General features: G+C 31.3%; 4 protein-coding genes and 2 long non-coding RNA genes across 10 annotated transcripts; 5 read left to right on the top strand and 1 right to left on the bottom strand.

Moving 5' to 3' along the window:
• Window positions 1-972: 972 nt before the first annotated feature.
• On the top strand, window positions 973-50,301 carry LOC132727013 (ficolin-2-like). Of its 3 annotated transcripts, none has more exons than XM_060712426.1 (7): window positions 973-2,275; window positions 2,603-2,690; window positions 44,706-44,882; window positions 45,932-46,065; window positions 46,673-46,769; window positions 47,455-47,625; window positions 48,738-50,301. In XM_060712426.1, the coding sequence occupies exons 1-7, from the start codon at window positions 1,958-1,960 to the stop codon at window positions 49,001-49,003; spliced, it is 1,251 nt and encodes a 416-aa protein (XP_060568409.1). In that variant the 5' UTR covers window positions 973-1,957; the 3' UTR covers window positions 49,004-50,301. The 3 variants fall into 3 exon arrangements, with proteins under 3 accessions (XP_060568409.1, XP_060568410.1, XP_060568408.1); XM_060712427.1 differs by lacking the exons at window positions 44,706-44,882; window positions 45,932-46,065; window positions 46,673-46,769; window positions 47,455-47,625; window positions 48,738-50,301 and adding exons at window positions 3,372-3,539; window positions 5,292-5,425; window positions 6,695-6,791; window positions 7,493-7,660; window positions 9,294-11,934 and having other exon boundaries at window positions 1,228-2,275; XM_060712425.1 differs by lacking the exons at window positions 44,706-44,882; window positions 45,932-46,065; window positions 46,673-46,769; window positions 47,455-47,625; window positions 48,738-50,301 and adding exons at window positions 3,372-3,539; window positions 5,292-5,425; window positions 6,695-6,791; window positions 7,493-7,660; window positions 9,294-11,934 and having other exon boundaries at window positions 1,229-2,275; window positions 2,603-2,696.
• LOC132727009 (procathepsin L-like) lies at window positions 16,481-41,360 on the bottom strand. Of its 2 annotated transcripts, XM_060712420.1 has the most exons (9): window positions 41,203-41,360; window positions 40,086-40,213; window positions 32,114-32,219; window positions 31,176-31,334; window positions 30,614-30,737; window positions 29,696-29,796; window positions 28,946-29,106; window positions 27,964-28,074; window positions 16,481-16,993 (listed from the first exon to the last, which is right to left on the bottom strand). In XM_060712420.1, the coding sequence occupies exons 2-9, from the start codon at window positions 40,211-40,213 to the stop codon at window positions 16,894-16,896; spliced, it is 990 nt and encodes a 329-aa protein (XP_060568403.1). In that variant the 5' UTR covers window positions 41,203-41,360; the 3' UTR covers window positions 16,481-16,893. The 2 variants fall into 2 exon arrangements, with proteins under 2 accessions (XP_060568403.1, XP_060568404.1); XM_060712421.1 differs by lacking the exons at window positions 16,481-16,993; window positions 27,964-28,074 and adding an exon at window positions 28,080-28,165.
• Window positions 33,453-35,991, top strand: LOC132727010 (uncharacterized). The gene is made up of 3 exons (XR_009625280.1): window positions 33,453-33,579; window positions 35,414-35,527; window positions 35,839-35,991. It is a non-coding gene; the product is annotated as an uncharacterized LOC132727010 (long non-coding RNA).
• On the top strand, window positions 43,233-44,088 carry LOC132727016 (uncharacterized). The gene is made up of 2 exons (XM_060712430.1): window positions 43,233-43,638; window positions 44,002-44,088. The coding sequence occupies exons 1-2, from the start codon at window positions 43,321-43,323 to the stop codon at window positions 44,086-44,088; spliced, it is 405 nt and encodes a 134-aa protein (XP_060568413.1). The 5' UTR covers window positions 43,233-43,320.
• Window positions 50,302-59,591: 9,290 nt separating the features above from the next.
• Window positions 59,592-89,471, top strand: LOC132727015 (ficolin-2-like). 2 transcript variants are annotated; one of them, XM_060712429.1, is made up of 5 exons: window positions 59,592-59,864; window positions 82,245-82,378; window positions 83,010-83,106; window positions 84,037-84,204; window positions 85,845-89,471. In XM_060712429.1, exons 1-5 carry the CDS (start codon window positions 59,855-59,857, stop codon window positions 86,114-86,116), a joined length of 681 nt encoding a protein of 226 aa, XP_060568412.1. In that variant the 5' UTR covers window positions 59,592-59,854; the 3' UTR covers window positions 86,117-89,471. The 2 variants fall into 2 exon arrangements, with proteins under 2 accessions (XP_060568412.1, XP_060568411.1); XM_060712428.1 differs by lacking the exon at window positions 59,592-59,864 and adding an exon at window positions 79,879-80,535 and having other exon boundaries at window positions 85,845-86,280.
• Window positions 89,472-129,843: 40,372 nt separating this feature from the next.
• LOC132727017 (uncharacterized) lies at window positions 129,844-132,464 on the top strand. Its single transcript, XR_009625281.1, has 3 exons — window positions 129,844-130,397; window positions 130,631-130,721; window positions 132,096-132,464. It is a non-coding gene; the product is annotated as an uncharacterized LOC132727017 (long non-coding RNA).
• Window positions 132,465-144,179: the final 11,715 nt, after the last annotated feature.

The following is a 144,179-nucleotide window of genomic DNA, read 5'->3' on the forward strand; positions in this document are numbered from 1 at the left end:
AAAAATCATAGACAAGAGCTGTCTCCCTGTTTTGCGCTGATGTTTGATCCAAAAACAACAAGTTTTTGAAATATAAATGATCTTCCTTACTTCTCAAAACAATTTTTTAAAATCTATGAATGCACAGTATAGCATTTTACGAGAGCACAATGTCTTATTAATAATAGTTTGTAGAAGAAAAATACAGTTGACTGTTGATATTCCCTTCGAATCCATATAGCATGTATTGATTATCAATGATTTTGTTTTATTTGGTACACCATTTTGTTGACGATTTAATAAGACTTGAGAATATATTTATAAGTGTTATCCCTCTGTATTTTTTGCTTCATTAATGTCCCCTCCCTTGAAAATTGGTACTATGATTCCTGACCCCAAGGATATTGGGATTTCTAAAGATTCAACAAATCTGTTTTATAATGTATGAATATCTGTGAAATAAATGGAAATGAGTGTTTGCATATTTCCGCGATCAGTTTATCAGTGCCACTACTTTTATTATCATTTTGTGAATAGATCGCTTCTTTTGTTTTTGACAGAATTATTTTACAATCAGGGTCTTTGTCATAATAACCACTGAGTTCCCCATCGATCAAAGTGTATTATCTGAACAATATTAGCTTTTGAAAAAAAAATATAAGTCATCAATATCGTTAAGACAGAATTTCTGCAGTTGGCTGAGATTAAGAGTATTGTTCTTTAATTCTTTTCCGAAATTGAGGAGGCTCAGATTTGCTTAAAATATTAATTATTGGTTTTCTCTTTTTAATTATACGAGTTGTATACTTTTGATCTTGTTAAAATTGATTTTGCATTAGCAAACTCTTGTCTAACGTGAATTCGTTAAATTGAATTCGTGAAGTTAAATTTGTTTTAAATTTATGAATTCAAGAACTTGAAATTGTGAATTCGTGAAGTTGAAATTTTGAATTCATGACGTTGAAATCGTGAATTCGTGAAGATGAAATCTTGAATTAGTGAAGATGAAATCATAATTTGGTGAAGATGAAAACGTGAATTCTAGACGTTAAAAACGTGAGTTCATGATGTTCAAACCTGACATCGTGAAGTTGAAATAGTGAATTCGTTAAATTTAAATCGTGAAGTGAAATTCGCGAAGTTTAATTTGTTTTAAATTTATAAATTAATGAAGTTGAAATCGTGAATTCAAAAATTTCAAAATGTGAATTCGTAAAGTTGAAAATGCTCAAAACAAGATCTAGAAAAATGAAATCGAGAATTCATGAAGTTGAAATGTCCCTACAGGTTTCTCATTGGTTTCCGTGTGTTCTTATTATTTTGGTTCCAATTTGTGTACTTGTCGTTACTGTTGTTGTTGTTGTTGTTGTTGTGTATATATCATGGTTAGCCTTAGAATCTATTTTACCTATAAGGCATGCATTCTGTTGAGCAATTTTGAAATATTTTTGCCCGATTCATTTTTTAAAACAAACCTTAATTGACATCTCGTTAATGTACATAATGGCTACCTTGGCGATGTCATTCATTGTGTGAGGAGGTCATAATATTTAAGAATGTAATTCAACGGGAAGTCAATATTGTTTTTAATGTAATGACCGATTGTCAAAAGTGGGTGTCAAACTACTTCGTTACAACCGTTTTTCAGGTTTTATTCACGGTTATATATCAATGCTTCAAGATAGAAAAGTTTGTGAAAATTCTGGGGATGTAAACCAAACCAAATACTTGGTTGTTATGCATTTAATGAATTATAAACACACGAAACATACGATTGTTTTTTGATTGGACGATTCACCTATGATCAATAACAAGGGCATGTTTCATGCATTTGATGCTAACCAGCCTTACTCGTAAATATAGCGCACATGAATCATACCATAGAGACGGGATTGTTCTGCGCTTTCAGATACGGTCGTTGTTTGATTTCATTTTATATAGCTGTGGCAAATAACAAAAATATTTTACTTTTAATACGATGGCTTTGACTGCTGGAATTATAATAATTAACGCTGTCTTATTCGGAACAGTTTACTCAAACAAATGCAATTCATTTGAAATAAGCAAGGACAATCTTAATAAAGCTTTGATCGGTCATTCCGTGTTAGAAGTTAATGATAAAAACCATCACGATTGTGCGCGAACCTGTATGTCAATGTCCGTCTGTAAATCGTTCGACTTTGACAGAAACGAGCACGTGTGTAAATTAAACGATGTTGACCAGTCGTCCGTTGATCCGTCGGAGTTTGAAACAAAGCGAGGCTCTATATTCTCTGATATCAGCGAATGGCCTAGCGTAAGTATCTCAATTTATTAATTGATACGATATGTACAACTGTTGGAAACGGAAATGACACAACATTTTATACTCTCTAACATTTGAGGTGTATAATGACATATGCATTTTTTTCTCATGCTTGTAATGGTAATGATATTTTCATAACTTACATTTTATTGTGCAAATGATAAAATTTCGAGGAATCATCTCAGAAGTTTCTCTTTCACTCATTGCCAATAAAATAAAATCATAAGAAAAATCATAAGCTTACCTAATCGTGTCTCATTCAGAAAATACACATTTAATAGTTCTTGTAATTCAACAATACATACATACTATTTATAGAGAATGGTTGGAAGTTGTGGCTCAAGGCCGTGTAAAGCGAACCAAAGGTGTTACCAAAATGGTGCTTCACATGTGTGCAAAGACATAAGTACATGTGTGTAAAAACTTTTATTTTTACACTTATTTGTTATTGAATTAAATGTTCTATAATATTTCAAGAAATATTTACGCAATAATTTTTGATTGATGTCATGTTCTAAAAAGTATAGTCCTTAAAGACATGTGCAAAAGAATGATCTATAGTAGGTAGAGGACATTTCTGAAATCCGCCCTACTGATACTTTTGCGTATTGAAGGAACTCCACTGATGTCCAAAAGTCTAAAAATCATAAAATTAGAATTTCTTATGTAGATCAACTGGAGCACTTAAAACAGAAAGACATACAAATGATAGTTAACAATTATACTCAGACATTAAGCAAAAATCGTATTTTCTTAGCCTTATTTGAGTGAAAAGCATTGAAACGCTTTTAAGTACATCGAATAAGATTAACAAACGAAACAATAACAAAATAATAGAAAAATAAAACGCATTATACACGTAGCACATTTGCCAGCAAGAAACTATAATTATGTTCACATAGATATAAAATAGGATACTTGATCACGATTTGCACCTAAATCGTTAGATTTTCAAAAAATGATCATTCAGATATTGGCCTTTTATTAAAAATTATTTTGTAAAGTATTAACTATGATTTAGGAAATGCATTATTATTTTTATTATTATTATTATTATTATTATTATTATTATTATTATCCTTTCCAGCATGTGCTTCGGATCTGAAAATTGAAAATGGTAAAGTACAGATTCGTACGCCTAGTGAAAACAAGTTCCTCGATGTAGCTCTAGTTACATGTGACAAAGGATATGTTCCTAGTCAACAAGAGGTGAAATGTGAGGCATCAGGAAAATGGCAGCCTGCAACGTGTAAATGTAACGTATTAAAATATTATTGGTTAAATAAATTGACTGTAATGTTTTAAAATGTTGCTGTTCTTTTCTTGTCTTAAGGTAGTATAATGCATTATCATTAATGAATTATCTCCACTTCAAACCCCTGGATGGGCAACTTTTTTTCTTTCCTTTTTTTCTTTTAAAAATTTTTATGCATCTCTCAGATCCCCTATGGATGAACAAATGTTTGATTTTAATTATATAATGATTGTAGGTATTTATTTGCACAATAATGGCAAATTCAATATCAAATATCATATCAGATATTTTCAAAGTTTAATCAAATAAAAACTACACGTAAACATATCTTATATTTCGCAAGACCAACCAATATACCTTTAAGAATAATTGGGCAAACTTTGAAAACAACCCCTCATTGTTGTAAAGTTGAGGGATGTTTTGATTAAGGCTTTTTTATAAAGGTAAATGATCAAATAAGTATTTGAACTGTGTTGGTAGGGTTACAATTACATACATAATGAATATGAAACATTTTGTTTAGAAACAATCATTCTGTTGTTTTAATCTGTTAACTGAATGTTATTATTTTTGTCTTAACAATGACCAATAGGAAAATATTTTTCATAATGATGATTATATAGTTTATTTAGAGTTTCCTCATTTCTGAGAAAAGGCCCTTCTAATAGTAAAGTTTTATTTCAGAAATATGTCCACACGGTAAATTTTGTATAAATCTTGCATACAAGTGACGTTTAAGGCATATAATTGTCCTATGTTGTCAATTTTTCCATTTCCTTATAGTACCAATTAGGGATGTTCTACCTTGATACATCATCCAATTTAACCATGACGGTATAATAAAAGTTGAGATGGTCTTTCAAAACATTATTTTGGCACTTTATGTGATTTGCAAATAATTGAATATTTTATTATCCAAATGTTCTTATATATACACAAACAAAATAGAGGATAGATTGGATGATGTCTTTTAGACAATTACATTCTTGTATATTGATCAAGCTATTGACTATGTTGTTCGGAAGTTGTTAATATTTTAAAAAAGGTATATTTGTACTATAATTGCTTTAGAATTAATACAGTATCTTTCAAATGACATGTTATTTATTATGTTAATTATTATTAATTTGAGATAACATAATTAGAGGATAAATGACTTTTCCTTTTGCCTATTTAAGCATATATTTATATTAATATTGTATTTTATACAATGTGTTATTATAAAGAAATAAAATAATAGTCTTTGAAGATAGTTTTCCTGCCGGTTCTCTTTATTTAGAGGTAGGTTAAAGATTTTTTTAATAACGCCTTCATTTCTACAAAACAAGAGAGTCGTAGGCCTACTCAATTACCTTACCTTTAAATAGATCTTTTTATAATTTACATCACTTTGCATTAATGTTTTCTTTGGAAGCAAATTTGCATCATGCAATGCACATTTACTAAACACACTTATAATTAGTTAATATTCTGGAAAGGAAAATATCATGAAAAATATAAAACATAATGTGTTGACTAATTGCACACACTAATCTGAGACCTGACATTATATAGATAAATAATTTATCATATTTTATTACGTCATAAAAGATCTTAGATGTGGTAAGATTATCCAACTATGTACAAACATTATGAAAAAAGTATACAATAGATAAACGTTTCTTTTGTTGATTTTATTTACACAATTTATGAAGTAATTGGTGAAAACACTTTCTTGAATCATTATCAAATACTGTTTTGACCTTTGCCTAGCACCAAGTGATTGTAAAGAAGTCATTGATAAGATTCCTGAGGCGAGAAGTGGACAATATGAAATAAAACTCTGGACATCTGGGAAGATTTTGACTGTGAATTGTGACATGGAAACAGATGGCGGTGGCTGGACGGTATGTAGATTCTTTTATTCCAATGTTTGATTAGCAAATTGTTCTTTCCTGATTCACATACTCACGTGATAACACCCATTTAACTCACGATGTGCTTTTTTGTAGTCAAAAAGTGCCAAAAAAAACGTCAATATCAAATTGCATTTTATTCCCATTTTCAGGCTGTTATAACAGAGTTTATTTATTTTTACCCATGAAATATGGTACTTTATCAGTCAAACAAATTTCTTTTTTTAAATAAATATGAAATATAAATATGAAAGTGGGCTCAGTCAAAACTCATATTTATTTTAAAGGACTTCTTTCGCCATTTTGTTTGTAAAATTCAGTCATTAACGCTGTACATACGTTTAAAGAGCAAGGGGGTTACCATTTTTCTTTGATAATGAAATTAAATTAATAGGGTTTTGTTTCGTTTTTCGTGAAATATGTTGCATTTTATCATGTTTCGTGAAAATATATTCCATATTTTTAACTTAAACGAAAACATATCCTCTTATTGTTTGTTGGTTTGAATACTCGTATAATTAAGAAATAAAGATCCCAAAAAGTGATTTTATCGCTCAATAACACCACTGTTTGGAGTTCGGATGCGAGGAATTATATCACGAGGGACACATCGTGATGCCATCAAGCGAGAAAATCAACAATTTGGATTTATAATTTTGATTTTAACACGACATCAACAAATAAATGCTGTCGTACCTGATATTAAGCAAAAATGCGCCTGATTTGTTTTCGTACTTATTTTCAGCGCGTCGGACCTTTTAGTGGTTATGTCACATGTATAATGGTTACGTCACATATCTAAATATAGAACATCAACAGTGATTTTATTGCATAATAACTCACACTTTCGGTTCTTCTCTATTCAATAAGGAAAAATGCTGGTCGTGTTAGAAATAACAATATTACCGATCTAACATATAATTTATTCCTTTCATTCGCATTCAATTATAGTCTGGTTGCTTGGTATATTATATCTTATCATTTCATTGTAAAATGATTGCAGTATCTACAGGAAAGTAAACTTTTTAACAACCACGTATTGACCAATTTAATGAGTCAATTGGCCAGGTAAATGATAAGAAGTACAAAAGGTCTCTTCCTGACAGCAAATTAAAGATTTAGGACTTTTGTCAATCTTTCCATTTTAAGTGAAATATAACGCTCAGCTGTATAAAACTGACGTTAAAAAGACAAACACTTAATATAATTTAAGAAATAATTATATACATAATTCGAAAGCACCCAAACTGTTTTTTCTAGATATTTCATAGGCGATTGGACGGGTCAGTGGAATTTTATCGAACCTTCACAGAGTATGAGAATGGCTTTGGGAACGTTGATGGAGAGTTGTGGCTAGGTTTGAAAAAAAATATTTTATTCCTTGTAGCACTGACATTTTAAAACAATTGTAGTACAGTTTTTGCTTAGTCATCTAAGGTACAACATCACCGCAATTAAATAAAACATTTGGCATATGTTGCAAGCGTAACATGAAGATGGGTTTCGATATGATTGAACAAATATTTTGCTTAGAGTAAACAAATAGTTTAATTAGCGAATACACTTAGAATATTTCTTGTTGACCGTAATGCATGGCTTATATAAGTTGTTGAAGTGTTTTGATAAAAATGTTAAGTTGTGAAGTCTATTGATAAGCATATGTTGTTGAAGTATTTTGATAAACATAAATTGTAACGGTTTATTGATAAACATATTAAATTGTTCAAGTGTATTTATACACATTTTAAATTGTTGAAATGTATAGATAATTTAAAACGTTAGTTGTTGAAGTTTATTAATAAACATAGTTGTTAAAGTGTATTGATAAACATTTTAAGTTGCTGACGTGTTTTAATAAGCAGAAGTTGTTGAAGTATATTGATCAACATAAAATGTTAAAGTTTAATGCAGGCAACCTAGCAGGTTTAAATGTCCCTAAATAGAACGCAATGTTATAATAATTGTAACGGTTTGTAGTTTTGTAATATGAAATGTTGAAGACTGAATTCTACTAAAAATCTTGGTAAATTTATATTTATATTTGATATATTTTCGCAGGTTTAAAGTATCTACAAGAACTAGCTGAACAAGGTTCTACAGATATTCGTCTTGATATGACAAGAAATGATAGTTCAACAGGACATGAAACTTGTCCAGACTTCATGTTAACAGAAGGGACAAATTATACCCTAACCATTGGGTCATGCACACGTTCTGGAATGAAATGTAATTCATGCTGACAGTTTTTCTCTTCTCTTCTTATTTATTTTGTTCGTTTAGCTAAATGAAAGCACAACAGCATTAAAACCAATATAAAGTAAGTTGTTGAGAGCAGTTAAAGTATGAGGCACAAATAATCTCAATTTTTCATAGAAAAATTTAGACTAGTAAACAGAATCTCTCACGACTATTTGACACAATGTTTCACTTGCGATGTTACATAGATTTTACTCTTTTTAAAGGTAAATATTGCCTAAAAATGTTTTAATTTTTGTTTCTCAAAAGCTTTATATTTTTTCCCAAAAACACGAGTCATTCGCTGATAACATGAACCATCTGTTTCATCTGTTGGTTTTTGGCAATTAGTACAGATATAGTGGTTTATAATTTTGTATTTAAGTCAGAATATTACCTTGTCTATATTTTGTGTCTATGTCTATTCACGAATTCGCAAATCTAGCTTAGCGCCGTTTTCCAGTACTTTCTGTACATAGCTCAGGGAATTCACCGAATGGAGTGGAGTGTAATAACGAACTCATTGTTTTTGGTCTTTTTTTTAAAAAGTGAAATAAAACAGTTATTTTTTTGTAAGAAAATGATTAAATATCATTGTATGAATAATTTCATACAAAAAAGTTGAAACACAAGTTTCTGCAGAAAATATCTCTTTTTTATTGTGGAAGATGCCACTACTTTTTTAATTTTATTGATTTTCATAATTAACTTTTTTTGGGAAAAAATTGCAATATATTTCAAAGGAGCATTGATAATTTTCAAACACATCAGTTTTTTTGCCTTCAACAGTAAAAAATGTTTGAAAGATAGACATATCATGTAATAATGTTATGTAAGTGTATTTAGTGTAATTCTTCAGAGCTTAATCCGTAGCGTACCGTAAAACGGTGTTTAGCTAGGTTTTCGAAAAGGTCAATGACAAATAATTTCACATTTAACGCTACTTTCGTCAGGTTAAAATCATTATTAATTACATGTTTTGAAACCATAATTCTTTTCTTATGTTATTCGTTTCATTGGCGTACAGTTTCTTTAAATTAAACATGTTTTAAACAAATAAAAGACGACAATATTACAATAACAAAAGAATATTATAATAATCAGACTGGCATTTCCTATCTTATTTATAGCAGAACCAATTCATGTCTGAATTTTTAATGTTGCAAAATTTTGCTTGATATAGAATATTAAATTTTGCTATACTGTCAATTAAGAGATCATCTTTGAGTGTTCGTTTATACATAATATTATGATAATTTAAATGTATTTTAGAAAAAAGCAGTAAATTTGCACAATATAACGCTTATCATAATGTTCTACATTCAGTCGCTGACTAATTAACCTGGTCTCTGATAGAGCAAATTTTCCCACTGACTGGTTTAGAAAACTACCAAGCTAAATGGCAAATGCTTGTAGTTATACTGGCCTGATATTGGACCTGCTTTGCCATAATATATAACAATTATGTGTAACATCTGCGATGGACCGGATGATGTGTTTTGTATGATTGTGGGGAAAGTAGCTTGTTGTTTATGGAATTTGAGATTGTCAACATGCAAACTGTCTTGACGTAATGTGACAATGACAGTGCCAGAACTAATTATTATTGTCTTTTTATTTCTAGATAAAAACTCCCTTGCCTATAATAATCGAATGCAATTTTCAACTTACGACCGTGATCTTGACATTGACATAAAAGATAGAGACTGCGCCGAGTTTTACCATGGAGCCTGGTGGTATCATGGATGTACTTATGTCAATCTAAATGGATACTATGCGTCGCCAGGCACAGAATGTAATTTTTCCGGTGCCGCTAGAGGTTGGTGTGGACACATCCATTATGGGGTTGATGGCCTTTATTCATTGAGAACATCATCAATGATGATAAGAAGAAAATAAGATAAGTAATCAAAAGAAGATTTCATAAATTCAAAGAATGGAATGGTCGTACTCAAAAGAACATTTTTTTAATTATCAGGTTTTTTTGTATCAGGCATGGTTTAATAAAAGTTTTATCTCTGATTGACGTATGCTGTAGATCATTTACATTTTCAGCTATTTTCAGTTAACAGATTGGTGACTAAGCATCACAGATAGCATATAACCACGTGGCAGCATATTATCATGTGACAGCATATTATCACGTTTCAACATTAAATCACGTCACCGAATATAACTATGTTACATCATAAAATAACGTGACATCATATAATCACGTCACCGAATATAACTATGTTACATCATAAAATAACAGGACATCATATAATCAGTATAGTATCCTTATGAGACAAAATTTAATCCTTTTTCAGCAGGTAATCACGTTACAAAACGAAATGACAAAAAATCAAACATTTCTTTTTTTTTGTAAATCAAACATTTTGTGTTTGTTTAAATGTATTTTTTATTCTGTTAGAATTTTTTAATTTTTTAAACTATTTTTAATGAAAAGCTGGAGGCATTGTCATATTTTATATTCAACACATGGTTTTTTGTGTTTTCTACAAATAAAAATGTATAACAATTGTATATCATAAGAATAAATAGAGCTATTGTAGTCACCTGAGCGTTTGGGTCGGCGTAACCACTTCTGTTAAAGCTTTAATACTTCAAATATTTTCAAAGTCCATTGACATATGGCTTTGAAACTTTGCACACTTGTTAACCATCATAACCCAACCTGTAGACAGGAGGAGGTAACTGTATCAAGCATTTTGACAGAATTATTCCCCTTTATCAACTTAGAATTTACATTTAAGTTTGCGTATCACCTCAGATATTTTCATTTTCATTGACATCTTGCTTTGAAAAATGTTGAAATTTTATACACTTCTTTGTGAGCATAATAGGACTCTCTCCAAGGTCTGTAACATGGATTTTAAAAAATAGCCATTTTGTGAGCTTAAAAAACTTTTAATTATCAACACTCTTTTGCTATCAAGCACTTAGAATTGTCGAGCGTTGCTGTCCTACCCACAGCTCCTGTTTATATGTTTCTACATCAAATGTGCTGACAAATAAATACTTTCATGTTGAATAATTGTATTATGTATGTTTTTTCATCAAATGTGCTGACAAATATATACTTTCATGTTGAATAATTGTATTATGTATGGTTCTACATTAAATGTGCTGACAAATATATACTTTCATGTTGAATAATAGTATTTTGTATGGTTCTACATCAAGTGTGCTGACAAATATATACTTTTATGTTGAATAATTGTATTATGTATGGTTCTACATCAAATGTGCTGACAAATATATACTTTCATGTTGAAAAATTGTATTATGTATGGTTCTACATCAAATATGCTGGCAAATATATACTTTCATGTTGAATAATTGTATTATGTATGGTTCTACATTAAATGTGCTGACAAATATATACTTTTATGTTGAATAATAGTATTTTGTATGGTTCTACATCAAGTGTGCTGACAAATATATACTTTCATGTTGAATAATTGTATTATGTTTGGTTCTACATCAAATGTGCTGACAAATATATACTTTCATGTTGAAAAATTGTATTATGTATGGTTCTACATCAAATGTGCTGGCAAATATATACTTTCATGTTGAATAATTGTATTATGTATGGTTCTACATTAAATGTGCTGACAAATATATACTTTTATGTTGAATAATTGTATTATGTATGGTTCTACATCAAATGTGCTGACAAATATATACTTTCATGTTGAATAATTGTATTATGTATGGTTCTACATCAAATGTGCTGACAAATATATACTTTCATGTTGAATAATTGTATTATGTATGGTTCTACATCAAATGTGCTGGCAAATATAAACTTTCATCGTTCATCATGTATAGTTATTGTGTAAACTGTAAAACAATTGTCACTATATTTTATGCTTCTGTGTTAAATACCTAGACAAATACATACTTTCATGTTGAATAATTGTTGTGTGAAAACTGTAAAACAATTGTATATTATATGCTTCTGGATTACATGCATAGAAAAATATATACTTTTATAGTATATGGTTAGTATGTGTACCTTCTAAAACAATTGTGTTTTGTATGGTTCTATATGAAATGTATTGACAAATATATACTTTCGTCGTTCATGGTGTACAAGTATTGTGTGAAAACTGTAAATCTATTGTATATTGTATGCTTCTTCATTAAACATCTAGAAAAAATATACTGTTGGTGTCTGTATATGATTGCTGTGTGGGGACTTATATCGATTATCTATGACTTCTAGAAAATAAAACTGTTGAAAACGTGTTATCTGTGTCTACGTATTGCCAAATATTATTTGCAAATCTTGGAATCGCTATTTTCCGTTAAGTTAGATGTGGTAAATAACTTACGGCAGGTAGCACCTTTTCGTCTGCAAAAGTCAATAAGAGCATGATGTAATATAGGTCAGATGTCTTGATTCTGAGTTATTAATTACAACATGATGAAATATAGGTCAAATTCTTGATTCCATGTTATTAATAAGAGCATGATGTAATATATGTCAGATGTCTTGATTCCGAGTTTTTAATTAGAGCATGATGTAATATAGGTGACATGTCTTGATTCCAAGTTATAAATAAGAGCATGATGTAAGTAAATATTATGTCAGATGTCTTGATTCCGAGTTAATTATAAGAGCATGATGTGATAAAGGTAAGATGTTTTGATTCCGAGTTATTAATAAGAGCATGATGTGTTTTAGGTCAGATGTCTTGTTTCCGAATTATTAATAAGAGCATGATGACATATAGGTCAGATGTCTTGATTCCAAGTTATTAATAAGAGCATGATGATATATAGGTCAAATGTCTTGATTCCGAGTAATAAATAAAAGCATGATGTAATATAGGTCAGATGTCTTGATTCCAAGTTATTAATAAGAGCATGATGATATATTGGTCAGATATCTTGATTCCGAGTTATTCATAAGAATATGATGAATTATAGGTCAGATGACTAGATTCCGAGTAATAAATAAGAGCATGGTGAAATATACGTCAGATGTCTTGATTCCGAGTAATTTATAAGAGAATAATATAATTTAGGTCAGATGTCTAGATAGGTCAAATGATTTTATTCCGAGTAATTAATACGAGCATGATGTAATATACGTCAGATATTTTTATTCCGAGTAATTGATAAGAGTATGATGTAATATAGGTCAGACATCTTGGTTCCGAGTTATTTAAATGAGCATGTTATAAAATAGGTTATATGTCTTGATTCCGATTCAATAATAAGAGCATGGTATAATATGGGTCAGATGTCTTGATTCCTAGGTTAATAATAAGAGCATAATGTTATATTGGTAAGATGTCTTATTTCCGAGTTATTAATAAGAGCATGATGTAAAATGTCGGATGTCTTGGTTCTGAGTAATTCTTGAGAGCATAATGTTATATAGGTCAGATGTCTTGATTCCTGGTTATTTATAAGGGCATGATGTAATATAGATCAGATGTCTTGAATCGGATTTATAAATAAGAACATGATGTAATATAGGTCAGATGTCTAGATTCCGAGTCAATAATAAGAGCATGATGTAATATACGTCAGATGTCTTGATTCCTAGCTATTAATAAGAGCATGATATAATATAGGTCAGATGTCTTGATTCCGAGTAATAAATAAGAGCATGTTGTAGTATTTCGGTCAGATGTCTTGATTCCGAGTAATTGATATGAACATGATGTAATATTATAGGTCAAATGATTTTATTCCATGTTATTAATAAGATTATGATGTAATATAGGTCAAATATTTTGATTCCGGGTTATTAATAAGAACATGATGAACTATAGATAAGATGTCTAGATTCCGAGTAATTAATAAGAGCTTGATGTCGTATACGTCAGATATTTTGATTCCGGGTTATTAATAAGGGCAAGATGAATTATAGGTCAGATGTCTAGATTCCGAGTTATTGATAGGAGCATGGTGTAGTATTTTGGTCAGATGTCTAGATTTCGAGTAATTCATAACAGCATGATGTAATATAATGCAGATGTCTTGATTCCGAGTAATTAATAAGAGCATGATAAAATATAGGTCAGATGTCTTGATTCCGAGTAATTTATAACAGCATGGTGCAGTATTTCGGTCAGATGTCTAGATTCCGAGTTATTGATAAGAGCATGATGTAATATAGGTCAGATATTTTGGTTCCGAGTTATTTAAATGAGCATGAAATAATATAGATTATATGTCTTGATTCCGAGTAATTTATAAGAGCTTGATGTCACATAGCTGAGATGTCTTGATTCCGAGTTAATAATAAGAGCATGATGTAATATAGGTCAGGTGTCTTGATTCCGAGGTATAAATAAGAGCATAATGAAATAAAAAAAACATGTCTTATTTCCGAGTTATTAATAAGAGCATGATGCAATATATGTCAGATGTCTTGATTCCGAGTAATTTATAAGAGAATGATGTTATATAGGTCAGATGTCTTGATTTCGAGTTATAAATAAGAGCATGATGTAATATAGATCAGATGTCTTGAATCCGAGTTATAAATAAGAGCATGATGTAATATAGGTGAGATGTCTAGTTACGAGTTATATATAAGAGCATGATATAATACAGGTCAGATGTCTTGAAGCCGAGTTATTAATAAGAGTATTATGTAATATATGTCAGATGTATTGATTCCGATTTATTAATGAGAGTATTATGTAATATATGTCAGATGTCTTGAATCCGAGTTATTAATTACAACATGATGTAATATAGGTCAAATTCTTGATTCCGAGTTATTAATAAGTGCATGATGTAATATATGTCAGATGTCTTGTTTCCGAGTTACAAATAACTCAAATATAGTTCCAGTCAAGTAGACGAAGAAAATTAAACAGGGATAGATAAGGATCTAAAAAAGGCAGTTGATGTGTGTATTGAATGACCTACTTTAAGATAGATGAATACTCGAAACACTAAAATTTCGTTTTGGCAATTTTATATTTTATATTTTTTTTGCCAAACAAATATTGCACTTCAAATGTAAATTAGTATAACACTTTTATTTATATATGTAAATAGCTACATTTGAATATGCTGTACCTTATGAAAACAGTGTTGAGCTAAGTGGGCGGTAAAAATTAGATTAACATGTACATTTGGACAAAAATCACTCTTGAAGTCACGGCTGGACGCATATAAAAGCTTAACCTGTTACTTTATCAACATCTCATGGAGAAAACCCAGTTTTAAAAGAAATTCTTCCTTTTTAACCTATTAAATCCATCATCACAGTACAAATGGTGGTAGATCAATCTGTAATTTTGTATAGAACGCCCTAATTATTTGGTATTGTTGTAAAATATAAGAGAACTAACTGTAACATTGTAGCAACATTTTGAAGAATTTACTTCCCCAGACATTATTATTTTTTAAATAAGCATAAATCATTTATTCAGTAACTGTTATGCCTTAGAAACAATTTTATTTTCATTTATATATGTCCCTGAAATGCTTTTATTTTTGATAACTATTTTTAAGTTTTCTGTCCTGTTATACCGGGCTTTTTCCCAAAACCCTACTCATTGGCCAATAATCTGAACTTTTTTTTTCTTTTGTTTCATTTTTTTCGTAATTAGTCATAATATAGGTATTTTGTATTTTGTATGGAAGTCAAAATACTTCCTTGTTTACATATTGCTATTTTTAAAACAAATAATTTCACATTCAGAGTTACTTTCTTCAAATGATGAGCAGCTAAATTGCTCTATAACCATTTTATAAACATTTAACGGATACCCTATCTGAAATATTGAAACAGAAAGCATTTCTCAGGCATAATGTACCTTAAAACCAAGAGTGAAAAAAAAAAGTAATTGGAACACTTAGTCCTGATTTCATGCATATACCGTTTGGCCTTATTTAGTAGTACATATTAGTATTCCATTGTTATGCAGGAGAATAATTTGTTTATCGGAAAATCATTAAAACTGTTAAAATTGAATAAGATAACCCGATACTTGGACTTTCAAAAGCGTTTGCTTAAAAAGGGAGGTAACACTACTTAGAAGTAGTTAAAGCTGAATATGGGTTAGTCTCCCTTGTATATTTAAAAACAAGATGACAGTCTGATTAAGTAGTTGTTTCTCAAATCGAAAGGAGAGGAAAACCTTCCAGCATAATAGTTGGCAAAAGACCTCACCAGTGGATACATACTACGTCGTCGAGCATTTCGCAGGTGCGCGATGACGTAGTATCCCACCATTGCTCACGTTATCTTAGGAAACTAGCGCGCACATTATAAGAAGCAACGGCATTCCGTTAGATAGAGTGGTAAACATTTTGACAAACATGTGGCAATTGGAGTTCTATTGAAGGTGTATACCAGGGTTACATGTAGACACAAAACACGTTAAAAATTACATTATCATTTATTTATGTAAACTTTGCATAGAAAATGATATATGTACTACATGTAGAAACTTATTGTGCCATTAATTAGAGTTATTTCAGAGAGGAAAGCAAAAAAAAAAAAAAAAAAAAAAAAAAAAAAAAACGAAAAAAAAAACGTGTTTGATAGTACGAGATTTGAAGGAAGAGATTTAGTAGGAACCGGCTTACTTTCAGCGAAATCAAATAAATGTATAGCGCTTAATACTTAGCAATTTCTATACATATGCCAAAAGGTGACATTGCTTTGCAATTGCCTTGCGTTGAATCAATTAATTAAATTATTTATATCCGTTTTCACTTTCATTACAGTAATGTACGCATTATGTGTATTTTGTGATTACATTTAGCAAAATACTGTATTTTGACACATTTCAATAATAGTGTGAGCACAAATTAAAGCCAAACTTATCGTTTTCTCATTTATTTTCATCTAGATTCTAATCTCTAATTTGCAAGGTTTAAGAAAAAGTATTCATTTATTTTATTTCTTCTTTCTAGACTATTGATTTGACAACTCGCGCGTAAAGTCCTTATCTGTCTTGCTTCTGATCGGAGTCCAACATTCTTTTTAAATACACAAGAAAAGACAAATAACGAAGAGGTAATCAAATGAAATGTAAGTTTGCAAAACATCGGGTTTCTAAAAATAAACAAGAAAATGGTGACATCAGAATCATGAAGATCTATAAGTGACGTCATAACAAACATGATCCATCGTGGATATTGATATGGAAAGCAAATGTTTTAAGATATAGATTATTTGAAATGAGTTGCAAAGCTTCTGCCGTCTGTATAAGTGACACATGATCCTATGAAAGTTACATGATGGGAAATGTTGCCATCGATGCGATTCCACATTGGTTGTTTCTGTTTCGTGACATCATTATGTAACCATTCTGACCCCAGCTTTCGCCCCAGCTGTTAACAAAAAAAGAAGAAGAAATTAAGAATATCTCTCTCTTTAAAGGTCCTGTATGCTGTAATTAAAGACGTAACAACGCCTAGTAAGTGAAATTTTATATATGTATATAATTATTCTTCTTTATTTTATGCTTTTCAGTGGATTACTGATTTATCCGTGAAAATTATATTTGATAATTTCACAGTGAAAATTATCAAAATATAATTTCACACTTTTCAATGACGAAACTACTTTTTTAAGATTTTCCCCATGTGATACCTCAATTTTATTTTTGCTGACAATTCTGACAATGTCAGGCTGTGTAAAGAAAAGGCAAAGCTGAAATTGATAAATAACTTAAATGTCAAAAGTAATAAAAAGAAGAAAACTTACTTCTATTCATTCAAATTCCAATCACCAAATTTCGTCTCTAAATTTTTTTGTTTCATTTTTACAGTCTGAAAAATCCATTCCTTCCCCATGCAAAGCTGCTCTTGATGACATTTGGGCATATTAAAGTATCCTACGAGCAATAACTGCCGTATGCTTTATGAAAAATTGAAAAGCATTGACAGCCATCACTCGAAAAATAAGTAAAATAACCCAGCGTTCCATGAGCAAGCTTCCAAGTTTGTCATATTCCTAGCTCCTTTTTTGAATGTTTTCACATCTATCAACACGTTTTTTTGTCTGTTACAATCCTAAAAAAAGTTTTCTTTCTTTTAAAAAGGTGTATGACTAACAAATCCAAATTATATCCTTCTGAATCTTACACAATTATTTTCCTCCCATGAAATACACAACTTTAAAAAATGGCTGCCGTTTACATTTTACAAAGCCAGGTCTAATATAAATTCGCAGTAAGTAACAGGAATATGGATGGATGGTTGGACTTTTTCTCCTACAAGAATTGTCCGTTTTTATTATTAAAACAAGCGATCATTCATACTTTTTTAATAAAATGAATAAATATCACCGTCATTTAACGTTGATTGGCGGACTTATTTTTCAGCTCAAGACTTCTTGTTTTTAATGAGAAATTCCGACTAAATGGGGCTCTCAATGGGGAAAACAGATTTTAATATTAACGTTAAAATTATGGAAATTTCGTTTTAACTTGTTTTTAAGCATAAAATAAAAAGAAAATTTGTTTGTTTGTTGTGTAAGATGTAATTTTATTTCATCTCGTGAACTATAAAAACAGTATTCTCACTCGTGGCTACGCCACTCGTGAGAATACTGTTTTTAAAGCCCACTCGATGAAATAAAATTTCATCTTACACACAAACAAACAAATATCCTCTATATAATAATTTCCAAACATCCAAGAATATGTTAAATATGTACTGAAAATGTTTATACGCATTATAAGTAATCTTTAGAATATATGCATTCATTTCTAATTGAAAATTTGGCTTAGACTTTATAGCAAATAAAATTTCTAATTATCTCCCTTTATGTACATGAAATGTAAATTTCTTAACAAATAATGCTTTTTGGAACTAACTAAATCTTCATTTGAGCATCATATTTATGATATAACTATAAAAATTGTATGTTAAAGGATCTTTAACAAATCATATATGTACATTGAAGTATGGTCTTACTGAAGTTCTGATAACATGCAAATTTATTTATAAATAAAATATGTGTTTTGGAAAGAATATGAAATAATTCTTATTTTTCTGTTAAGGACTCCGTGGCTGAGTGGTTAAGGTTGCCGACTTGAGATCACTGGTCTCTCACCACTGTAGGCTCGATCCTCACTTGGGTCGAAATCTTTCATGTGAGGAAGCCATCCAGCTGGCTTGCGACAGGTCGGTGGTTCTACCCGGGTGCCCGCTCGTGCCTGAAATAATGCCCGGAGGGGCACCTGGGGTCTTCCTCCACCAATAAAAGCTGGAAAGAAATCGACGAAAAAATCTCGGCGGGACGCTCTAGGATGGCCCGACATGAGTGTACGGTCGCCCATATGGACTTTCCGGCGGCGACCTTAAATCAACGCATTAAAAAAAATGTTAAGGACGTATAATGTAATTGTATGTATGAAATTATAAGGTCATATCAATTAATACGTAAAGAAGATCTCATTTATACTGTACATATGTAATTAAAACCGCGCATATGTAACTATGTAATTTTAAACGGTATATTTGTAGCTAAAGCGCTTTATATCTTCATATATTAAAGGGAAAAAAGTTATATATGTAACTAAACTGGTAAATGTGTGACTAAAACGATAGATGTATAGCTAAAACGTTATACATATAACTAAAACGACACTTATGTAATATAAAAGGCCCATATGTTGCTTAAACAAAACGGTACATATTTAACTCAAACGTTACATTTGAAACTAAAACGGAACATATGTACAAAGAGGAAAACTATATATATATCTAACTAAAACGGTACATGTGAAACTGAAAGTACATATAGAATTATGAATGTACATATTAATTTAAACGGTATACATGTATCAGAAACGGCATATATGTAACTTAAACGGTAGATATGTAGCTAAAACGACATTTATGTAGTATAAACGGCACAAATATAGCTAAAACGACACTTATGTAGTACATGTAGTATAAACGGCCTATATGCTACTTAAACAACACTTATGTATCTAAAACGGTATATATGCAACTGAAGGTACATTTGTAACACAAACGGTACATATTTATCTTAAACGGTTGATATTCACAAAAGGATAAACTGAACATATGTAACTGAAACGGTACATATAAAATCGCGAATGCACATATCAACTTAAAAGGTATATTTGTAACTAAAACGACACATATGCAATTAAATTGTACATATGTAGCTAAAGCGGCACAATTGTAATATGTAATTAAGGGGTCCAGATGTAACATAAACGGTACATAAGTAATTTTACGGTATTTATGTAATTAAAACGGTATATATGTAACTAAAATGATTCATATGTAGCGAAAACGGTATATTTGTCACTACAATGGTACAAATGCAACTGAAATTGTTTATATATAGTTTAAACGGCGCATTTGTGACAAAAACGATACATATGCAACTTAAATGTTACATACATTTATATAGCTAAAACGACACTATTGTAACTAAAACGGTGTAATTAAAAGGTACAAAATGTAACAGAAACGGTACATAAGTAATTTTAACGGTATTAATGTAATTAAAACGGCAAACATATAACAAAGGCAGCTCGTATTAACTAAATGAGTAAATGTATCTACCACGGGTATGACAATAAAAATATTTAAAAAAAACTACAATCGATGCATTTAATGGGTTTTCACCTAAAGTATATGAATGCTGAAACCAATTCAAAGTTTTAATTTTATTTGGAAATTAGTCATGAATTTTTTATCAAACTGATAATTGTTTCGTATATGACTTCTTTATTCAAAGTCCTTACTTTGTTACAGCCGACAACTTATATATCACTGGCTTTACTTTATAACAAAATGCCATGTTTTACGTAGAAATAAATGGTAATCAATCATTTTAATCAACAATTATTTTTAATGGCTGCAATTAAAAATGTGTTTTAATTAAGAGGACGTGTGCTTATCAATATAAAATGAAATAAAATTATTTTAATGAATATATTTAAGTGTCTTTGATTTCAATACTGTGCAAGTTGGGCATTAAAAACAGTTTACATCGGTGCTAGGGAGCGTAAAAGGCGCTTAAAACAGACTCGATAAAATCGAGTATGAAATTTAAACATCTTTAAATATTTGTCTTTATCTCCTCCTTTTTGAAACATGATTTTAATGAAACATACACACGTTTTAAAAAAGCAAACTTAAAAATTGGGCAATTAGTCTGTACTGTTTTACATATACAGTGTAACCTCTTCATGGTGGCCTTCTGTAGAGCCGGCAATGAAACCTTAATGATAATAGAATACAATCTTCCCAAACTGAGATTCAATGATAAATTTAACCTCTGTAGAGCAATATTTCTCAGAAACGTTCAACATATTTTTCTTCTAAAAGGGTGTTTGTTCTGCACAGGTCTTACTGTATACATGAATCCGTTGCATGATCAAAAACAATTATATACAAGTACAAATGTTGCTGCAATGCAGCAATTGAGAGGCTCCGCGCAAAAATATGTGCTCATTACAGATACCTTACCAAATTATTCCTACGCACAGGTCATGTTATATTCAGATTAAGTACTATTGTAGATTTTTTCCGAATGTTTTGTAAACCATTTTTTGCATAATTATACTTATCTTATGCACTGTCCATAAAAAAAAAAGAGGGGAAAAATATTTAGTATAAAAAATGCTTTCACTGATGCCTACCTGGTAAGGAAAGTAATTCCATTGAATACAAACAAGGCTTACAAGACTTGTAAATGTTATGTGACATGACTGTACTGTGTTCTGTTTCAGTAACAGAACATAGATGATAGAAATATCAAAGTCTGTTATAATTGTAACAAATATACAAATAGTAACAAAAGGGACTAATATTATAATATAGTAATATTACATGCATATTTTTCATGTCAAATTTAAAAAAATGGTTTCTTTCAATACTGAAAGTAGAACACACGCTGGAATGAAAAAATGGGATGAATTTCCAAAAGACCAAATTCAGGATTTTTTTTGTTTGTTATACAAGCGTTTCATGGTGATACAGTCTTTATCAATATAATAGAAGACTGTTACCTGAATGTTAGGTAGGGATGAGGAAATTCACTAATACCATATTCGTGCGAGACAAAGATATGGAAGCTATTTGACATTGGTGATATATAACAAAAACTATTGTTAATTAATTTTTAGGGAGATCAATATATATTTTTTTGTTGAATTGCTTTTAAACCATTCATAAAAAAACATTACACTTCATGTTCAAACTGCAGATCAAAGTTTCTGTTGTTGTCATGATATATATCTATAGCCTTTGCTTAAGGTGATTCCGCTTTGTCAGCCATGTTTGTTTTAACTAAAGTCTGTCCAAAGTGCATGTAGGCCAAAAAAATCATATAACAACAAAGCTCTTATTGTAAAATGATGAACTATTTTAAAATACACTTCCAGGTTTATATTTTAAGGACAATTATAAACAAAAATAAAAATGATAACAGTAAGAATATTTACCTTGAATGTGCTACATTTCTGAAGACCAAAAACATTCTCTTGCAAATGTTTATGCACATTTCATGAATGGCAAAATCCTTTTAAAAGTCTGTTTTAGTGCCAACAAAAGCTATTTTTTGCAGCAAATACAAAAATCATTCAAAACTTAAATCCAAATAAATCAGTATCTCATGTCCTTCTAAGCACATGGCCTCCATTATTTTTGTAAAAAAGTAGTGCAAGAAAACAATCATCATTTATAGCCTTATGAACTACAATTAAAATGAAAACACAATCTAACCTGTGAAGTGTGTCTGTTTGTCATGTACACAAGAAATAGGTAAATGATGTTTATTTTCATGGTACTACTTTTTTTACACATGTCATGTAGGCCATGTTTTTTCAAGGTCAGATAAACTACTTTCCTAAGATTTATGTTTTTTTTTAAGTTTTTTGTATTTTCTGCAAAAAATAGCATTTGTTTGCACTAAAATAGACTTTAAACTGGATTTTGCCATTCATGAAATGTGCATAAAGATTTGCAACAGAATGTTTTTGGTCTTCAGAAATGCAGCCCATTCAAGGTAAATTTCTTATTGTTATTATTTTAATTTTTGTTTAAAATAGTCTTTAACCCATAGAATTGGAAGTGTACTTGCAAATGGCTCATCTTATAACAATGTGAGCTTTGTTGTTATATAAATTTTGGCCTACTTTCACTTTGCACAGACTTTGTGAAAACAAACTTGGCTGACAAAGCGGAATCACCTTAATGAGGGTCCATCCGCTCGTAAGGCTACAAAATGCAGCTTTCGCTGTCGAGTACGGATCCCCGATCATGTCACCAGACGTACCATTATCACAAAGTGGTATGCTGTACCAATGACGCATGTATGTATGAAAGTTAAAGCTTAATGAGGGTCCATCCGCCCTTTCGGGCACAAAATGCAGCTTGCGCTGTCGAGTACGGACCCCGGATATGTCACCAGTCATGTCCTTAAAGAGTTAATTTTGAAGCACAAAATGGTGATAATTTACCTCCATGCAATTTCCACGGAGTATTAGCCAAAGATATGAATTTTGAGCCAAAAGAAGGTCACTGTACGGCGGTCAATGAGAACCTAAATGTACAGTAACCTGTGACAATAGGAAAGGTAGGTGTTACCAATGACGCTAATGAAATGTAACCTTATATACTAAAGTTTAATTATTTCAAAACAACCAATATATCAACATGTTATTATTATCCCCCGCCGAAAATTTTCGGCGGAGGATATAGAAATACTCTCCGTCCGTCCGTCCGTCCGACCTTCCGTCCGTCCGTCCTTCCGTCCGACATTTTTGTCCGGAGCATATCTCTAAAAGTATTTGAGTTATCAACTTGAAACTTCATAGGTGGATAGACCTCATTGAGGAGTAGTGCAGTGCACAAGAATGATAACTCTACCTTGCATGATTTTTGAGTTATTGCCCTTTGTTATTTTTCAAAATTGATTTTTGTCCAGAGCATAACTCCAAAAGCCTATGAGATATTAACATGAAACTTCATAGGTGCATAGATCTCACTCAGGAGGTGTGCAGTGCACATGAATGATAACTCTACCTTTCATAATTTTTGAGTTATTGCCCTTTGTTATTTTTCATACCTAATTTTTCACCAGAGTGGAGCATAACTCAAAAAGTGTTTGAGATATCAACATGAAATGTCATAGGTGGATAGATCTTATTGAGGAGGAATGTTATATGTGGATAGACCTCATTGAGGAGGAGTGCAGTGCACAAGAATGATAACTCTACCTTGCATGATTTTTGAGTTATTGCCCTTTGTTATTTTTCAGAATTGATTTTTGTCCAGAGCATAACTCCAAAAGCCTATGAGATATTAACATGAAACTTCATAGGTGCATAGATCTCACTCAGAAGGTGTGCAGTGCACATGAATGATAACTCTACCTTTCATAATTTTTGAGTTATTGCCCTTTGTTATCTTTCATACCTAATTTTTCACCTGAGTGAAGCATAACTCAAAAAGTGTTTGAGATATCAACATGAAATGTCAAAGGTGGATAGATCTTATTGAGGAGGAATGTTGTGCGCAAGAATGATAACTCTTCCCTATACAATTTTTTGAGTTATTGCCCTTTGTTTTTTTATGCTATTTTGTCCAGAGCTTATCTCAAAAAGTATTTGAGGTATCAACTTGAAACTTCAAAGGTGGATGGATCTCATTTAGGAGGAGTGCAGTGTTTAAGAATGATAACTCTACCCTGCATTATTTTTGAGTTATTGCCCTTTGTTATTTTTCAAAATTAATTTTTGTCCAGAGCATAACTCAAAAAGCCTTTGAGATATCAAAATGAAACTTCATAGGTGCATAGATCTCACTCAGGAGGTGTGCAATGCACAAGAATGATAACTCTACCTTTTATATTTTTTGAGTTATTGCCCTTTGTTATTTTTCATACTTAATTTTTCAATTCAATTTTTTTCTCAAAAAGTATTTGAGGTATCAACTTGAAACTTCATAGGTGGATAGATTTTACTGAGGAGGGATGCAGCACACAAGAATGATAACCTACCCTGCATTATTTTTCAGTTATTGCCCTTTGTTATTTTCATTCATCAGTATTCACATAGGTTTCAAATCTGTTATCACTATAGCCATCAGTTTTCATTACCAAAAGACCTCTTAAAATAGAATTATTCTGTTCTACTACATATACATTCTTCCAATGAGCAAACACATTCGGCGGGGGATGGCCATGTTGACATGGCTCTTGTTAACATTTAATTTCATAAATATAAATTAAAAATAATTATCAAAAGCAAAATTGTTAAAATCTTTTGCCTGAAATCTTCTTTATATTGACAAATTCAATCACTAATAGTATACTTGATATGCTGTGTAAATGTATTTCAAAATGTAACAAATTATAATTTCATGTACTACTAAAAAAGGGAAATAACAAATTTATAACCTAAGTGTCAAAAATCAAAACATTTATGGCTATTTATAGCTTTCGAATTTATGTAACAGCAGAACTGCTTTCCGGTTCTCATTCATTAATATGAAATGCTGCGAATCACCGACGGGGAAACCAATATTGAAATCGAAAGGAGTTCTTGAATGCGGATTTACTTTTAGCTGTTAATCGAAAGGATTTATTGCTCAAATCCGGGCCCATGGACAAAAAAGAATAGTAAACACAAATAGCTCCGCGCCTATGGGCGCGGAGCAATAATTCATGACTTGTTGATAGAATCATTTTCAGTATTTATGACTTTGCTCAAACATATAGTTTTAAAATGAATATAAATAAAGTAATTAAGCCCGCACCAAGAGATATTAATCAAAACACTCTTGAAATCATTTTGTTTTCAATGCCACATATGACTGCAATATAGAATTTCGCTTATTAATTAAAGTACAGCCCGAGCGAAGTTAATTTTGATAAATGGAATTAAAAAACAGATGCATATTTCAAAACGATTCGTTTTCTCAAATTACTCTTTGCCATTCTAAATACAAGTAAATCACAAATATATGAGTTTCAAAATGGCCTGATGACTGAAATATTACATTTCAGCTTATCAATAATAAATGTTATGAAATTACATAACACTTATTGCACAAATGAAGTATAGGTTCTATGATATATAACTGTTTTATGAGGCAATTGTATTATATTTTGTGAAAACAGTTTTGAACAGTTTATCAGCGCACAAAAAATTCAAACAATTACTTTTTACTGTCATTCGATCAGTATCGGAATTCCTCGACTTTTATTTACCACATTGAATTTAACAGTGAATACAAAAACTGCTCACGTCACCATATGACCTAGACTGTGTCGTTGCAACATAAAACCCATTCAAAACAAAATTAAAGTTTTCATTTCTGAGCGTGCACGTATATATAAAAATAAAATATGTATACGTGATTGATATAAAAGCTATTAATTAACGGAATCATTATTTCCATTCGAAGTAAACATAATTATGTCATTTATATTTCATACTGATTTATGTGAACCATTCTTGCCAACGAAAACACTGCCATTAATCATTTTATATTTACTTAGTTTCCACTTTCTGTTTTTCCTTCTTTTTATTCAAATTCAAATAATTTATTATTTACTTGCGCACATGTTGAAAAATGACTTAATGGTTACTCAGACTTTGTCATAAACTTATTTACAAAATTATACAAATCATACAGAGGGCAAATCTCTATTCAGGTTAATATTATCACAAAATAACATGTCGTTCGATCTGATAGTCGTGTTTTCTAGCGGAATATGAATTTCAAATGCGCAAAAGGCTTATACTGATTTAAAAAGAAAATATGCGACGCGCCAAGTGATCTGACGTAAGACGAATAGGTCCTTCTGGTTTACAACAACCCGGTAGATTATGATATCAAATTAAGTTGTTTTTTTCAGTTACAATAGTTTTTAACTTCTACAAAATATAAGCTACACCCATTAAAAACAATCAAACCACAACATCATCAACAACAAAAAAAACTACAAGAACAACAAAAAATATTAAATAAACAAAAACAAAACAAAACACAGAGTTCACATCATGGCGTAAAATGTTTTCATTGTTAGAGTTCCAGTTTTCATTGACAATTATCCACGAGCTGTTCTTTTAAACCTTGTTATACAAAGGAATGCCACTATTATACAGAACATGTGGTTACAACATATAATGTGCCAACTGTACGAATTTTAATTACACTTTCTTTTTAGTTACACACATACCGTTTTAGATATTATCGCCTGATTTGGAATTTTTCCCTTGTTCTTACTAACCCATTATACTCAGTACACTTCAATGAGCATTTGAAAACTGTATTGATATATAGCAGTACAGTTTTTTAATTGATTCATATAGGAAAAAAACTCGACTGCTATTGAGTTTTTTTCGCACCTGTTATATATCAATGCAGTTTTTTCACAGAGGCTTCAATGGGGCAGTGGTAACGAACATTCCCATTAGCAAAAAAAAAATGGTATTAATAAAATAAAATAAAATACATAAATAAATACAATGAAAAATATAAACAAAGATAATTAATGAAATGAAATTTACTCTCATTTAATCGAAAGGTACATCCGCTGAATGAATTATTTCCAATGAAAAAAAACCTTTTAATCTTGAATCAATATTGGTAACAGTTAACAATCCGCCTCTAACATTGGATGTCTTTTGTATATATCACTTTTTTTGCGGCATCGAAAACAACTTGAAAAAACTGCCTTATTATAAATAACTGTAATGTAGCTAACGATTTACTCATTTACCTATTTACTTATTTATTTCTTTCACAAAAAAAGAAAACATTGTGCCCTTGCGATAAAACAGTTATAGTATATAAAACTCGTTAGTTACGAGGATGTGCGACATCTCCGGGTGTTTCTGCAAAAAATTGTCTCGGCCTAACGGCCTCGCCATTGTTTAGCAGAAATATCCCTTGATGTCACCCCAGCCAGTGTTATATCCTCGTAACTAACTCGTTTCATGTACTATTACTATAATTACTTATTGTAATGCTTTGCCGTCAAAACAATTCTAAAATGTACGCCAATAGCGTAGCAAATTGGTAATTTCCAGAACGATATTTTTTCAAAATCTTGGGTATTAGATTATTTACAATCACTCATCCTTTATCGATATATAATTAATTCCGGTCCGGTTATAAACGGTTAAAAGTTATTGAAAACCGAAGATTGTGAAAAATAACGTTTTGAAAATGTCCGATATATTACGATATTGGCCGATTTTATATAATGTTTTTGCGGGAAAGAATCGAAGCACCTGAAATTACCTTAAAGTAATGTTCCCAAAACGAGATTAATTGTAATGGAAAACAACAAATACCTGTTCTTTACGAGCCAGTAGTCAATGTTGGAGAGACTGCCATACCCCACAACAAGTACAGCATGATTAAGTTTAATCGGTGAACACATAACTTCGTTATAAACTCCAGATCTATAAATAGAAAAGAAATTCTAGGCTTACAAATATGAAGTCTTTGTCCTACTTATTCGGTGAACACATGGCTTCATTATAAACTCCAGATCTATAAATAGAACAGAAATTCTAGGCTTACAAATACAAAATGTATTTAGTCCTTGTCCTACTTAAGCGGTGAACACATGACTTCATTATAAACTTAAGATCTATAAATATAAGTAAAATTCTAGACTTATAAATATTTAGTATTTGTCCTACTTATTCGGTAAACACATGACTTCATTATAAACTCAAGATCTATAAATAGAAATAAAATTCTAGGCCTATAAATATTCAGTCTTTGATCTTCTTTGTCGTCAAATGAGAAAAGCCTACATTTGAATTTTTTATATTCACTCAAAAGGCGAATACCGTGCTACCGGACTGAACAGGAAAATGATGAATTTTAGAACAGGATATTTGTCCCGGTAACGGTTAATTTTCTTGTGCAACTACATCACTGTACATATACTAAGAAATGAGACTCTAACGTTCTACACGGGAAACGGACAAAAACCCTCCCGCCCTGTTATTTTCAGGGGAGGGTTTCTGTACGCTCAGTCAGTTTCACTGGAGGGTTTTTGTCTGTCTAGTCATTTTCGATGGGGGGAGGGGGCCTTTTGTCCGGAAGGGCTTTTGTCCTACACTCGTTCTTCACTTGTCGCAAATAGTTGAGAACTGGTCAAAGCAGTTCATAACAGCGCATTAACCTAAATTGAACAACTTTTTCCATGACGACGATATAAATAAAACATACTTTGACAAATAAAACTAATAGGAATTTTAAAGGTTGAATAGGGCTTTAAACATGATTTTAATCTACGTAGAATTAAGTGTTATGATATACTTGTAGAACTGGAAGGAAGTGTGGCTGGCATCTATGGCAACAGAGATAGGACCCTCAGCAGCTACAGCAGTTTGCAATTCCGTTTCAGATCCTGCTTTGATATCCTTGCAGCCTTTCGCAGCAGCTCCGATGTTTTGTTTATTGTACTTACATGGTCCTTCCTTGAAAAATACATTTTGGAATTTAAATACAAGTTTAATAATGCATATAATTATCTATATATTGGAATTTTGATATAACTATTATAATGAATATGTAATTAACTAAATATTGAACATAACAAGTGTTTACCTTTGAAAACATGTTCTCATATCATTAGATGGGATAAAAGTGTTTACACTGTTAGATTACTGAGCTACTTTTAAAACACTTCAAGAAAAAGTCCAAGTCATATTATTTGTCAAGGTTGTAACTGACATAAAATATTTGTTGTACATATATTCTGTCATCTTTCACTAGCAGAAAGACAAAAACATACAAGTAGCGCCTTTTCACAAGTAAGAAATCGACAGCAAACCAAATTCACCTGTATTGTCCTTTCATTTAGCACCTTGTCATTAGTTGGAAGTTTAGAGTTTACTTGGTTACTTGTTATCTCCTTATCATACGGCGCCTTGTCACAAGAAAACGTTGACAACATTTTACATTCATTTGAGAAAACAAGCAATTTGATTTGCTGTCTTTTCCAGAATGCGATACAACTCCGTTTTCTTTACTACTGAGATTTGATAACATAAAATGTTTCGTTACCTTTCCAACATACGGATATGATGCCTCAGTATCAATTCCGCCATTTTTGATGACGTAAGCAAACGCTTGATCCATTAAACCGCCATTGCATCCATCGTTTCCTAAAATGTTGTAACAATAGAATTATAAAATATGTTAACCTCTCTAAAAATTGCTTCCGTATATTATTTGTAATAATTTATAATTAGTTATTTGTAATTCATCTAATGTTCAATAATTGTTAATACTGCTCTTTCGTTATGTTCATTCTCATTTGGCAGTCCTGATTCCTGATTCTAACGTACAAAGCTGCTGCTAATTCTTGAATAAATTTAATAATTTCATTTTCAAGAGATTTTAGATACACATTTTCTTTGCATTGTATTGCGTTACGTTACGTTACGTTGCATTGCGTTGTATTGTATTCTTTTGTTTTGTATTGTATTGTATTGTATTGTATTGCATTGTATTATTCATAATATATATGAATCATAAGTTTTAATTTTTTGATGCATATTGGACGGTGACGTCGTACAGAGACAGAAATTTGGTGTGAAAAAGGATAATATTCTATAATTGTATCGTATCGTATTGCATTGTATTGTATTCCTCATAATAAGAGGCACTGCTATCATCGTATGAACACACAGAATTCTACATTGGGTATAAATTGGGCGGTGTCTTGGTATAAATCAGTCGGTAATAGAGTTGTAGTGTATTGCTTTTATTACATTGTATTGTATTGAATTGGATTGTCGGTAATAGAGTTGTAGTGTATTGCTTTTTATTGCATTGTATTGTATTAAATTGTATTTGACTGGATTGAATTGTGCATAACAATACGGCGTTTATAATTATTTAGATTTAGAATATAGAAAGAAAGGTTTTAATCTTTCTAGACTAGGTTTGTGTTGTAATATTTATTATTTTATTTCCTACCTTCACCTGTTGAACAATCTATCAAATTTTGCTCGGATAGGGAAACTAGTTTGCCAGTTTTCTTGAAGTTTTGTCCTTCGAGGGAACCAGTGCTTGAGAATGACCAGCAAGATCCACATTGACCCTAAATAAACAAAACAAAAATAATAAACACTGTCACCATATGATGAAGATGATAAAGAAGAACTGTGTTATATTTATGTGAAAATATCAGTGAATTGCATTTTGCATGAAATAAAAATTGGGCTGGATATTATCAAAAAGTTGCTCCCTAAATGAAAAAAGCATTACAGTGACAAATGTTGCAGATGAAGAAATACAATAACTGTGAAATGGTTGAAAATTGCACCCTCTCTTTAAGTTAGCATACTTATCTGTTTTTATAAGGTTTGCTTGAAACAAACACTGGGCTGGAGGTACTTTACTGTTAAAGGTGACATTTGTTACCTCCCCTAACAAGACAATGCTTACGCTTTGATTGAATATGTCAGTTTGTTTTAGCTGAAAAATATGTGTTATTAGAGTCATGCTACATTATGTAAACCATATGTAAAACAACTACCTGATCTTTAACGCCAGTGACGTATCCCTTATCCCTCCAATCCACGGATGCTGGCAATGACGTCATGGATGTTTTCGGTGACATCGTATATTTCTTACAGATGCCACTGGTTACATTTTGTTTGTACCCATTCATAGTGTTAACAAATTCTGTATTGGTCTGAAAAGTAGCCATGGTGCTTCTTGGTGGATGTTATTTCCAGTAAAAATATTTCGATAATATTTGGGTGTTTTTTATGCTATATAAATGCTATATAAATTACACAGAGAAGCTTTCTGCAAGCACGATGAGAAAATGTGATGCACTCAAATGTGATCTATTGCATATTTTCTCTTTTTTATTGCATGCCTCATAAATAAATAAAGATTTTTGCAACCGTTTTCATTAAAACGCAAGAAAAATACGGAATTAACAACAAAAACAAATTATTTCAGACGCTTAACGCCTTATATAGTTTTTGTATAGGTTTAATAAAGGATTTATTATAGGTTTAATAAAGAATTTAGAGCATGTATAAAGAACGTAGGCGCTAAATGCCAAGAAATGTGCCGTAAAAGTAGCAACATGTAAACAAATAGTGTTTTGATTTCCATACAGTATTAATATATCCATTGCCAGCTGACCTAAAGGAGCAAATGACAGTTCATTTGTATGGCAAATAAGTATTAGTTTGAACTTTTAACTTGATAAAAGAAGACGTTTTCTAGAAATAAAAATGATAGCATTTCTGAGGCATAACATACCTTTATGTGCACTTATGATCTATGTAATGAATTAAAATTTCATGTATTTTTCACCTTCTTTAACTTTGTGGAGTTCATTTAATGGCGTATTCAACAAATATGATAAATACGATAAAATAGTACATAATTAATTGTAGTGAACATTACGGAAATACGTGACTTAAAATGAAATAAAAGACCCGGTATGATTATTACCATATCACCGTATTTGTTCATGCCCAAAATATATGTATGAAGTCCTCGTGTCGCCTCCATATTATGTTGTTTTATAAACTTCAAGTTATCTTCCCAAATGTATCGTCTGAAAATTTAATATTCATTAGAAAAAACATCAGAGAAATGGAAAATTTTAATGCACCGTGTTTCGTAATTGTTACGGGCTAGGGACGGCACGTGCCTGCCATTAAGACCTGACTTTCATCTATTGAGAAAAAAACATTCAAAATAATTGAAAATAGTTGAAAATGTTGTTATTAATAATTCATATTTCAATATGGTAGCAGCTCAAGGCAATAACATTTATCAAAAGAATATTCACAATACATCTTTTACGTCAGTCATTTTACGACATCAATTTAAAACGGTGTAAATATAAATAAATATCATTTTATTTGAAATAAAACATTTTTGATGACGTAGATTGTCAATATAAATGATTCAAATTCAATTTTCTTTTCGTATACCAGAAGATTAATTGGCTATCAAATCATATCATGGTACACATTATTCATGCTAATTACGTCGGATAGCTAATTGGAAACGTTATAAATTAATAAAAAATAATGGTATACTTTTCACACTCGGCGGGAATCGAACTTACAGCGATACAGGACATGTGATTTGAAGTCGGCGACTAAATCACTCGGCCATTGAACATCTTCCTCTAGAAAAATATTGTGACAAAAATGTGTGTGGAAAAAAAATCTGAAACCTCTTTTTACTAAATTGAAGGCCACGCACATTGTACAACGAGAAGATTCACGTATGATTTAAAGTATCAGTTTACAGCGTAACATTGTCATTATAACTGTGCAGGATTGCTTTATAATAAATGTAGTCTAATCTTTTTTACATCTTCCGATACTTATTCTTCCTTATACCACGTTCCCACTGTTATATATTTATACTAAAAGTAATATATGTAACAATAAAATTCGCGAGTTATCAATCTTAAAAGGACTGCCCAGCAAACACCTGACGTTGTTTCAACGTTGGATCTAAGTTGGATTTATGTCACGACGTCAAAATCCTAAATACAACGTTGAAACAACGTTGTATTTGCGACGTCGTATCAACATGTTGGAATTACGTCGATACGACGTCGGATTTCAGTGTAATCCAACATAGTAGCCTTGATTGAGTTACTTCCCTTTGTTCTGATTTATAAATCCGATAGGTGGCTCTGATTTCAGGTCAATATAATCATTGGAATTTTGTAATTCTTTTTTTTCACATCCATTGTATATTTTTTTAAAAACTGTTGTTATACTAGACCATAAAAGGAACAATTTCATTTATTAATAATAAATAAATTGAAAAAAAAATAATGGAAACTTGATGAATTTCAAAACGAGGCTACAACAACAATTTGTTTTCAAATTCAAACAAAGACAAAGGAAGGACATTATGCACATCATAGAAGACAATTCGCATAGTGAAAAGTAAGTGATATTTTTGATGGTAGATAAGTATTAAACTTACTGCATGCATAGTATAATAACTGAAAAATTATTAGTTACATTAGGAATATAATTATATTTTCATGATATTCAACTATCTCAGTTCTAAACCAGTTAATTAATGTAGTCTGATTCGCCCTCATTTAACTCATACTTTGGGATTCAATTGATATATAAATTGTATGAAATTCTGTCAAACTTTTTGTTTTATTTGTGTTGTCATTTTAAGCCAAGATCCCTACATGACCTTAATCTCTCTAATTCGATTTATCAGATTAATAGACTAGATAACAATAGGTATTTCACCACAACGTATTTGTTAACAAAGGAAAACCTGTCAATATTTGAGATTTAATCTACTTTTATTAGTCCCCTACCGGTTTACCGGTCAGTCCGCACTCACAGGAGAGTAATTATGTGGCTAGAGGGACAATAGGTTCTCTTTGATGTCATTCATTCCGGAATGCTTTTAAGTGGCTATTTTCTTTTGCGTGGCTAAAAAGAACAATAGAGAGAACAATTGAGTAGCCACATAATTACTGTCCTGTGAGAACGTCCGTCCGTCTGTCCGTCCGTCATACCGTCCGTCCACAAAACTGGATCCTGCGATAACGCAAAAAGTACTGAAAATATTTTAATGAAACTTGATATATGGACAGATGGCAGTATGGAGATTATGCACGTCTTTTTCTTTTCTTCCTATGTTGAAAATTCTGGTTGCTATGGCAACAAATAGACTGAAAATATGGCAAATTTTACACATAACCTGGATCCTGCGATAACGCAAAAAGTACTGAAAATATTTTTATGAAACTTGATATATGGATAGATGGCAGTATGGAGATTATGCACGTCTTTTTCTTTTCTTCCTATGTTGAAAATTCTGGTTGCTATGGCAACAAATAGACTTAAAATATGGCAAATTTTACACATAACCTGGATCCAGTGATAACACAAAAAGTACTGAAAATATGTTTATGAAACTTGACATATGGGTAGATGGCAGTATGGAAATTATGCACATCCTTTTTTATCTTCCTATGTTGAAAATTCTGGTTGCTATGGCAACAAATAGACTGAATTTCAAGATTTCTGATTCTAGTTTTTAAGTTTTTTCACTATAAGTTCTTTATTTCTTAAGGTATTTTCTTCAATCTTTAAATATAAGTTGCTTGTCATCAACCACATCATATGTGACAAGGTTTACAAGTCTAGCACAAAATGTATCAGAATTACCTCCCTTGAACTTAAAATGTTCATGAAAAAAACATTGTTTTTTTTTAATAACTTCTTTTTCTGAATGTATCTACTTCAAACTTCATATAAATGTTTCTTATTGTCACTCAACATTTGTGAGTGTTCAATACTCTAGCAAGACTATTTCCAGAATTATGCCCCTTTTGAACTTAGACTTTTTTTGAGAAATTGGTAATTTTTACTCCAACTTCTTCAATCATGATAGGATTTTAAAAATGTTATATTTTGATAACAGGGATGTTTAAAAAATAACTTTAGAGTGTCCTTCAGTCTGTCTGTCTGTACATAAAAACTGTTTCCTTTGATCACTTTTAAAGAACTTTTTCAACAAATTTACTTAAAATAGGAACCTAAGTGAATGGCCAATGGCCCTTCAGAATGTTGCTTGGGCTCTTACCGGTAGGGGACTTATGGATTGCTTGCAATACTATGATAATTGCTTGTTCAAATAGATCTACATGTAAAAGGTCAAAGTAGGGATCTATCAATACATAAGTATACTGTCAAAGTAAATTTATAACTTTTTGTCAATAATCATTGGGTTTCGTTTTTTTTATAGACTGACACTTAATTTTTGTGTGATGACAATTAGCTGATAAGATTGTATACATGAACAACAGTCGACAGAAAACACCATTTGGACATAAAAGAATGATAAGTGCATCAAATTAAGGTAATATATGGATTTTGATTTTGTTATTTACTGTAATTTCTGTTTTGACATAATTAACTGTTAATCAAAAGTAAAATTATAATAACGTGAAATGTCTTATGATTGAATTTGCACCTTAACATGTTACTGTTTTGCAAATAACATATATTTGAAGTGACAGTTTTTGAGTGTTCTACATCATCAATCGACATCTGATTTTTATTTATGATATGCTAGGGTAATCTATTGATAATGTTATTTTTATTTAATATAATCTAATTGACCATTTTGGTTGTTATGTACACCTATTTATTTCTGTTTCATTTTTGCAGTTTCAAGGAAAACAAAACAAGTTGAACCTCAAAACAAGTTTGACACAGTGCCTTCGTAGATGAAAATAATCAGGATCCAGTGGTGGACTTTTAGTGTCTCAGAATTATTCACATGGAGGTGTATATCTCCAAATTAAATACATTTAAGTTAGTTTTGAAAGAATAAAGACAAAAAATTACCTACTTTCTTTAAATGTGAATATTTATTTATTGTTTTGTGTTACACTTAATTTTGACAGAAAGGAATATTTTCCCTCACTTATCCGATTTGTTACTGATGAAATCAACTGCAAAAGATAGCTTTATGTTCCATGATGATTTCCATTTTCTATGAGTTATTTAAAAGAAAACCTTTTTAAGCATGTTGTAAACATTAATACTTTAATTGACATATATTGTAATAGTTAATGTATTCTGTAGACCTTTAAATGAAAATGATTTGTTGACTGTTGTTTGTTATAATTTGGATTACAAAATGTGTTTTATTGTATTGACTGAAAGAGGTCGGATAAATGTTGAACTTCAATTTTGAAAAGACATGTAGCTCTTTTTTTTAAATTTTAATAGTTTATATACAATTTATACAATTTATAAATATCAAACTTTATTTTATCATCACTATAAATTTTTAAAAGTGAGTCATTTTTGTGATGTTATACAAATGTGTTGGAAATATATATTTACTGTTTATTAAGTTTTACATGAATAGATAAATCAGAAACTGTGTTAAACATTTTGTTTAATTGTTTTTATGATCACTTTCTAAAATAATAAAATCACTTTACGAGTATAGAAAGTTTTGTATTTCTCTTTATTTGGGAATCATGTTGGAAACTGGTTGGATTCACGTTGGGAATAGGTTGGTAAGTAGTTGTATATACGTTGAAAAGAGGTTGGATTTAAGTCATTTTATGACGTTGGATTGACGTCGGACTCTGACGTCTAAAAAACTTTCATATACAACTAAATTCCAACGTCTATCCAACGTGGGACTCTAACGTCTGAGCAACGTTGAAACAACGTCATGTGTTTGCTGGGTGGTGTCGCTTACGCGGACAATGTACGGAAAATGGTCTGAAAAGTACTTACCCTACGAAAATCAACGAACGAAAAATTAACGGAAACATACGAACCGTTAATGGGTAAAATACATTAGATGATTAGATGTACAGTCGACTCTCGTTATCTCGAAGTCATCGGGACCGTCCAAAGAATATCGAGATAACGAAATGTCGAGATAAACAAATAAGGGTTTGAATAAGGCAGAAACTGATTTCACAAAAGACATGTGCATACCTTATGTCAAATAAACTATGATTTCCCATTGTCTTGTTGTCATAGGCCTAGCCAATATTTAACAAAGTAACAATAGCGGATGTTTACCAGCGGAAATACTTGTGTCTGTGATAAACACATATAGTGAGGTTTACTCAGTAATACATCGATATGGTGAAAACATTGTTTTCAGGGCGGTCGATTTGTTATATATCGGGTCTTTCTCGAGATTGTTCGACTGCTTATTGATTTGGTGGTGATGTTGTTAAACAATATTGCAACGATTGTGTTTCTATACTTACTATTTCATTTACATTTAAAGTCATATTGAATTAATACAGTGTTCGAATATTTATAAAGAACGTAAAATTCACTCATTTTGGACATAAGTCAATCAACTCGCTAAATATATTAACTTTTATAAAAACAGCTTAACTTGTTACAAACATAATCATCATTATGAAACGCGCAATTCATCAATTATCGTATAGTTTGTGTTTTTCACACGTCTGAAGGGAACAGATGAAAGAAAACTATTAGTCTAGATAAACAAAGGATAATAGTGTGAAAATAACTGTTGGGGCTGAAATATTACATCGAGATACTGAAAATATCGAAATAAAAATATTGAGATAAACAAATATTTCCAATATAGATAAAGAAGGAAGAAAATCGGGACTTTCAAAATTTCATCGAGATAACGAAATATCGAGAAAAGCGATGTCGAGATAACGATAGTTGACTGTACATTATTCTGTAAAAATCTCTTTTTTTCTTATTCTTTAAAGAGGCCAAACATGTGTTAAATAATGTTTTGATAATAGGTTTAGAGCATGAAACATGCTACAAAGCTGACAAAAGTAGTGCTGAACATGCAGTTAAGTGTCATTAATGTAGCAAAATATAAAATAAGTAGTATTTGGACATACAAAATTAAATTAATTAAATCAAATTGGCAACGAGCAAAAGAAGTAAAAGATCGTATTAAGAAGTTCATCTTCGAGCCAATAAGTGCATTTTGAATTGTAACAACTTGAAATTAAAAAAAAAATAAGGAACAGGAATGGTAGCCTATCGAGGTCTTAATGTACCTAAAAACTCTTCTAAATATAATGTTTGCTTTTTTATAAAAAACGGAAGATATCAAAATTACAAACGAAACCGACACCTGAATGGAAGGTTGTAAAGTAAGTTACATTTTACCGCATTTCAGAGATTGTTTCGTGTTTAATAAATGTAAACCCGGAAGATTTAACCGACAGAAAATTATTTACCCGTAGCAAAACGAATTCAGTCGTTTGTCATCAACATGTGATATGAATGACATATTATACTATTATTCATGTAAGAAATATCAATGAACAAAAGACTGGTGTAGACACTTCAACTTCATGAATTTGTGATTTCTTCTTCATAAATTCACGATTTCAATTTTACTTCAACTTCGTGATATCACGACTTCAACTTCGCGAATGATTTCAGTTTAATGAAGTTAAAATTGTGAATTCGTTAAGTTAAAATCGTGAAATCATGAAGTTAAAATTGTGAATTCATGAGGTTAAAATCGTGCATTCAAGAAGCTGAATTTGTGAAAATGAAATCGTGAATAAATTATTCATGAAATTGAAATCTGGAATTCGTGAAGTTGATATCGTGACTTCATGAAGTTGGAATCGTGATCCGTGAAATTGAAATCGTGAATTCACGAGGTTGAATTCGTGAATTCACGAAGTTGAATTTGTGAATACACGAAGTTGAATTTGTGAGGATGAAATTGTGAATTAATGAAGTTGAAATGGTGAATTCGTGAAATAAATCGAGATTTCTTATGTTAAAATTGTGAAAGTTGAAATCGGGAATTCATGAAGCTGAAAACGTAAATTCGTGAAATCGGTATGTTATGTTGAAAACGTGAATTCCCGAAGTTAAAATTGTGTATTTATGAATATGAAATCGGGAGTTCGTGAAATTGAAATCGCCCTGCTACTCTTTCGGATAGACACCTCAAATTGTTTGCCAATGTTAAATTTGATTTTTTATCAACCCAGAAAATCGTCAACTTATATTTTAATATTACTGTGTAAAATATCGTTTTTTTTTCCCGTTTATTTACGATAAAGTACGATTATAAATGAATAATAAAAGAGAGTTTTGTATCGCCATTAGAGACAAAGGGACTTGAGAACTTTGTAAATGTGAAGAATGTACGTTTTCTTTATATTTTGATATCTATAAATCAATTTAATAACATAGATTTTACTTAATTCTTCGTTCTACCTTTAGGTAAAAGACACACAATGTAATCAATCGGGAAGTTTTGAAGTGAAAGTGGAATTTTCATAATACAGGTGGTGACGAAGTAACATATCAGAAAGTGACCTTGTTACATACGGACAATAACGAAGTAATGTTGAGTTATGCCAGGGTACAAATTTATTAAGACTAATAGAAGAATGACAGACAGTCGGACGGACGGACAAATAAATGAAAAAAAAATGAACTCATGACGTTGAATATTGATCCACATGCCCATCAACGTACGTTTGACCGTTTTGACTCCGATTTCTAGGTATAAGTATCGACAAGTATATTTCTGAAAATGCCAAGCAACCTAAATTGTTTGACCCCTATAGATCAACACGTCTTTCTAAACATGATCGGCAACCTAAGTTTGACGCCTTTGACTCTGATCTTTTAGTACATAAATCAACCAGACTTTCTTATCATGATCGGCAACCTAAATTTGATGCTTTTGACTCCAACCTTTAGGTATATAGATCAAACTTGCCCAGCAACCTAAATTGTTTGACCCCTATGACTTCTATTTTAAGATAAACGGATCACTTATATTTCAGAACACGCCAAGCAACCTATTTGATTTGATCACTTTATCTCTTTGATGCTATTCATATAAAGGTAGAGAAATATTTCGTATATTTTTCGCGTTATCATTGGAGTAATAGATAACTTACCGTATTTTCTCAACATGAGGCTCATACTGCTTGCCATACGATGACTTGTATAATTCCCATTCGAGGTCCATGATATCAAACGACCAAGATGTTGCCAGAAGACATCCGAATACAACCGCGTAAAGCATCTGCAAATTAAGAAATTCTATGCTCATTATTGAGTATATTATTTTAATCACTGATATTTATTAAAATCTATGAAATTCTTACTGAACATGTCTATTTTCAATTTTGCAGTGTTGGGATTTCTTTAGGGATTCTATTTTTCTCTCTTGAATAAAAGAATTAATAAACTATGTAAGCTGCGTTTTTTATTACAAGTCAAATAAAGTTTGATGATTTTTATAACAAAAACTGCCAAGCTTTTTTAATGACACAATATTTCCAAATTGTGACCACCTATAGTGTGTAGAATTATAGAACATAACATATCTACATGTGTATCAAAACATGTTTATTTTATATTGACTAAGAGACTGTTTGGCAAAATCAATACTTTCTAATATCAAACATGTGCACAGTATAACTTTATCATATCGTATATATTAATATTTTGATGATAAGCCCTTAAAAGGCATATTTAACCCCTCACACAATGGAGTAAGTAATAATTATATATAAAAAATGGCATCATAATTATCTTAATACTGTTTCATACAGTTAAACAGTTACGAAGTGAGCCGACTTGTTATATGTATTAAGGAATAAATGCAATAAATTTAACTGTAAATTTAAACCGGAAGTGATTAAATTTTGGTATTAGCCCATTTTTTGTTCTTTTATAATAATCATATTATTTTTTATCAATTTCATATGAATTGTTTCACATTTACATCTAGAAATCTAGGCAGTATTTTAATACCAATTCAGTAGGTAAAGATTTGAAATTACACAATATCATTACTCTGTGTATTTACTCGATATAACAATGTTCGTTTAGTTTAAAACCTTTTAACCTTCTGCAATGAAATAGTTTCTTGATGAACCATTTTATTACAACACTACATCATTACACATATATAATAAAATATAATTCTTATGTATTTAACAGAACTTTTAGATAAGATGTTATAAGAGAAAAAAATCAAGACAAAAAACAACAGTTAATCAAAATTACCTTTAATTTCCGGGTATATATCTGTTTTACACGTATTAGCTATGTACTTTCAGCTTGAAGAATGATAGTTTTAGCATGTGGTATAGCTATATATTATTTAAAAATAAATATAAAGATCTTTAGACGAGGAAGTGATATTTGATACGTTTTGTGTTAGGTTTGGTTTTGCGGCGCACCTATAAAATTTAGGTCATATGACGCCGCAACAGGAAATATGATTTTGATTTACCTCGGGTGTTATAAACTGAAAGTATCACGAGGGGTTAAAATCTTCTTACCTGCTGGAGCTAATAAAAAGATGAAATCTTAAATCCGTGAAGATATTTAAATTTTTCCATTGACAATAAATGTCAAAATTTTATCTAAGTCGGTAAACAGGAAGTAGAGGAGCGACAGACCTGAACTCAAAAATCACGGTCTGAGACCACATGGCAATGCTATATACTAAATATGAAGAGGCTGTGATTAGTAATTACTGAGAAAACTGTTACGAAACTGTTCTACCATTGACCATTAACAATGTCGGTTAACAGGAAGTGGATAAGCGACAGACCTGAACACGGATCCCACAGTCTGGAACCACATGTTAATGCTGTATCCCAAATATGAAAAGGCTGTTATAAGTAGTTCCTGAGAAAACTGTTACGAAAATCTTCTACCATTGACCATTAACTAGGTCGGTAAACAGGAAGTGGATAAGCGACAGACCTGAACACAAATCCAACGGTCTGGGACCACATGTTAATGCTGTATACCAAATATGAAGAGGCTTTGATAAGTAGTTCCTTAGAAAACCGTTACAAAATCTCCTACCATTGACCATCAATGTCGAAAATTTAACTAAGTCGGCAAACAGAAAGCGGATAAGCGACAAACCTAATATCGAATCCCACGGTATTGGACCACGTGTTTATGATGAATACCAACTATCAGGAAGCTGTGATAAATAGTTGCTGAGAAAAGTGTTACGAAATTTTATTCCCGTCCGCCCCTGATATTTATCATACTATAACCCGGGATTGCACCTGTGTAACCCGGGTAATATTTACCTTTAAACACAACTTATTCACAAATTATAGAATAGAATATCAAGAAATAGACACCAAATTAATATCAATTTCCGGTATGTTGCCGTTTAACGATATCATTTCCCCAAAATGGAAATACTTTTTGTATTAATCCCGAAATTATATTTTAAGTGAATTAATGTTTCCCGATGGTTGGATTCAATTTAGATATCAGATAAAACATAAAATTTTGAAAGGAAAAGTTAGTGTTGAGTGAATTGTGTAGCCGAAAATGTGAAGTTATTAATTCGTAGAGTCTCCGGTAATGTGCCGGCTTTGAGTCCCTACCTTACTCATATAATTTAGTTATGTTCAATAATTGCTGATGTTGCATTTTATTTATTATTATAAATTTCTGTTTGTTTTTGTTTATTGTCGTCGTCGTCGTCGCCAGCCGCCGTTATCGCTGTTGTTGTTGGTTTTATTGTTGTCGTCATTGTTGTTGTTGTGTATGTATCATGGTTAGCTGTTGAATCAAATTTACCTATAAGACATGCATTCTGTTAAGCAATTTGAGATAATTTTGCCTGATTCATTTTTAAAACAAATTCTCAATTGTCATCTCGTTTACGTACATAATGGCTACCATGGATGGGTCATTTAATGTGTTGGGAGGTCATAATATTTAAGAATGTTAGTCAACTGGGAGTCAATATTGTTTAAAATGTAATGACCGATTGTCATAAGTGAGTGTCAAACTACTTCGTAATATTGTTTTTAGTTTTTATTCAAGGTCATATATTATATCAATGCTTCAAGATTGTTTGCGAAAGTTTTAGTTATGTAAACCAAAGCAAATACTTGGTTGTTATGCATTTAATGAATTATAAACAGATGAAACATGTGACTGTTTTCAGATTGGACGAGTCACCAAAGATCAATAACAAGGGCATGTTTTATGCATCTGATGTAAACCACCCTTCCTCGTATATAAAGCACACATGTACCATACCATAGAGACAGGACTGTTATTTGCTTTCAGATTCGGTCGTTGTTTTATTTCATTTTATATATCTGCGGCTAATAACAAAAATATTTTACTTTTAATACAATGGCTTTGACTGCTGGAATTATAATAATTAACGCTGTTTTATTCGGAACAGTTTACTCAAACAAATGCAGTTCATATGAAATAAGCAAGGACAATCTTAATAAAGCATTGATCGGTCATTCCGTGTTAGAAGTTAATGATAAAAACCATCAAGATTGTGCGCGAACCTGTATGTCAATGTCCGTGTGTAAATCGTTCGACTTTGACAGAAACGAGCACGTGTGTAAGTTAAACGATGTTGATCAGTCGTCCGTTGATCCGTCGGAATTCGAAACAAAAAAAGGTTCTATATTTTCTGATATTAGCGAATGGCCTAGGGTAAGTATCTCAATTTATTAATTGTTATTATATGTACAACTTTTTGAAACGGAAATGATTAGAAATTAAACATTGAGGGAAATAGTAATTCGTACAATTGAATTCTATTTGATACGTTTATCGTAACATATGAATGTTCTTTTCATGTCTGAAACTTAAATGCTGTATTTATGTCTAACATTTATTGTTCAAAGAATATTATTTCGAGGAACAATCTCAGAAATTTCTCTCATTGCCTATAATATAAAATCGACGCCCTTACAGAAGAATTTCTTTTTGAGAAAATATCCCTTTTAATAATTCTAAATAATTCAACAAAGCAATTATTGATATTACTTAATATAATTTTTCTTCTGTTTACAGGCAATGGTTGGAAGTTGTAGCTCAAGGCCGTGTAAAGCAAACCAAAGGTGTTACCAAAATGGTGCTTCACATGTGTGCAAGACATAAGTTCGTAAAAACTTTTATTTTTACATTTTTATTTGTTATTTGATTAAATGTTGTATAATTGTTCAAGAAATATAAAAATTTACGCAAATATAAAAATTTACGCAATAATGTTTGTTTGATAAAAAGTAATTGGACATGAAATAATCATTATAGAAGACGGAGAATGCGAACGATCTGAAATGTTGCACACAAGTCATAAATCTTACCCTAGATCAAACAGAAAGTTAATCTCGAAAAATCATTTCAATATCATTTTCATATGTCATAAAACTTCAGTGGAGTCCTTTCAATAGAACAAATAAAACTAACAAACGAATCAAAAACAAAATAATAGAAAAATAAAACGCATTAAACATTTAACATTTTTGCCAGCAAGAAACTATATATTTACATAGATATAACATAGGATACTTGATCACGATTTGCTCTTAAATCGTTATATAATTGCCAAAGTGATCATTCTAAAATGGGCCTTTGTGAAGTATTAACTATTGTTTAAATAATATCTTGTTATTATTATTCATAATAATAATAATAATAATAATAATAATAATAATCTAATTATTTATTATTATTATTATTATTATTATTATTATTATTATTATTATTATTTCCAGCCTGTGCTTTTGATCAGAAAATTGAAAATGGTAAAATACAGATAAGTACACCTGGAGAAAACAAGTTCCTCGACGTAGCTCTAGTAAAATGTGACAAAGGTTATGTTCCCAGTCAACAAGAGGTGAAATGTGAGGCTTCAGGAAAATGGCAGCCTGCAACGTGCACGAAAGAAAAATGTAACGTATTAAATATTGCTGGTCTTTTATCTTGTCTTAATACTTCACTAATTAGCCATGACTGTAGAATAAAAGTTGCCATACTGGCGAGATCGTCTTTCAAAACATTTACTTTGGCACTTAAAATGCTTATACAAATAAATGAATATTTTATTATCTAAATGTTTTTATATATAAACAAAAAAAGAGGATATATTGGATTATATCTTTTAGACAATTAAATTTTTGTATACTGAACAAGCTATTTATATTGATTTTTTATTCAAAAGTTGATAATGAAGGATAATATTCCAAAATCAGCCAGGTACATTGGCACACTGTTTGCTTTAGAATTACCACAGTATCTTTTAAAAGGCATATTTTTTTTTTCTTAATTATAATAATTATTATAAACAATAAATAACATTATTAGATGATAAATATCTTTTAGTTTTGCATATTTAAGCATGTATTTCTATTAACATTGTATTTTATACAATGTGTTAGTGTTAAGAAAAGAAATAATAGTCTTTGAAGATAGTTTTCCTGCCGGTTCTCTTTATTTAGTGGTCAGTTAAAGAATTCTTTTAATAACGCCTTCATTTCTACAAAGCAAGAGAGTCGCAGATTTGCCTACTCGATCACCTTGCCTTAAAATACATCTTTTGTTATAATTACAATAATTTGCATGTACGTATACATGTTTACTTTGGAAGTAAATTTGCATCATGCATTGCACATTTACTAAAACATGCAGTTACAAATATGGAAAGGAAAATGTCATGAAAAAAATACAACTTTATGCTTTGATTAATTGCGCACACTTATTTGAGACAAGACATTTTATATATATATTAATACGTCATATTGTTATGTCATAAAAATCTTAGATATGGTATGATATTTACCAATTATGTATAAAGATTATGACACACGAATATAAAAGATAAACGTTTCTTTTGTCGTTTTTATTTACACAATTCCTTCCTGTAAAGATTGGAATATGGTAAACAAGATCGAGAAGGAAAGATGGCGTTCAATGAATAATTCTATTTTTGTTCTTTGTCAAGTACCAAGTGATTGTAAAGGAGTCCTTGATAAGTGTTCTGAGGCGAAAAGTGGACAATATGAAATAGAACTTTGGAAATCTGGGAAGATTCTGACTGTGAATTGTGACATGGAAACAGAAGGCGGTGGTTGGACGGTATGTAGATTCTTTTCTTCGAATGTTTGATTAGCAAACTGTTTTTTCCTGATTCACATACTCGCATGATAACATTTATTTAACTCGTAGTGTGTTTTTTTTTGTTCAGTACGAATAACCAGTCAAATAGTGCTAAACAGACGTCAATAAAAAAATGCATTTTATTCCAATTTTCAGGCAGTAAAATTACACAGAGTATATTTGTTCGTTTTAATTTTCTTATAACTACAATTACGACAGAGTGTATTTCTAACAATACTTCAACACTCATATGATGCATTCCTTTCACCCGCATTCAATTATAGTCTGCTTGCTTGGTAACTTATATTTTATCATTTCACTGTGAAATGATTTCAGTATTTTAAAGCATTTAATAACATGTACAACCATGTATTGAAGTCAATGAGTCAATTGTAATAGGCCAGTTGATTGAAATAGAATAACAAAAGGTCTGTTCCTAAATGCAAACTAAAGATTAAGGACTTTTGTCCATCTTTAACCCTTATCTGTATTAAACGGACGTTAAACAGACAAACACTAAGTTGATTTTTATGTAATAATTATATACATAATTCATAAGCGCTCAACATGTTTGCATTTCTTTTAGATATTTCATAGGCGAATGGACGGGTCAGTGGACTTTTATCGCACTTTAACAGAATATGAGAATGGCTTTGGGAACGTTGATGGAGAGTTTTGGCTAGGTATGTAAGACAGTCTTTTAGACCTTGTAGTATTGTAATTTTAAAACAAATGTAGTACAGTTATTGCGTAAGCACCTAAGGTACAACATCGCCACAATTAAATAAAACACTTGGCATTAATTTTGTTCCAGGCGTAACATTAAGATGGGTTTCGTTACGATGGGAAAATATTTTGCTTACAGTAAACAAATAGTTTAATTAGCAAATATATTTAGAATAGATTCTTGTTGACCGTAATACATTGCTTATATAAGTTGCTGAAGTGTATTGATAAACATAAGTTGTTAAAGTGTATTGATAAACATAAGTTGTTGAAGTGTATTGATAATCATACTAAGTTGTTGAAGTATTTTAATACACATATTAAGTTGTTGAAAGTATATAGATGATTGTTGACGTGTGTTGATCAATACAATAAGTTGTTAAAGTGTACTGATAAACATTTTAGGTTGTTGATGTGTATTGATAAGCTTAAGTTGTTGAAGTATATTGATAAGCATAAATTGTTGAAGTTTTATGTATTAAGCAACATAGCAGGTTTAAACGTCTATAAATATAATGCCATGTTATTATAATTATTGTAACGGTTTTTAATTTTGTAGTATGAAATGTTGAAGACTGAATTCTATTAAATATCTTGGTAATAATCTGAATATTTATATTTACATTTGATAAATTTTTGCAGGTTTGAAGTATATACAAGAAATAGCTGAACAAGGTTCTACAGAGATCCGTCTTGACATGACGTCAGGTCGTGATAATACAACAGGACATGAAACGTGTACAAACTTTAAATTAAAAGAAGGATCAAATTATACACTAAACATTGGGCCATGCATAGGTGTTGGAATGAGAGGTAAAAAATTTATGTTGATATAACCGTTTTTGTCTTCTTTTCTATTTTATTTTGTTCATTTACTTTTTATTTACTTAGCTAAATGAAAGCACAACAGCACAACAGCTTTAAAACCAATAAAATGAAAGCGGTGGACAGCAGTTACAGAATGAGACAAAAACAAATGAAATTACTCATAGAAAAAATTAGACTAGTAAAATAGAATCTTTCACGAATATTTTATTTGTGATGTTATATAGATAACACGGTTTTAAAGACACATTATGCCTCGATAATTTTGTTCTTTTGTGTGTTAAAGGCTTTTTTGTTTGTTTCCAAAACAACCTGAACCATCTGTTTAATATGTTGGTTTTGGCAATTAATACAGACATAGTGATTTTGTATTGAAGTCAGAATATATGCTGTTTACATTTTATGTCACTACGTCTATGACAAATAATTTGACATTTAACGCTACTGTCGTCAGGTTACAATCATCTAACATGTTTTGAAACACTTTTTCTTTTCTTATTTATTCGTTTCTTTGGCGAATCGATTCTTTAAATTATACATGTTTAAACAAATAATAAATAACATATAACAATAACAAAAGAATAGTATAAAATAAAATAACAAAAAGATTGGTCATTCGAATCTTATTTATAACAGAACAAATTCATGTCTGAAATTTTAATTGCCTGATTATAAATATCAAATTTTTATATTTAGAAATTGTCTTGGAGTGATCGTTTATACATAATATTATGATATGTGAAGAAAGCAGTTTCTTTGCATAATATGACACATCATAACATTCTACATTCAGTCGCTGACTAATTAACCTGGTCTCTAATAGAGCAAAGTTTCCCACTGACTGGTTTAGAAAACCAAAAAGCTGAATGGCAAATATTTTTGGCTCTACTGACCTGATTTTGGACCTGCTTTTATATAAATACGTATTTTGATGATTCAATTTGTAAAAGTCCGTGATAAACCGAATGAGGTGTTTTGTATGATTGTGGGAATAGTAGCTCGTTGTTTATGAAATTTAGGCTTGTCAACATGCAAACTGCCTTGACAAAGTGTGACAATGACAGTGCTTGAACTAATCAATATTGTCTTTTTATTCCTAGGTCCTAAACTTGCTTATGATAATCAAATGCAATTTTCAACTAATGACCGTGATCTCGACATGGCTTCAGATATGAACTGCGCAGTGGTCTTTCATGGAGCCTGGTGGTATCGTGGATGTACTGCTGTCAATCTAAATGGATTATATGTGACGCCAGGCACGCATTGTGAAATTCCCGGTCTCCAGAAGGAATATTGTGGACACCGGCATACTGGGTTTGATTACTATTCATTGAAAAGGTCATCTATGATGATAAGAAGGAAATAAGATAAGTAATCAGATGCAGAGCTCATAAATTCGGAGAATTAAACTATCGTACTCAAAAGAACATTTTAATAATTATTGGGGTTTGTTTTTTGCATCTGAAATGGTGTGAATTTTAGAAGTCTTATCTATGACTGAATATTGCTGTATGACATTAAACTTGTCAGTTATCGGATTGGTGACGTAGAATCACTGACAAGTTATTATCACGTGACAGGATATTATCACGTATCAACATAATATCAAGTCACCGAATATATCTATGTGACTTCATAAATTACGTGACATCATAAAATCAGTTGAAATATTATTATCACAAGACAAAATTTAATCCTTGTCAGCAGGTAATCATGTGACAAAACGAAAATGTAAAAAAGGAACAAAAAAAAAGTTCAATTGTTTTAATTTTTTTCCAAATTTTGTTTTTGTTTAAATGTATGTATTGTCCTTTTATATTTTTAATATCCAATAAAAAGCAGGAGGCATTATCTTATCTTATATTCAAAACCATGTATTTGTCTTTTGTTATTGTGTTTTCTAAACTTAACGTGTTTCATTTATAAATAAGAAATAAGCTCTTGTAAGTGTAAAGAGATTTTTAAAAAATCAGAAAAGAAGATTGTTGACAAATTGCTTTGTAGAAAATCTGTTTTCCGGAGGGTTATCATATCTGAAAATAAGTCCTTACTTAATTGTTTTACCCCAGATTGGATAAATAAGTGTATGTCTACAGAAAATACTTTTGAACACTTTACTTTGTACTTCTCAATATATAATTTATATCAGTCAATGGTGCAATGGTAACTGTAATAAAGATTTCTTTTTGAGTTCGAGTAGCGTAACTTAATTGTTCTCTATAGAATTAAAAAACTGCCCTGTGTGAGATATAAATTTACCAGTATGATAAAATGAATTTTTATAGTGTAAATGTTGTCATCTAAATAAACCTACAAATTACTGAAGATACTGTTAGTTTTCTCTAGTGAAAATATGCCTTACACGCCTGGTATCTAAACTGCACGTGTCGCAATTGTATTCTGAAAAAAGTCCAAACAACGTAATATGTTTTCCCTTCTATAGTGGATATAAATTAACTGATACAATGACAAAAAATGAGTTTATACCTGTAGTATTTTTAGTCTACGGGGCATTATAAAGCTAGTGTCGGACATTAGAAAAAATGTTTGGTAGACTAAGGGAAATCTGGAATGAAACAAAACAACAGTTAATTTATCCTTCTTCCAGAACTTATACTAAATTTTATATGACATAAGACATTTTACAAAAAGTAGTCCAATCACTAATACAAGTAGTTTTGATATTATGCATTATCATTCACCAGTACATTACACGTATCTTGTTGCATATTAACACATATTTTTATTGTATTTTATATGGTTAAGTCGTAAATATCTTAAACATATTTTCATCGGTTATGATTTGTTTGTGAAAATTGTAAAAACAATTGTATATTTAATGATTAGAACTACGTTAATCGCTTAGATCAATACATTTATTATATACCTAAAATTTTTCTCCCTAAAATACACGCAAATTTTGATCGCAAATACGCTTCAAAAGATAGAAATGTCCGTATAATGTTAGTGACAAATACTGAACCATATATGGAAGTGTCGGACTATTTCTGATGTTGGTTTCATTCTTAGCTTTGTATAACGTTGCATTTGAAAACGGGAACCAAAGTTATTAAAGGCGTGGCCAGCTTTGCAAGAATTATGTATTCATCCGTCAGTCATGAATTTATTTATTGACAACTTCATTTCATTTTCTGAATAAACGAAATGGTATATAATAAAAGGAAAATTATGTTGTACCTTTGTATTTTACTACTCGCAACGTTTGAAAATTGATATCTCGCTCGGCTACTACAACATAATATTCCGTATGTGTATTTTTTTATAGTGAATGGTTGTTGTAAAAATTGTGAAACGTTTGTATTATGTATGGCTTTACATCAAATGTGCTGCATCGTTCATCATGTATAAGTATTGTGTTTAAAACGGTAAAACAATTGTAACTATATTTTAGGTTTCTACATTAAATGCCTAGGCAAAAACATACTTTTATCGTGAATAATTGTTGTTTGAAAAATGTGAAACAATTGCATATCAATATATTCTTCTGCATTATATGCATAGAAAAATATATACTTTCATAGTTTATGGTTAGCATGTGTACCTTGTAAAACAAATGTATTTTGTATGGCTCTATATCAGATGTATTTACATATATATACTTTCATAGTAAATGGTTAGTATGTGAGAACTGTAAAGCAATTTCATTTTGTATGGTTCTATATCAAATGTATTGACACATATATACTTTCTTAGTATTTGGTAAGTATGTGAAAACTGTTAGCAATTGTATTTGTATGGTTCTATATCAGATGTATCGACAAATATATACTTTCGTCGTTCATGGTGTACAAGTATTGTGTGAAACTGTAAATCAATTTTATAGTGTATGCTTCTTCATTAAACATTTAGAAAAATATATATTGTCTATGTCTTTGTATGATTGTCGTGTGGGAAGTAATAAACTAATAATGATTATCTATGGCTTCTACAAAATAAAGCTGTTGAATTTCTTCCCAAGACTCGAAGCTATCAACTGGACATCTTACAGGCGAAGAAATGATATTAGATATTTTCACCTATATACATGTATATTTAGAAAGATAATCAGTGGTGTCTGTTACGTAACACAGCAAACAGTATTTAGCGTAATATATCACTTGAAAACAATCCTTTTCCTATAACGTCTTTTTACCAGTAGGATAATTATAACAAGCCATACAAGTTATTCTTGACCATTTGATAACTTTTTAAACCACTAACGAGAACCAACTACTTGATAGATTGTATATATAACTCTGTATGTAGTCTCCAGCAAATAAAAAGTATAGTTTAAGCAATTATTTAGCGGTAGGGTAGGAATGCCTCAGCATATGTGGCCATATGTTTATGTGTTAAACAGTTTGCTAGAGATGTCTTTAAATCTGTTATATAATAAAATATCAAACGCTCTTATCAAGACTGTGAAATCATATTCAGATATCAAACAATTTAACTAAGACTGTGACATCATCGTCAGATATCAAACAATCTTTCTTAGACGTAATATAGGTGTAAGATATCAAACAATTGTATAAAGACTGTGATATTATTTTAAGATTTTTAACAATCTAATTAAGGTGACAACGGAGCCAATTATCACTGAAAATACTTAAAATGAGAATTGTTGCCTAGTAGATTTATCAACCTTTCCTGAACACATTCGTGATTTAATTTTGAAAGCAATTAGTCCAAAAAATGTGTTTTTAAACGTTTTGAAACGGTATCTGTACCATTTGTATCTGCTATTCTCGTAACATGTCAATTATCGATAACGCTCCGCCCCCTTTTGAAGCATCAATGAGGGAAATCGGTAGTTCCATATATGCGTGAATTACCGGTCCATACTGGTCCATACTACTCGTAATTCATGTATCGTACAAATACCGTTTTATGAATATCGACTACCTTTTATTTAGCCTTTTTTATAAAATAAGAAATTGTCGGCCAATGTACGTAACATAATGTATGAAACATAAATAATTAAGCATAGCGGCAAATCGCACATCCACGGGGTTGATTAAAAATATAGTTGCTAAAATATCCATAATGTGTGAAAATAATTTGTCTGTCCCGTTAATCTGATAGATATTACATTGAGTTTATGGATTTTTGTACGGATTCAAGGGCTTGCTTTATATTCAACCTCGTTTTCTTACAATGTCAAGTAAAACAACAACAAAAACAGACAACATTTTCTATGTGAACGCCTATATGACTTGTGGTAAGGTGTCCCTGACAAATTTCTAAACCATTTTAGGTTGTCTAAGGATGATAATTTCTCTATGAATCAATGAAAAAAAGATAATAAAATATATCATCAGAGAATGCTTTGAATAAATTGTTCGCCGGTTAATCGAACACTGTACTAATAAACCTGGGACAAAGTATGGAATTAATTGTATATCCCAGTAGAAACTGGATCTCTATGTCGTGCATAGATGATATTCATGTTAATAGAAGTCAAGAAGGTCAGATCATAATGATCGAGTGATACCTTTTATTTCTATTAAAATATGTGAAGCATTTATATCAATTTGGAGGAAAAATATGTATTATCCCGTTATTATTTCTACATCTACCATGGACTTTAAAAGACTGTCAGAAGCTCTTTTTTAATTTATATATTAACGGAAATTCATACACGAATACACAGACAGAGTGACATTGGTATAATATAATAATAATGCTGATGATACTAATAATAAACTTCAAAAGTGAAACAATTAAATAACCCGCTAGCGGTGCGCAAATACGTTCCATTTCCTTCCCATCGAGTGCCTCAAATTTTACCAAAAGTCACGTGACATGTGCGACCGATACCAGACTGACGGTAAATCACGTTAAGATTTGAAGAAATTTCTGTTATAAACTGATATTAGTCAGCAACTTTTGAATTGGTCAGATGTCACTGGGTCATAAAATGTTGTTAGAGTATGTAACCGCAACTTGTGACCCTCTCTGGTGCTATATTTGTGTATTATGCAATTATTTAGCGTGAAACGTAGGGGTCCGAGAGAGAACAGCCGATTTATGACACTTCGTTTGATGCGGGTCGGACTAACTTTGAATCGGCATAACTTTTTTTAATAATCAAGCAATTAACATGCGGTTAAAAGCACATGAAAGGGAGGGAATTTATTTACAGAGGGAACCTTGTCAGGGATTTTTGTTTGCTCATTCAGCGACTTAATTATCTTTAATTACGTAATATGTATGGTGAAAAAAGTCGCATAAAATGTTTGACGTTACGTAATATCTTTTTTTAGAAAAGATAGAAAAATTTGAGACACGGTTCCCCAGATATTATAAATATGTTTATTTTCCAAAAGTTTGATGACCAAAACATTTAAAATGACTTTGATATGACGATTTAAAATTTTAGGATTTTTATCAAAAATCACTCATTTATAAAGGCATTTTTTAAAATATGTTATTTTTTATGATGATCAATGACATTTAATGTACAAAGATTAAATAAATAACAATTATTACTAAAATAAGTTGGTTTAAATGACGGAAAGTGTCTGTTGTTACGAGCCAAGCGTAACGAGAAAGAAAAGCCAGCAACAAACTTGTAACAATAACAAATTTATTACAGAAAAATTATTAAAGAGAAATAAAATAACAAATTATGTTTACAAATACCTGAAATAAATTTCAAATGTCTAGTCTGATCCTGGAATGATCCCTTTTTGAATTGCACAGTTAAATCCAAGTAAAATCCAAGAACACTTTAGAATAAATTCCCACAATAAAATCCACAAGAATAATTTTAACTATCTTAAAATAATCCAAGCTCCAATAAATCACTAAATATCCAAGTTGAATAATACTCCAAATATATTGATGACTTAAAAGGTAACTGATGACATAAAAGATCACTGATGACTTAAAAGGTTATACAAAAGAAAAAATGTCTCCTATTTATATTAAGCTAAGAAGTTTCTAGAATAGTCTTCCATTTTCTACATAAATCATAATCTAGCAACTTCAACAATAAAGATCATTCCGGAAATTTCTATCTAAATATAATGCATGAGTTTTCTACAACAGATAAGAAAGTTCTAGTACATACATGTAGTTAATGTTCTAAAAATAGAACAATGATAATATTGGAAATACCAACTGGTCAGATATAAATTATATACATGTAATATGTTGCATACATAACACTGTTGTCACTTAAGACTGTCATATTGTAACCGTTTTGCTTAGTCCAATACTTCTACATAAATGATGTTTTAGCTTTTTTTATACGATCTACATTAATAAACACAACATAAGTCAATTTTAATACTGTTTTATTTGCCATTAGTTTTACAAAGAAATTTTTGTTTTATACTCAGTCCAAATAGATACAATTTTATTATATTAAATACTTAGAATCGTGGTACAAAGACAACAAACTTTTAAATTCATAACGCTAAAAATTAAAAAAGATAAATATTTTATGAGAGAGATGGAAGTGGGTTAGCCCTTTGAAAGGTAAAAGTTGCCTTATTGTCCAAGAATGAGTCGGAAAATGAACTTACAAAAACCCATGCTTAACTACAGAGAAAATAGGGGTATTGTAAATTAATCTATTTCTTGAGAAAACATGGTTAATGGATAAGAAAAACCATAAAAGCGTAGCATTTAATCATTGACCATGAAATGACCAAAACTTTAAAAGGGCCAATTTTACACTTGAAAAGTAATGTATATAAGTGATTCTGTAATATTTTCTTACTTCCTATTGTTGGTGTCGACTGAAATGATGCATTTTGATCTTTTTAAATATTTCCCTGTCGTGGTTTCATCGTTTAGTAATCGAATCACCTCGTCCCTGCAATCGACCATTGAGATTACTTAAGTGCCCGCCGCTGCTATTTCCGTTGTATGTTTCCTTTTATTTGAAAGTCGAAGGCGTTGATTATGTAAAATGGTCTGACGTCACCCGGATTTACGAACTTCTCATAAATTACTTCTTCCTCCAAAATAGTAGCCTCTAGAATACGGTGTTCACTTCGAAAATTGACGCTTAACCAAGTTCTTCCTGAAGTATCTGGCCCAATGTGTACAAGTAACAGTTAGAAAATGTGCTACATTTATATTGTATTTGCTTGAAATGGTTGCATACAATGATTTATTAAAGTTTTTTGTCTTCACTGGTTACTTCAAATGTATCATATAACATGGCATTTTAATTTTTGTGTTGTTATCTACGGGAATAAACTTCTTACAATATACATATTTTTATAAGTTACTTATCATGGTCAATTAAAACCAAAGAAGTCCAAAATAGTGTTTAAAATGTATAACATGTTCACAACAACTATAGATTTACTTAAACGGTGTTGGGGGTAATCTTTTGATTGCAATTTATGTTTCGAGTTATGGCTACTGAGCAAGTTTATTTATATTTGTCTTAGTGCCATGCACATTTGCACAATCCTGCATATGTAACGTTTTACAATATTGTATCATGGGATATAAATGATTTGCTTATATAATTGGTGCATATCGAATCAAAGTCAACTCCTGCATCTTTCTTGCCCAAAATATTACTTCCGATGAGGTATACTAGTATCTGTTTAGTATTAGGCCGTTTTTTCCTAAAAATTGTTCCAGCTATTTACATAACAATTTAGATTATGTATACCAGTACTCGCCTGTTCTTTGCTTGTCATAGACTGCTTGCTTACATGCAGTCTTATCATTCTTATGAAGACGGAATGATGCTAATTAAGAATACACCGGAAGAAAATTCTTCGAACATGTATTAATTTCCAAGCATATTCAAAACCAGCTGTTTATAAAACGTCGACATAAAAAACATATTTACAAGACAGATAATCTAGTACGTACAAGTGTTTATTCATAGAAGCTTGTTACTTACATTTCTTTGCAAATTATTGTATATTTTATATAAAAATAGCCTGATCATCTATTTACCATGAAATTAATCATTAACATGTATAATTAAAAGACATTTAAAAAGTATAACAGTAAAAGTATTTACTTTTTAGGATTAGAAAACTGTTTTATGTTTAATTATGCTTTTGTCAACACGTGTCAGCCTCAATATTTAATTTCTTTATTATTTTTATCATCATCATCATCATCATCATCATCATCATCATCATCATCATCATCATCATCATCATCATTATTATTATTATTATTATTATTATTATTATTATTATTATTATTATTATTATTATTATTATTATTATTATCATTATTATTATTATTATTATTATTATTATTATTATTATTATTATTAGTGTTATTATTTTTATTATTATTATGTATCCATATCAAAAAATGATCAGCTTATCTTTGCACTCGTTAAAATAGAATCTCGGAAAATTCTGTTTTCATCTCCTGTGACTTAACTCAACAAGTACATTTAACTGACAATAATGCACAGCAAAACTCTCATGAATACACACGAATTCAGATTTAAATAATATCTGATTTGTACACACATGACCTACACAAGCTTAGCGCTTGATATATTTGAATAGCTTTGAAATGCTTTCTTCAATAAGACAAAGTATATAAATAATGTGAGTAATACTAATAAATACTAAGTTTATGAGTTGATATCAACATCTCACTGACAAATCCTAGTTCTGAGAGAAAATCTGCCTTTCTTTTACCAATTGAATCCAACATAACAGTACAGTTTTAAATGAAGATCAATTTGTATTTTCGTATATATTCGAAATAGGACACACAGATAATAATGTAAAAACACAAGGGAGCTAACTGTAGCAATAATTATAGCAACAATTTGAACAATTCACTTTCCCTTAAATTACTATATTACAAATAAACAAATAACATAAATACAGTTAATTTATTAGAAGAAAATAAACTTGCCTCAACTCATAATAAAATAACAATGCGTCAAGTTTTCAATTTATTTCAATTATATATAAAAGTCGCACCTCTTTCTTTATACAAAGTCATAGCTTCACGATTGAAGCAATGTATTTTATCAAAGACACATTATGCCTCACAAATACTTGTTTTTTCATTTTTTTTTCATTTTTAATTTTGCTGTCCTGCTATATATCCCAAAAAAATACTCATTGGCCAAGTATCTGTATGCTATTTGTCTTCTGTTTCTTTTTTTTGCAATTTGTCATAACATAGGTATTTTTCATTTTGAATGGAAGTCAAAACACTTCTTTGTTTACATTTTGCTATTTCATAACATATAATTTCACATTCAGATCTACTTTCTTCAAATGATACGTAGCTTATATGCTCTAAAACTATTACATAAACGTTATAGAACTAATACATTGTGGTTGCCTTATCTGAAAAATTAACAGAATGTATTTCTAAGGCATAATGTGCCTTTAAACCATTAGTGTAGAAAATAAGTAATTAGAACACAAAGTCCTTATTTCATGCATATACCGTTTGGTCTTAGTCAGTTGTATTCCATTGTTATGCAGGAGAATGATTTGTTTATCGGAACATTATTACAACTTAAAACTGAATAAAATAATCATTTACTATAACTTTCAAGACCGTTTGCTTGTAAAAAGGGAGATAACAATACTTATAAGTAGTTAAAGCTGGATATGGATTAGTCTCCCCTGTATATTTAAAAAATGGCACTTTGACCCATGCTTTCGCCTAGCTGTAACAAAAAATTGAAATTCAGATAATATATTACTTATTTTATAAATAATACATTGAAGATTTGTCTCACTGAAGTTCTAATAACACGTTAATTCATTTATCAATAAGAGATGTGTTTTGGAAAAAATATATAATTCTTATTTTTCTGTAAAGAGCATATGATGTTATAGCATGTATAAAATTATAACATTATATTACTTATAACGTAAAAAAGATGTAATTAAAACCACACATATGTAACTATGTAATCTAAAACGGTATATATGTAACTAAAACGGTACATATATAACTAAACCATAAATATGTAGCTAAAGCGTTCATGATTCCCATGTAAAGAGAAAAAAGTATATATGTAAAATGGTATATGTGTGACTAAAATGGTAAATATGTAGCTGCAACGGTACATATGTAACTACAACGGTACATTTGTAACTTAAACGGTACGGTACATGTTAAGCTAAAACGGTGATATGTACAAAAGAAAAAACGGAACATATGTTACTAAAATGGTACATATAAAATTAAGAATGTACATATTAAATTAAACGGTATTTATATGTAGCCTAAACGGCAGATATGTATCTTAAACGGTTGATCTGTAGCTGAAACGACACTTATGTAGTTTTAACGGCACACACGTAGCTAAAACGATACTTATGCAATATAAACTGCACATATGTAGCTGAAACGACATTTATGTTCTATAAACGACACATTTATATCTAAATCGATACATTTGTATCTAAAACGATACATATGTAACTAAAACGGTGCATTTGAAACTTAAACGGCACATATGCAACTAAAAAAATGGTAATATGGCACTTAAGCGACAGAATTGTAATATGTAATTAAAATGTCCAAATGTTACATAAATTGTACATTTAAACGATACTTATGTACTATAAACGGCACATATGTATCTAAACCGGTATATTTGTATCTAAAACGGTACATATGTTACCAAAACGGTACATTTGAAACTTAAACGGCACAAATGCAACTAAAATTGTACATATGTATCTTAAACGACACAATTGTAATATGTAATTAAAAGGACCAGATGTATGATAAACGGTACATAAGTAATTTAAACGGTATTTATGTAATCAAAACGTCACACATGTAGCTAAAGCGGCTCATATTAACTGAATGTGTAACTGTATCCACCATGTTATAACAATAGAAATGAAAATTAAACTACAATCGATGCATTAAATGGGTTTTCACCTAAAGTATATGAATGCTGAAATCAATTTAAATTTTGAATTTTACTAGGAAATTACTCATGAATTTTTTATAAAACAAATAAATGTTTTGTATATGACTTGTTTATTTATAATCATAACATTGTTACAGCTGACAACTTATATATCACCGGCTTGACTTTTCTAACTAAATGCCATGTTTTACGTAAAAATAAATGGTAATCAATCATTTCTGTACAATAATTATTTCAATGGCTGCAATTAAAAATGTGTTTTAATTAAGTGGACGTGTGCTAATCAATATGAAATGGAATAAATACTGCTTACATCTGTGCTAGGGAGCGTAAAGGCCGCTTAAAACAGACTCGATGAAATCAGGTATGAAATCAATCGATCTTTGAATATTTGTATTTATCTCCTTCTTTTTAAAACATAATTATAATGAAACATACAGACGTTTTAAAAAAGCATACTTTGAAAATTGGGCAATTGGTCTGTACTGTATATTTTACATATACAGTGTAACCTTTTCATAGTGGCCTTCTGTAGAACCGGCAATGAAATCTTTATAATAATAGAATAAAATCTTCCAAACTAAGATTCGATGATAAATGTAAACTCAACTCTGAAGCGCAACATTTAAATGTTTAATTTATTCATGCTAAAAGGATGTTTGCTTTGCACAGGTCTCATGTATACGGGAATCCGTGGCATGATCAAAAGCAATTATATATAATTCATGACTGTTAGAATAATTTTTCGAATTTATTTATTTTTTTAAATTGTATACTTATGATCAGCTTGAAAATTGTTTAAGCAAATAAAACTTTATTATATGAGTTTCGTCTGGTTAAAGAAGTTCGTTTTCTACATATACATGTTTAATCTATCTGATTATATAAGGTATAATTTAGATAAAGGTTTTTATGTTAGCGTGGTTCTATTAGATTTGCAGAAAGCTTTCGACACTGTTGTTCACACTTTTCTTTAAGACAAATTAAAAATGTTGGGTTTGAGTCAAGATGTTGCCAGATTGTTCCATTCTTCTTATTTATTAGGTTGACATTAATGTTTAGGTATATACGGCACTTATTCATCATTTCAGAAAATTGCAGAAATAAATGTGGCGTACCCCAAGGCTCCATTCTTCGTCCGCTGCTCCTTTTGATTTATGTAAACAATTGCAGGTGTTGTAAAAACAAAGTTTTACTGTACGCAGATATTAGTTTCTAGTAAATGTAAATGTGAAATTGAATGTTTGCTAACAAACGACATTAAACAAGTTAATAACTGGTTAGTTGATTGCAAACCAATGTATAACTAATTAACCTGCAATGCAACAACATCAGTCATTGAGAAAAAAAATGCAATACTAAAATTTCCTTAAGGAAAATAAAAGTTTTTATCTTTTTATACCAAGAAAATGTCAGTAATGCCTTTAATTCAATGTCATTTGCTCTGTTGGGCATTTCTCAGAATCTTCAAAACAGGCTCCAAGCTACTCAGAATAAGATAAAAAGGTTTGTAATTAAACTTGATCAAAGACGTCTCGTTAATTTAAAGCACTTTCAGCAGTTATTCTGGTTACCTGTTTCAGGCAGAGTCGAGCAAATACTTTTAATCATTTTTTTTTTAAATACATACAAATTATGCCCCTTTTATTTGAATTTTATTTCAGCCCGTTCTGTACATAATCATAATACCAGGTTTAATAAATGGTCTTGCTTCAAAATTCCTATAATTGTTCCTACAATGGTTGTTCCCGCTGGAATAAACAACCAGAAGATATACAAAATTCGACCAATATGCAACAGTCAAAGGTGTCCTGTCAAAACATATCTTAACTAGTGTACAAAGTTTTCTTTCCATGCCATGCTATCTCAATTATTTACTTTTTGGATTGCACATTTTAGTCTCCTATATTTATTTTACTGTAGTACAAAGTTATTGATCCTTGCAAGAACATTTCATTATACATCCTTTACTTCAATGTAAACAAGTGCATTTACACTTGTTTGCCATATTGTGTATATGAATACATGTCCTGGTACATATTTTTCATCTTATAAATAAGATTTTTTATATCTTTTATATAAAATGTTTCAAATGTGTTTTTTATTTAACTGTTCTTGTCAGAAATATTTTATTTTATAGTCATACTTAGTTTAATTGTTATTTACTTGTTATTATGTTTTTTTCTATTTGTTGTAATTTTACTCATGACAATAATTATGTGATATTGTTTCTCGTTTTGTACAATGAAATGCCATATTTTTACATATCGATACATATTATATATCACCGTTTTCGGGTAAGAATGGAAATCAAATATGTAAATAATCGTGTTCAAATGTAATATACACTTGAATGTGTAAATACAATAAATCAGAATAATATATTACTACGGGTAAACATTCATTTCTGCTATGAAATACGATAATACATTGATACAAATACAAAGGGTGGAGCGGCACAACGAGTCGGACTTGTATCTACGGATCTCTGTTTGCGTTGGCGAAAAAAACAAGCTTTTTCCTCGGTAAAGAGACGTTAGGCTTGGCGCGATATATCTCTGTTATCAAGAGCCTTCATAAATAGAGGATATTGAATGAATGTAAGTTTAATACTGAATCTATTGAACGATTTGAATATTTATATAATGCGAGCCTCTGGTGTGCATAATATTCGTTTCTTGAACGAGTTCAATAAATTCAGTAATCAACTTACACGAATTTAATATTGTATTTATCACATACCAAATATAAAGACCATTTGAATTGAAAAGTAACCATTTTTCATTGACGCGCCTATAGTAAAGCGCTTACTTTTAGAGCGTCTAAACGCTATGTTCGTATAATGCAAATGAATTCACGTCAAAATATATGCACGGCCGTGCAATATTATTTTTACGGAGTCGCAAAAACGGCACGGGTATGTGATAAACAACCATAATTATATTTAGAATGCACGTTACCTTTATTTACTACCAGAAAGTCGCTATTCCCACGTTGCAAACATAATTGATCTGCCTTACAATCATGATTTGAACATGCACGTGCCAAAGTCTGAAGAAAAATATAAAGTAAAACAACAGAAACAAGAAGTATCTTTTTTAAAAAATGTGCTAAAGTTAGACTGGTTAATTCAAGTTTTGTCGTTATTTTGGTCACGGCATATAAGTAATTCAGTAAGTTCTTGTGTAAAATAAACACAGTAAGTTCTTATGCTTTTCACTACAAAATGTATTGAGATCTAAACACCGTGTAAAATGTTTGGTTGGAGGATGTACGGTAAAACAGAACTAGATCAATTTACTATCCAGTACATTTTCTTTTTAAACTATCTATTACATTTTATTTTATAATGGCAATAGCTCTCCTTTAAATTTTATTTTAAAATGACCAACGAGATTGGCAGATTTCAGTTTGTAATTATAAAATGACCAATGAAAATATTTCTTATATTCCTTTCTTTCCTGTACATTTTACAATAGAGAAAAACAGAATCCCTAAAGAAAGCCCAACACGGCAAAATTGAAAATGTTGCAGGCTCAGTTTGATTGAGCCTGTTCATGGACGGTACTGGAAAGTGCAAGTTACCGTCCACGCCCCCTAGCACCGGCTTAAGCAGAATTCAACATTTAAACACGAAAATGGTGAAATTTTGAATTTAGAAACATCCGCAGATGTGTTCATACGGCGGTTATCATGGAACCTTCAATGTGACACAGAAGTGCCATTCAATGAAAAGCGGCGTATGGTCCCCAATTAAAAAATGCGTGTGCCCTAATCGAGAAAACAATGGGCGGAACTAGATAAAATGGGATTTTGAAAGGGGATCTGAGGTTATGAAGAAGCCTGCATATCACAGATAAGACGTCAAAAGACAATTTAAAAAGCAGGCAACATATCCTTAGAGTGATTAGACAGTATTCAAGTAGGAATACTTGAACAACCCAAGTTGAAAAAGGCCAAATTGAAGAAATCCAACTGACTTTAGACGGCCTTCGACTGAAAGAACAAACACAATGAATAGATCATCTCTTATAATAGATTAAAATAAAACCAACGACTGATCTAGACAGTGGATATTGAAATGTTAGATATTGTTTAAGTCTTCATTAAGACAGATACTATTTTAATAACTAGGAACACTAATGAATACAAAAATATCAATTAATTTTGGCTGACGAAACCGCTGTCGCCACTTTTTCTGGCTCACTTCGTATTACATGTATACCTGTTTTAGTACAGTTTTTTTTTTCATTTCATTGTAACGACATAAATTCGACATTTTCCTGCCAAATCTTCATTTATTCCGTACCAGAAGTAACTTGTTGTTAATCACAAGTTACTAAAAATCGTTTTATATTTAATTGTTCTGAAATTTTTATTAATAATGCATTTAAAATGTCCTCTATCACCTTACTTTGTGATGCCTTGATGTCGCATTGCAAACGCTTTTAACATTCACTTAACTAAACTTAACTAAATTCTATTTTTGAGTACAAGAAGTAACAAAAAAAAAAGAACTTCAAAGATTAGATGTAACGTTAATATGAAATAAAGAAAGAAAAAACAGTTAAAAAATAAAAATCAAATATTACTAGAATTAACTGTCACTTGAAATGAAGGAAATAAATCAGATAAAAAAGCTCTTTATAAATAAAACCCAATATTACTGAAATTAACTGTCATTTGAGTACAATACTACCCAAAGTAAATAATTTACTTGACACGTGTTTTGGCAACAGCACTTTGTAGAGTAGAGGGCACTCAGCCTGCGATGAATTTCTAATCTATAACAAATGTTTAACTAAGCCTCGCAAGCATGATTAATAAGTTATGAAGAACATGGCAAAAAGAGTTTTAATTTTCAAGTTAATTTTCAGTTCATTTGTTTTACATGAATAAAAAATAAGCTCTTTAGAAAACTAGACTTTTGTTCCCGTTTTGTTGTATCCTGTTTGACGCTCATGTTCTCGGGGAAATCAGAAAAGGTGCAGAACACAAACAAAACAATTATGTCATGGAAACTGCAACAAGTACTTGTATTTGAAATACATAATCGTAGCTGAAATAATGTTATAGATCATCCATTAATTGGTAAAGTGTTTTAACCTTAATAGATATCTAATCTAATCTAATATAAAGCATTATCACCATTGGGGCAATTATATAGACTGAGTCGTTATGATTGAGCCAAGTCATGACAAAACCAACATAATGTGTTTGCGACCAGCATGGATCCAGACCAGCCTGCGCATCCGCGAAATCTGATCAGGATGTATGATGTTCGGTTTTAGTTTCTCTACTTGTAAAAGGGTTTGTATGCGAAAAGCATGGATCCTGATCAGACTGTGCGGATGCACATGCTGATCTGGATCAATGCTGGTCGCAAACGCACTACGAAGGTTTTTTCATGGCGCGGCTCATATTTATTTACGTCCCATGATTATTCAGAGAATTCTGTACTTTTCAGCCAATGAATTAATCACATTCTCAGCCACATATTCAGCCAAATGATTTGCATAACATTCGGATAATTTTTTTTCACAATATACAAATGCATATACATACATCTTTTCATTTTATCTTTTATATCAAGTCTTTCAAAAATGTTTTTTTTTTTTATTTTACTGTCACATGGGTTTAATTCTGTCTTTTTGTCAGAAATATTTTATTTTATAGTCATACTTAGTTTAATTTTTATTATATTCTTTTTTTATTTGTTGTAGTTTCAATTATGACAATAATTTTCTGATAATGTTTCTCGTTTTGTACCATCAAGTGCCATGTATTTATATACTTAAATAGATTGTTATTACTTTAATCTGGACAGAGAATTGGTATTTAGTTCCTGTTTCAAAATTAAATGCTAAACATGGTATACATTGTTCATGAATACATCAATAATTATAACATGGAAATTATATACTGATCGTATCAATCAATTAACGTTTGATTCTCTTTTCTCGTTATGTTATTAACTCTAAATTAACTTACAAACCGAACATGAGAAATCAAACATGTGTTTTGATATTTCACTTTTTATTTATGTTCTAAATAATTTCAATTATATATGTGTCTTATTATTTATCTAAAATTTTACATGATTTCTGCGATTGCCACAATGCCAAACATTATAAAAATTTGTAAAACTACTTTAGGTATATCTTTTGATTTCATGCATGTGTAAATAGTTACTAAATACATATCCTTATAGAGTTACATGAACCCCAAGAAATTCATTATGACAGTGTAAGATTCATTTGAGGTCATACCGTTGCTTATACATTTTTAACAATTAAATCTAAATGTCTAGATCCTAACATAAATCTTACAGATTCGGCTTTGAATAGACGACATCCAATTTCCCATAGCTGTATTGTTTCCTTCCGTTTACATCCCAGTTCTATCGTACTATAATGAGATTACCAATCGCAACTGTCAAGAAATAAATTCTTTCTTCCCAGTATTATGAAGCTTTTCATTCCCATTTCTTGTAGATATTTGTTTTTATCTTGATTTGCATTTGATAAATGACATTAAGTTTCGTTTCAGATTAGTCATTCTTAAATAGTGTGTTCAATTTCTAGCGTTTTTTATTCTCTTCTATGAAAATACCGAGTTTACAGTCATTAGTTACAAAACCTTGCCCCATCAACAGGTTTTACAAATTTGAATTCTTTAGTTCTTTATCCCGATATATCAGTGACAGTGTAAAACTTATATTGTCTATTTTTCTCTTGAAATTTTTAGCAAATCATGACAGAGTATTAGATTTCTTTTTCAAACAATTTGACGTAAAATTTAAAATTGATGCTCAGCCATAATATTATTATCATATGACGAAGTACGCAGAAAATTTTCAAACAAAGTGTTGCATTATTTATTAAGCGCAAGATTTGCATTTATTCTTTTACAATGGTATATGCCAACTTGAAATGATTAACAACGAACATTTGAGAATTCACTGAATTATTTATCAAGATTTATGATTATACTGGCACTACGTGTATTGTTTTAGTTAGAATATTATACGCATTCAGACAATAAACCTTGCATTGGCAATCCCAGGTAAAAATAATATTTAGATAAATGAGTAGGCCTTTTATCATAGAACAGTTACTTGATAGAACACTTTTGTTCGTTGATAAATTATTGAAATTATTATGGAAATTTGATGGTAAATCGTGCAGAAAGTTTTAAAAGCTATATTGCTTAGTGTGCGAACATGTCTCAATGGGCTACCATTCATATTTCAATGATCTAAAACAAAAACAAAATATTTAAACTGGTCTTGCACATTCATCATTGCACCCTGGTTGGTTTGAAAATGTCACCACGATATTAAATCAATATGCATTGCGAGAAGTGAAACAACATTATTTTGTTATTCCATTGTTCGCCAGTAGCTAAGTAATAAAATATTGAAATCAAATCATTTGCTTAGATTCTTTTAAACAACAGCATTGAATACATTTCCTGTAAACAGTGACAAATCAACTTCATTGATTTCTTCATTTGTTAAACAAGAGTTCGTAGCACCATAGGGAGTAAGTGAATAAGGAAATCCGTAAATAACAATTACATGGCTCCTCAGCAAATGATATGGAAAATCACGTCTACGATATAATTATTTTAAAGCCTTAACAAAGTTAAAGAGAGGTCTTATTTAGGTGTAACGTACATGTAACTTGTAATGTACTTTCTTATAGGGCCTGTTAGTCTCGTTTACTTTCACTTTCGATTTTCCACTTCCGGGTACATCGGAAGACGTATTTACCGTTACGCATAAAGGTAACCTCGAAAAAATCGAGAGATAGAGAAGTGAAATCTGATTCGGTCCTCTTTAGACATGAAGTAATTGCAAGCACGGGTCGAAAAATGCAGGTAGGTCAATTATCTGACGGAAAACCGAGGGATTTATAAAGTTGAATAAAAAAAATATATTCGTATAATAAACCCTAGGTCCCAATTAAGGGTTTTAATGATTAAAATAGATGGATAGATCATACAAATATGCAATGTTTAATAGTTTTGTTCCATTTCTTAATATGGAGAATAGTATCTTCTTGGGCAAGGCACTAACACTGATATTCTCTTTCATTTTCATATATATACATGTAAATATGGTACCTAGCAAATTATGATTAATGAAAAATATAATATTTGAATAAACAATTTCGGATGTGTAGACACTAGACAGGGAGGTATATGACAAGTATAAGATATATAGCAGTTCACAATAGACCATTAATTAACTGTTTGCACTGCCTATGATCCTGAAATATCAGTAATTGGAAGGTATATACTTGTAAAATAATTGATTATTTATTATTATGTATTTATTTTATTTATAAATTCAGGAACAAAGCACATGATACAAAAATAAAATCATAAAAGTTCATAAAATATATATATATATATATCTATAGGTTTGTGAAAAATATTTGCATCTACAAAATACCTTTCAAAAACACTGGATCCCAAGAAGGATACAAGAACGTGGAAAAAATAACAATAAATTTGGAGAAAATAAACGTTCATACAGTATACGCCGAAAGTACTTGGGTATTTATACTTTAGCACTGTATGAACGTTTATTTTCTCCAATTTATTATATTTATATATATATATATTAAATGAGATCACAAAACAGCATAAAAGAGCACACTTTTCTTATAAAAACATTATAAGATGTACTATGCACCAATGGATAGCCCATTAAGCTAACAGCTTATTTCCAATGGGGTCCATAGAAAAAAATACATAACTAAAACCCTTCCCCCGAAAAGAAAGAAACACATAGGAGATTGGAAAGATATAGAGGATTTTTGTTTAGTTTAGTGTAGGATCGGAATATATTTCACCGAGTGAGCACCAAAAGGTATATATCACGAGCGGCGCAGCCACGAGTGAAATATGAAATTTTGGTGTTCACAAGGTGGAATATATTTCGATCTTACACTAAACTAAACAAATTTTCTTTTTATCATAATTATGCAAAGAAACGTTTTAAAAAGACATTTAACCTAGTACTGAATGAAAAGCGCGCCAAATAATAAAACATCGTGACGTCCTTTACGACGTCACGTCATTAAGTTGGTTCCCAGTACTGTGCACGCTGGTATTTCACTGAAACAACGTACGGGGCTTAAATTCAAAACAGTGTAATTATCAAATTGATAATTTCACTGTTTCAAACCGTGAAATTACCAGTTTCTATAAACCACCGAAAAGCATGTAATAAAAACAATTATCAAAATATTTTAATTATTTTTGGATAATTGATAAGTAAATAAAACATGAAAAACAGTCATTATTCACATTGAAGAAGATAAGTATTTTTGACAGTTATATATTATGAGTTGTTGTTTATCTTTAATGTTTATTTGCTTCATATATGAAATTTTCTGTCAATCATGACAAGCTTATTATTATTATTATTATTATTATTATTGCAACTTCCATCATCCAGTTCCTTAATTTGAGAATAATTTCAGAGAGAATACAGTTACAGTGATATATTAGTTAAATATAAGCCACTGAGAATAGTCGAATGTACTTTCCAGAAGAAGCTGAATGACATGCAGCACAACAATCTTAATGTTAAAAAGAGTATGATTTAATAGTGTTTGACACTATGATACCATAATCTGGTTAACCTGCTAATGTCACAATGATGGAAACAGAGTGAAATTTACAAATTTCATTGCAGTTTTAAGTATTGAAACAAGATACTCTATATATACCAAAGAAGAAAACACACCAGCTATAAAGATTTTCATGGAATCACAGTATAGGCATATGTCATTATGGACAAATGACTATGATGTAAAGAAAACAAAAATAATATATATCTTCTTCTACTAATATTGTGAGTGTAATTATTGATAAGCTTTCACATTTCCATTCAAAGCTTTGATATCAAGCTGAACATGTCTCAATAAGAATATGATTTATAACTATGATACTTTGTTCATGTAAATTTTCAAAGTTTTTACATTTGTAAAAGGAAATATTCTTATTCTTGTATCAGTAGACATTCACAGTGTAAAGTTACCCTTCCACTGGAAAATCAGTGTGATAAATTTTTAAGGCAGTGCACTATAAATTGTGTAAATATAAAAATTTATCAAACTTATGAACTGTTTGTTTGTTTCTACTATTTGGCATATATATTTATAGCAATGCTTGATCACAAAGGTTCATCTGCAAAATAAGTGTGTACTTAAACTCTCTGACGGCAAAGGCGAGATTGCTTGAATAACAAGCATTGTCTGTAGTAAATAGAATACATGTCATTTCAATTTTGTCTGTCCTGAAATTAAAAAAGACACTATCCAAATAATATTGATAAATAGTTCTTGAAAGCTCTTCAGAAGTTTCAATGACAACATTTACATTTATGTACATGGAAAGAAGTTAAAATCATTATTTTTTTGAAAACATTGGCAATTTTGAAACAGTTCCAATTGGGAATATTAATGTATCAGTGATGTAATTATTTTGTTTCAAGTGCAAACCCTAAGTTTTTGCATGTTTTGTATAGATAATTTACTTTTGGTCAAATGCCAACAGGTTCAATACATTATAAAACAGGTAATTTGAAAGACAAAGAAGTATTTGGTATGTAATAAATGCTCATCTGGCACTTAAATCTTTCCAGGAAGGCAGAGTTGCAAGTCTTCTCCAATTTTGTAATTAAGACACATACTTTGGCTTTCAGGGGCTAGCAAGCTAGTGTTTTGCTATAGAATACTCAACACAGATGAATTGCATTTATATTGTTTTACTCTGCTATTACTACCTGCCGTGTACAATGCAAACCTTGGCTTTTCTAAGAGCAGTGAAATGCTATAAGTGGAAGGTATTTTAAACATCATGCCTCAGAAACAAGTTTTTCTTTGAGATGACTTTTATGGTATTTAAATAATGGTTTTAGAGCATATCACATGCTTATAACCTGAAGAAAGAAGTGCAGTAAATAAAATTATTCATCATGAAAGTAGCAACATTTTAAAAAGTAGTATTCCATACAAAATACTAAATCAAAATAACTTTACTAACTGCTAAAAGAGAAGAAATGATGGTTCAGGTAATTGCAAATTAATTATTTTTTGAAAATTACAATGTATATAAGGACACCAAGTACACAAGATCAAACCATGAAATCACATAGCTGAATATAAAGAAAATATTTCATGAGTTGAAAGCAATGATGAGTCAGCTATAAATTGCAATCATTTTCATATCTTAATTAAGTATTGTCATGAATAGAAATTAATGTTGAAAAGGAAGAAACACTTCTTGGTGTCCTAGTTTATATACATTGTAGATTTATTTTGACAGCTGATCTTTAGAAACAAATATGATAGTGACTAAGTACTTTTAACCATTTTCTGAACATGTTTTAACTACACTGTAATTATTTACAAAAACGAGAACATTATGTAATACAAGAATATTTATTTTTTCATTAATATAGTCTTAAGTTATATTTCTTACCAAAACGATATTGCAGCAGTTTTTTCATGTCATGCTTGTGCATCGGATACTGACGTCTTTCACCTCATCACTGTCCTCAGTCTAAATATCAACACGAGCAAAATATTTCATTAAATTTTATGACAATTTAAATTGGTTATACAACTTGACTGTAAATGCTTTATAAAGATAAAAATAATCATCATAAATAATATTTTCAGTTAGAAGAAAAATGTATTGAAATAAAACACACTGATAATCATTTTTAAAACGTTCTATCCGAAATATGCGCTGTCCGAAATTTCTAAACATTATAATTCTGATAGATCATCAGGTCGCGTTAAAGAAAATTGATAAAATCAAATTCACAAGTCTGAAGTCAGATGCGAATGAAGTTGTATCAAATAACATATTTATTAGATTTACATGGAAATTATAATATTACAACATAAACTGAATTCGAAATGACACACGCGCCTGAAGATAATACGAAGTGTCTTTCATTGATACTTGTTCACAAGATGAAACCATTTGCATTCGGTAACCTAAGTTTGACGCCTTTGACTCCAATATTTATGGATATAGATCGAACATATTTCCTTAACGTGAGGATCAAAGTGTTTGCCATACGATGAGTTGTATAATTCCCATTTGAGGTCCATGATATTAAATGACCAAGATGTTGCCAGAAGACATCCGAATACAGCCGCATGTGTCATCTTCAAATTAACATAACGTATGTAATCATATGTTGATGATAAATCCTTTAAAAGACATGTTTCACTCTTCATACAATAGGTTACGGGCAATATTGCAATTACAATATATTATAAAATCACAATATCTTAATACTAGTTCATCCAGTTTAACAGTCCAATTTTTTGTTATTTTATAATTATCATTTATCTTCAATTTGGTGAATTGTCTCACATTTCAATCTGGAAATCTAGGCAAAGCATTAATACCAATTTAGTAGATAAAGATTTTAAAATTACACACTGACATTACAGTTTGTATTTACTCAATATAACAATGTTCATTTAGATTAAAACTTTTTAACGTTCTGTAATAAAATATTGTCCTGATTACCCATTTTATGATAATACTGCATGTACATTATAAAATATAATTCTTATGTATTTACAGAACTTTTAGATAAGATAATATATGAGAAAAAAAAAAAACAAAAAAAAAAACCCCAAATAACATTAAATCAAAAATTACCTATAATTTCCGGGTTAACCTATTTTACACGTGTTAGCTATGTACTTTCAGCTTTTAGCATGAGATATAGCTACATATGTTTTTCAAATCTTAAATACAAGGTTAATATTTATACGCCGGCAGTAGAATTTTTGTTAAAGTCAGTAATTGAAGTTAAATAACTTCTGAAATATGTATACAGTATAAAAAGTAAGTAAGTTCCAAATCTAATGCAGGAGAAAAGGAATTCTAACTTCCTTTGATCTTGCATAGTTACGTGTTGTTGCGTTCATACATGAAAATGTTATGTACACGAGATCATAAGAATTGCACTGTGTGTATATCATGAACAAAAGTTCGTAGAACACGAAATATCCCCTTCATACATTCTCTTAGTGACCTTTGACCTTCTGATTTTAAAATCAATAGGGGTCATCTGTGAATGATGATCAACTTCCCCACAAACTTTAATGATCATAGGACAAAAGTTGGATTTTTAAAATTTAATATACTGTACACTGACTTTGAAGTTTTCTTTCATCGCCATTAAACATCATACACGTAGGATTAACGCGTGATTATTGTCGATTTAAGTGGGTGTGAAAATGTTATGACAACACGTGTTTGCACGTAAATAATCAGGCAAGATAATCTACATGGCTATACAGTGACAATGTTGTTGAATTGTGATAATATAATTTGAAATAGTAGTATGGTTTCTCTGAAAATCGTTGCATAATGATCTTTATAATACATTAATACTTGTATAAAGTATATAAATGTAACGTATTTATACTGTACTTTCTTCAACTGCAATATTAATATTAAAGTCTATTTTAACGCTATATTTGATATTCAATAAGTCACTTTCGTCAGGTTCACAATGAGAGAAAGGAAGATAGATGTCTCAGCTAATGTATAAACATAAGGCAAGTAAATGAAGATTACATAATCTTAATGATTTAAAAAAAATCAACAAAAACAAATTTAGTTTTCATAACGTACGTCTACAAACTGCAAATTCAATTTAAACGCTACATTGTATATTTTTACTTTCATTTCCTCTCGCTTACAGTAGTCCGAATAAATCACTTTCGTATTGTTCTCTGTGAGCGAAAGGAAGATCTCTGAACTTGTATACAGTATAGAAATTATGCAAATCATTTAATATTAAATCATGATAATCATTATTTTGGAAAGAAAAATATCAATCATTTATGAAAAATACGTCTACAAACTGCAAAATTCTTATAAATTTCAATTAAAATACTATATTTAATATTTTATAAGTCACTTTCGTATTTTTCAGAGTGAGCGAAAGGAAGATCGCTGATTTTGATTATAAATATCATGCAAAAAATGGTGTATAAATCATCATAATGATTATTTTTGACAATAAATTTTAATAATTGCAGTTAATATAAATCTACAAACTGCAATATTACATGTATTAGCATAAATTTAAAAGCTTTTTTTATATCTTATTAGTCACTGTTTTTCAATGTGAGCGAAAGGAAGATCTCAGAATTTGTGTGTAGAAATTATGCAAATAAATGGCGATTAAATCAATATTATGGTTATTTTTGATAATATATATAATGAATTTCTAATATTATTCGTCTGCAATCTAAATTGTAAAATATTATTAGAATGCTATAATTCATATTTTTAAAATCTCTTTCGCTCACTTTCGTCAAAAAAAGTCACTTTCGTATTTTAGGCAAACCCCGGTACGTGTGTCAACCATGTGGTGTAAATAACGAATTTTCATTGGATGGTGTTTTTCTTTAGCGAGAACTTTAGTCACGTATATAGTGTTTCTGACATACAGTTAAATTTCTATAAAATACTTATCAAAAAAGAAAAAGTTTTTCCGACCTACCTACCCTTTTGTATTTCAGAATGTTACCAGATCCTCAAGATCATTTTGTTTTGGCCTTATGACGTCAAACACAGGCCAATTTTCCCCGTGGAATTTTTATCTCATGTATACCACCATATCACACGCCGGCCTTAAGGTCGGCGTGTTATAAAGATCTTTAGATGAGGAAGTGATATTTGATACTTTTTATGTTAGAATTGGTTTTGCTGCACACCAATAGAATTTAGATCATAAAGCGCCGAAACAGGAAAAATGATTTAGACTAGCCTCGGGTGTTTCAAACTGAAAGTATATATATATAGGTAAAGTGTAAGACATTTTTACAATAAATTGTTCATAAAACAAATAAAAATGTTTTTAAAGAAGTTATTAACAAAAGATTTTCGTGAGATTTTTCATTAACAATAAGAGATATATACTTAATGCTGAAATACTAGTAAATTGTTATTTTTGTCTATATATATATGTAAAAAAATACAATCACACAAAATGTATTCAAATATGTTATTTACGGTATGTCTTTATGTAGATCTCACAATTAAAGTTAATCAGAGTATCTTACTTTAAGTGAAAGATATAAATAGCTTGGCAAATTATTAAGTTCTTTTTCATTTTAAGATAACATTAAAGTTTCCATTTTTGAAGTGTAGGCCAACGGCAAAAATATGGTTTCAAAAATTTCTTACGAAGGTTATATCTTGGACGAACAAGTAAAAATGGAGTTCATTGTCGATGACATGCATATTGCATTGTTAACATTGGAACTCCATTGTGCCTACCACTTGCAATTTCTAGATAATGTAATGATAACCGAAATTGCGTTAGTTGTACTCTGTATCTATTTATACTTAGAGCCCGTCTACACCTATCCAAGTCTTGAATGCAAGTATCATATTCTCTTGTATTGGATAGTGTAGACACCATACTTGAATTAGTTTTAAAGAGAAATTATGTGACATCCAAGAAGATAATTCCTTGCAAGAAAGTGAGAATACGTTCTATTTTTCTACAAGTTGTTGGCTGTCAAGACACTGATAACACCAGTTTGACACAGAACATGTGCCCCGAAGGTTTGATAGTGCTGTAATTTTTATTATTTTCTGACTTTTTGTTACTGATTCAGTGTACATGCCCTTTGAATTTCAGTAAATGATTACAATGTCTTGGTCAAAGGAACAAATCAATACGCTGATACACAGAAGAGCAAAAAAAAAAAAAAAAAAATACATTGTAAAAAACTAAAAAATAACTCTTTTTCAAGTAGAGTCAAAATGGATTTAAAATGATCTTGTTAATTTAGTGAATAACTTTCGCTAATTGCATCATTTCCCGCTTTTTTCACATATTTTACAGAAACATGATAGTCTTGCAAAGACAAAGGTATAAATTCTGGGCTATCTTAATGAGACATTTCAGTAAAAATTGTGCCTGAAAAAATGTTGAAAGGGACATTTATTTAGCTTATCTAAATGTGACATGTAAGAAACTTGAATAGGTGAAGACACGGCCTAACACGACTTTAGTATTTTTTCAGGTTCAATGTACACCTTTGTACATTATATCAGGCATTTGTTGGCTGGCTGAGTTAAGCCAGCAACTTTCAATAATCTTGCTAAATAGCTCCCTCGCTTGAAAAAAGTCTTGAACCTTCCTGGTGCGATTCGAACCTACAACGATACAGGACATATCTCAAATCACACGGCGATGGAAAATCTTCATTTAGACAAATATTGTGACGAAAAGGTGTGTGGAAACAAAATCAGAAACTTTTTTTTACTAAATTGAAGGCGACGCACATTGTACAACACGGAAAGTTTAACGTGTGTTTTGAAGTATCAGCTTATAACGTAACATTGTCGTTGTAACTGTGAAGGTATGCTTTATCAAATAAATGTAGTCTAATCTATTTAACATCTCCGACAAGTATTCCTCCTTATACCACGTTCCCACTGTTATATATGTATAGTTAAAGTGAGATAGGTAATAACATCTTCGATAAATCCATCTAAAAGTGTCGCTTACTCAGACAAGGTACGGAAAATGATGTTAAAAGTACTAAACCTACGGAAATTAAAATTCACGGAAACATACGAACCGTTGATGGGTAAAATACAAAAGATGATTAGATGTATATCATTCTGTAAAAAATTTTTTTTCTAATTCTTTAGAGAGGCCTAACACGTGTTAAATTATGTTTTAATAATGGATTTGGAACATGAAACATGCTACACAAGTTACAAAAGTAGTGCTGAACATGCACTTACATGTCATTAATGTAGCAAAATATAAAATAAGTAGCATGGAGCTAAATAAAGATTTAATATATTCTGGGTTTAAGTAGCCACAAAACCGCTATATTGAATTCCCGGAGGTACATCGACAAAAAATACGAGACATTTTATACTTATATAAGAAGCAATAGTAATTTATTCTAAAATAGAGTGAAATAAGAATCCCTAAAGAAAGCCCAACGCGGCAAAATTGAACATGTTGCAGGCTCGGTTTGATTGAGCCTGTTCATGGACGGTACTGGAAAGTGCAAGTTACCGTCCACGCCCCCTAGCACCGGCTTAAGCAGAATTCAACATTTAACATGAACTGGTAAAATTTAGAATTTTGAAACATCTGCAGGTGTGTTCATATGGCGGTTATCATGGAACCTTAAATGTAACTAAAACGTACAACACACACTTTTCCACAGAAATATTTCTCCGATGAAAAACCTTGTTGGCAATGTAAACAATAATTCACGGATATCGCCTAAGTTTAACGAGAGCGCAAAAATCGAAGACTAGCAAGAACACCCGATTATCACAGAAGGGCACAAAGGATTGTGGGTCTAAATCTGACTATCGTATAATTCCGGAGCTTCTTATCCATTGTATATAAATCTGTGATAAGAAGTTTTTGTGACTTCCATACAAAATTAAATTTATTAAATCAAATCAAATTGGCAACGAGCAAAAGAAGTAAAAGATCATAATAAATTCATCTTCGAGCCAATAAGTACCTCTGAATTGTAACAACTTGAAATTAAAAGTTATTAAGAAATAGGAATGATTTTTCGAATTTACAACGTTGAAGTCGTGAAGATTAAATCGTGAATTCTTGAAGTTCAAATTGTGAATTCATGAAATAAATGTAGTATAATGCAATACGTACATGACTTATGTACTGTAGTTCGTACATTTGTAATAAAGGGCAACTTTGTTTTACCAGGTCCGTATTTTACTAAAATACGGCCTTTTTTATAACAAGTCCGTAAATTACTTAATTACGAAATTTGGTATTCCTGCAATACGAATTTTGTTTATAAAAACAAAGAACCAAGGTGTTACTCTAAATAACCCTTTCTCTTTAAGGGAAAAGAAATAGTCTGATCCGACATTTGTCAGAAAGTCATGAAATAGTAAAGCTTTAAATAATTGTAATATTTTCCGATTTTATTAACATGTCAATTGTATACTGATTATATGGTCAGTTAACAGAACATACATAAACACCGAGAGACCCTAAGACAGTGTCCGTAGCATGTACAGACAAAAACCTAACTCACATTTCCCTGAATGGGACTGTCCTACAGTGAAAAAAAACAGCCAAACTTGATGTAAAAAAGTTATAAAGAGAACATCTGTCAAATTTGTATCTTTAAAGAATTTTTGTTTATTCATTTTCAGATTGTTATTCTATTAAATGCCAAAATAGGGCATATAAATGATTATTTAAAAAAACAAAAGTTAAAAAATGAGCTTTAAAGGAAATTTAGTGGCACTTGAATGTAACGTACTTGGACACGTCAATATTAATTGTTCACAGAAAATTAAACGTTGAAAAACAATCATTTTGAAAAGATTCGTTGCAATAAATTGATACTAAAAGGTCGAAATTTGGGTTTTGAAATTTGAATTTCGATCTTTGACCTTGCTTGAAATTCATCTCCAGCTGGAAATTTGGCTATTTCAGATATTCAGTTTTGGTCTTCAAGCTAGCTCGAAATTAAACTCTAAATCGATTTTTTTTTTAATTTATATTTTCGATCTTTGAGCTGGCTCAAAATTCAACTCCAGCTCGAAATTCGGGTTTTGAAAATTTTGAACTCGATCTTTGACTTAGCTCGAAATTCATCACCAGCTCGAAATTCGGCTATTTCAAATATTCCGTTTCGGACTTCGAGCTGATTCGAAATTAAACTCTAGCTCGAAATTCGAAATTTTGAAAATTTTGAACATCTATCTTCGAAACGGTCTGAAATTCATCTCCAGCTCGAAATTCTAGTTTTTTTCGATATTCGAGGTGGCTCGAAATTCAACTCCAGCTCGAAATTCGGCTTTTGAAATGTTTAAATTTCGACCTTCGGGACGGCTCGAAATTCATTTCCAGCTCAAAATTTGGGCTTCAAAAATTTTGAATTTTGATTTTGGAGCTGGCTCGAAATTCATTTCCAGTAAGTAATTCGGTTTTTTTGAAAATATTGAATTTCGATCTTGAGCTGGCTCAAAATTTTACTCCAAGTAGAAATTCGTTTTTTTTAAATTGAATTTTGATTTTGAGTTGGCTCGAAATTCAACTCTAGCTCGATATTCGGATTTTTCAAATTCTGAATTTCGATCTTTGAGCTAGCTCGAATTTCAGGTCCAGCTCGAAATTCAGCTTTTGAAAATTTAATACATCTTTGTCTCATTAATCTGTTTTGATCACACTATATTTCTATGGACTATTTTTTATACACATAGTCATTTTAAAGCTACTTGTAAATCTGATTGAAATGGAATAACTGCGTTTTATGCCTAATTTGTGTAATAAGACAATCAATTAAACAACACTTAAAACATTGTTATCTAAAGTGTATCTATCACATCTAACAACGTGCAAGAAATTAATTTCTAGCATAAATCTTGCAGATAATTTAAGTATGAAGAAAGAAAATAGGGAACGATTTATTCACGTTCACAAAATACATAAGAGTTGGTTTTATTGTAAATGATCTTTATAACATCTAACAATTCCCTTTATATTGCTTAAAACTGATTTGTCCATAGTCTCTTCCGTTCAACGCTGTCATAAGTACCCTTTAAATTTATAAAAACTAAAAAAAAAGTCATTCTTTTCTATAAACAGTTCGATTGAATCGTCGAGAACATATAGTCAATAGTCCAAATATCAATTTTAAACCTTGCCTAAAAATGATTTATTAGTTTTTTAGACGTAAACTTTTGTAATCTGTACTTCGATGTAAAACTTTACCCATCTAAATAAACACTGAGATATACAAGATTTCAAATCTGATTTGGCATTATTGTTAATATGGCGGCTCGACCGAGTGATTAATGCATCGGTAATTTAAGGATTGCTGACCTCGTGGGTTCAAACCATGTCAGTGGCAAACTGTTGTTTCCTTGAGCAAGAACCTTTACATTCATTGCTTAGTACCGGTTGGTTCCAGGAACGGATTCGAGAGTGTTTCAATAAGCATATGGGTTCCAATATACTCGAACTAAAATAACTTTGTACAAACTAAAAACTAAAAATCTGAAATCTATTTGCTTATTATTGTTTTTTGTTGTTTTTGTTGTTTTTTCCATCCTATACAAAAATGTTATACATTAGAACATTTTTATTATTATTATTATTATTATTATTATTATTATTATTATTATTATTATTATTATTATTATTATTATCAGAATGAACATGTAATCAATTTATATTTCATTAAAGCCACTACTGATAATTATTAGCTTTGATTCCTATCATACCAACATTAGCAAAGTCAAGCTTGTTGTCTATACTGACTGATTTTAATTTGAATATATCTCGTCTAGGACAGCTAGAGACATTCTGTCAACCTGGCGTTTTATACAAATTAAACATTAGTAATGAATTGACAAACATTTAATTAACTCAAAATATATATAAACTAACTGAAATTAAAAGGATAGACAAAAAGATCATGTTTGAATAATTGATGCCTAAATTAACCATAATTGACATGCAAAGTTATCATGCGCAGTAGAACAAATGTGAGATGGCGCCACAACAAATGCCCGAGTGAGAGATGAACTGTCGCAAAAACATAGTATGCGCATGCGCAGTGACAGTATGTAACGAAATATCTCTTCTTATAACAGACGCGGACTTCTGTATATTTGTAGTTGTCGAATCATGAGCAACAGGGCGTCAGCTAATATTCTTTTCGTATTTGCTCTGGGCATTTCGGTTTGCCTACTTTACTCTGCTGAATTCATCAGTTTTAGGAAAGATGAAACATTAGGCGGGTTAACGTGCCATGAGTTCGATACTGTTTTCAGTGTACTTAGTGTACTGAGCAATATTCAATGCGCACTTCAGTGTTCGCGCTATGCCACGTGCGTTGTTGCATTCTACAAACCGTCGGAAATGAAATGTGTTGGATGTAATACGACATCAAAGGAAAATATGGTGACGGAGGATGAGTATATTGGTTATGTGTTAGGTAAATATTAAATATCGTTTACAAATTTACTAAAGTTTTACGCATTAATCATGTTTATTGGGACCACAGTTGCATTTTGCTGTTAAAATATTTCATCCCGAGTCACGCATATTAAAGATGTGCAACAAATGTGCGTGGTCGCGTGAATCTTTCTGTTAATGCATGTTTTCTTCTCCGTTCATATACACATGTTTTTGCACGACCGAAAGGTGTTTAAGCTCTAATCTTACATTAAGAGCTGTGTCGTATCCTACAATTTTAGACTAACGTCGCCATCTTTGAACGAAAAAAGGAAAACTTTTGTTGTTTGAAATGATTGAAAACAAGATACATGTACATGTATTGGAGACTTTAAATATGAAGTTTTGTGGATACGTCGACGTTCATTTTGCTTTATCCGTCGTTTTTACTTTCATATCAATAATATACTCGTTTCAGAATTAACCATAAACTTTTCATGTATGCAAAAACATATGTGTGTAAAAAACTTTTTTTTACGTATTTATTTGCTATTTGATTAAATGTTGTGCATAGTTTTTTTAAGAAATATTTTCGCAATATTTTATGTTTGATAGATGCCATGTCCTGAACAGTATTGTCTTTCATGACATCTGCAAAACTATGTTCTACACTAGACCGAGGATACTTGTTAAATTTGCCCTACGTTTGCGTATTAATATAACAAGTAGCAAAAAGGAAGCAAAAGCAGAATACTAGACAACGTTGTACAATTATCACTTTTGCCAGCAAGGAACTATATGTTCACATAGATATAACTTAGGATACTTGATCACGATTTGTACCTAGATCGTTATATTGATCCTTCTGAAATGGGCCTTTGTGAAGTATTAACTATTGTTTAGATAAAACCATATGATTATAAGAGGTGAAATGTGAGGCTTCAGGAAAATGGCAGTCTTTTGCTGTCTTTTTCTCCTATCTTAATACTTCATCTAAATTAGCCATGATGGCAGAATTAAAGTTGTCTTACTGGCGAGATCGTCTTTCAAAACATTTACTTTGGAACTTGAAATGCTTAAGCAAATAAATTAATATTTTATTATCTAATTGTTCTTATATATAAACCTAAAAATGGAGGATATATTGGATGATGTCTTTTGACAATTATTTTTTTATTTAATTTAAGCTATTGAATTTGTTATTTTTCCCAATGGTTGAAAATGAAAAAAAGAAAACAGACAGGTATATTGCCACTATGATTTCTTTAGAATTAATACAGGATCTTACAAACGGTATATTATTTTTCAGAATATCATGATTACTGTAAAAAAACAAACTAGCAATTTAAGATGATAACTTTCTTCCCTTTTTGGCTTATTTAAGCATATATATTGCTAAATTATTTATTTCTTATGAAATTGTTTTTATTATCGTTTCGAAATGAAATGATATTCTTTGATGACAGATTTATTCAGAGGTGAGCTAAAAAATCTTTAATAACATCTTAATTTCTTCAATTTTAAGCAATTTCTTGATTTTTGCCTTCAATTGTTTTATAACTTACATGTAAAGTTTGGAAACAAATTTGTATCATGCATTGCACATAAAAGGAACATGGGTATAGAAAAATGGCAATAGATAAACGTCACTTTTGATGTTTTTATTTACACAATTTATGGAATTAATTGTAAAAACACTTGCATGAATCATTCATTCTTGTTACAATTACTGTTTTGATCTTTGCCTAGTACCAAGTGATTGTAAAGAAATCCTTGATAAGAATCCTGAGGCGGAAAGTGGACAATATGAGATAGAACTATGGGAATCTGGGAAGATTCTGACCGTGAATTGTGACATGGAAACCGAAGGCGGTGGTTGGACGGTATGTACATTCTTATAAACCAATGTTTGATTTGGAAATTGTTCTTTCCTGGCTCACATACTCACATGATAACATTCATTTTACTCATGATGTGATATTTTTGTTCAGTGCGAATAACCAATCAAATAGTGCCAAATAGACGTCATATCAAATTGCATTTTATTCCAATTTCTAGATATAATTTCTTTGTAAAATTCCACAGAGTATATTGCTTGGTTTTAATATTCGTATTAATAACGATATTTCCACACTAACATATGATGGATACCTTTCATCCGCAATGAATTACAGTCTGGCTGCTTGGTTATTTATATTTATTATTATATTATATTTTATCATTTCACTGTGAAATGATTTCAGTATCTACAGAAAAGCATGTAATAAAGTGTACAACCACGTATTGAAGTCAATAAGTCAATTGTAATAGGGCAGATAAATGACTAGAATTATAGAAGGTCTGTTCCTAACCGCAAATTAAAGATAAAGGACTTTTGTCCATCTTTCTTTTTGAAGTTAAATATAACCCTTAGCTATATAAAACTGACGTTAGACAGCCACACACTTAGAATAATTTTAAGTAATAATTGTAAACATAATTCGTAAGCGCTCAACCTGTTTGCGTTTCTTCTAGCTATTTCATAGGCGAATAGACGGGTCAGTGGACTTTTATCGCAACTTTACTGAGTATGAGAATGGCTTTGGGAACGTTGACGGAGAGTTTTGGCTAGGTATGGTAAAACTATTGCATTCCTGATAGCATTGACAGTTTAAAACAAATGTAGTACAGTTATTGGTACAATAGAGAAAATAAGAATCCCTAAAGAAATTAGGCCGCAATTAACACGCACGTCATTTGTTGCAATCGAAACATGAATATGGGTTTCGTTACAATGGAACAAATATTTTGCTTACAGTAAACAAAAAGTTTAATTAGCGAAAACACTTAGAATTTTTCTTGTTGACCGTAATGCATTGCTTATATTAGTTGTTGAAGTGTATTGGTAAACGTATTAAGTTGTTGTTGAAGTCAATTGATAGACATAAGTTGTTGAAGTGTTTTGATAAACATAAGTTGTTGAGGTTTATTGATAAACATATTAAGTTGTTGAAGTCTATTGAAAGACATATGAGCCGCATCACGACAAAACCAACATAGTGCGTTTGCGACCAGCATGGATCCAAACCAGCCTGCGCAACCGCTCAGTCTGATCAGGATCCATGCTTTTCGCTATCAGTTTCTCTACTTGTAATTGGGTTGGTAAGCGAACAGCATAGATCCTGATCAGACTGCGCGGATGCGCATGCTGGTCTGGATCCATGCTGGTCGCAAGCCCATTATGTTGGTTTTGTCGTGACGCGGCTCATATGTTGTTGAAGTATTTTGATAAAAATAAGTTGTTGAAGTGTATCAATACACATATTTAATTGTCAAAGTGTATTAATAAGCATAAGTTGTTGAAGTATATTGATAAACATAAATTGTTGAAGTTCAATTCATAAGGCAACCTGCCAGGTTTAAATGTCCCTAAATAGAACGCAATGTTATAATGATTGTAACGGTTTGTAATTTAGTAATATGAAATGTTTAAGACATAATTCTACTAAAGATCTTGGTAAATTTCTAAATATTTATATTTACATTTGATATATTTTGGCAGGTTTAAAGTATATACAAGAACTAGCTGAACAAGGTTCTACAGAGATTCGTCTTGACATGACAAGAAATGATAGTACAACAGGACATGAAACTTGTCCAGGCTTTATGTTAACAGAAGGAACAAATTACAAACTAAACATTGGGTCATGCACAGATTCTGGAATGAAAAGTAATTTATGCTGACAGTTTTTGTCTTCTTTTCTTATATATTTTGTTCGCTTAGCTAAATGAAAGCACAACAGTTTTTAAACAAATACAAAGTAAGCTGTTGACAGCACAGCAGTTATAGTATGAGGCAAAAACAATCTTAAATTTTCATAGCAAAAATTAAGACTAGTGAACAGAATCTCCCACAACTATTTGACACCATGTTTTACTTGCGATGTTACATAGATTATACTCTTTTTAAAGGTAAATAATGACTAAAATATGTTTTTATTTTTGTTTCTCAATTTTATTTTTTCCCAAAACACTAGTCATTCACTGATAACTTGAACCATTTGTTTCATCTGTTGGTTTTGGCAATTACTACAGATATAGTGGTTTATTAGTTTGATTTGAAGTCAGGATATAAAGTCAGGATATTACCTTGTTTATATTTTGTGCCTACGTCTTTTCACGAATTTGCAAATCTAGCTAAACGCCGTTTTCCGGTACTTTCTGTATATAGCTGGGGGGAATTCACCGAATGGATTGTAATAACAAACTCATTGTTTTTGTTCTTTTTTAATTATAAGAGAAGTAAAACAGCTATTCTTTGTAAGAAAATAATTTAATATCATTGTATGAATTATTTCTTACAAAAAATAAAGTATTAAAAACACAAGTTTACGCAGAAAATATTTTTTATTGTGGAAGATGCCACAAAGACTGTTTTAATTTTATTGATTTTCAATATTAACAGTTTCTTTTGGAAAAATTTTCAATAGATTTTTTAAGGAACATTGGTCATTTTCAAACACATCAGGTTTTTTCAACTTTAACATTAAAAATGACAGAAAGATAGACATATCATGTAATAGTGTTATGTGAGTGTTTTTGGTGTCATTCCTCAGAGCTAAATCCGTAACGTACCGAAAAATGGTGTTAGCTAGGTTTTCGAAAACGTCAATGACAAATAATTTAACATTTATCGCTACTTTCGTCAGGTAACAATTATGTTTTGAAACCATAATTCTTTTCTAATGTTATTCGTTTCATTGGCGTACAGCTTCTTTTAATTAAACATGTTTTAAACAAATAAAAGAAGACAATATTACAATGACAAAAGAATAGTATAATAATCAGATTGGCAATTCCTATCTTATTTATAGCAGAATCAATTCATGTCTGAATTTTTAATGTTCCTATATTTTGCTTGATATAAAATACTAAATTTCGCTATACTGTCAATTAAGAGATCGTCTTTGAGTGTTTGTTTATACATAATATTATAGTAATTTCAATGTGTTTGTGAAGAAAGCAGTAAATATGCACAATGTAACGCTTATCATAATGTTCTACATTCATTCAGAAGATGACTAATTAACCTTGTCTCTGATAGAGCAAAGTTTCCCACTGACTGGTTTAGAAAACCAACAAGCTAAATGGCAAATACTTGTGTTTCTACTGACCTGATATTGGACCTGCTTTTCCATAATATAACAATTGTATATAACATCTGCGATGAACCGGATGATGTGTTTTGTATGATTGTGGGGATAGTAACTTGTTGTTTATGGAATTTGGGCTTGTCAACATACACACTGTCTTGACGTAATATGACAATGACATAGCTAGAACTAATTGATATTGTCTTTTTATTTCTAGATACAATCTCTGGCTTTGCTTTTAATAATCAAATGCCATTTACAACTTACGACCGTGATCTTGACATGATAGATGAGAACTGCGCCGTGAACAGACATGGAGCCTGGTGGTATAATCGATGTACTGATATCAATCTAAATGGATACTATGCGACGCCAGGCACGTTATGTGAATTTCCCGGTGCCGACATTGGTCGCTGTGGACACTATCATTATGGGCTTGATAAACGTTTGTCATTGAGAACGTCATCAATGATGATAAGAAGAAAATAAGATAAGTAATCAAAAGAAGATTTCATGAATTCAGAGAATTGAATAATCGTACTCAAAAGAACATTTTTAGAATCAACAGTTTTATTTTTGTATCAGACATGGTTAAATAAAAGTTTCTGATTGAGGTATGCTGTAGATCATTTACATTTTCGGCAATTTTCAGTCACCAGATTGGTGACTAAGTATCACAGATAGCATATTATCACGTGACAACATATTATCACGTGACAGCATATTATCACGTGACAACATATTATCACGTGACAGCATATTATCACGTTTCAACATATGAATATCACGTTTCAACATTAAATCACGTCGCCGAATATAACTATGTTACATCATTATATAATGTGACATCATATAATCAGTTGAAATATTATCCTTATCAGACAATATAAAATCCTTTGTCAGCAAGTAATCACGTTACAAAACGAAATGAAAAAAAAAATAAAACATTTTTTTTTTAATCCAACTGTTTGTGTTTGTTTAAATGTATTTTTTGTTCTGTTAGATTTTTTATAATCAAAATTATTTTCAATGAAAAGCTGGAGGCATTCTCATTTTTTATATTCAACAAAATTTTCTTTGGTGTTTTCTACAATAAATGTGTTTTATTAATAAAAAACAAAAAAAAAAATCAACCGAACAAAAAACAATAATATATATAAACGTATATATTAAACATTGAACTCAATCAATTCTTATAGTGTTAATGTTCTCATCACAATAAACCGATGATGTTAATTATTACTAGCGCATAATATAACTAATGCGGCGAGTATATAAACTGCATGTGTCACAATTGCATTCTCAATAATGTTCTTACAACGTGATATTTTGTTCCCTTATATAGGGGATCATCAGGCCCCGTGTTCGATCATGATCAAGGTTCAAGATCAGCATCAAATTTAAAACTCAAATATTCTCCATTATTTATCTTCAGAGATTCAATATTCAATATTAACTTGATAAAACTGGACTTGAAATAGCATGTTCATGAAATTTAAAATAAATTTCTTTCTATTTTTACAAGATACGGTTATTTTACAGATGATGCATATTATGATCTTGATCCTAAAAGTGATCCTCTTTTTGATCCGATCATTTTTGTATTTGTATTATTTGTTGATTTTATCCAACAATATGTTGGTTTCTTTGCAAATAAGTAAATACGTTCAATTCTTATATGTACCATTTAATTCTTTAATATTATGATCAGTTTTAGTTTTATAAGAAACTGAAAATAAAATCAGAATCATTTGATCCTGACCCTGATGTTTTCTTTGTGAACAAGGTGCCTGACCAAAAGGGCTAGGCCAAAAACAGTTATACATGCATGTACATTTAGTTTCTTAGCCTACGGTCCATTAAAATACTGTCGAAGCCTGAGGGAAACCATAGGGATAAGACGCTTGGATCTGATACTATCCGTTACAGCTACCCCCTCACCTTCCCTCCAGTCCCTGTTACACCCCCCAAAAAAGAAATAGAAAATAATTATAATAATTAAAGTCAATTTCTACATTTACTATTTATAAGAACAATAAAATTAGATAATTTTCATTAAATCTCTATAGTATTAGTTATTCAAAGGAAGTGGTAGGGGATAATATCCAGTGTATTTTTCTACGATTTTAGGATCATGACCCATACCCATGGAACTGGGAACTTGAGCGATGCTTTGTTAAATATTGGGAAAAATGCATGACTTCAGTAGTGATTGAATGAATGCAAACAATCACTGTCTAGGATAATATCTTCATACGTTTGAGCACCATGATATTGAAGAGCCCCTTATTAAAAAAATTGGAAGAACTTCGAATTAAATATCTTTATTTTGTAACTTTTAAATGGGAATTGTGTCTTGTGGATTAGAAAAATAATATACTATAGTCAATTGGAAATATGGCAGAATATCGGCTATAAAAAGGCAAAGAGAAATCCCTTGACCTGAAATTCTGAAAAAGTAAGGTCATCCTTTCAGATTTTAAACTATGGTTAAATTAGAATTAGACATTTGATCAAAAGTAGTCCAATCACTAATACAAGCAGTTTTGATATTATGTATTATCATTCACCAGTCCATTACACGTGTCTTTTTGCATGTTTACACATATTTTTATTGTATTCTGTATGGTTATATCGTTTATATTTTATATATATATATATATTCATCGTTTATGATTGGTATGTGAAAATGGTAAAAACAATTGTATATTGTATTGTTCTACATTAATAGCCTAGATCAATACATGTTTATACCTACATATTGAATGGTTGTTGTGTAAAAATTGTAAAACAATTGTACTATTAGCTCGACTATTCGATAAGAATAAATTTAGCTATTGTAGTCAACCGAGCATTGACATCGGCGTAACCACTTATGTTAAAGTTTTTGTAATACTTCAAATTTTTTTCAAAGTCCATTGATATATGGCTTTGAAACTTTGCACACTTGCTCACCATCATACCCCAACCTGTAGACGGGAGGAGGTAACTGTATCAAGCATTTTGACAGAATTATTCTCCTTTTTTCAACTTAGAATTTACATTTAAGTTTGAGTACCACCTCAGATATGTTCATATTTCATTGACATCTTGCTTTGAAACACGTTGAAATTTTATACACTTCTTTGTAAGAATAATAGAACTCTCCCCAATGCCTATAATATGGATTTGTAACAAAATAGCCATTTAGTGAACTTAGAAAATGTTACATTATTAAGGCTCCATTGCTATAAAGCACTTAGAATTGTCGAGCGTTGCTGTCCTACCGACAGCTCTTGTATTTATGTTTCTACATCAAATGTGCTGACAAATATATACTTTTATGTTGAATAATTGTATTATGTATGGTTCTACATCAAATGTGCTGACAAATATATGCTTTTATGTTGAATAATTGTATTATGTATGGTTCTACATCAAATGTGCTGACAAATATAATCTTTCATCGTTCATCATGTATAATTATTGTGTAAACTGTAAAACAATTGTCACTATATTTTATGCTTCTATGTTAAATACCTAGACAAATACATACTTTCCTGTTGAATAATTGTTGTGTGAAAACTGTAAAACAATTGTATATTATATGCTTTTGAATTACATGCATTAAAAATATAAATGTTTATAATATATGGTTAGTAGGTGAAATTTGTAAAGCAAGTTCTATATCAAATGTATTGACAAATATATACTTTTATTGTTATAGTGTACAAGTATTGTGTGAAAACTGTAAATCAATTGTATATTGTATGCTTCTTCATTAAACATCTAGAAAAAAATATACTGTTGGTCTCTGTATATGATTGCTGTGTGGGGACTCATATCGATTATCTATGACTTCTACAAAATAAAACTGTTGAAAACGTATTGTCTGTGTCAACGTATTGCCAAATACTATTTGCCGAACTTGGGATCCTTTAAATATAAAATAATTCAGATATTCAGACTGTTATCTCTCCCTGCTTTAATAATGTTTCTGCTTTCTATGGATCAGATGTCTTGATTCCGAGTTATAAATAAGAGCATGATGTAATAAAGGTCAAATGTCTTGATTCCGAGTTATCAATAAAATGATGTAATACATCATATAGGTCAAATTTCTTGATTCCGAGTTATTTATAAACAAATAATATAATATATGTCAGATGTCTTGATTCCAAGTTATTAATAAGAGCATGTTGTAATACAGGTCAGATGTTTTGATTCCGATTTATTTATAAGAGAATGATGTTATATAGGACAGATGTCTTGAATTCGAGATATTTATAAGATAATGATGTAATATATGTCAGATCGGTTGAGTCTGAGTTAATAATAAGAGCATGATGTAATATAGGACATATGTCTTGATTCCAAGTTATTAATAAGAGCATGGTGTAATATAGGTCAGATGTCTTGATTACGACTTTTAACGTTATATATATCGGATGTCTTGATTCCGAGTTATTAATAAGAGCTGGGTGTAATATAGGTCAGATGTCTTGATTCAGTGTTATTTATAAGAGCATGATGTAATATAGGTCAGAAGTATTGATTCCGAGTAATTTATAAGAATATAATTGTAATATAGGTCAGATGTCTTTATTCCGAGTTATTAATAAGAGTAAGATAAAGTACAGGTCAGATGTCTTGAAGTCGAGTTATTAATAAGAGCTGTGTGTAATATAGGTCAGATGTCTTGATTCAGTGTTATTTATAAGAATTATAAGAGCATGATGTAATATAGGTCATCTGTCTTTATTCCGAGTAATTAATAAAAGTACGATATAGTACAGGTCAGATGTCTTGATTCCGAGTTATTAATAAGAGCATGATGTAATATAGGTCATCTGTCTTTATTCCGAGTAATTAATAAAAGTACGATATAGTACAGGTCAGATGTCTTGATTCCGAGTTATTAATAATAGCATGATGTAATATAGGTCAAATGTCTTTATTCCGAGTAATTAATAAGAGTACGATATAGTACAGGTCAGATGTCTTGATACCGAGTAATCAATAAGAGCATGATGTAATATAGGTCAGATGTCTGGATTCCTAGGTTTATAATAAGAGCATGATGTAATATATGTCAGATGTCTTGATTTCGAGTTATTAGTAAGAGCATGATGTAATATAGGTAAGATGTCTTGATTCCGAGTTATTAATTTAAGCATGATGTCATATAGTTCATATGTCTTGATTCCGAGTTATCAATAAGAGCATGGTGCAATATAGGTCTGAAGTTTTGATTCCGTGTTATTAATAAGAGCATGGTGTAATATTGACATGTAAAATATGTTAGATGTCTAGTTACAAGTTATAAATAAGAGCATGATGTAATACAGTTAAGATGTCTTGATTCTGAGTTATTTATACGAGCATGCTGTAATACAGGTCAGATGTCTTGATTCTGAGTTATTAGTAAGATTTATAAGAGCATGATATAATATAGATCAGATGTCTTGATTCCGAGTCATTTTTAAGAACATGATGTACACTATGTCAGATGTCTTGATTCCGAGTTATTTATAAAAGCATGATGAAATATAGGTAAGATGTCTTGATTCCTAGTTATTTATAAAAGCATGATGTAATATAGATCAGATGTCTTGAATCCGAGTTATAAATAAGAGCATAGTGTAATAATATACGTCAGATGTCTTGATATCGAGTTATAAATAAGATAATGATATAATATTGGTCAGATGTCTTGATTCTGTGTTATTAATAAGGGCATGATGTAATATAGGTCAGATGTCTTATTACGAGTTATAAATAATAGCATGATTTAATACAGGTTAGATGTCTTGATTCCGAGTTATTAATAAGGGCATGATGTAATATAGGTCAGATGTATTGATTCCGAGTTATTAATAAGAGCACGATGTAATATAGGTCAGATGTCTTGTTACGAGTTATAAATAAGAGCATGATTTAATACAGGTTAGATGTCTTGATTCCGAGTTATTAATAAGGGCATGATGTAATATAGGTCAGATGTCTTGATTCCGAGTTATTAATAAGAGCATGATGTAATATAGGTCAGATGTCTTGTTACGAGTTATAAATAATAGCATGATTTAATACAGGTTAGATGTCTTGATTCCGAGTTATTAATAAGAGTATGATGTAATATAGGTACGATGTACTCTCCTTAAGCCGTTACAATGATACTTCTGTCCTAAAGGCCAGATGACCTTATCTTTATCTAAGTCAGGTTTTCAAATCCTGAGCCATTTATATCCCGAATCAACTACAATCGCACAAATCCAAGTGAAAGATGAAACAAGAGTACCTGCATATTTTCGAATAAAATAATTCTTTAGCCGGAAAGATAACATTTGCTTGGTACAAATCTACACATTTTTCGGTCAATGTAATTGTAATACATTTTTTTTGTCTTTTCAATACAAAGGCTTTTTGACATTTTGCAAAGATCTTAAGACTGACTATCGATGTTGTTTCAGCAATCTGTCTGAGTTCACGTCTTATTTAAATTGGTTAAGGGATATTTTGCCTTTTATTTATAAAGGCATTTTATCTTTCATTAAGTGAGCTTGTGTGTTTATGTCACGTTTTATAAATAACCTGTATTTCTCTTTGTCACCTTCATATCAGTGAATTATATGCTGCTTCGTCATGCTTCATGGGTTCTCTTTAATATTTCTTTAAATTAGCCACAGGTTAGTTTTGTGATGTTTATATTAGTGCTCTGAAAGGCGTTTAGTTATTTTTCTTTGAGTGAACATAAGGACTTTTTGTCACCTTTCTCTGAGTTTTCCAAGATGTTTTTGTCACTTTTGTAGTAGTTAGCTTAAAAGTTGTTTGTAATCTATTAAATTTCATTAAAGTGAGCTGGGAGGATTTTTGTTGTCGTCTGTCTTTGTTTGTTTGATTGGGTTTTACGTCACACCGACACAGTATAGGTCATTTGGCGACGTTCCAACTTTACTAGTGGAGGAGACCTCAAGTGCCCTTCCGTGAATTATTTCAGGCACGAACGGACACCTGAGTAGAATCACCGACGTTCCGTAAGCTAGCTGAATGGCTTCCTCATATGAAAGAATCCAAAGTCCCTGTCGGGATTCGAACCAACAGCGTGAGGGGCAAGCTACGCCCCTATTTTGTCAGCAGTCTTTAATTGAGATAAAATACTTTTTGTCACGTTTCTGTTTGTGTGAAAAGAGGATTTTTGTTATTTTTATTTCTAAGTGAGCCTAGAGGCTTTTTCTTGGTTTTTTAGTGATCTGAATGTTTTTTCTCTCAATATTTCTGTACGTTTAAAGGATTATTTAAAACTTTCTCTACGTGAATTTTGTCATCTTTTCAGAAGAGAGCTGTGGAACTTATTTCAATATTTGCAGAAGGGAAATGAGGGTATCTTTTTTTGAACCGAGAAGCTTTTTCTCATCTGTAAATAAATAAGATAAAGAAGCTTTTGCAACTTTGCTGAAGTATACTGTTGGCGTCTTTGTAATCTATCATTTTAGGTGATCTTTGGGTCTTCTATAATCTTTCTATATGAGAGATGACAGGCTTATGGCAGGATACCACTTGCAACTTTATTTATTTCAATTTCCAGCAGGTCTGGCATAATGAAGAACAACAAGCTCTTCTAGGTCATTTAATATATATTTATCTAATATAAATGTACATCCACACAAAGGCAAACATACAAATTGAGGACATACATTTTGTTAAATTGAAAGTTTCAATATTCCGTTTCCTTCGACGAAACTTTTGTTGCGATTGATACACAAAAAATATCTATAATTTGAATAGATAAGTCACCTTTCCTTCCTATATTTTTGTTGTTGATTTAATTCAATTTTAATTATATAATTCAATTTAAAATAAAAAATATCACCTGTTAGAGCTTAGAAAGACAGCAAATCCATGCAGTATGTCTGTATTCTTTATTATGGCATGCTCAAATTTATGATTTTGTGTATGAAATGGTTTATGTTTAAATTTAATTTAAAAACTTGAATCTACAATTTGTAACCAATGAAAAAATTGGCTATTTTTCAACATGATGATCAACAAAGGCACACACTGACAAACAAACTCATATTTTGCATTTTAAAAATTTGAAACAATCATTATTTCAAAGTAGTTATAATGCTACAAAAATCAAAATCATTGTTAAGTATTATCATACTTCCTAACAAACATTTGCAATCAAAATAAATCAGTCTTAATTTAAGATTAAAGCCAACACTTCATTACAAAGAACCATTCTTTAACATTTACAACTGACAACACTTGCGTACAATAGTTCAAACACTGTCTTTTTTTTTACTGTCTGTCTTTGTTTCAGCACAGCAATCACAAACACAATAATCTAATCAGTTATCAATAAAGTAATACATCGGTTACAGAGAAGAAAATTTCCAGTAATTGTACCAGTAATCCCATTGTTATGACAAGAGCATCGATGAAATTCGAAACTAAAAAAGGGGCATTACTCAGAAAATATAAGCTTTCACAATAAAATTGTAAAACTACTGCCCAGCAAACATTCCAACACTACACATAGATTGATGACAACAAGTAAGTGATCACAGTATCTCGACATTTTCTTCAAATGACTTCTACAGTCTTTCTTAAACATCCTGTTTTGTGATTGATATTGTTATTGTGTGTGTACCACACTTACAAGAAATAATATATGTATATAATTATGCAAATAAAACAATTTTTAAACATCGAAGAATATGTAAAATATGTTCTGCAAATGTTTGTGCATATTATATGTAGTAAATAAACTATATGCATTCATTTTAATTGGAAAATTTGACTTAAAATATGTAGAAATTAGATTTCTAATTACCTCCCTTTATTTACATGAAATGTTAAATTTGGTAATATCTTTATAAATAATGCTTATTGGAACTTGCAATATTGACAAATCTTAATTTGAGCATCATATTTATGAAAAACCCATAAAAATATGTGTTACAGGATCTTTAAAGCTATAGCATTAACAAGGTATACCAATTATAACTCACTTGTACAGTTAACAAAATATTTCACCATTCAAACAATTAACCAGGTCTACCAATCACAAATATAGTATTAGCAATTATATGGTATACAAATAATAAATATGATACAAGTTATTAGGTATACCACTGTTCAATTTGACACCATTTAAACAGTTAACCAGTTACATATCTAATACCATTAACATGTATACATACCACCTTTCAATTTGACACCATTTAAACAGTTAACTCATCTACCAACCATTAGCAGGTATATAGTATATCACCGTTTATAAATATGATACATGTCATAAGGTATACATACTACCTTTCAATTTGACACCATTTAAACGGTTAACCAGTTATATATCTAATACCATTAACATGTATACCAGTTACAAAATACAACACCATCCATGATGTACAACAATTATATAAATCTAATACAAGTAACGAAAATATCAATCAAATCTCACTGATTATATGTAATGATCTTGAGCTAGTTCTATTACAGTCTCAGCTGATATACCTGCAACTGATAATTTGTCACCTTAGTGCAATAACATGTTAATTCCTATTAAATTAGATAGGAGTTAGTGCACTAAAGTGACAAATTATACTAAAATAGCATGTAACAATGACTCCATATGGTATATGTAGTACAATAATTTTGATTTAGCACCGGAAAAATTTTCTGAGCGTTTAGGATTTTTCGAACCATGTAGTTGATGATGCCTCCATTTCTGAAATACACAAGCTCTACCTCCGTGTCGAACCGAGTTTTCACTTGGAATGTCTTGTCACCTGACACCTGTAATAAAACATATTGACTTATACTCTACACACTGTAAATAGCCGCATGAACACATCTGCATGAACAGATTCAATCGATCCTGCAGCATTTTAATTTGGTCATTTTTTAGGGATTCCGTTTTTCACTATTTTACAAACTAATTGACCACTTCTGTAGAGCAACACTAGGTGCTGGCAGTGTAAAAATCATATAGCTAAATCCTGGAAGAGCAAAAAAAAAAAAAAATCTTTTTTCCCAAATACTCACCTTAACCTCTACAGTTTGACCTGGTTGTAAATTCTGTGGTAGATCAACAGTGATAGTTTCTTTACCGGACAGACCGAGGCTTGTGGCATTCTGGCCGTCCAAAATACTGGAATGGTATGATACCCATACCAACAAGGTTACTGCGGTGAATTCTCTGGTAACACTCTGCGATGACTGCTTTCACGCCCTGAAATTTATAGCAATAATATTTTACATAATCTCTAGATCTATATCTTTATAGCTGAATATTAAACAAGAGGGCCATGATGGCCCTGAGGTCGCTCACCTGTATATAGGCCCCCCACCCCAAGGCCAATTTTTACCCAAGGGCTTTTATTTGTTTATTTGAACAAAGTTGGTAGACACCCTTAAGAAGAAGTTTCATGCTAAATATCTAAGTTCTAGCTCAATGGGTTTTTTAAAAGAAGATTTTTAAAGTTTTTACTATACACATATAGTTAAAAACAATGACACCCCTGGTGCAGGGCCAGTTTTGACCCCCAGGCTTTTATTTGAACAAACTTTGTAGATATTTACTTAAAGATGATTCATGCTTAATATCTAAACTCTAGCTATTTGGTTTTTTTCAAAGAAGATTTTTAAGTTTTTGCTATACACATATAAGGAAAAACAATGACCCCCCGGCGGGGCCAGTTTTGACCCCAGGGCTTTTATTTGAACATACTTGGTAGACACCCATTAGAACATGTTTCATGCTAAATATCTTAGCTCTAGCTCTTTGAGTTCTTTAAAAGAAGATATTTTAAGTTTTTGGGGCGGTACCAATTTTGACCCCAGGGCTTTTATTTGAACAAACTTGGTAGACACTCATTAGAACATGTTTCATGCTAAATATCTTAGCTCTAGCTCTTATGGTTCTGTAAAAGAAGATTTTTTAAGTTTTTACTATATGCATATAGGGAAAATCAATGACCCCCCGGGGCGGGGCCAATTTTGACCCCAGGGCTTTAATTTGAACTAACTTGGTAGACACTCACTAGAAGATGTTTCATGCTTAATATTTTAGCTCTAGCTCTTTGGGTTCTTTAAAAGAAGATTTTTTAAGTTTTTACTATATGCATATAGGGAAAATCAATGACCCCCTGGGGCGTGGCCAATTTTGACCACAGGGCTTTTATTTGAACAAACTTGGTAGACATTCACTAGAAGATGTTTTATGCCAAATATCTAAGCTCTAGCTCTTACGGTTGTTTAAAAGATGATTTTTTAAGTTTTTACTATATGCATATAGGGAAAATCAATGACCCCCGGGGCGAGGCCAATTTTGACCTCAGGGCTTTTATTTGAACAAACTTGGTAGACACTCACTAGAAGATGTTTCATGCCAAATATCTTAGCTCTAGCTCTTTGGGTTCTTTAAAAGAAGATTTTTTAAGTTTGTACTATATGCATATAGGGAAAATCAATGACCCCCTTGGGCGGGGCCAATTTTGACCCCAGGGCTTTTATTTGAACAAACTTGGTAGACACACACTAGAAGATGTTTCATGCCAAATATCTAAGCTCTAGCTCTTAGGGTTGTTTAAAAGAAGATATTTAAAGATTTTTCTTTCGGTTGCCATGGCAACCAGAGTTCTGCATGGAATTAAATTCTTTGAACAATTTTTAAAGGTGACCACCAGAGGAACATTCCTGTGAAGTTTGGATGAAATTGGCTAAGTGGTTTATGAGGAGATGTCATTTAAAGCAAAAGTTTACAGCCGGACGCCGGACGGACGCCGGACGAAAAGCGATCAGGTTGTGACAGGTGAGCTAAAAACACGTTGTGCAACTGAAACATGGGCATTATCTAACTTTATAACATGATAAACAATTTCCATATATTGCATTGGACAGTCAATAGAAAGGGCTGCATTTCATAGAAAGTCTTAAGTATAAACTATGTCTTAACAAAACTGAGACAATTTCCGTTTAAAAAATGTCACTACTTATAGCGACGTTTTTGACAAGTTTTGTTGCAAAGAAAGTGTCCTTAACTTTTATCTCTTCAATTTTTGAATAGCGATGCTGATGAACATTAACACATTGCACAATGAAGTGCATGGATATGTAATTTGTAACTTAATCTGCAGAATGACTTAAATAACAGTCTAAAACTTTTACTACAGATGAAAATATTTATTTGAATGGTCTTAAGTTAGTCTTATAGTTTGTCATTTGTCCTAAGACTTTAGACTCACTTAGGACTTTCTATGAAACGCAGCCCTCGTGATATTGTTTAAAACAAATTAACGCCATTATAAAATGTGGCGCTAAATTTAACGGACTAGTATTGAAAACAAATTGATAATGGCATTAACTTACATATATATATAGCTGACCTATCAAAAATCAACAATATGTAAAACAACATACATCACACATGTATGTACAAAACAAATTCAGGCAGCGTTCTTTCCATCAAAAATACAAAGAGCACACTAAAAAAGATATTTTGCGACATTTCCTTATGAACATTTACCCACTTTAAAAAGGTTCGGAATGCTAAAAATATGTAACAGCCTCTGAGAGTTCTGTCTACTTATTTAGGGCATTTTTGTGTAAAAAAAGGTAATTAGAAAACTTTGAAAAATTATGAAATAAATTTTAATCTGGTCATATAATGATAAAACTGTTAAAGACCCATTAATGATTTTATTTTGATTTCATAAAAGCTTTTTATTGTAGTTTTCAAAAAGTTGATCATTAACCTTATATTGCTTCTCCTGCCTTTTGGTTTTTAGTACAGTCAAAGTGGTTTAGTATTTTGTATGGCAATCAAAATACTACTTTGTTTACATCTTTGCTACTTTCATGACATATAAACTAACATTCAGCACATTATTTTTAGGTAATATGTGTCTAAAATGCTCAAAAACTATTATTTCAAAGTTAAAATACTCATGTTTGATCTTTCAAAAGAAAGAAACAATCTTTCGTTTTCTGGCGCATAATGTGCCTATAAGTTTGGTGAATATCCATGTCTATGGACATGGCTCATGTGATTATTCAAAGAGGCCATAGCTTTGGACATTCAACTCATTATCGGTCACTAATTGTAGAATAAGAACAAGTGGAGATAACTTGTACAGTTGAATATCTCATGATGCTCTTCATTACATGCTTTTCTGTGATTTATAAAATTATATCAGTAAAATATAAAACTGATATTTTTAGTTTGTTACAGTGAAAATATCAATATGATTTTTTTGATATTTTGAATTTCAGCCTGTTGCGTTGTTTCCATGAAATACCAGCGTGCATAGTGCTGGGAACCAACTTAATGACGTAATGTAATAAATGACGTCACTTTGTATTATTATTTTCCATGCTTTTCATTTAGTATTAGGTTAACATGTCTTTTAAACGTTTTTTTACATCTAATGAAAAGAAAATTTGTTAAGTTAGTTACAAAAGGTTTTTTTCTAGAAGCAAATTAAAGATTCAGGACCTTTGTCAATCTTTCCATGTGAAGTGACATATAACCTGACGTTAAACAGACACACCCTTAGTATAATTTTGAGTAATACTTATATACATAATGCGCAAGCGTTCAATAGTTTGCGTTTGTATAGCTATTTCATAGACGAATAGACGGGTCAGTGGACTTTTATCGCAACTGTACAGAATATGAGAATGGCTTTGGGAACGTTGATAGAGAGTTATGGATAGGTATGAACAAATATTTTATTCCTTGTAGCATTGGCATTTGAAAACAAATGTAGTAAAGTTATTGCGTAGTCACTTTAAGGTACAACATCGCCGCAATTAAATAAAACACTTGACATTTGTTGCAAGCGTAACATGAAGATGGGTTTCGTTACGATTGAACAAATATTTTGCTTACAGTAAACTAATAGTTTAATGAGCGAATACACATATAATATTTCTTGTTGACCTTAATGCATCACTTAATATATAAGTTATTGAATTGTATTTATAAACATATTAAGTTTTTGAAGTATATTAATACACATATTAAGTTGATGAAGTGTATTGATAATCTAAAACATAAGTTGTTGAAATGTATTGATCAACATATGTACAGTCTAACTTGCCCATGCGACCACGTGTATTTAGCGACTTTTGTCTTAAACGACCACTTTAAATTCCCCCCGATCATTTTCTCTCTATATCTTTAATGTATTAAGCGACTTTTGCTCAACGCGACCAGCGACCGCTAATTAGTCACCTAATTGACATCAATCTTTTTCATTAAACGACCACTTTTACGTGTCAAGTAATTGTGTTTTTAGAGAACGCCACCTCGTTATGTGACAAGTGTCAACAATCAAAACACAACAATAAACGTGTGAAAAACTCTATTTCCCATACCGTTTAGCGTATGCAAATGAAGTTAAGTTTACGCTTGACGTGTATTATCCAATAATATCGGATAAACAATGCAACGCTCCGCCCATACTGATATTGTGTATACGCTTCGCTTGTTGACATTTAGACTGCATTGAATTGACCTTGAACTTGATCAGCCATTTAATTAATCGTAACAAATAGATGTAGTTTGTTTATTTCAAATTAAAAAAATGCACAACAGAAAACATCTTCAATAATAGGAGACAAGGAAAACAACGGAGAAGTTAAAAAATTCTGGAAAAAATGTCAAACATGTACGTAATGGATCTTGAAACTGTTTTGTCAATAAATATTTTACATTTGCATCCATTTAGATTATCGGAGCGTACCTTTTTCAACATTTATATAAAAATGAAGTTGAAAAACAATCCCACCGAATAAAAAAGATGTCATTTATAAATTTTGACTTTTATATCATGCTGACTGTCTTAAGAGACCGTTTCATTAAGCGACCGTTTTGGGTGTTTCCCTTGCCCGGTCGCTTAATACACGTTTGACTTTGTTAAACTGTAATGATAAACATATTTCGTAGTTAAAGTATATTGATAAACATATTTAGTTGTTAAAGTGTATTGATAAACATATTAAGTTGATATAGAGTATGAGGCAAAAATAAATTCAATTTTTCATAGAAACATTTTGACTAGTAAACAGAATCTCTTACAAGTGATTGACACGCTGATAACCTGAACCATATGTTTCATCTGTTGGTTTTGTTAATCAGTACAGATATAGTGATTTATAATTTTGTATTGAAGTCAGACTATTGTCCTGTTTACATTTTATGTCACTACGTCTATGACAGATAATTTCACATTTATCTCTAACTTCGTCAGGTAACAATCATCTAACATGTTTTGAAACCATTACTCTTGTCTAATTTATTCGTTTCTTTGGCTTACCGTTTCTTTAAATTATACATTATTTATCTAACAAATAAAAGATGGCATATTACGATAACAAAAGAATAGTATAATAAACATATTGTCAATACATATTTTATTTATAGCAGAACCAATTCATGTTTGAAACCAACGAGCTAAATGGCAAATACTTGTGGTTCTACTGACCTGATATTGGACTTCCTTTGCCATAATGTAAATAAGTATTTTTAAAATTGTAAAACACCCGTGATGAACCTTATGAGGTGTGTGTTGTGTATGTTTGTGGGGAAAGTCTCTCGATGTTTATAAAATTTGGACTTGTCTTGATGTAATGTGACACTGGCAGTCCAAGATTCAACTAAAACTGTCTTTTTATTCCCAGATACAAGAACCTTTGCTAAAGGTAAATACGAGTCCACTTGTATGGTTCAATGCGTTGCCGCGTCATATCAATTATGGCAGCACCACCCGACTGACAGCCAGTCAATCGAAGAAAATAATGAGAAATACTTCATCCACCACCACCACCACCCCTGACCAAACCTTGTGTCGCGTCATGGAGTGAGAATGTTACTGCATGTATTAGCACTAAACATTCACTCTCCGAAAACGAAGATAGCGTGCGGAGTTGCCCACGGCAAAAGAATGATGCATGCTGGATTTCCGTGTAGATATAAAGATATAAAAATCCTCCGTCAACGGAGGAAAACCCACTTGATTCGAACTTCTAACGTACTAATATTGCATAGAAATTATTATAGCAGAACAGAAACAACCATTGTATTAACATCGTGACGACATCTAAAATTATCATTACTAACAGGATGTACAAAAAGAAGTGCTGGATCGGCTATGCGAACCCAATGATATGGAGTCTTCTCACTCTTACGCAAACGTGTTGTTGGGCAAATTAAAAGACAACTGCTAAGCTGCATAATTACCTCTTTCTCAAACCCATTAAGTATGTAGCTTTACGTCTTTATTATACCTATTCAAACTATAACATGGTGACAAAATATGTTTATCACAGGCTGAAAGATCAAATCGAGACCCTGTAATCTTCATCAAAGATAATATTCTAATTTTTAACAGAGGCTAGGACAAATGAATAAATACCCTATATCAAATCAAAGAATCCAATAAAATTGAAACCAAACCACAGAAAATATTCTCCATTATTACTGCATTAGATTCCAGGTAATATTCAAACAAGAAAAACAACATCGAGTTTTTTAAATCTCGGACAACTTATGATATCTCATATAAAGACAATCATATTTAAAAACTGTGAACTGAAATTATATCTATGCATTTGTATTCAAAATCCAAACCAGACTTTTAAATAAAAACATCAATACATCTATCCATAAGCATGTTGCCACCCATCGACACTATCGTGTAAATATTTTACATACCATATAAACATTTGCTATCCGAGAAGTCAACACGAAATCTTGTATCATGTCAAATCTCAGAACTGCGTATTTATTATTCAGACTACAAAGATTACAAGAATCTCCTTAAACATTTTAGGAATACGCGAGATACCACCATAGTAATAATACACAATATTATGCTTAACCTGTATTTATTTCTTTTAATATTGCGATTAAAATTGCTATAGAAATTCAACTCACGCGAAAGAAATATTCTTTGACTACTTATGCATACACAAACAAAAAGCAACATATATGCTTTTATCTACCAGCAAAAAATTAAAAAAATAATTATCATACTGTGCTCCCATTATCACCCAAGAATCTCTACCAACACTGGAAATCCGCATCACTTGAACTAAATACAATGCTACAAATTATATAATTGAGTCTTCCACCAGGACACATATATCAAATATGACTGCGCCCAACTAAAACAACCATCATTCATAATAGTACCTAAAAGCCTACTTAGACAATATCTGATATCACCAATGAAACAATGAAACTATAGACCATTAGCAATATCTAATATATCACAAATAAAGAAGCTTACCAGTACTTTCTTTGGAACAAGCGGCACTGACCGCAAATCTAGTCCAAAACAATGTACATGCATTTTCTTACCTATAGTCCAATTAATAGTGTCGAATTAGACAAGAGTTAAGTAGCCTGAGGGAAACCACAGTGATAAGACGCTTGGATCTGATAAAAATTGTTACTGCTACCCCTTCCCTTCAGTCCCTGTTACCTCCCCCCTTCAAAAAATAATTAAAGTCAATTTCTACATTTACTTTTTATAACGACAATAAAATTAGATAAGTTTTCATATATATTCTATATATTGTATAAAAGCCCGAAGTAAGGCTACGGGGAAATATACAGTGTTTTTTGCAGATTTTCGAACATAACCATACAAAAAATAATCCATGAATTGGGAACTCGTCGATGTTTTGTTAAAATTTGAAAAAATGCATGATTGTTTACTGATTAAAAAATACGAAGCAATACTGGTCTATAATGGTATCTTTGAACAATTAAGCGCAGGTAACATTGAAGAACCGCTTGATTTTAAGATTAATACATTATATACGGGGGCGTTACAATTACTTTTATTTGTAAAACTTTCATCAAATGGGCTTTCAATTTCTTCCTGCGATACAGGGAAAAGATATTGGTAGTCTCTCAAATATGACCTGAAATTTATGTCCATTATCTCTTTTCCCATTTATTATTCTATATATAAATCGGCAAAATATATTTTGACCGATTAAAATTAGTTAGTGCCACTATATCTACTGATTACTCAGTCACGCGGACCATGATGCGCAACCACCAAAGATGCCAAAACCTGTGCTGTTACATGCTCCTTACAAAAAACATTCTACTTCAACAATAATCGAGGTTCGCACCAAAAACTACTCTCTCAAAAAAGACTAAACAAAATGAACTTGTTAAAACGTAATCCTGATACGTTCAATATTATCTTCTATTTAAATCCACTTGCAAAAGTTTTAATTGTATTTATATGTGTTATATAAGACTAAAAACCAATATGTCGGGGTAATAATTACAACAAAACTTCTACATTATAAATATAATCATATGCATGAACTGTTACATCTCAGTCTCTGACTGGAAAAACGACGAATAATTTAGAGCCATAAGACAAAATCACACACTTCAGGTTGCTAAAGCTATCTTCACTTGAGGAACCACAGTTTAAAGACGTTCCCTCTGTATCTGATAAAAATCGAGCTAACAACAAAGAAACCTGGGTCAGATAAACACGGAAATCACCCCCTAGAAAACTATTTAACTCTGTGATATCGCCTGATGACTGAATTACCGCTAAGCACTGTTATTGCATGTGAATCATTTTTTGATGAAGGATAGCTACATCTTACACACTATTTCTCGTCATATATCATAAAACCAAAACTTTAAAAAGTCATAATCTTTTAAGTTTCAATTCACGGCAGGTTGTCGTCGTGATAGTACGAGAACTTATTATTATTCCCCTTAACCGAAGCTTCGATATTATCCACATTATACACTATTGTATTACATTGTTCCATCTTACATGTATATACATATACATAATCTGTTTAACTTATTCTAATTTTAAACTTTATATCATTAAACACAGATTGTCACAATATAGGAATATAATATATAACACAACGCCTCACTTTATTATATATGAATTGTTATTTCTTTTTCATATATCAATATATATTTTTTTACTTATATAACAAAACGCTTTTTTACACGAATTAGATTTAATACCGAGTATATGACCAAAATTATCTCGTCGAGGTCAAATATGGCTTCTTTTTAAGTAAAACACTCACATCAATGGAACATTTCAATAAACGGTCTATTCATTAATCGATGTAATCTAATTAATACACCCTTTCTAGACGACATTTTTGTCTCTATTTCTACATTGTTTCGATACTATGACACGTAATACAACATCTAGATCAGAATATTTAGTAATAGCTATCGATGTCTTGTCGCAACAATAACATGTTATATATATATCATTCATCGACGTGTCGTGATATAACACCTGGGTAATAAAAAATACGCAAGAATATGACTTTTTGTTATTGAAGTTTTTTGATTCAAGATGTTAATGTACAATATACTATTTTTTACTACTGTCGATGCACACGTCTTTATTTTCTCCAAATTTGTTAGTTTTAATCCTTTAATCCACGTTATCTTGTTTATGCTTCGTGTCTTTGGAAAAAACCTGCCTAAAGTGTATAATTTCTAAGTAGAAGGTTAGTTACATTGGTAGAATGGCACATATCATTATCTTATATTTATCAACCCATTATTATTTTTTACAAAAAGCTATAACAAACAGTATGACCCCTTTAAAGCTCGCACTTACTTATTAACATCGTATCCAATATAACCATTATATGATGATGTACGCTTCTAGTGATGCGTGGCCTGTGTGTATTATGGCTTGAAACGCATTTCTTCAGCACCCTTATGTCTAAGTCACATGAAGTGCACACTGGTCGTGCACTTCATTTCACAGACTTCTTGTGAAAAGTATGCACCTAAACGCCTGTGAGAAGAGAGTTGTGATTTGAAATGATTTCATGAACCAGACTGTATTAATCAAGCCGACGAGAAGAAAAGCCCATAATGCTGAATATATCTCAAAAAAATATAAGCCACTACTTTCGGCAATTTCAATATTAACAGCATCAGAGTCTGAAATATCCGCTACCATTATTGCGTTGTTGGCGCGAAATTTCTTCGACCAACCAAACAAATCTTCGACCAAATCGGGAACCTATTTTGCCCTTGAAAATAATGCGCCTGTCAGTTTGTAACAAATCTATTAATCGCCGGAAGATATTAATATCCCATTAATTATTCATTCGCGCACATAGGAAAATGGCGATACATCTGTACTACAGTGCAAACAGTATATCGCTTCAAAAAAGGCGAAAGTACACTTCTGCAGGTATCATTTCTCATCTTTATTTAGTTGGTCAAGGGTGAAAACCATATATATAATGTGCTATAATTATGATAACCAATTTATATTTCAGGTTGACCAGAACCACATAAAAGTGACCACAGAACCTTATTTTTACACTAAACTTTCCACAGGCATTAAGTATTAACCAGTTGCCAGAACGCTATTATTACGTAAATCCTATATATGATGATCTATACATATAATGAAGAAAATAATAGTTTTAAATGTGCATGCATATGGATTGCTCTAAATACACAAAAACAATGCGAAAAAGCATAAAAATTTTGTAGTAGCTATCAGTGACCCACACCAGACTCACATATCAATCATCACTCTTATTTACAAATTATTCTTCCCAACCATGTATCACCGAAGAGCCCATATGCCTAAACCATGAAGTTGCGAGCACAATACCAAAGTAATATTCAGGCCCAGAAGAGCGGACCAAAATTGATATTTTCTCTTTAAAAAATATTCAATTCAGTAACAACGCAGTGCCCTAATGAGCTAACTATTGGGCTAATTTCAGATATTCCAAAGAAAAGAGATCCAATAAAATTAAGAAAGTTTGTCTTTCAGTTGTAATGTGCCCCACCGTTTAAGAAATTTCTCTACCAAAAACCATTTATCTTGAAATTCTACTTGTTTGGCGCCAACGTCCAAAGCTTGATTTTTAACTTTTCACCTCGTGTTAAAAACCCAAAAATACTTCTCATTCCTACACACAAACAAGAAAGAAAGACAAGAGAAATCTCACAAGTTATCATTACCTTGAAAACACCATGTCTGAGATTAAAAATTTGAAACTCCTGATGGCGGCCATCATTCAATAATGTATCAACGCGTCGCGAAAATACCCCGTCCCCTTTTCACTCATAGCTATCAGGAGTCTGCAAATTTCGCTTTTCTTACCATTATCTTGTTTGTCCTTGACGACCCGAAAACAGATAAACAACAGCTATAAGAGGCGCGAGTGGCAAATCTGCATTATATCAATATCTGTATAGAAGATCTACAGTATAACATTTTCTCAACCAAGAGAATGAAAAATTCTTATGCAGTTTCATGGTCACCAAATTTATTAAAGTCACACTTAAATAACCCAGTAGAACCATTATCCACAGTGTGAGAGATTCACAACAACTAATAACTTGACCTTACAACAAGTGCCACTAACCCTGGGATGCTACTTTAGAATAACGCAACTTTACATAGTTACACGGCGATCTGTGATGATGTAGCTCATCTATTAAAGAGTTAGTGCAGCAACAGAAACAATTGTAAAATATATGTTACAGTCTTTATTTCATGAAATAGCAATCCTTGACGTGGGTTACAAGAGAAGTAAATAATGCGATTATAAACTATAGAATTGTGATAAATAAGTTTTTCATAATAACTAGATGTGTAAATTATGTGTTAATAGAGTTTTATGGCATTTTGTAAAAATACCTATGGCAGCTTGAAATAGATCTTTATTAATGAGGTTACACAATATAATTTTTCTTATAGATCTATTGAATAAATTGAATCTGATTTTAGTACTTTTTAAAATATACTCAATAACAATATCGTACTAGAATAAAAATCATTAAATAACAAGTATGGTTAAAAATATTTAATTTAAGTATTCAAATAAGTGCATAATAAACATAAATTTATACAATCATCTAAAGATAGTTTAGAAAATCTATAAGTGACTTCTATTCGTTAAAATTATAATAATACACTTCTAATGGTGATATATAATATACACTAAGAAAACATGAAAATCGTCTTATCATAAAAAAACAAAATTCAGTCCATTGAATTATTATTTACTTTATATTTTTTTTATTATAGCCTTAAATAGCGAGACAACACTATAATACAAAGATAAGTTATTTTTAACATCGTGAACTTATGGTTGTTTTAGTTAAAGCTTAATATGAATCATTCCAAAAAGCGATATACTAATAATAGCCTAATATACATTAAAGAATTGAATACACTAATCCTTTATAAAATTAATCATGGGCCAACTAGCATTGTAAGTCAAATTGTTAAAACCTCAATTATTTTTAGCATCTTCTTCTTAAAACCTTCCTTTCAAAAACTGAATAGCATAAGATTAATTATATTCCAAATATAATTATAATATAATTACCTGAAATATATTTAGATCCGACATTTTTTATATGATCCAGCCTACTGAAATAGTAATAATAAAACAGATCCACATAACACGTATATGTAGTATCTCGAAATTACACTGATTTTATTTGAGATCCATGTACCATTGTAGGACTAAACCTAATGAAATTAAGAATTAAAATGTATCAAATATATTTGATACTAACTATATAAACCAATGAGAAAATAAAAAAACTTTTTGCTATATTATTCGTGGATGTGAGATCGAGTCGACTAATTATATATGAGAGAACAATAATATAGATACTGGTATAGAATAATCTTATGGTCCCGTGTAGTAAGACAAAACTATAACAAGTCCCATCTCGAACACACTAAAAACAACAGAGTTAAAAAAAAGAAAGCGCTGCTCATATGCTACGGCGAGCGAGCGAGTGCATCGCAAACCGATTACAATAGACTAACGAACAGACATCGACCTAGACATCACCTCAAATTTTAAGCACACAATTGTAAAAATAGAAACAATTAATACCTAGGACATGAATGTCCCAAGATGCAAACTACCGTCAGTAACTAGTGCACACAATTCTTGAGTAAATATTATCTTGAGGATACAATTTAATCCACACATCTCTGTCAACTATTATATCGCAAATTGTCACTATAAAATTGAATCAAAATACCCAAGCAGACTCAAATCATATAATTCAATATGTGGCACACTACATGAAATTACTTGATGAACGTTGAGAATATTTATATATAAGAATAAAAAAACACTTGAACTTAGAGAGTCCGCCGTGCATAGGTGAGACAGCACTGTTTGCAAATTATTTCATAGGTGTGATTCTACGAGATGACGAGATCGACACAGACAGTATTCAACTCTATTAACACTGTAAAATAAATTAAAACCAAAATCTATACAACGAATTATTGAAAAGACTCGAACTAACATATATAATCAAAGGCAATAGCACGGATATCCTCTATCGAAAAGAATTAGACCAGATCGGTAATTATAACACCCATGAGCGCTCCTAGACATGTAGGAAGACAAAAGCTTTGTATACACGCAAAAAAAAGTCTGATATTTAGTATTTTTGATTAAACAGTTTAAAATCCTTGCTTAATGACACATGTTGCTATTACTGGGAAAGAACAGAGGATAGAAGAATAGTCAATAAAGCGAGTACAGAAAAACTACAAAAACGTCTCACAAAAAGAGCACAAAAAAATCTAGAGAATTTACCAATCATCAGAATGAGATTAGTGATGCCTATTCCGGGTACTCTGAGCCAAAACTAAATTCAAAAGCTAATACGAAAATGCCCATACTTCCACCTCCCTGAAAAATAGCTCCAAAAGTTATATGTACAATAAAATTAAAATTATACCTAGATCATCGAATTATACAACAGTTTATATAAAAGCACTAATGTTGTATTTATAAGATACCAATGTATCGCGACTTGAATGTCAGATAAATTTACAAAACACTAATAATGGATCTTCTAAATATAACTAATAGATACACAAAACGTACTACAAGAGCGAATAATTTCTCAAAATAAAAGCAGTCACAATCAAATACAACTCCAATGCAAAAAGGATCTCACAAAGTCAAAAACAAAACTCGGATCAAACTAGACAGAGTTTATATGATCCAATATTTCTGATCTGAAAACCTATATGGTACCTTGCAAAACGACGAAATTAATTTGACATGACAAACGAAGAGTTAATAAGCCGCCAAGCACCCGCAGCGCAAAGATTTTCTGCATCTCACGCTTTACACACACGAGTCCATTTCTCCCTCTACTGCGGTATGAGATATACATTATCCTCCATCCCGTAAAGCGAAGAGAATACGATTACCCGACGCTCAGACCACCACAATATTACTTGAACGATATAGTAATCGACTCTAAAATAGTACCTCTGGCCCTGTCCAATTAAGCAACTCTCCCAGACGGAAGCAGTAATCACGCTAAACATCAAGCTTACGTCATGTTCCAATTTTTTCGAACAAATGAGTGATGTCCAAAGGCTATAATCTTTTTAATAGAAAACGGCCCGCGAATCTCCCTCACCAAGTACCTGGAAGAGGAAGAAAAAATCAAAGAAAAGAGGCACCAAAAAAAATGGCCGTTTACGACAATCACCATCCTACGTATTAAAATATTAATGCAAAGACACTACAGCAGATTCCAACGTCAAACCTGCAAATGTTACGGCAATATTCAGTACCGGCCGGGGATAGTTTCATTCTTGCCGCTAGACCTAACTCGTTATGATCCACCCTTATCTAATGACCAATCAGGAACGTTCTTGCAATCATAAATAAAAATAAGCCTTGACATATTCATACGGGAAAAAACGTATCCCAGCTTCCAAGTACTTCGTATCTATATAGAAAATATCTCCAGTTTTTTTTACACATGGAAATTGACAAAGAAACAACAAAAAAATTCTCCACCTGAAAATATACACACAAGTATTAAGTGAGATTAATATCGTTGGTAAATTCACTGAAGTTTAAAACCCGTCTTTCGCGTTCTTTCCACACAATAATAATCCTTTCTTTATTAAAAGAGTTTTACTTATGTTGACAAAATAGAAGTTCTAGAGTCACCCAACATGCGAATAATTGTATTTCAGAATTATAAAGGTATAATGAAGAGAAACTCTCTATTAAAAAAACATCCACTACGACGATATAATTTCGCATCCTTTCATTGCGTGTAGCAACGTGAGGAAACTATATATACCACCAGACCACCTATCGTTTATAAACGAAGCACAAGTATTAATCTTTTTGATTTCCATAATCTTAGATTTTCTTTCTAGAGGAAAATGAAGCTTTTCGCAAAATGTGAAACATGTCATTGTTAATTGGAGAAATTTTTAAGGGCATATGCTAGTTAGAGGCCCCTTCATATTTAAATAAATTTGTTAAATAAGCATATTTTATTGCAAATCAGTAAGTCTCGGAGATACAAAACATTGTAATATACTATCCAATCAAACATTTGAATAACGCTCGAACAAGATCTGCTCGTCAACGATTAAACGCTTCCCATTACGAAAGAAAGGTAGTCAGCGTCGGCGTCGGCGTAAAACTTGCGTTGGTTAAAAGTTTTTTGTAAAGTCAAATATCTCAATTATTACTTGAGATATTCAATTGAAACTTACAATACTTATTTATAGTAACAAGGTACATCATAATTGACAAGTTGGATAACTCTGTCTACAATATTGACAGAATTAATGCCCCTTTTTAACTTAGAAATTTTGGTTAAAGTTTTTGTAAAGTCAAATATCTCAATTATTGCTTGAGATATTCAATTGAAACTTACAATACTTATTTATAGTAACAAGGTACATCAGATTGACAAGTTGGATAACTCTGCCCTACAATATTGACAGAATTATGCCCCCCTTTTTAACTTAGAAATTTTGGTTAAAGTTTTTGTAAAGTCAAATATCTCAATTTTTTGCTTGAGATATTCAATTGAAACTTACAATACTCATTTATAGTAACAAGGTACATCAGATTGACAAGTTGGATAAATCTGCCTACAATATTGACAGAATTATGCCCCTTTGGAACTTAGAAATTTTTGTTAAAGTTTTTATGTAAAGTCAAATATCTCAATTATTGCTTGAGATATTCAATTGAAATTTAAAATACTTTTTTATAGTAACAATGTACACCAGTTTGCAAAATTGCATAACTCTGCCTGCAATATTTGCAGAATTATTTGCCCCTTTGAAACTTAGAAATTTTGGTTAAAGGTTAAAGGTCTTCATTATAATCAAAGATACTTACACATGCACTTAGGGTCATAATTGGAGGGTCATAATTGTATGTCACTGACCAAATTCCATAACTCTATCTTGCATTAAGGCTGATTCATATCCCCTTTTCTACTTAGTCTCTTGGTTAATGTTTACATGCAAGTTTTACATATCTCAATAACTATTAAAGATATTTATTTAAAACTTCACATATGTATTTAGGGTCATAATTGTAGGTCACTGACAAAGATCCATAATTCTATCTTGCATTTAGGCTGATTTTTCTCCCCTTTTTCAACTTCATTGTAAAGTTTTGCTTGTAAGCTGTTATCTCAATAACTACTGAAGGGTTTGTGCCTTTTTTGGACAATTTTATGCATTTATAATAATAAAGCAGTGATTTACTTGATAAAACATCTTAACAACAAGCCTTTGTACCTTTTCTGTCAAATTTATGTATTCATAGGTAATTAGTATTATTATACTCAATAAAACACCCTTGTGACATAACCTTCCGAATAGTCAAGCCAATACTGTATAATTAGACTCTCCCTAAGGCCTATAACATGAATTTATAAAAAAAATTATCCCTTTTGTGAACTTAAAATATTTAACATTATCAAGGCTCTTTTACTATCAAGCACTTAGAATAGTCGAGCGTGCTGTCCTACCGACAGCTCTTGTTGAGTATCTTTTTCATTTTGAGATTAAAGAGGTTGACCCAATTTTTTCTGATGGTCACTCTCTACTTGCTCTCTCTATAGATTGTAATGTTGTGCATAAACAAGGTGTAAACAATAACAACGAGATACTACAAAATGATAATAATGATATAGCATACTATTCTCAAACCACCAAAATGGCAAAAATCACGCGAACCTAATTTTATTGAAAATCTTAACGAAAACAATATTACTGAAATATATAATATTTTGACATCAATCAATACAAGCAATGTGACCCCGACAGCCATCAATAGTATTGCTCGGAAAATATCTAGTGTCTTTAATGAGGCTGCTTTTGATACATTCCATACTCCGTCAAATACTAGCAATTTATTACATTCTAACAATAATAAAACAAGAGCCGGTTGAACCGGGTGATGCTCCCCAAATAGGTTTTGGACACAGGAAGGAATACCTCTTGTTGTGTCAGAGTTATGTCACAGACAAAGTTCAAAGTGTAAAAACAACCCAAATATTGTGCACAACACATTGTCTCAATATGGTGATCATTTCTGTGAAATATTTTTAAAATCCGACTTCAAATAATGAAGTTATGGACCGGACACGATTTTGGTGCAAGGTCATGCTGTGACCTTGACCTTCAAAGTAGCGACCCAAATGTTGCATGCGACACGTCGATTCAATATGGCGATCATCTCTGTGAAATAGTTGTTAAATCCGACTTCCAGTAACAAAGTTATGGGCCGGACACAATTTTGCTGCAAGGTCATGATGTGACCTTGACCCTTTCAAGGAAACGACCCACATGTTAAGCGCGACACATCGTCTCAAATGGTGATCAATTTCTGTGGAATATTATTTAAATCCGACTTCAATAACAAAAGTTATTGACCGGACACGATTTTTGCTGCAAGGTCATGCTGTGACCTTGACCTTCAAGGTAGTGACCCAAATGTTGCGCGCGACACGTCGTCCTCAATATGGTGATCATTTCTGTGAAATAATTTTTTAAAAATCCGACTTCAAAAAACAAAGTTATGGACCGGACACGATTTTGCTGCAAGGTCATTGCTGTGACCTTGACCTTCAAGGTAGCGACCCAAATTTGCGGCGCGACACACGTCGTCTTAAATATGGTGATCATTTCTGTGAAATATTTTTAAAATCCGACTTCAAATAATGAATTTTATGGACCGGACACGATTTTGCTGCAAGGTCATGCTGTGACCTTGACCTTTAAAGTAGCGACCCAAATGTTGCGCGCGACACGTCGTCTCAATATGGTGATCATTTCTGTGAAATAATTTTAAAATCCGACTTCAAATAACAAAGTTATGGGCCGGACACGAATTCGGGACGTACGTACGGACGGACGGACTGACGGACGGACAACCCGACGACTATATGCTCCCCCAAAATTTTTCAGGGAGCCACAAATCGTCTCAATATGGTGATCATTTCTGTGGAATATTATTTAAATCCGACTTCAAATAACAAAGTTATGGACCGGACACGATTTTGCTGCAAGGTCATGCTGTGACCTTGACCTTCAAGGTAGCGACCCAAATGGTTTGCGCGCGACACGTCGTCTCAATATGGTGATCATTTCTGTAAAATATTTTAAAATCCAACTTTCAAATAACAAAGTTATGGACCAGACACGATTTTGCTGCAAGGTCATGCTGTGACCTTGACCTTCAAGGTAGCGACCCAAATTTTGCGCGCGACACGTCGTCTCAAATATGGTGATCATTTCTGTGAAATATTTTTAAAATCCGACTTCAAATAATGAAGTTATGGACCCGGACACGATTTTGCTGCAAGGTCATGCTGTGACCTTGACCTTCAAGTAGCGACCCAAATGTTGCGCGCGACACGTCGTCTCAATATGGTGATCATTTCTGTGAAATAATTTTAAAATCCGACTTCAAATAACAAAGTTATGGGCCGGACACGAATTCGGGACGTACGTACGGACGGACGGACTGACGTCCGGACGGACGGACGACCCGACGACTATATGCTCCCCCGAAATTTTTCGGGGAGCATAATAAGCAGACCCTGGTTTGGGCCTCACTGCGAAAAAGCTCGGCGCAAATACCATTCAGCCCGCAAGAAGTATTATTTGCATAAAAATGACTTGTATAAACAAGAACTAACAAGAGCAAGTAGGTTTTACAAGCAAACAATGAATACTTATATTAGTAAACATAAATTTAGTTATGAACGAAAATTGCGTGGAAAATAAGCACGAAATAACCGAGAGATTATTGGAAAATCTTAAAAAATCGTGTCAAGCAGCAGTCGTCTCGTCCATTGCCCGAAAATAATACATTTTTACGAACATTTTAAAAAAATTGAATACCCCAAGTACAAGAAACTGATAACAGCCTAATTTAAAAACGCAGAAATGAATTTTGATAACAGATTATTCTAAAAAAAATTAGCAAATCGGACTTATTACTGAAAGTGAAATAAATAAAGCAATTCTAACTCTGAATACTGAAAATCTGCCTCCCCATATGAGTGATAGTTATAATGAGTATATTAAAGTTCAAAAAAGTTCATCTGACTCCAATTTATTGTATTTTTTTAATAATAATCCTTGACACTGGTCTCATCCAGAAACATGGCTTATCGGCACAACAAAACCCATTTTTAAGAAAGGTTCCCCCATTAGACCACGGAAACTATCGGCCTATAACAATATTAAGTTGTCTTGGAAAACTTTTACCTCTGTTTTAAATAATAGAATTATTGAATTTCCTGAACGTTAATAATATTTTGTCTGAAAAATCAAGCTGGATTCCCCAGCAAAGTACTTCAACAGCAGACCATCGTATTTACACTTAATTGTTGATAGATAAACTAAGGTTACAGAAGAAAAAATTTTTGTATCATATATTGATTTTTTCGTCTGCTTTTGATTGATAAATTTTTGGCGACGGGCCTATGGTTAAAGCCCCTTATTAAAACAGGTATAATGGGAATAATATTTCAATGTAAACACGGTAAACATTGTACGTAGATATAAAAATTATGTGTGTCCTCTCCCTAAATGTTATTTCTCTCTTTCTTTCTCTAGTGGTTAAAAGCGGAGTAAGGATGACAAGGAGAAAATCTTTCCCCAATTTTGTTCTCTAAATATATTTTAAACGATTCTTGAAAAGTTATCTTAGAGCAAAATAACCCAAAGGAATAACCTTGCATTAATAGTAATATTTTGATGTGTTTATTTAAAACTTTTTGTATTGTTATATGCAGATGACACATTATTGTAAGCGAGGACAAAATATCATTCCAATCAACACTTAATGAATATTCTAACTATTGTAAAGAATGGAAACTTGAAATAAATATGAGTAAGTCAAAGGTTCATGGGTTTTTGGCACGAAACAAACCGAAAATTTTCACTTCACTCTTGATGGCAAAAACCCCTTGAAATTGTAAAAGAGTATAAATATTTTTGGGAGTGGTATTTTCGTCCTCGGGGTAGTTTTCTTAGTGCAGAAAATCGCTTGGCCTCTCAAGCAAATAAAGCTATGCATCTTTTATATTAGTAGAATATTCAAATCTAGACTTAACTATTGACCTTCAGCTTAAGCTTTTCGATCAAAACTATTTTACCTATTCTTAAATTCAATTGTGAAGTTTGGGGTTTTGAAAAACCTCGACATTCTAGAAAAAAAACATACCGGTTTTCTCCGAAAAATAACTCATTGCAGAAAAAAGTACACCTTTATATATGTTATATTTGGTGAACTAGGTCGTTTATTACCTAGAGATAATAATCAAAACCAGAATAATCAGCTTTTTGGTCTAAACTTTGTACTTCACATGAAAATAAGATATCTAGACTATGTTATAACTATATGTATAGATCTGCGTTAAATTTTAAATGGATTCGTCATGTACAGAATATACTCGATAATACTGGTAATACCTATTTTTGGTCAAATCAAAATCTAATAGAAAATCGTAATATTCACAAGAAAACTTAACAGATGCCTAATAGATCAGTTTTATCAAACATGGTCCGGTTTTACTAAGGAATTCATCTAAGGAAGAAACTATATGATATTTAAAGATGCACCAATTTTTTCGAACCTTACCTAAAACTTTTACCATATACCACGTATTAATCTTTTTTCATTTTAGAACTGGGCAACCACTGGTTACCAGTCGAAACTGGTAGATGGCGCCAGTCTTTTGTAGAACATGATCAAAGGAAATGCACTTTATGTAATCAAAATGATATTGCTGATGAATTTCACTATATATTAAAATGCCCTTTCTTTTGTCTTAAGTAGAAGAAGCCTAATTCCAAGTAAATATTACAATAGACCGAACACACTCAAAGTTCAAAGAACTGATGCAATCAACTTCATTCTCTTTACTAAAAAATGTTGCCATTTTCTCTAAACGTATAATGTCATTTTTTCAATAAATGATTCCTGTTCATTTTATATGAGATATAGCCTAGATACAAAAAATACAATAGCTTTCTTCAATATGCTAAATTTGTTTATTTACTTTTTATGAAAAATATTTCCTTCTTTAACCTGTCAGATGCTTACATTTTGTTGATTTTTGTTTACTTTATTTTCCTATACTTCAAAGGTTACCTGTAATGCTTATATTTTGTTTGTTTTTGTTTAATATATTTTACAGTACTTCAGTTGTCACCCGTAATGTAACCGGGAGCAATTATTGAACAAACATAAAGCAACGGTTTCCAAATTAAAAAAATAAAATAATAATAATAAATAAATAAACAATGTTAAGAAATAACTTACCCAGTGAGTCAATCGATTGAATCTTTTTGTTGTTACTTTTTCAACTCATGTGTTAATCCATTCATTTCTTTATTTATAAACTGTATTCCATATTTATATAAACACACGTGTACACATCAACAAGTCGCACGAGATCTCCAATAACTGAACTGTAAACACCCACACACCTACTGACTTTTGCAGTGCCACACTTGTGAATGTGTACTACGTAAATTGCTGCATAAACGCTAAAGTTATTGTACAATTTAAGATTTGATGACCATCAAATATAAGTATATAATTTTAAACTGTCCCCTTTGTTGATGAAATAACAATAATAATTTAATTTTAGTAAATACCCTTTCCACAATTTATATTCATACCATAATCTGCATGCAAACTGCAATGTGTATATATATTCTATTTTTGTCTAAGTGATTAAATCATGTTGTTCTCATGTATATGTACTGTAGAACCTGATTGTAAATAAAAGTACATGTCTGTCTGTCTGTCTGTCAGTATACTTTAACTGACATGGATATCAACAAAAAATTAGAAAATCTTTCAATTCCATTTTTGAGATGACACCAACCTTTTTTCTTTTTTTCATGCATTGTAACATAATTATGCAATATGATTATTTTTATAGGTTTATTAATATAAAACGCAAAAATATTTCAGTTTACTTTTTTCTGTTTGTACTACTTGTATTGAAATTTATTTGCACCAAATCCAGAGAATACAGAATTTACATTGCCTACTTATATTAATCATCTGCCTTTTGTTATTTACCCTGAGGGACTCTCTTACCAGCAGGCACGGATTTATATTACATGTAATGTAAATCCGTGCAGCAGGGTACTATATTAAAACACCAATACACAGCATGACTTTTGACACTTAAATTTTCTGTAACTGTTTTCTGCTCATGTATGATATCTTATTTAAAAAAAAAAAAAATCTGCATTAAAGTGAAAAGGAAGTTGCAAAAGTTTTATAAACATGTATTTAAATATTTGCTTTAAAATATATTATCTTCTGAATGCGTTAAAACTGACAAGGCACATTTGTCAAATCTATAAAAGAAAAAAATTACATTTCCAAGTTCAGAAACTAAAAAGATGCTGCAAATTCCTGGGGGAGGCTTTTGTCCGTATCCCAATTTTAATGCAGAATTGCAAGAAATGTGGATAAATATTGATATGGGGTCTTTTCTAGAATAGTTAACACTGATATTGTTTTAAACCAGTTTTTAAGATAAGATTAGAAAATTCCACTTCAAAGACAATAATGACAATAATATCTAACATGCGTTTATGCCATTATGATTATTTTTTACATTTAATTATACAAAAATTATAGTCATTTATCTATGTCTAACATGTATTTGGGAAGAAAAAATCACGAGATTTTAAATAATATTGCATACATCTGCATTTTTTGTTATTTACCCTGAGGCCAGACTAGTATAATGAAAACAGTCGCTCTCAGAAAAATACCAATACACAGCATAACTTTCCTCTGGTATAAAAACATTCCCTTTATACATTAAATTTTAATATAGAAATCTTGAATAAAGTTATCAATTTTATTTATTTCATGGAAAAATTTAAATATTTTATATCTGTAAAAGTATGCAAGCATTTCATGGTTGAAAAACATAACACCACAGTGTATGGATTGTTTTAAAATCAATGAATTAATATTCTCTTTCAATCTTGAACATGAGGAATTGCCTCTTAACCCATTACGTTATATACACGCCTTTTAACGCCTTTTTCACCCCCCCCCCCCCTTTTTGTTGTCTCAAATGGTGAAAAAATGCCTTATTTAGGCTCCCAACACCTGTTTTTGTTTGAGAAATGCTGTTTTAAAAAAGTGACCTCTTTTTCGGCGCGGCCTCCAAACCAAAAGATACATCAGGGGGTTGCCAGAAGGGGGATGTGCCTCCTTCTGTTTGGGGGGTTTGAAGGGGGTTGGAGTCCCCCTCATCGCCAAGAAAATTTTGGACTTGTGAGAGGCTACAAATGACCCCAGATTGATCATAAGGTAACGTTTAATCAACGCTGAAAAGCATTTGACACTATCTCAATCCATTGAGAAGTTGCAGCCCTTTGAAATCAATTTTGGTGGAAAAAATTAACGCAAAATAGTGATTTTGGCAATTTTGAGATGTCCCCTCGTTGCCATGGTAACAGAAAATTTAAGCCTGAGCATGTTGTTGCAAGGGCAATGGTCCAGTCAACATTTGTGCCAAGTTTGATTAGTGTTGAAGCAGTTTTTATAGTATTATAGCAATTTGAACTTGTAACGGGAGACTTTTCAATGAAACAGCCATTTTCACAAAATGCTCATGAAGTAATGGGTTAATGAAAAAAAAAAATAAAAAAATCTACAAAACAACAATTTTTCTTCAAATTAATATGACAGGCCATGTTTAAACATGAAAAAACGCGATTTAGGGTAATTTCAAGTATTTTCATCATTTTCTGTTAACCCATTACGTTATATACACGCCTTTTAACGCCTTTTTCACCCCCGTCCTTTTTTTGTCTTAAATGGTGAAAAAATGCCTTATTTAGGCTCCCAACACCTGTTTTTGTTTGAGAAATGCTGTTAAAAAAAAGTGACCTCTTTTTCGGCGCGGCCCCCCAACCAAAAGATGCATCAGGGGGTTGCCAAGAAAATTTTGGACTTGTGAGAGGCTACAAATGACCCCAGATTGATCATAAGCAGGTACGTATATTAATATACGTACCTGATCATAAGGTAACGTTTAACCAACGCTGAAAAGCATTTGACTCTATCTCAATCCATTGAGAAGTTGCAGCCCTTTGAAATCAATTTTGATGGAAAAGATCAACGCAAAATAGTGATTTTTGGCAATTTTGAGATGTCCCTTCGTTGCCATGGTTTGGGTTAAGTTATATATTATTATGCAGAATAGCAAGAAATGTGGATAAATGGATAAACATAGAAAATTCTGCTTTAGAGACAATAATATCTTATATGCATTTATGCCATTATTATTTTTTTTCTGTATATTTTTTTTTTATTTTACAAAAATTATGGTCATTTATCTATATAACTAACTAGCCTGAGCGCTAACGCCTGGTGAATCCCAGGCTTATGTCTAACATGCATTTTGAGAAAACCAGGGAATTTCAATGCATACTTATAATCTACAAAATTAACTGTTCTTTGTTATTTACCCCGAGGCCCTCTTATCAGTTGGAGAGTGGTATAATGAAAACAGTCCCTCTCAGAAAATACCAATACACAGCATGACTTGAGATTTTCTTCTTCAATAAAAAGTATTCCCTTTATACATTAGATTTTTAATATTGAAATCATGAATAAAGTTATCAAATTTATTTATTTTATGGATAATATTTTAATTATTTATATCTTTAAAACATATGCAAGCCTTACACAGTTTGATACTAAATTATCACAGTATATTGATTGTTTTAAAAATTCTCTTTTAATATTGAACATGAGGAATTGTCTCTATTCCTTGATTTGTTTGAGCTTATGAAAAAAACGTTAATGTTGTTACAAATTTCTAAATTAATTAGGCCAGAATTATCACATTGAATTTACCATTTGTACACTAGAAAAATTAAAAAATATAGCCATTAAAAAAAGCTTTAAAAACACTTATTTAATTATCCATTACGGAGCATTAAATTAACCTTATTAATTCTATAAATTAGATTTTAAGGGGTATTATTTTACACTTACAGTTAAATACTGGTTAATAAAAATATGTTACAATAAATAAAAAAAAATAATTTTAAGCTTGAACATGATATCACCTAAAATGTTAAAACTGCTGATTTTAAAATTTACTTATTTATATTCATGAAGAGGCCATATATTCCTAAAGTTTTTTTTTCTTACAGCAGCTTGGATGCCCCCTGTCACTCGATATGCAATTATCCAATAAACCATTTAGTTGTCACCTTCCCTGGCAAGCCTGTGTGCACTTCTAGTTCAGCTCTAGTGCACTAGAAGTGCACAAGGGTTGGAAGTTTAGTGTGAATTCAACTGTAGGTGTATTTACAAGTGTCGCCTAATCTACCGTTAAGAATACGTAAACATGAAGATTTACAAAGACCAAGAAGTTTAACACCGTGACTATTATTTACATTATCAATTGACATTACGCTGCCTGTCAATCAAACTGTCAGGGGTCACAGAGATAAGCCAATCAGCAATCGTTATCAGTTCCACGCTAAGATGCCTGCGAAGTTCACCATTTTCCTTAGACACGCTGCTTGTCTTAGACGATGGTGCAGAAGAAATTTGATTGAAATTATGTTAATTTTCCGTCATATTAAAGATTTTTATCGATATATTAATATACTGACGTATTGACTCATCGAGTACATGTAAACAAAAAGTCAATAATTTCCTACAAATGGAAATAATAAGTACGAAATATTTATCCTGGCTGTAATACAATTCATTTAAAAATGAAAAAGTTTAAACAAATCCATTTTTTTCCATTGTATCTATTAATAATCACATTACATGTTACCAAGTCCTAGAATATCCAGAAGATACGACTTTTTCGGTTATAACGTTTAGCGTCAATAAAAACGCAGCCGTAAACATGCAAATATAATGAGTAAATACAACCAAATAGAACAAAAAGTGGGTGAAATTAACTTCTCTGAATATTTCTATTCAAGTTCACTAATTAGCATTAAATTTCAAATAGATCTGCTTAATACGAAACTTATAACAATAACATCATGTCTGATGTATGTGAAGCTTATTTTAAAGAGAATAACGTTGTATTTTGTCGTGAATCATATCAAATATATGTTAACAATACAAAATCACATATCATAAAAAGTAAGCAAGGGTATGCAATTCTCTGAGTCAATTTTAACAATTCATGAACAAATTAATGTATTATCTAAACTGAATTTCACACATAAAACACTAAAACTGATTTTAAATTTATTTGTGTCACTAATATAACTTTACTGTTTTTGTTTGCTACTTTAATTTCAAGATAAAACTATCATAACATATACTTTTCTACGCGCCATTATTCACTCAACGCTTGGGTGGATATAGCCATGTGACTGATTTATCAAAAAAATATAAAACGGATTACACATCAGGTATTGTGCTAACAAATAGTGGACAGTGTAATTATTTATACTCATATATGGCGTTTCCTGGACAATATGGGCAACCAGGTGGTTTTATACAACAATTGCAAGGTTCGCCCACGCAACAGACTTTTGGTCCTAGTTTTGGGTTTCCGTCGGCGGCCCCACCATGGGCAGTGGAATTAATGGACGAGGTTAAACAGATTAAACTTCAGTTGGAATCCATAAAAAACATTGAAAAACAGGTAACTTTTATTTATCAAAAAGTGTCAGAAGTTGAAAAAAAGATGAAATCCATGGTTTTCCGACCAGAGGAAAACGAGAAATCGTGTGATTTTATGTCGTCAGAATTGGATAAGTCGAAATTAGATGTGAAAAAAATAAAAGAAGATTTGAAAAAAATTGCACAAATCTGTTCAAGGTTTAGAAAAAAAACTCGGATAAGTTATTTGATAAAACGGAGAAATTAGACGAACAGTTAGTCGACTTAGAATCGCGATCAATGCGTAACAATTTATTATTCTACGGAATACCAGAGGAGGGCACCGATGAAAATTGTAAGCAGCTAGCAAAAGACTTCTGCAAAAATATATTGAAAATCTCAAAATCTCCGTTAATGAATTTGTGTTCAACGACAACGCACATAGAATTGGGGAGAAAAAAGGTTCGAAACCCAGACCCGTGGTGGTCAGATTTCATTACTTAGAGGAACGTGAAGCTGTCCGGAAATCGTCCTTTGAATCGTCCATCGCCGACGCTATGAAATCAGCAAAAAAGGGCGTCGGAGCCCAACTACTAGAAGTGTCAGGAAGGCACGAAAGCCACTGTATCCAGTCATGAAACGCGCCAGGGATGAACACAAAAACGTAAAATTCATTGGGAAAAAACTTTTCATTGAGGGAGAAGAGTACATACCAGACATTCCGATGGAATAGGGAAGTCGAGAAGAGTCTTCTTTGAATATCTTGTGTTGGAACATAAACGGTTTAAGAAGGAAATTATGTGATTCGGACTTTTTAGAGTTCATTCAAATATATGATCTAGTGTTTTTAAATGAAACGTGGTTATCAAAAAATGAAAATATTAACTTGGAAATAAATAATTATAGTTGTGAACATTTATTTGGAAATAAATCAGTGAATACAAAAAAAGGACGCTATAGTGGAGGTATTAGTTTTTATTATAAGACTTACCGGGTATCTTAAACAATATATTAAGATTGTTGATAAAAATCAATATGGAATATTATGGATTAAGGTATCAGAACAGTTATTTCCCTTTAATGAAGATGTATATCTCTGTCATGTATATATACCACCTGTTTTTTCTAAAGTATTGCCTTCTGTAGATTTTGATATTTTTGATCAACTAGAGTTAGATATTATTAAGTATAACAATTAAGGAAAAATATATGTTACTAATCGAACGTCCGATTATTTAGACTATTTTTCCTTTGATAGATATATTGATAATGATTTGTCTATGGTAAATACATGTGACATACCACTGCGTGTAAACAAAGATCACGTGCTCGATTTCAACGGTAGGCGATTATTAGATACATGTCAAATTACAGGACTACTTCTTAAATGGCCGTTTGTTAAATGATTATGGAAAAGGCGAATATACCTTTTGTTCAAAAAATGGTCAAAGTACTGTTGATTATTTATTACTTAATCTATCTATATATCTCTGGATACTGCCAACCCCTCTTACGAGTGTTAAAGGCAGGAATTTAGTGCACGTCGGATTGTTAGTAAAAGGTGAAAAGAAAAGCTAAAAAAGAAAAGTCCAAACATTGACATGCTTGGAAGGTGAGACTGAAAATGTATTCTAGTCATGGTTAAAATGTTAATAGTGAAACAAGATGATAAGAGATAAAATAGTTTAAAACACTGGGAGTAAGACTAGTACTGCAAACCCACCACTGCCTGTTTGAACTGACTCAGGTTGGGCAGGGTGGCAATGTTACTAGGAAGTTTATTCCATAGTATAATGCTATGAGGGAAGAAAGAGTACTTATGGTAGTCAGAGGATACCTGTATTTGGCGTAGAGATAAGGGATGCATATGTCTGGTTAATCTATGTGGGGTTTGAACATAAGTTGGGAGATTAATTTCAACTAGGTTATGGTATATCTTATAAAACATTATCAGTCTACAGTCCAATCTGCGATGTTCAAGGGATCGCCAGCCCAGTTCTTCCTGCATGGCTGTGACACTAGAGTGAGGGGAGTAATCCCTTTTAATCCATCTTATTGCGCGTCTCTGGATCATCTCAACTTTGTCAATATGGAGACCAAATAGTTGCGGCATATTCAACCTGTGGGCGGACCAGGGACTTGTATGCTAGTTCTTTCACTTTCTCATTTTTAATAATGACTTTTCTTTTAATAAAGCCAATGGATCTGTTTGCATTGGAAGTTATTCGAGATATATGTGTATTAAATTTAAGGTCAGCAGATAGATCTAGTCCGAGATATTTAGCATTTGTAACAGACTCTAGGACTTGGCCATGGAGCATATATTTGTGTTTAATTATGGTTTTATTTTTGGTGATATGGATGACTTGGCATTTTGAAGGGTTTAAATCCATGTCCCACTGCTTCTCCCACATTATTATCTCATAATTATTAATGAGATAATTTCAATGACTTCGATACTCTGTCGAATTTTGAGATTTTAGAACAAAATGAACATTCCGATCATAATCCGCTTTTGTTTAGCCTGTATAGGAAATCATATGATTGTAGGCAGACGCCCACTGCGCAAGAATACGATGATAGTTACACGAAAATAGTCTGGGACGACAGTAAACTGAACGAGTTTCGCGCACGACTCATTAATATTCATGACGACTTAAATCGGTTAGCCAATCAGGCGTCGAGCGAGTCAGTCCAGCGTGTAGTTGACGAGTTTACCGATATAATGTATAGAACTACTTTCGATATCTTTGGAAGGGTCGTTGTAAACAAAACGCCAAACCATAATTATAAAGAAAATAAAAAATGGTTTGATCAAAGTTGTTATAATTCAAAAAGGAAATTTAAAACAGCGCGAAATTTATTCAATAGAAGTAGAGATAATGAATCTCGGTGCAATTTCGTGCGTTGTAGGACACGATATAATAAAATTAAGAGAAGGGCTAAATATAATTTCAGGGTAAGGGAAGGTAAAAAAATTAACGATTTAGCAAAAAAGGAACCTAGAAAATTTTGGAAAAAGATAAAAAAAAGAGTGTAAAGAAAACATCTCCACAGGCTGACACATTAACTACAGACAGTAGTTTACAGTACTTCAGTTGTCACCCGTAATGTAACCGGGAGCAATTATTGAACAATTATAAAGCAACGGTTTCCAAATTAAAAAAATAAAATAATAATAATAAATAAATAAACAATGTTAAGAAATAACTTACCCAGTGAGTCAATCGATTGAATCTTTTTTTTTGTTACTTTTTCAACTCATGTGTTAATCCATTCATTTCTTTATTCCCTGCGGTCTGGAGACCGCCGGGTATTGGTACGCGTTTAACTTTTGAGGCATGGAGGAGCACGTGACCTGTTTTCGGTGCATGGAGGAGCATGTGATCTGTAAACCGAACATGATTGGTTAATTGACCTTTTCGAAAACCTAGCTAAATACCGTTAGCCGGTACGTTACGGATTTACCTGTAGGCAATTATTCCGAATTACAACTTTTTAAGAACGTGATATTTCTAATTTTCTATCATTATTTAACCGTTTAAGGCGGAAAACCCTGAATGATGTGTTTGAAAATTATCAATGTTTCTTTAATCTATTTTAAATTTTACAAACAATAAATTGTTTATACTGAAAATTTACAAAATTAAAATATTCGTAGGGGCTTCTACCATAACTAATAGAGATATTTTCTGCGTAAACTTGTGTGTTTACTTTATTCTTTGTTTGTTCGGAATTATTCATAAAATGGAAGGCCTATTTAATCATTTTCTTACAAAGAAATAATTGTTTTAAATGTTCGACCATCTCCGGTCTTCAACGGTCACCAGTTTCCAAAGACCTTCTTCTATATTGATATTCAATTGTCATCTATATTCCTGATACAAACGTTTATTTATCCCCTTATAACTCCCCCCCCCCAAAAAAAAAAAATAATGTTGAAAATAGTTAAATGAAATATCTTTATATCATTAAAATGTTCACCGCAGGAACGCATTTTACTTGTTTATAAACTGTATTCCATATTTACATAAACACACGTGTACACATCAACAAGTCGCACGAGATCTCCAATTACTGAACTGTAAACACACACACACCTACTGACTTTTGCAGTGCCACACTTGTGAATGTGTACTACGTAAATTGCTGCATAAACGCTAAAGTTATTGTACAATTTAAGATTTGATGACCATCAAATATAAGTATATAATTTTAAACTGTCCCCTTTGTTGATGAAATAACAATAATAATTTAATTTTAGTAAATACCCTTTCCACAATTTATATTCATACCATAATCTGCATGCAAACTGCAATGTGTATATATATTCTATTTTTGTCTAAGTGATTAAATCATGTTGTTCTCATGTATATGTACTGTAGAACCTGATTGTAAATAAAAGTATATGTCTGTCTGTCTGTCTGTCTGTCTGTCTGTCAGTATACTTTAACTGACATGTATATCAACAAAAAATTAGAAAATCTTTCAATTCCATTTTTGGGATGACACCAACCTTTTTTTCTTTTTTTCATGCATTGTAACATGATTATGCAATATGATTATTTTTATAGGTTTATTAATATAAAACGCAAAAATATTTCAGTTTACTTTTTTCTGTTTGTACTACTTGTATTGAAATTTATTTGCACCAAATCCAGAGAATACAGAATTTACATTGCCTACTTATATTAATCATCTGCCTTTTGTTATTTACCCTGAGGGACTCTCTTACCAGCAGGCACGGATTTATATTACATGTAATGTAAATCCGTGCAGCAGGGTACTATATTAAAACACCAATACACAGCATGACTTTTGACACTTAAATTTTCTGTAACTGTTTTCTGCTCATGTATGATATCTTATTTAAAAAAAAAAAAATCTGCATTAAAGTGAAAAGGAAGTTGCAAAAGTTTTATAAACATGTATTTAAATATTTGCTTTAAAATATATTATCTTCTGAATGCGTTAAAACTGACAAGGCACATTTGTCAAATCTATAAAAGAAAAAAATTACATTTCCAAGTTCAGAAACTAAAAGATGCTGCAAATTCCTGGGGGAGGCTTTTGTCCGTATCCCAATTTTAATGCAGAATTGCAAGAAATGTGGATAAATATTGATATGGGGTCTTTCTAGAATAGTTAACACTGATATTGTTTTAAACCAGTTTTTAAGATAAGATTAGAAAATTCCACTTCAAAGACAATAATGACAATAATATCTAACATGCGTTTATGCCATTATGATTATTTTTTACATTTAATTATACAAAAATTATAGTCATTTATCTATGTCTAACATGTATTTGGGAAGAAAAAATCACGAGATTTTAAATAATATTGCATACATCTGCATTTTTGTTATTTACCCTGAGGCCAGACTAGTATAATGAAAACAGTCGCTCTCAGAAAAATACCAATACACAGCATAACTTTCCTCTGGTATAAAAACATTCCCTTTATACATTAAATTTTAATATAGAAATCTTGAATAAAGTTATCAATTTTATTTATTTCATGGAAAAATTTAAATATTTTATATCTGTAAAAGTATGCAAGCATTTCATGGTTGAAAAACATAACACCACAGTGTATGGATTGTTTTAAAATCAATGAATTAATATTCTATTTCAATCTTGAACATGAGGAATTGTCTCTTAACCCATTACGTTATATACACGCCTTTTAACGCCTTTTTCACCCCCCCCCCTTTTTGTTGTCTCAAATGGTGAAAAAATGCCTTATTTAGGCTCCCAACACCTGTTTTTGTTTGAGAAATGCTGTTTAAAAAAGTGAACTCTTTTTCGGCGCGGCCTTCAAACCAAAAGACCAAAGGGGGTTGCCAGAAGGGGGATGTGGCCCCTTCTGTTTGGGGGGTTTGAAGGGGGTCGGAGTCCCCCTCATCGCCAAGAAACTTTTGGACTTGTGAGAGGCTACAAATGACACCAGATTGATCATAAGGTAACGTTTAATCAACGCTGAAAAGCATTTGACTCTATCTCAATCCATTGAGAAGTTGCAGCCCTTTGAAATCAATTTTGGTGGAAAAAATCAACGCAAAATAGTGATTTTGGCAATTTTGAGATGTCCCCTCGTTGCCATGGTAACAGAAAATTTAAGCCTGAGCATGTTGTTGCAAGGGCAATGGTCCAGTCAACATTTGTGCCAAATTTGATTAGTGTTGAAGCAGTTTTTATAGTATTATAGCAATTTGAACTTGTAACGGGAGACTTTTCAATGAAAACAGCCATTTTTCACAAAATGCTCATGAAGTAATGGGTTAACGAAAAAAAATCAAAAAAATTACAAAACAACAATTTTTCTTCAAATTTATATGACAGGCCATGTTCAAACATGAAAAAACGCGATTTAGGGTAATTTCAAGTATTTTCATCATTTTCTGTTAACCCATTACGTCATATACACGCCTTTTAACGCCTTTTTCACCCCCCCCCGCCTTTTGTTGTCTCAAATGATGAAAAAATGCCTTATTTAGGCCCCAAACACTTGTTTTTGTTTGAGAAATGTTGTTAAAAAAGTGACCTCTTTTTCGGCGCGGCCCCCCAACCAAAAGATACATCAGGGGGTTGCCAAGAAAATTTTGGACTTGTGAGAGGCTACAAATGACCCCAGATTGATCATAAGCAAGTACGTATATTAATATACGTACCTGATCATAAGGTAACGTTTAACCAACGCTGAAAAGCATTTGACTCTATCTCAATCCATTGAGAAGTTGCAGCCCTTTGAAATCAATTTTGATGGAAAAGATCAACGCAAAATAGTGATTTTTGGCAATTTTGAGATGTCCCTTCGTTGCCATGGTTTGGGTTAAGTTATATATTATTATGCAGAATAGCAAGAAATGTGGATAAATGGATAAACATAGAAAATTCTGCTTTAGAGACAATAATATCTTATATGCATTTATGCCATTATTATTTTTTTTCTGTATATTTTTTTTTTATTTTACAAAAATTATGGTCATTTATCTATATAACTAACTAGCCTGAGCGCTAACGCCTGGTGAATCCCAGGCTTATGTCTAACATGCATTTTGAGAAAACCAGGGAATTTCAATGCATACTTATAATCTACAAAATTAACTGTTCTTTGTTATTTACCCCGAGGCCCTCTTATCAGTTGGAGAGTGGTATAATGAAAACAGTCCCTCTCAGAAAATACCAATACACAGCATGACTTGAGATTTTCTTCTTCAATAAAAAGTATTCCCTTTATACATTAGATTTTTGTATTCGCTGCGTTAGCAGTGAATACAGTTCTATCACAATTTGCGGGATTGCAATAGAAGAATGGGTACCGAACAACGCAAAGTAGTTCTACACAGATTTTCTTGTCACACACAAGTGATAAGATTTTGAATTGTCAGTAGTTCATTTTTGATTGTGTTATTTCTATCGTATATTATTTGCATGTTTTCAGGATATAATCAGTAAAAAATATCATTAGTATTCATTCGCGTTAACTTTGCGTAAGGAAGTAGTTCGTACCAAAACAAAGTTTTCGACGTGAAAGCTGATCTCATCATTTTCTAAAAGTAGGTACAGAAAACTTACCAATATTATTTGAACTTAATTTTATTCTGTTTTGGAATTCTTATTTGGATTTCATGATGCGTAACAGTGTTGATAATTCAGGTGTCTTGATATATTTTTTTTTGTTGTTTGAGTTGTTTCCCTTGTTTTCCCGCAATATCACTAGTTTTGTCTATGTTTAAGCGGCTTTGTTTGTAAAAAGTTCAAAGTGTTCTTAATTTATTGGAAATATGGATTATTGATAGTTGGTCAGTATTATTTTGAGTTGCATTTGGTTTAAATTAGTGTTTTATAGAGTGTATGTCATAGATGATTTTTTAATTAAGTAACGAGTGTGGTCTGATTCGAAATGTCATCAGTTTTCGTGATTTGGAACCTTTGAGAATTGTTTTCAGAAAAATCCGTTAATCTAGCTCTCTGTTTACTTAATCTCACAATTTATTCATATCACTTTGCACATTGTGTTTATTATATTTTGCAGAAGTTACAGCAGAGAGAGAGAGAGAGAGTTTGACAGTATGCGTGTTTGAAGAAGATAATGCTTTTATTGGTACATTCAATTCCACAAACTGGTGAGTTTAGAATTTATTTATGATTATGATGTATTTTATAATAACTTCATTAAATGAACTTATGATTGTGGCGGCCAATAGAAAGCATATAGCTATATTATAAGTTAATATACCTACAGGTTAAGTAAGCTGTTCAATGTGTTGTAAATATTTAATACACCGATAAACACTTTCAGAACTAGCAGACGAGACGCTAGTCCTATGAATATGACGTCGCTTTGAGTTATTTTTGCTTCTGGGCAAAGCAACGTCATATCGAAATTGCTCAAAAACCCATAGCATGTTCCGCCAGAAAATCGGGCGGAACGTAAAACAATGAAGACAGCGTGTATTTACATATTTTTTTACCTATTTATGAACAAAACTAAAAAATAAATACCTTTTGTCAAAATAATTAAACTGTCACATCCGAAAAATCACGATTAAATCCTCTCATGTATTTCAATTCCCTTTACAGCCGATAAACAAATGGCGGCCGTAAAGTGCGCGAAATCTGATTGGCTAATTCAAATGCAAGCGTTTAACTGAGTCAGAACAATCTAACGGAATATTTTTTTAACGAAATAATTGCCCATGCACCGTCAGTGTGTTCGAATATATTTTTCCGTTCAAAAATTTGGAATCAATCTGTAAAGCACATTGCTTAACCAGTATGGCTGATAGACAAAAATAGATTGATGTTTATATTTTATTTTAAATTGATAAGTACATCGTTTGACAGTTTTTGTGTATGATTAAGCATGAAATTGAAAGAAAATATGATAATCTTTTGAATAAAGCTTGCAAGGCAGGACAATAGACATTTTTGGAATTTTTTATGATGCTATGCGTTTTTGAGCAATAACTATTAGACGTCAGGCTTGACCGACAAAAACTATAACAAGCCTGTAACGTCTAATATATTGGACTAACGAGAGGCTTTTCTTATCAGTAGTTTAAGGAATAAAGATAACCGGTTGTTTTCTCACTATATAAATTGTATGTAAAATGGTCTGACATGTGGTAGGGTTAACTGTTCATTTGAATACTTTGTGGAGTCAAAAGATGTGTTGAAGAATATACTGTGATGAAGGTAAGATCCAACGTTTGCTATTGGTGTAATTCATTTTAAAAGCGGACATTTAATCAGAACAAACTAGCGGTTTTGTTTAAGCATAAGAGATATCAATTTTACTCGAAGATAAGGGAAGCAACTTGTATTTTTTTCACTTGATATACCTCGGTTATTTACGTAGATCATATAGAAAGTGTGAATGGGTTTATTGTAATTGACCATAAATTTGGAGGTTTTTATTTAAATGATAATTATGCATTTCAGACAAAGGAAATTGATTTAACTCTATTTTTATGTTGATGTAATTTGTTTAATTTCAGAGTGTTGATTTCCTCGATTTCATTGACTCGATGATTCATTCTTTGATTTCTAATGATCAATCAACTTATTGATTTACTGATTGATTGGACATGTCATGGAGCTTAATATAGATGGAGAAGTAACTTAGACGTCATACAGTTAAATTCAGTATTATTGGGGTTGTTCTAGTGCAAGTTATCATGTGTTTCGGGATTTTCCAAGATTTGATGCATCCTGGGTAATAGTAGCCAAAATACCGCCATATTCAATTCCAAGAGGAACATTGACAAAAAAAGACGAAGCATTTTCTACTTACATAAGAAGCAATAGTTATTTATGTTAAAACGTACCCTACACACTTTTCCACACAGATATTTTTTTTACTTGAAAAATATTATTTTTTACTATGACTTTTTTAGTTTCAAAGGCACCTACCTCTTACTTCAAATACATATTCCTTATCATCAATTACATCTTATGTGACTAGGTTCATAATTTACTCTTAAAGCAATATTTCCAGGTTAATATCCCTTTGAACTTTTTTTTAAAGAAACATTATAAGTAATTTAATTTACTTTTTAGCTCACCTGAGCAATGCTCAGGGTGAGCTATTGTGATGGCCCTGTGTCCGTCGTCGTGCGTCGTCAACTTTTAACATAAACAACATCTCCTCTGAAACCAATGACTGCACATCGACCAAACTTTACAGAAATGATCCTTGGGTGGGCCCCTTTCAAAGTTGTTCAAATGGTTCCGGTTTGTTGCATATGTAGGTCATAGGGCCAGAAAAGGATTTCAAAAAACATCAAATTAAAAAATCTTCTTGTCTGAAAGTACCTGGGCCAGAGCTTTGATTTTTGGTATATGGAATCATTATGGGTCCTCTACCAAAGTTGTTCAAATTTTGTCCCTAGTGTCAAAATTGGCCCTGCCCTGGGGGTCATAGGTTTTTCCTTATATATATATATAGTAAAATCTAAAAAAATCTTCTTCTCTGATTTGGCAAAGGCTACAGATTAGATATTTGGCATGAAACATTGTGTAGTAGACCTCTATCAAGATTGTTCAAATAATGGCCGGGGGGTCATTGATTCTCATTACATACATATAGTGAAAACTTGAAAAATCTTCTGGTCTGAAAGTAAATGGCCTAGAGCTTTGATATATGGTCTATGGTATCACCTATAGGTCCAAAACCAAACTTGTTCTAATTTTGTTCCTAGAATTAAAATCGGCCCGCCCTGGGGGTCATTGATTTTCCCTATATGTATATAGTGAAAACTTAAAAAATCTTCTTTTAAAGAACCCAAAGAGCTAGAGCTAAGATATTTAGCATGAAACATCTTCTAATGGTTGTCTACCAAGTTTGGTCAAATAAAAGCCCTGTGGTCAAAATTGGCCCCGTCCCAGGGGGTCATTGATTTTCCCTATATGCATATATTAGTAAAAACTTAAAAGATCTTTTTTGATGAAAAAATCAAATAGCTAGAGTTTAGATACTAAGCATGAAACATCTTCTAGTGAGTGTATTCCAAGTTTGTTCAAATAAAAGCCCTGGGGTCAAAATTGCCCCGCCCCGGGGGTCATTCATTTTCCTTATATGTGTATAGCAAATACTTAAAAATTTTCTTCGAAAAAACCTGAATAGCTAGAGTTCTGATATTAAGCATGAAACATTGTCTAGTAAGTGTCTACAAAGATTGTTCAAATAAAAGCCGTGGGATCAAAACTGGTCCTGCCCCAGGTGTGTCATTGTTTTTAACTATATGTGTAAAGAAAAAAACTTGAAAAAATCTTCTTTTAAAAAACCCAACTAGCTAGACCTTAGATGTTTAGCATGAAACATCTTCTAATGGGTGTCAACCAAGATTGTTCAAATAAAAGCCCTGGGGTTTAAACTGGCCCCGCTCCGGGGGCCTATATACAGGTGAGCGACTTTGGGCCATCATGGCCCTCTTGTTTATATTTCTTATCATTACACATATGTTGTGTGACAAGCATGACTATTTCCAGAATTACCCCCCCCCCCCCCTTGAACTTATTCATGGAATTTATGTAAACAAACGTTCTTAGTTTCATAGTTTTGTCTTCCATACCAACTTATCTCAGTCTCTTGATATTTGGTATACAGTATTGACGTGGTCCCATACCGTCGGATTTGATTTCAGGTCTGTCGCTCACCAAGCCCCATTTACCGTTAAATTTTCAACATTAATGGTCAATGGTAGGAAATTTTGGTGACAGATTTTTTAGCAACTACTTATCACAGGCTCTTGATATTTGACAAACAGCATTGACACATGGTCTTATACTGTGGGATTCGATTTCAAGTCTTTCATTCATCCACTTCCTGTTAACTGTCTTATTTTAATTTTCCACATTAATGGTCAGTGGTAAATATTTTTCAAAACATTACAGCATCATGATATTTGGTATAAAAATGCAACCCGACTTTTTCTGTCTTTGACCCATTTTTTTTTTTTTTTTTTTTTAATTTTGAAATCATTCATTTATTATTGTTGAAATCTACTTATAATACCTTTAAAATACCATGTTTCCAGTACTTTTTATGTACATGCTTAAGTTGTTCTTAACATACACAAAACAAACTTGTACATTCCTTTATTAGAAATTGTCTTTTTTTGATATAACCAGGCACAAGTGACAAGATAATATTTATGTATATGCTATTATCATTGTGGACACAAACTGTAAACAAAGGTATCATTTTTGATTCTAGTCAAAGTAAAAACAAACAGTGATTGCACTAGAGTTATATAAGAAAGTTTGTGGGAGCTTCACATGCTCATAACATTTCTATCTTTGTCAGAGAAATATTTGATTTCTGAGAACTATTTTGACTTCAATTTCCGAAGAAACATGACACTACACCCCAAATTTAAATGCATAATAACTATTACATTTGTTTGACTTAACTGTTTCTTATGGTCAATAGTGTTACATGTATATAATTTTTTATGTTCATTTTACATTGCTTGTTTTTCTATCATTTCAATCCATAATGTCTTAATCATTATATAATTTGATAATACCTTAATTATGTAGCATTGTAGCATTGTTTTATGATTTACATTGTATTTGCAATTTTGTGAACATTTATCAGTAAATAATATTCTTAATAAAAGAAATTTCACAATTGATATGAAGTACCAAGCCATTTATAGAGTGTGTTTCCGATTTATGAAAATGTTTTTAACAAATGACTTAAAATTGAGCAATCACCATACTTTCTAGCATAAGAATCTTAAAATAAAATTACTTAAATTGCAAGCAAGTTGCAATTTTATACATGAGATAAACTTATCGTGACCAAATTTGTTTTTCATGTTAGCAAGTTCTGTATATACAGTCGACATTGTATTAAGAGACCACTCAAGGGACTGCCAAAAGTGGTCTCTTAATAAAATGGTCTCTCAATAGAATTCTGGAAAATTCGAGACTTTATTATATCACAAGTCATAGATATAATAACCTATTTTTATAAAAACAAAAACTGTACAATATTATATATGTATTACAGTTTCAAAATGACATTTAATTATGCCTTTTGTTTAAAAAAGTCATCAATATGTGTTTGTTTTTTAGTAGAAATTTGTGTACAAATGTGATCTACGCTTATAATACTATTAACAGGTCATTTTGACCTTGAAACAAAGCATATTGTCATAAATTATTAATATGTTCATACACATCTCCTGCTGAACATACTTTCAAATCATCAGCCAGACCTCTAGATAATTTTTCATGCAATGAGTTTTCTTGATTTTTTCAGTAATTAGTTTTCACACTACCCCGATTTCAAAACATTAAAGTTTTAGAGATCTTAGATTATCATTATTTTATTTTTTTTATTTTTTTATTTTTTTTTGCCGAAGGGTCATATTTAATGGGGTACTACATGTATTTTATAAAGCATCAGATGAGCACCTACACCATCAGCAATGAAAGGCTCGGTTCTGTAATGTTTAGTCCACTACGTTTCACGATTTTATTTCGACTACAAACGATGGCATTTGCTATTTACTCAGACTCAATTCCATGCACGATTTCCTCATTCAATTTATCCGGTATTATTAGTTGTCTGTCATTTTTTCGCTCGTTCCGACGTCATTTTCGATTTGATTTTCTGGAAGGGAAGTCACTCTGAGCACATGACAAAACTGTGCCAATGCGGTGTTGTGATACGTTATTGCTCTGACAAAATATGTCACAATAAATATTACATGTACTATCGGAAAACTGTTTCTTTCTTTCCGATTTTGAAACGATTGCAATTGTTATTCAATTCGTTTTTAAACGACAATTATTAGTGACGGTCTAATTGACGGCCGTTTTATAGATACTTTAAGACCAATGACCATGAAACATATTTGTTTGTTCAAACCTACTCGCTAATTACACAGGTGAGAATGTCCGTTGGGACGATTGTTTGTCACGGCCGTTTAATAGATACTTTAACACTAAATTTTGTACATTTGGGCCGACATTTAATGGCCGCTGGCCGCGATATAAAATCGTCGTTTAATGGAATTAACTTATATAGTAAAAATCATCGGGAGGGATTTTATGCGGCCGCTGAATAAAAAAGTCGCTCAATAAAGGTGGACGCAAGTACGATGCCGACTGTATGCTTTAATTAGAAAAGAACACTGATTATGTATGAAGTAACTGAATGTTTGTCATGCAACATTAAATTGAGTACGATTCAGACTATTAGATAAGGCGATGTACTTATTAATGCTGTTATAATTACATGTATTATTATTGTGAGTAAAAAGGTTCTGGGGATATTTCTATCATGTTTTAACGAGGGGCATAGATAATATAGATTGTTTACTTTTTAGCTCGACTATTCGAAGAATATGAGAGCTATTGTAGACGCCCCGGCGTCAGCGTCGGCGTCGGCGTCTGCGTTGGTTAAAGTTTTTTGTAAAGTCAAATATCTCAATTATTACTTGAGATATTCAATTGAAACTTACAATACTTATTTATAGTAACAAGGTACATCAGATTGACAAGTTGGATAACTCTGCCTACAATATTGACAGAATTATGCCCCTATTTAACTTAGAAATTTTGGTTAAAGTTTTTTGTAAAGTCAAATATCTCAATTATTGCTGGAGATATTTAATTGAAACTTACAATACTTATTGATACTAACAAGGTACATCAGATTGACAAGTTGGATAACTCTGCCTACAATATTGACAGAATTATGCCCCTTTGGAACTTAGAATTTTGGTTAAAGTTTTTTGTAAAGTCAAATATCTCAATTATTGCTTGAGATATTCAATTGAAATTTAAGATATTTTTTATAGTAACAATGTACATCAGTTTGCAAAATTGCATAACTCTGCCTGCAATATTTGCAGAATTATTTGCCCCTTTGAAACTTAGAAATTTGGTTAAAGGTTTTCAAAGATATTTACTTGAAACTTTACACATGCACTTAGGGTCATAATTGGAAGGTCATAATTGTATGTCACTGACCAAGTTCCATAACTTTATCTTGCATTAAGGCTGATTCATATCCCCTTTTCTACTTAGTCTCTTGGTTAATGTTTACATGCAAGTTTTACATATCTCAATAACTATTAAAGAAATTTATTTAAAACTTCACATATGATTTAGGGTCATAATTGTAGGTCACTGACAAGATCCATAATTCTATCTTGCATTTAGGTGGATTTTTTTCCCCTTTTTTCAACTTAGAAATTTATGGTAAAGTTTTACTTGTAAGCTGTTATATCAACAACTACTGAAGGGTTTGTGCCTTTTTTGGGACAATTTTATGCATTCATGATAATAAAGCAGTGATTTACTTGATAAAACATCTTAATAACAAGCCTTTGTACCTTTTCTGTCAAATTTATGTATTCATAGGTAATTTAAATATTATTATACTCAATAAAACACCCTTGTGACATTTCCTTCCGAATAGTCAAGCCAATACTGTATAATAAGACTCTCTCTAAGGCCTTTTACATGAATTTATAAAAAACAATTAGCCCTTTTGTGAACTTAAAAGATTTAACATTATCAAGGCTCTTATGCTATCAAGCACTTAGAATAGTCGAGCGTGCTGTCCTACCGACATCTCTTGTTAGCTCACCTGTCAGAAAGTGACAGGGTGAGCTTTTGTGATCGCTTGTTGTCCGTCCGATCAAAAACTTTTACTTTAAATGACATCTCCTCATAAACCACTAAGCCAATTTCATCCAAACCTCACAGGAATGTTCCTTTGGTGGTCACCTTTGAAAATTGTTCAAAGAATTTAATTCCATGCAGAACACTGGTTGCCATGGCAACCAAAAGAAAAAAAACTTAAAATATCTTCTTCTAAAAAAAAACCAAAGAGCTAGAGCTTAGATATTTGGCATGAGACATCTTCTAGTTAGTGTCTACCAAGTTTGTTCAAATGAAAGCCCTGGGGTCAAAATTGGCCCCGCCCCAGGGGGTCATTGATTTTCCCTATATGCATATAGTACAAACTTGAAAATTCTTCTTTTAAAGAACCCAAAGAGCTAGAGCTAAGAAATTTAGCATGAAACATCTTCTAATTGGTGTCTTCCAAGTTTGTTCAAATAAAAGCCCTGGGGTCAAAATTGGCCCCGCCCCAGGGGGTCATTGATTTTCCCTATATGCATATAGTAAAAACTTAAAAAATCTTCTTTTAAAGAACCAAAAGAGCTAGAGCTAAGATATTTAGCATAAAACATGTTCTAATGGATGTCTACCAAGTTTGTTCAAATAAAAGCCCTGGGGTCAAAATTGGCCCCGCCCCGGGGGTCATTGATTTTCCTTATATGTGTATAGCAAAAACTTAAAAATCTTCTTTGAAAAAAACCAAATAGCTAGAGTTTAGATATGAAGCATGGAACATCTTCTAGTAAGTGTCTACAAAGTTTGTTCAAATAAAAGCCCTGGGGTCAAAATTGGCCCAACCCCGGGGGTCATTGATTTTCCTTATATGTGTATAGCAAAAACTTAAAAATCTTCTTCAAAAAATCTGAATAGCTAGAGTTCAGATATTAAGCATGAAACATTTTCTAGTAAGTGTCTACAAAGATTGTTCAAATAAAAGCCCTTGGGTCCAAACTGGCCCTGCCCCAGGTGTGTCATTGTTTTTAACTATATGTGTAAAAAAAAACTTTTTGACCACCTAGACCTTAGATGTTTAGCATGAAACATCTTCTAATGGGTGTCTACCAAGTTTGTTCAAATAAAAGCCCTGGGGTCAAAATTGGCCCCGCCCCAGGGGGTCAAGGATTTTCCCTATATGTATATAGTAAAAACTTTTAAAAATCTTCTTTTAAAGAAACCAAAGAGCTAGAGCTAAGATATTTAGCATAAAACATGTTCCAATGGATGTCTACCAAGTTTGTTCAAATAGGAGCCCTGGGATCAAAATTGGCCCCGCCCCGGGGTCATTGATTTTCCTTATATGTGTATATAGCAAAAGCTTAAAAAATCTTCTTTGAAAAAAAAACCAAATAGCTAGAGTTTAGATATTAAGCATGGAACATCTTCTAGTAAGTGTCTACAAAGTTTGTTCAAATCAAAGCCCTGGGGTCAAAATTGGCCCAACCCCGGGGGTCATTGATTTTCCTTATATGTAGCAAAAACTTAAAATTCTTCTTCAAAAAAATCTGAATAGCTAGAGTTCAGATATTAAGCATGAAACATTTCTAGTAAGTGTCTACAAAGATTGTTCAAATAAAAGCCCTTGGGTCCAAACTGACCCTGCCCAGGTGTGTCATTGTTTTTTAACTATATGTGTAAAAAAAAACTTGACAGCTAGACCTTAGATGTTTAGCATGAAACATCTTCTAATGGGTGTCTACCAAGTTTGTTCAAATAAAAGCCTCGGGTTTAAACTGGCCCCGCTACGGGGCCTTTATACAGGTGAGCAACTAGGGGCCATCATGGCCCTCTTGTTTATCAATATTGCAATTGGTTTTAAAGCTGTGTTTTCTTAAATATGGATATTATTGAATCATCCTTGACATCAGTATTCTCATTTTTTTAGCTTACATTACCAAAAAGCTCAGCTATTACAGACAGTCAAAGATTCCTGGTCTGTCCATCATCCATGTTTCAATAATGTCATATTAAACTACTCAGTTTGAATACGTCAAAAATTCTCATATACTGTTGTGCAAGAACGCTTAAAAATTAATTTGGTCTTTTGCATGATAAGGTCACAGTAGGTAAAAAAAAGATTAGATATTACAACCATCCTTTTCTCTTATTGTCCCATTTTGCTTTTTTGCATTATTAAAGCCATTTCCTCATACTCCCATTCCATTTGTAACGTTTCTTTGCAAAAAAGTAAATAACAGACTTTTAAAATTTATTTTTGACTGTTACAGGCTCATTAAAAAGATAATACTCAAACTATTAAAAGTACTTTTTTTGTATTTTTTTAATCTCAGAAATTTTTAAAATTAAAGTATTTTACAAGAATACCTATATTTTCTTCTTAAATTTCATGAAATTAACATGTTCCAAGTTTCACTTTTCATCAAAACTGAAATGCTTTAGCTAGGTAATCTGTCTGTCATTACATTTGAAGCTTATGTAGCAATATAGTATTCTAGGTATTGTTACTGTATATATATATTCATTATAACACAATTCTCTCATCATGTTAAGAATCTAGTCATGAATGTACTGCATGCATTCATATTTTGGATGTATATTTTATTGTACCACTTAGATAATGTAATAAAGTTGTTCTCATTTAGTTTATTTTTATTTCTTTCCCTCTTTCAATGTAATATTCAACAACCAGTGTTAAATAATGTCTCTATCAGATTGATAGTCTGTAATTCAGTGGCCCATATTCCTTTATTCGTTACAATTGCAACATTTTAGTAAGACACATATGTATTTATAATGCGCAGCGAATACATCAGTGCTTTCAGCGCTTTGATTAATATTGAAATCATGAATAAAGTTATCAAATTTATTTATTTTATGGATAATATTTTAATTATTTATATCTTTAAAACATATGCAAGCCTTACACAGTTTGATACTAAATTATCACAGTATATTGATTGTTTTAAAAATTCTCTTTTAATATTGAACATGAGGAATTGTCTCTATTCCTTGATTTGTTTGAGCTTATGAAAAAAACGTTAATGTTGTTACAAATTTCTAAATTAATTAGGCCAGAATTATCACATTGAATTTACCATTTGTACACTAGAAAAATTAAAAAATATAGCCATTAAAAAAAGCTTTAAAAACACTTATTTAATTATCCATTACGGAGCATTAAATTAACCTTATTAATTCTATAAATTAGATTTTAAGGGGTATTATTTTACACTTACAGTTAAATACTGGTTAATAAAAATATGTTACAATAAATAAAAAAAAATAATTTTAAGCTTGAACATGATATCACCTAAAATGTTAAAACTGCTGATTTTAAAATTTACTTATTTATATTCATGAATAGGCCATATATTCCTAAAGTTTTTTTTTTCTTACAGCAGCTTGGATGCCCCCTGTCACTTGATATGCAATTATCCAATAAACCATTTAGTTGTCACCTTCCCTGGCAAGCCTGGTCATATGGTCTAGTGCACTAGTAGTGCACACGGTGTGCACTTCTAGTTCAGCTCTAGTGCACTAGAAGTGCACAAGGATTGGATTTTTAGTGTGAATTCAACTGTAGGTGTATTTACAAGTGTCGCCTAATCTACCGTTAAGAATACGTAAACATGAAGATTTACAAAGACCAAGAAGTTTAACACCGTGACTATTATTTACATTATCAATTGACATTACGCTGCCTGTCAATCAAACTGTCAGGGGTCACAGAGATAAGCCAATCAGCAATCGTTATCAGTTCCACGCTAAGATGCCTGCGAAGTCCACCATTTTCCTTAGACAAGCTGCTTGTCTTAGACGATGGTGCAGAAGAAATTTGATTGAAATTATGTTAATTTTCCGTCAAATTAAAGATTTTTATCGATATATTAATATACTGACGTATTGACTCATCGAGTACATGTAAACAAAAAGTCAATAATTTCCTACAAATGGAAATAATAAGTACGAAATATTTATCCTTGCTGTAATACAATTCATTTAAAAATGAAAAGGTTTAAACAAATCAATTTTTTTTCCATTCTATCTATTAATAATCACATTACATGTTACCAGGTCCTAGAATATCCAGAAGATACGACTTTTTCGTTTATAACGTTTAGCGTCAATAAAAACGCAGCCGTAAACATGCAAATATAATGAGTAAATACAACCAAATAGAACAAAAAGTGGGTGAAATTAACTTCTCTGAATATTTCTATTCAAGTTCAATAATTAGCATTAAATTTCAAATAGATCTGCTTAATACGAAACTTATACCAATAACATCATGTTTTAAAGAGAATAACGTTGTATTTTGTCGTGAATCATATCAAATATATGTTAACAATACAAAATCACATATCATAAAAAGTAAGCAAGGGTATGCAATTCTCTGAGTCAATTTCAACAATTCATGAACAAATTAATGTATTATCTAAACTGAATTTCACACATAAAACACTAAAACTGATTTTAAATTTATTTGTGTCACTAATATAACTTTACTGTTTTTGTTTGCTACTTTAATTTCAAGATAAAACTATCATAACATATACTTTTCTACGCGCCATTATTCACTCAACGCTTGGGTGGAGATAGCCATGTGACTGATTTATCAAAAAAATATAAAACGGATTACACATCAGGTATTGTGCTAACAAATAGTGGACAGTGTAATTATTTATACTCATATATGGCGTTTCCTGGACAATATGGGCAACCAGGTGGTTTTATACAACAATTGCAAGGTTCGCCCACGCAACAGACTTTTGGTCCTAGTTTTGGGTTTCCGTCGGCGGCCCCACAATGGGCAGTGGAATTAATGGACGAGGTTAAACAGATTAAACTTCAGTTGGAATCCATAAAAAACATTGAAAAACAGGTAACTTTTATTAATCAAAAAGTGTCAGAAGTTGAAAAAAAGATGAAATCCATGAATTCCCTACTAGAGGAAAACGAGAAATCGTGTGATTTTATGTCGTCAGAATTGGATAAGCCGAAATTAGATGTGAAAAAAAACAAAAGAAGATTTGAAAAAAAAAATGCACAAATCTGTTCAAGGTTTAGAAAAAAAAAACTCGGATAAGTTATTTGATAAAACGGAGAAATTAGACGAACAGTTAGTGGACTTAGAATCGCGATCAATGCGTAACAATTTATTATTCTACGGAATACCAGAGGAGGGCACCGATGAAAATTGTAAGCAGCTAGCAAAAGACTTCTGCAAAAATATGTTGAAAATCTCAAAATCTCCGTTAATGAATTTGTGTTCGACAACGCACATAGAATTGGGGAGAAAAAAGGTTCGAAACTCAGACCCGTGGTGGTCAGATTTCATTACTTAGAGGAACGTGAAGCTGTCCGGAAATCGTCCTTTGAACGGGATATCGCCGACGCTATGAAATCAGCAAAAAGGGGCGTCGGAGCCCAACTACCTAGAATTGTCAGGAAGGCACGAAAGCCACTGTATCCAGTCATGAAACGCGCCAGGGATGAACACAAAAACGTAAAATTCATTGGGAAAAAACTTTTCATTGAGGGAGAAGAGTACATACCAGACATTCCGATGGAATAGGGAAGTCGAGAAGAGTCTTCTTTGAATATCTTGTGTTGGAACATAAACGGTTTAAGAAGGAAATTATGTGATTCGGACTTTTTAGAGTTCATTCAAATATATGATCTAGTGTTTTTAAATGAAACGTGGTTATCAAAAAATGAAAATATTGACTTGGAAATAAATAATTATAGTTGTGAACATTTATTTGGAAATAAATCAGTGAATACAAAAAAGGACGCTATAGTGGAGGTATTAGTTTTTATTATAAGACTTATCTTAAACAATATATTAAGATTGTTGATAAAAATCAATATGGAATATTATGGATTAAGGTATCAGAACAGTTATTTCCCTTTAATGAAGATGTATATCTCTGTCATGTATATATACCACCTGTTTATTCTAAAGTATTGCCTTCTGT

The sequence above is a fragment of the Ruditapes philippinarum genome, unplaced genomic scaffold (assembly GCF_026571515.1).
Source record: "Ruditapes philippinarum isolate M1 unplaced genomic scaffold, ASM2657151v2 ctg1995_1_1_1_1, whole genome shotgun sequence".
Lineage (NCBI taxonomy): Eukaryota > Metazoa > Mollusca > Bivalvia > Venerida > Veneridae > Ruditapes > Ruditapes philippinarum.

Bases quoted from the DNA above. Each gene is read 5' to 3' on its own strand.
- LOC132727013 (XM_060712425.1), top strand. From the start codon at position 1,958: ATGGCTTTGACTGCTGGAATTATAATAATTAACGCTGTCTTATTCGGA. The intron at 2,697-3,371 runs GTGTGTAAAAAC...TATCCTTTCCAG, and splicing joins GTGCAAAGACATAAGTACAT to CATGTGCTTCGGATCTGAAA. The intron at 3,540-5,291 runs GTAACGTATTAA...ACCTTTGCCTAG, and splicing joins GCAGCCTGCAACGTGTAAAT to CACCAAGTGATTGTAAAGAA.
- LOC132727016 (XM_060712430.1), top strand. From the start codon at position 43,321: ATGGCTTTGACTGCTGGAATTATAATAATTAACGCTGTTTTATTCGGA. The intron at 43,639-44,001 runs GTAAGTATCTCA...TTCTGTTTACAG, and splicing joins ATATTAGCGAATGGCCTAGG to GCAATGGTTGGAAGTTGTAG.
- LOC132727015 (XM_060712428.1), top strand. From the start codon at position 80,226: ATGAGCAACAGGGCGTCAGCTAATATTCTTTTCGTATTTGCTCTGGGC. The intron at 82,379-83,009 runs GTATGTACATTC...CGTTTCTTCTAG, and splicing joins CCGAAGGCGGTGGTTGGACG to CTATTTCATAGGCGAATAGA. The intron at 84,205-85,844 runs GTAATTTATGCT...TTTTATTTCTAG, and splicing joins CACAGATTCTGGAATGAAAA to ATACAATCTCTGGCTTTGCT.
- LOC132727009 (XM_060712420.1), bottom strand. From the start codon at position 40,213: ATGCTTTACGCGGTTGTATTCGGATGTCTTCTGGCAACATCTTGGTCG. The intron at 32,220-40,085 runs GTAAGTTATCTA...TTAAATTTTCAG, and splicing joins CCTCATGTTGAGAAAATACG to ACGATACATTTGGGAAGATA. The intron at 29,107-29,695 runs GTAACGAAACAT...GTATTTTTCAAG, and splicing joins CATATCCGTATGTTGGAAAG to GAAGGACCATGTAAGTACAA.